Below are 121,896 nucleotides of genomic sequence, written 5' to 3'. Positions count from 1 at the left end.
GGGGGTTGATGCTTGGTCCCTCCTCGAGCTATCCAACAAAGGCCGGTCGGGACAGCTGCTCCCAGTCCGCACCATTAAAAGATGTGGCGCAGGGGGATCTGGGGGTGGCGAGGTGCCAAAGCCATTCCACTTCAAAGGTCTGAGACGCTTCCTTCATTTGGGGCAGTAGAGTTTTACTGACGCTTCTCGCGGAATGACGCGCACGAGTGGCATTTTCCGTGCGGATCGATAAATCGAGATGCACCGTGAGCATCTTTCATCGACAGCTCAATGTGGGGATCGTGCACGTAACTAAGATTGCACAAAAGGTTGAGAACAGAGTGCACGATGCAAAAAAAAAAAAGGAAGTGGAGGAAACAAAGAGCTATCACTACAATATTTGTAAAATAAGCACGACTTTTTTTTATTTTAAATGCCGTTCTCGCAAATGATGTTATGCGGCGGATAACGTGGGAATAGTTGCGCACCAATCAGGAGTCGACAAACAGGGAGAACAAACGCATATGCAGCAGGCTCAGACCAACACCTGTCGCTTTCTTTGGATAAGGGCCCTTAATTCCCCGGCTGATTCTGTTTGGGCCGAGGGGCCGCCAACAGCAGCTGCCAACTGAAGGCATCGCGTTACATCCGCCCAACAGGCGAGACGGACGACCTGCTGAGGCTCGGACACAAATGCGAGCAAGAAAGTGGAACGGTCGGGCGCAACAAATTTCACGCAGACAATCAGGTACGCCTCGTGGAATCGAACGAGAGCACTGACAAGAACAACGTTCACGACGGAGCTTTGCTTCTAACGATGCTCATTTTTTGTTATCATGACATTTACAGACATTTAATCATGAAATGACTCCTTTTCAGATTGTAGATGTGCTCTGCCCTAATGTAATTAACTTTTATTGAAATCATGATATTTCTTTAGCTTATATTACCACAAATACATCACAGACTTGATGTCCAAATCAAGGGCCGGGGGCCAGATCTGGCCCGCCACATCATTTTATGCGGCCTGCGAAAGCAAATCAAGCATTTCAAGTTCCACGGTGCTTGCTAAAGTCTGAACCAAAATTTCACATTTTCATATTACATAATATCATATGTAATACACAATAACAGTTATTATGATTGACTTCTGATTTTAAAACTAGTTATTCAGCAATTTGTTGTGCTCTGTGTATGTAATATGCGTAGGCGATTAAAGATTTATAAGGTTTCCCAAAATTCATAAGGGCCCTCCCAGGGAAACCGTAACTACAATGTGTGTACTCATCAAAAATGAGTTTGACGCCCCTGTTAATGGATCCCAACTCATGCAGTTATTTATTTTTATTTTTTTTTGCAATCTCATCCTGGTGAGTGTGCCGATTGCTGCGACATGAATACAAACAAATAATTAGGACATGCAATACATACAATTTGCAATATGCCATATGTGCTTATTAAAGTATGTATTTTGTATGTAATGAGTCAATCTATCTATCTATCTATCAATCATTTGTGTGTGTGTTGTGTGTCAAATACACTCGTGTTTGGAACAATGCTCACAAGAGTACAATAGTACAGCTGCTACATTAAAGTAAATAATTATTCATTATTTTTGTTATTGCATTTTGTACATTAGCTTACTCTTGGAGAAAATAGCTTACCAGCTATCTTTTTACCATTATGTTAGAAAAGAGAGAGAGAGAGAGCACTTTTTGCGGCTCTAAAGTCCTTCATTCAGGCAGCAAAAAAAATGAAGCGGTCGTTGCCTTGACACACACACAAAAAAAAAATCTCCCATTTAAATCTGACCAGCTCTTGTGCGGCTGACCGGAGACAAAGAGCTACATGCCTATTGGCTGCCGCCGTGTGCGCCCTGTTGTCCCCCAGCAGGAACAGCTCGGCCCCTATTCACATGTAAATAAACCCCTATAAATACTAGTAACAACAAGTCAGCCGGCAACAGCAGCACGTCTCATTTGGATTGCACATTAAACACAAGCCAGGCAGCAGAGAGGGAGAGGAGAGGAGAGGAAAGCTCGACCAAGCAAACATGGCTCCTTCTGCTCGGCATAGCAAGACCGACTTTGGCGTGCAAGAGGAGGAGTGCTACTATGGCATCCGGAAGGTGGACAGAAAGGTACACGAAATGGAAATAGGAGGCTGCGAGGCACTGGGATGCAAGGCGACGTGGGAGTAAATATGTGGAAATGTTCATGTGTTGCAGACTAGGAAGCCTCTGGTGGAGAAGCAGAGGCGAGCTCGCATCAACGAGAGTCTGCAGGAGCTGAGGAGCTTGCTGGCTGATTCGGACGTGAGTACGCGCGCGAGCGCGCGCGCACGCACGCACACACACACAGACACACACGCGCGCACACGCACATGCGCGCGCTACTCACTTCACTCAAATGACACTCACATGCAGAATTTACAGTGAACTCCATTTCCACCCCCACCGCCCTTTTAACAGTTGCACTCCAAGATGGAGAACGCGGAGGTGCTGGAGATGACGGTGAAAAAGGTGGAGGACGTTTTGAAGAACAGAACGCAAGGTTTGGATGTCTCCGATATCATTCAATATAAGATGAAATAAGCAGTACTCTTTGAAACTGAAATCCGGGAAGGTGAAATGCAGTTCGTTGGTGTCACTCAATATGCGGTCAAAGAAACATGGCTCGTAATCAGTGACTGTCCTCAGTTGCATGGTTTGGATGAGATTAGTGATTTCCCAACCAGCAGGATGTCAGAGCGGTGGCCCGGTGGTCCAGTGGTTAGCACGTCGACCTCACAGTGCAGAGGTACCGTGCTCGATTCCAGCTCCGGCCTTCCTGTGTGGAGTTTGCATGTTCTCCTCGTGCCTGTGTGGGTTTTCTCCGGGTGCTCCGGTTTCCTCCCACATTCCTAAGACATGCATGGCAGGCTGATTGAACACTCTGAATTGTCCCTAGGTGTGAGTGTGAGTGCGAATGGTTGTTCGTCTCTGTGTGCCCTGCGATTGGCTGGCAACCGGTTCAGGGTGTCCCCTGCCTACTGCCAGAAGACGGCTGGATAATGGATGGATGGGATGTGAGAGATCATAAACTGATCTAGTTTCCCTTAATTGCTCACAAAATATATTTTTTTCCTACAGCAAGTGAGATATCTTTGATCAGAGCCACTCGATAGCAGAAAGTGCATGCTAGATGTAATCTTTTTATCCACTTTTTGTAAGATTTTTGTTTTAAGGTGCGCGTCGGTTAAGTAAAGGTTGGCAAACATTGGACCCGATGCCTGAGACCCCACTTTATCACGACTCGTCACAATATGAAAATATTTCGGACAATTGCCATGCTTCCAAATTTGTGGCAACCTGTTTGTTGAATGCAACATTGAGGAACTCTTGACATCACGAATCCAACAGATAACACTCCAAAACCCTTTAAGGAGCCTTTCCAGTTAGAGCTGCAAAATTGCATTTCATCTTTAGAGTTTCAGTAGGTATCATGTTCAGGCCTTGTGATACTTTATGCTCAAATAATGTAATGGCATGACAGATCAACACGGGTGGTGCAGGAAATAATCTAAATTCATCTAATATGTCTGATTAAAAAAAAAAGTTCATAACTTTGTTCATCTCTTTATGCTAGCGACATATAATGTCAGACAGAACCACGACATGCTCTTCCAAGCCTGTCCCCGTTAAAATCCAACAGAATAAGTAATAACTGCAAGTATGTCAACTGAGAGAAAATCCTCCTCATCCAGCGATCCCTCGCTCTAACGCGGTTCACGGAAATCGCTATTTCGCTGATTTTTTTTTTGTGCGTTTTTTTTTAACGCTTATAAACAATGACTTGCATTCTGCATCCTGATTGGCTAAGGCACTGACCAACGTGAACTGTCTCCGCACCTCGTTTTTGTACATACATAGCCCACAATGTCGACGAAACGTTCTGCACCTTGTTGAGTGGTGTGTCTTGAAATATTTTTGTGTCAAATTTTTATTTTATTTTTTCCACTACCTAAAATATACACTTATGTACCCAGGTATTAATTGTCAAGCGTGACTGGCATATGTATAAGTGTACTTGAGTGAGCAGCCCCCCCCCCCCCCCCCGATGGAAATTTAGCTAAATTCTATGCGTTAAACTGTCAATATGTGTATGGACTAAAAATATCTCCAAACTATCTTAAATGAAAGTCCAGCGGAGTTTTGACCAATTGAGTTATTCCCTAATCTCATTTGCTCCAACAGAAACAGACACGCTGAGCCACGAAGCAAGCGAGCGATTTGCAGCCGGCTATATCCAGTGCATGCATGAAGTCCACATGTTTGTGTCCACCTGCCCCGGCATCGACGCAACCGTGGCCGCCGAGCTGCTCAACCATTTACTGGAGTGCATGCCCCTCAACGAAGACCACCTCCAGGACATGCTGATGGATCTAATCGCGGACACGTCCGGGAACGCGGGCGGCACGTGGCGCGGAGGCGGAGACCCGCTTTGTTCGACGCTGGCCTCTCCCGGGGGAAGGAGCATGTCCTCCGGCACGTCAAGCGAGGACTCGTGCTCCGATCTGGACGACACCGATAGCGAGCACAACCAGAGCACTACGGAGGCTTTGGAAAACAGGCAAGCTTTGAGCACGCCCACCACAACCTACTCCAGGTCCATGTGGAGACCTTGGTAGGAGACTGCCGGTTTCCGCGAGCTGCATGGACCTGTGGGCGCCTTTGAACGGAATGAGGAAAAATTCCACCCCAAAACAAACACTTAATAATTACAAACGAACCGACTTTTCCTCCGTCACCTCATCCGTGGATTTCTATCTGGACTCCACAACTCACCTTCACAAGATAAAGACAAAATGACCCTGTGGATCCATGGGATGGTTCATTTTTTTTTTCTACTCAGTCTCATTTCAATTCCGGGAAATACTAAAGTCCACTCAATGCACACACCAACAAAAAGTGTTTGCAGCCGGCCGTTGGATTTTGCAGCTTCATTGTTCCGTTTGAAGAGTGGATTTTCCTTTAGGCACGTCAATGAAGTAGTGGTTAGCACATATGCTTCCTAATTCTGAAGTCCCGGATTCCAACCTCGACTTTGGGCTACCTGTGTGGCATTTGCATGTCCTCCCCATGCATGCGTGCATGTTTTTTTTATTTTATTTTTTGTCCAGCTTCCTCCCGCATTCCCAAAACATGTATGCCATGTTAATTGAATACTCCAGATTGTACGTGGATGTGATTGTGAGTGTGAAAGGTTGTTTGTCTACTTGTACCTTGCCATTGGCTGGCAACCAGTCCGGATTGTACCCCGTCTCTCGCCAAAGTCAGCTGGCATCGGCTCCAACCCACCCAATGATGACCCCAATGAGGAAAAGGAGTGTCCATAACACTGGTCAAAGGCAATTTTTAATCAGACATAGCTTTCCTTATGTGTCCCTATTGTATTTTTGACACTGATTTCAGAATTGTCTTTACCTTTCATCCAGTACATCCATTTTAGAGATATTTTCTTTTTTTGATTTGTAAGATTGAACTGTAAAATATGATGTAATTTATAGTTATGATGTTTCTGGAAAAAAAATCCACCTGTTGCTCAACCCAACCTTTAATTCAGATAAATATAATTATTATTACTATGAAAACCTGATGTGCTAAAGCACATGTGTCAAAGTCAGGGCCCGGGGGCCAGATCTGGCCCGCCACATCATTTTATGTGGCCCACCCACGAGAGCAAATCAAGCATGTCAAGTTCCAAGATGCTTGCTAAAGTCTGAACCAAATTTTCAAACTGTCATATGTAATCCACAAGAACAGTCATTATTTTTGACTTCTGATTCATCATATTGTTGTGCGCCATGTATGTAATATGTGGAGGTGATTAAACATTGATATGGTTTCCCAAAATTTATAACGGCCCTCCAAGGCAAACCGTAACTACAATGTGGGCCGCAACAAAAATGAGTCTTACACCCTTGTGCTAGAGGGGAAAAAACAAAAACAAAACAAGGGCACATTCGGGAATAAGTGAAAAAAGGCATTTCGAAAAGTTTACCTCTCATTTCAGATGAAAAAAATGCATTAAAAAATCTGTCGACCAGTGTTACTTTTGCATGGACGGATTTCCCTTGAGGGGGGCATGTGGCCCGATAACAACACTCTTCCTCACACTTACAGTTCAGCCACGGTGGACAAAATGAGGAATTGACCCCTGTTTATGTGAATAACTTTCATGTACTGTATATAGGATTTGTATGGGGAGAAGCAAGCTCTTTTAGAAAATGTAAGTTTGGCAGTGCCTCTGATTAATATAAATACAGTATTTTTAATGTATTCCATCAAGATTTGTAGTTTATCTGTCCTGTAAACTCCTTTAGAATGTTGTGTTGCTATCACGTGTAGATCACTGATTTGGATGAATAAAATATTTTAACGGAAATGGTTTAAGTGTATAAGTCATGTGACTTCATGTGAAGATTTTTTTTCACATTTCTTGTTTTGTGGGGAACTAGCTGTTGATGCGAAGATGTTCTTTACACTGCTGTGGGAGTCACAGCACATCCATTCTGTGAGTTAAACTCAGTGTTGTTTTTACTTTCTGCCTCGGCAGGCATGCACACAGTCAAAACAAATACGTCACACTGCTGGTTCAAAACAAGTTTTGCTGACAGCTTTGCATCCTTGACACACAAGCGGTTAGAACTTCACGCATTGTGCCAGACGTGGTGTGTTTAAACATAAAACAAAAAGGAAACAAATACCGAGTTTGGGGCTCATTCCATATGATGCCCAGCACTGCGTTTTCTTTGTAAGGCAAAATGATTTGCTTGATATGATTTTGAACTTGATTCCGGTCTGTTTATTGACTCTCTCTACGAGCTATCTCAAAACTGAGATCCACATTGTTCATTAGATGTCAGACTACATCAGTATGTAGATACTCTTGAACTGGAATTATTATTATTTTTTTAATTATGCTCATGTTATCCTTTTTTATAGCAGAAAAGAGATTATTATGTAAAGTGTTATGATTCAGGTGTCAAGTTATTTACTTACAATCTCACCATATAGTTAAAAAATGTAGTGGTTAAATGTTATTCTTGCTTTTGACCTGCTTTCATTTGAATTTGTATGAAAGTTGAATTCAGTTTTTTGTCTTCAGAGAATTGGATAAAAAGACTTGAAAATGAGAACACAGCGCAAGCCGTGGCTGGTGAGTGTGCGTTCTCCTTCGAACATCCTCTTCTTTGAGTCGCACCTCCTAGATGAGCTCATTGACAAAAAGCTGTGAAATCCTGTCTGGATTGTATGGACTGAAAATCAGAATGCACTGACAGCCGTCTTCTTCCTTGATGACAAAACCAAACAATTGTGAAAAACGCTCCGTAAAAACAAATGTGAGTCCATTTCACATTCCCCGAATTGAATGACTGAATGTTTGAATTGAATATACGGTGTCGGATGATCCTCCAGCCTTGAAAGTATTTAAGGCAAGTAATTAGCAAGGCTGAGCGGTGGAGGGGTGTGAAAGTGACAGGAAACACACGAGGAGCTCCAGTGATCAAAGCTGCGGCTGGCCATTTGACAGGGAAGCGTCAAAGCCTCGCAGAGCTGAAAAGAACTTGGAAAGGATACGGGTTGGCTCTGGTTCTTCAAAGACAAGGCACAGCCTTGCGCACGCGCAGACACAGACGCACAAGCACACACACGCGCGCACACGCGCACACACACACACACACGCACACACGCACACACCGAGGAAACAACATCACAAAGCGTATTAATACTTAAATAACGAAGATCTCAGGGCGGCCCGGTAGTCCAGTGGTTAGCACGTCGGCTTCACAGTGCAGAGGTACCGGGTTCGATTCCAGCTCCGGCCTCCCTATGTGGAGTTTGCATGTTCTCCCCGGGCCTGCGTGGGTTTTCTCCGGGTGCTCCGGTTTCCTCCCACATTCCAAAAATATGCATGGCAGGCTGATTGAACACTCTAAATTGTCCCTTGGTGTGAGTGTGAGTGCGAATGGTTGTTCGTCTCTGTGTGCCCTGCCATTGGCTGGCAACCGATTCAGGGTGTCCCCCGCCTGCTGCCCGGAGACAGCTGGGATAGGCTCCAGCACCCCCCGCGACCCTAGTGAGGGTCAAGCGGTTAGGAAGATGAATGAATGAATGAATGAATAACGAAGATCTCCTCTCACTTTAACCATACTTAATTTCATGAAATCGGCGCCTGTTTAGTTGAACACAAATCTGACAAACATACAGGAAGCTTGCATGACTTATTCTGTTGTAACGGATGTCAACCGGTGGATACACGGGTTTATTGTGCCTTCGGGCATGTCATGGAAGAGCATGACAATGTTCTGCTTGTCGCGATATATTGTTGGCCTACATATAAACAAAGATATATGTTGGTGTTTTCCGAGGGGCACCTCTGATGATCTTTCATTGCACCTTGGACGGGAATCAATGCTTTGCTGCTTCCCACTGTGGACATCCAGGTGTTAAAGCAGTAAAAAAAAAAGGTGCAGAGATGCAAGGTTCAATTCCGACTCCCACCTTCCTGTGTGGAGTTTACATGTTCTCCCCGTGCCTGCGTGGGTTTTCTGGTTTCCTCCCCCCACTTACCAAAAACGTGCATGGGAGGCTAATGGAACACTCTCAATCAGTGGTGCAAAACATACGGGCCGCGGGTCGGCACAGGTCCCCAAGGTTGTTCCATCAGGCCGGCGGGATAATTTAAAAGTGAAAAAATGCATAAAAGACACGGAATTAATAGTTTAATAAGGTGCAATTCATGGAGTATCCACTAGGGCACACAAGGTTTTGATCAGAGTAGAAGACAACATTGTTATGATCAGAGAAGAAGACAACAACCGCCTCATCTGTCCCTGAGACAGACCCAACACAGCAGATGTTATCAAGGACATGTGAATACTGTACTTTATCCTTTACACATTTAATAACATTCTCCTTTGTTTGTAAGGTGTAGGCAGGGATTAAATACATTTTATATGCACATGTGTAAATGGTTAAAAATTCCTTTCTTTATAAATCTCGTTTAATCCCAAAGTGCATTACTATATTTGTCAACACCTATGACTTGTTCAAGTTTTGTGACTTTGTACAATCGGTGGGATCAGTTGCACTGGATATATGTGATTGATTAAAATAAATTGCACATTTGTCTAAGGAAATCTAAGGTGCTTCATGAAATGTTTTGTAAAAGATATGTGTAGCCGGGTCTTTGAAAGACTGGACTGGACACAAAATAATTTTTAGGTGGGCTTTATTCCCGACTGAACAATGAAAAATTGTTCAGCATTAAGATGAAAGACTGAGATGTTAACTGAATTTTAAAAGAGGTCGAAAAGGGATCTAAGAGATCAAAGAAAATCATTTAACAGATTACAGACAATTACGCCACAATAGACAACAGCAGTGGCTTGCTTAATAGGAAAACAGAAATAAAAATACATTATTTACAAGCCACAATACTTCTTAGTGCAGAACAAATAATCATTACAACCCAATGTTTTGAGATGCAGCCACACTTACTCGATATGTTCCGGTTTGTTGGGTGTGTACAAAGCACGTGGTCAAACATAAATCATCTCCCCTCTAAAGAACAGATAACAGTTCATATAATTTACAGTAAAAAAACATATTTACATCTTATAACATTGCAACACTTACGCTGTACAGTTGTTCACACGACTCACTAGTGGTAGATGTCAAACTCCAACCCAAACCACTCCAGATATTGTGCTCTGAATATCGCCTTGGTTACGAGGACGATCATGGGTGTATCAAGTTGGGACCTACAGTGGGCACAGTTCAGCGACTACCCTCCTTTACGTGCATGTCACCCTTTCTGGTCTGATTCTCACACGCTGCATATGTTCCCGCGTGTTTTGATCTAGTGTGGCACTTAAAGTGACAGTGCTACTTTTGTTAAACAAGGAAGCCTTCACTACAAGCATCTAAGTAAGGTTCACCTGGTTACATATGTTCATTAAATTTCAACATTTTCCTAATGTTCTTGTGCTTCCTTAAACCAAAACAAAGGAAAGACTTATTATTTTGGTTAATCATAGCAGAGTATGGTATAATTTTAATGGTCCGGCCCACTTGACATCTACCGAGGCCGTATGTGGCCCACAATGTGAAATGAGTTTGACACCCCTACTCTAAATTGTACCTTGGTGAAAGTGTGAGCGCGGATGCTTTTTTGTATATATTAGCCCTGCAATTGGCTGGCAACCTGTTCAGGGAAAATACGGTAAATAAAAACACCTTTTAAAATGCATTATTATTTGTTCTCTTTAAAATTGCTGACTTCATAATGATAGTCTGTCGGAATAATGGAAGCAAATGTTCCTTTGAAATCTGCTGTCATTCCATACAAGTATATTTTGTTAACGTTTTGCTTGACTAACCAAATGCAATTTGGTGGAACAGGGTGAAAATGAAGATATTGATTGTTGACAGCTCAATGATTATTGACAATTGACAAAAGTATTCGCGGTCGAATGAGCACCCTTCCATGGAACAATTTCTCTCCACCACTGCCATCTTCTCAGTTCAATTAACTTTGTGTCGAACCAATCAAACAGGAGATAGGACTTGAGCATCTTTGCGAATCAGCTCAAGGGTGGTGGCCAGTGCATATAAGTTTTGTTTCAAAGGTCAGCTTAGTGAATGCAACAGTTGGCCTGAGAGAAATTTAACGGCCGCTAGGCAGCATATGGCGCTGAAAAGGATCCCTGGGGAGCCCGCCTGGCTACCCTCGACTGTCTTTGACTCTCATAGAAAAATCACTTCTTGCAGCAGCAGCAGCAGCCCAACTCGGGAACGACCTCCAAGCGGTGTTGGGCGTGCCTTTGGGCTATGAACAGTTCCCAGTCCACAGCCGACAATTGGGTCTGCAGGTACCCGAGTCGCTGCGGCTTTAGGAGCCGCTTTGGGACCCAGTTGGAGGTTGCTCAACAGCAACAGTAGCAGCAGGAGGCTGAACATCAAAAGCATATTGTATGTCGAGCAATCCGACCGGATTAAGAATGTTTTTTTTCCCCATTAACTCACTGAGGCATAAGAGTGGACAGTTGCAGACAGAAGCTTAAGTGACCTCATCATGGGCCTAAACGTCCGATTAACTTATATTTATTTTTCATTGATTGATTTGAATTCATTTAGGATTTTCTGTAATCGGCGGCATGGAGGTTGATTGTTTTACCACATCGGCAGAGTGCAGAGGTACTGGGTTCAATTCCAGCTCCGGCCTCCCTTTTCATCCCGGGCCTGCGTGGGTTTTCTCTGGGTACTCCGGTTTCCTCCCACATTCCAAAAACATGCATGGCTGGCTGATCGAACACTCTAAATTGCCCCTAGGTGTGAGTGTGAGCGCGTCTCTGTGTGCGCTAAGATTGGTTGGCAACCGGTTCAGGGTGGACCCCGCCTACTGCCTGAAGACGGCTGGGATAGGCTCCAGAACCCCCCACCTCCGCGACCCTTGTGAGGATAAAGCGGATCGGAGAATATATTCATATAAAAAGTAACCACCACTGAAACCATAAAATTTAGACAATTATGATTCATAATTGTCTAAATTTTATGGTTCATAAAAATTATGGTTCATAATTTATGAAGCAAGACTTAAGATGACATTTTGTCATCAAACAGCATCCAACTGAAAACAGCAACGTATGAAATGAACTTTAATGATTCATGAAGGTGTTAGACTGGCCAAGCCAATCACTGGACCTTAACCCAATTTTGCATTTTACTTCCTGAAGAGATGACTGAAAGGAGTAACCACCATATATGAAAAAAGAACTGAGACTTTGCAGCATGGGGCTGGAAATGCATTTCAAGTGAAGAATGCAACATTCCTGTGAAGTCAATGGGTCGCAGGCTTGATGCAAGTCGATGTTATTGCAAGCATGGGTTATGCTACAAATGAAAGTGAATATAATAATGTTCCAATACTTTGGCTCAATTAAAAAGTGGGTGGCTTCAAACAAAAGCTGCCCTGTCTCGAATTGTTAAATACTTAAACTTTTTTTTTTTTTAATTCCGTTGATTCTCTGACCATGGCAATGTCGCTGGACCTCCTCAAGAAAAGCATTTAGTCAAGACCGTAAGAACGAAGTTCACAAGAACTCCAACTGGGAAGTTATCGTTCCTTATTTTTCTGAGGTTTGTGAATCACAAATCTCAAAATCGATCACTTCCAAATAGTCAATGCTTTTTGGGCTCTTGTTCAAATTGTGGCCGTGCGACTTCCAATCAGTTTTGTGCGTATGTGTATTTTTTTTAACCTGCACCTTTTATGAGTCATTGCTTTTTATGAGTAATATCTGTATTTGTAGGCACATCATGTATCATACCAACACAACTGCTTTCTCAACTGTTTTAAATAGTTGTTGTAATTTTATTACAACATATTACAACGAAGTTTCAAACACAAATACCTACATACAATAATGCACAAAACTGCACTATAGTTGAATATAACCAGACTCATACAGTGGCAACAAAGCATATGGACATGACACGACCTCATGTGCCAGTACCGTGTATGTATATGCATTTACAGGTCAGGTTTCCTCTCATTCGCTCACAACTAACTCTCCCCAGTGCGGAATTCATTGAATATTGACTTCCCTCTTTGTGGAAAAGAGTAAGGCGTAAAACATTCTCCATGTTCCCATTCCCGATGTATGGACCGCATTTGCACTCTCAATGCTTTCCACACCCAAGAGCTTTGGGGAATCCTCAGCACAGAACTGAGACACATAGCGAGAGTACCGGTAAATGGGGTGAAACGTGGATGTCGTCGAGCCTCGGCCTGTCCGACAGGACCGTCACGCGAGAAAATCATCACACATGGTCCAAATGCACGTTTAGAGGCAGTTCTTCACTGCTCACAGTAGTAACATGACACGGGGCTGTGTCCATCTCCGGCGACACATGTATTACACACTCCTAAAATCTTTTCATCCAATAAAATAAAATGGACAACATAGGACCACAGAAACGGAGTTAAAAATTGGACGAAAAGCACAAATCTTGAAAAGAAAAAATGACAAATCCTTGGTCTCGCCTGTGATACATTCCCAAGCTGAGTTTGTCAAATCACCTGATCTGATCCCAGGGTGCCAAGCATCCCACCCGACAAAACAAAACTGACCGTTATGCCGTTTCCTGACTTTATGCAAAATAATAAAGGGGTTGTGTGGCGAAAATATTTTCTTTCCTATGGTCCCGTGATTTGTTACATTCTTCTGTATTCACAGAATACGCACGGATTGAATACAGCACTGGAAACCATTGAAGCAATGACTGTTGCAAATGGGGAAAAAAATAAATAATACAAAAAACACCCCTCTGCTAAAACTTTAAGTATTCTTCAATTCCTATGGATTTTATATTTTGAGGGTGTGTGGTTGTGGTGGTGGGAGTATTGTCATCAAACATGTCACCCACTACCTCTTGTGTGCAGGTTTCATATTCCAGTTTAGGCCTCTTGACTAAAGTGACCTATGAGGTCCTGCAGATGACTTCTACATGTAATACATACAGTAGTCAACTGCCGCTATATACAATCTTCATGTTTAAGCGATTTGGCAGTAGCATAAGAAACCCTGGTCTCGTTTACATCAAATACAAAATAAATTAGTTCAATGTCTGTCTTGTGCTGTGCATTAGATTGTGCAAGTTGCAGTTCGACTGCACGTGGTCCGTCATTTCTATTGGCTGATGAGTGAGTGTTATATTAGTCAGTCAGTTTGACTGATGACAGAAGTGCTACGCCATGGTCCAAGAAGTACACGCACAAAAAAATAAAAAACACAAAAAAACAGGGTGACCATACATCATCAGCTCCGATATTCCTCATGGATGAAAAATGAGCTGGAGGAAGAAAAAAAGTGCTGATATTAACTCTCAGGAAAATAAGGTTAGGGGAGGGGAGAATTAAATAATAGGACAAGTATACATTTCATATCTGGGATTGAATTCGGACAGCTGTACAGCATAAAGGCTCTGCACGCACAGGCTGCCGTGTGATCACTTTGTACTCATCACGCTCTCACAGAGTCAGCACACAAAGACACTCACAGCATCCACACAACCGTCACAGCTTCAGTTCATCTGTGTTTAAAGAGTCTCGTTGAGGACGGCCAGGCACACGGCCGGTGAGTGCCACGTTTACAATATTGTGTGTCTGAGTGTGTTGGGTGTGTTAAGGTGTTAAGGGTCCATCCATGGCTGGTCAAGGGTGTCCCCCACTGCTGGCACTGTAATGGCTCACGAGCCAGAGTCAAGCTTGGGCTGCGGCTCCTCTGATTGGCTCTTAGCGTTTTCGCATTCTTGGCTCAGCTCCTCGCCCATCTCCCCTATGTCCATTTCAGGGAGGTTTTCCTCGATGTGGTCCTCTGCGGCATCTTTACAGTACAGACACTCCTGAACACACACAGGGTCGCATGAAAGGTTCCGGTTATTGGCATGCTTTGACACACTAACCAGCCAGCAGACAGATAAACAGCTGTACAAAAACAGGACTGTCAACATTTCAATGGTGTCTGAAATATTTCTGGGAATTTGGTTCGGACCTTCACATTGATAGCTGCAGGTAGCCCCCCTCTTCTCATCCAAGGGTGTTCCTCCAGCAGCTCTCGGCGCTGGTCTGAGGAGAAGTGGGGCTGGTTCTTCTGCATCTGTCTCAGCCGTTCCTTGTCTTCACGCAAAATTTTCTGAATGTCCCTGTGGATCAAGTCATGCAGCAGTTGAATAACAAGACTTGGTGAATGCACTGCTCATTAAAAATCCCCCCCTCCCCAAGTTGCACCGAGTTGCTGCCGTTGACTCACCTGCATGGCATTTGGTACGTCATCATGACCTTGTCGTCGGCATTGGCCATCAGCAGCCAAAGGGGCTCCTGAAGAACGTATTTGATGAAATGCTTGCCCTCGGCTTTGGCTGACGTCGTGGCCTGTGATTGGCCACCGTCAGAATCTCCTTCACCTCTCGTCTTGGCTTTGGTTTTCGTCTTCGGGTCATGTTCCAAAGAATCAATACTGCCAAAGTATTTGCTCGTGTTGCTGCTCCCTACAGAGAGTTTTAGGCAAACAAGTTGAAGCCAATTCAACAGGGGCTTCAAAAGCAGCTTTCTTTTAGCTTGCATCGGCAACTATGGACTAACCTGTTCTGCTGCCTGAGGCTCCGCTTGCTGATGTACCGCAGCCATTGCAACCAGAGCCTGATCCTGAGCCTGATCCAGATCCCGATCCGGAGCCCATGGACCCAGATGTTGCTGAACCGGTGCCAGAGTGAGAGTCCTCCTGCTCTTGAAGAAGGATATCCAGTAGGTCACAGGAGGACGAGTGACCGTCACTATGCGCGCCATCCTCTGGAGAATTAACCTGCATCATCATGCGACAAGAGAGAACACAGATGACGTCAAAGCTCTATGGAAAGCCGTTTGGTATTCTAATTTCGAATATTGATATCAATTCAGTGACAGATTGATTGGAAAGTTAGTTTCGGAGGTTGAGAGTCAGCTGGAAATCGGACTCACTTTCTCTGAGCAGGACTGAATCACAGTCCACAAAAGTCAAAGTGCAATACATGCGTTGGATAAAACCGCGATAAAGTATTTTCCATGTTACCTGCTTCCACTACACGGCACTTGTTTTTAACTGTGACGCAGTGCTAGAAAAAGAAATTCCTCCACCACTTTGTCTGAGTGCTGGGATTTGACAAAAACGCTCAATGTTTATTTAAGCCCATTTGTTCATACATGAACAGAAAGCGGGAGCCCACAGGCTACGCAGCCTTCCAGGGTTAGTTAGATGAGTGACAAAAGGTGTCCACCTCCACATAGGCGCTGCCCGATGAGATCGCTTGTAAGCAAAACATTACAGAAACAATGTGCTATTGTGCCATACAGCTGACGTAAAAAGTGGCTGAGCCAAATAAATAAATTCAAACGTTGATATTTAAATGTATGAAATGCATTGAAAAAGATGAAAATGGATGACATTTTTGCTACGAGTTAGTTGGTTTTACAGACAGAAAACTTCATTTAAGTAACTCATTGAAATTGACATTGAAAAAATGGTCTAACAGATTGTCATGCAGGTGCTTTGCCAGATAAATTACGCCTTGATTCAAAACAATCTCTCACCAGCTGGAGATTTTCAGCCTTGGCTGAGGGCGTCGTGCTCTTTTCCCCCACAGGTCCTGCTGCAGCAGAACACGCCGCCGTGCTGGTGCCGAGAGGCCCAGCAGAGGGCACCGTACTGTCCTGCCGTTCAACCGAGCGTTGGCCCTCTTCCATGCTCAGTAGATTGAGCTGCAGGGGCGAGCTGCACCGTGACTCAAAGAGTGTCGGTGATGTGGTGCGCTCACGTGCGCCGGATGCTGGGGTGGAGGAGCGAGATGCCGCCCCCTCTCTGGGCTCCAAACCTAAGCCTTTAGGGGCTTGGGTGTTGAGGCTATAAGGGAATGGCTGAGCTGAATATGGGGCCTGGGCTACAAACGGAGTCGGGACTGAGAAAGTTGGCTGGGGAGTGAAGGGCTGCTGGGCAGTGTAGGTGGCTGGGCGACCCTGGAAAGGCTGCTGGGATGGAAAGGCAGTCGGCACGGGGAAAATCTGTGGGCTGGTGAAGGGGGGTTGTGTTTGCAAGGTGTAAGCTGGCTGCGGGGTCTGAAAGGGCTGCTGGCCATTGAACTGAGGTTGCGTCTGGGTCTGCTCTGGGAAAAACGCTGGTCTGGGAGCAGGCCCCATTTGGCTCAATGGTCCCATTTGAGGGAAGAGGTAGTTTGGTAGCACAAAAGCCACCACCGGCGTAACGATGGGCGCGGGGAAAGGAGTGGCGGTCGGAGGGACTTGGCTGCTTTGGCCCTCCACAAAGCCCGTGGTAAGGGAGGGGTCAGGACGGGGGACCTGTGCTGGAGCAGCAGGTGTCGGTGGGTAGAGCTGGTACGCAGGTACCATGGCTGGGTAGGACACACTAAAAGCAGATAAGGACGCTTCCGATGGAGACCATGACGTTTGGTTGAGGCCCTGAAGAGGGGGGCGGGGTTTGCGGTTTGACACAGCGCTGTCCGACGATTCAGGATGCTTCATGCGCGGCTTCTTGGACTTCCTGTTGCGGTTCCCCCTTTTGGCAGTCGTCTCTGGCCGAGTGGCGCCCTGTTTGGCAGCACCTCGTAGTCCTGATGGTTCTGACGTGACACATTCGGAGGTCAGACAGTTGTGCTTCACATTAGCTGAACTTGACCAAAAAAGGTCCTTCAGCACATCATACACACAAGCAGATAATAAATGAACTAATATGACAGAGGCATGAAAGACAACACTTTGGACAGTTTGCAAGTCAACCTCCTTTTTTCACTTCATGTAGGTGTAAGAGCTAGGCGTCCTTATACTTTAGCAATTGAAAGAGAGACAGCCAAGACAAAGGGCTCCAAAGTTCACGTGAAAGTAGAATGAGGTTGTCTCTTTCATGTGTAGGAGCTGAATGGCCCATACTTGAATTCAACGTCAGTGCGTATCCCGAGTAAAGCTACCTCCGCGATTAGGGTAAACAAGGTGATGTGGTTGTTCAGAAACGCTTGTTTACCTTCAGGATTGACTGGGCCCTTCTGCCTGTGCAGATGGCTGGAATAGTCCTTCTGGAACGTCCTGGCTTTACAGAGTTCCCGGCAGCGATTGAGGAAGGCCTGCTCTTCTTTCTGTGTGTGGGCTGCCAGCACCTGCTTGGTCAGTCCCAGCCGCTTATAGGCCTCCTTCTCCTGGCTCAGCGGAGACACCACGCTGACAGGCGGGGCGGGAGGTGCGGGACTCTCGGCAACGTCCTCAATGATTTCTGCCAAAACATCGCGTTCGTAAGCATCAGTCGACATTTGGAACACTCTTATCTCATACCCTATGCTGCTCTTACACTCTCCTTTTTGCATGGCACCTTCTTACGGCTACAACATATTTGGTTGTATTAGCCAGCATTACAAGTCCTCATCTTATTACTTTGTTTCGTGTTCGGATTCGGAGGGAATTGTTATTTTTAACTGCAAATATAACACTCACCAGACTCTGGTTGAGGCTTCTTGTCTCCCACATGCACAATGGTGCTGCTATAGCTACACTGAGATGTGATTGACACAACACTTTCTGCCTTGCTGGGTAAAGGAAGGGCTCCCATTGGTGCTCCAACCACTGCTGCTTCAGACTTCTTGAGCACTTTCATGTTTGACAATCCAGGCTGGGCCTCGAGCATCAAAGAATCTAAAGAAACGAGTCACACATCGTTGGCACATCACTAAATCCAAGAAAAGTGCATTCGAAGAAAAAGGTAGAGGGAAATTTCTCAAATCTTCTTGCTGTGCTGGAACACAAATGTGTGCGCATGCAGATATGTATACATACGTATTTTAGGGGTGCAACATATTTAAGTGCATCATATCCAGCGGTCGGCAAATGTGATAGCTTAGCCCCTTGTGAAAATTCACACATTTCCTCTAAATTCCCAATGGCCACCATTCCCCTGTTCGGGATTGTGGTGTTTTAACTGTCCGAAAAGTTGGCTTAAACCCGAGGATATTCACTGCTAGCACGCAACTACCCAGCCACCGTTGTTAAAAACTGGGAGGCAGATACACAGTGAGAATTCTCACAGTTTTCCCAATTTGGATGTAAATAACTTGAAATTAAATCTGAAAGTCTGCAGTTGAAGAACATCTTATTTGTTTCATTTCAGATCCATTGTATTGATGTTTGGACCAAAAAAGACCAGGATTGTATGTGTACATGTCCCATGAAGGAAGAGGTTACTTCATGCATGAGTTGAGCTCATTCGTGTATAATTACCGACAAGGAAAAAGTACCGTAATATTACACATAATAATCGCTCCTCTATTGAACATGAATTATGACACATTTCAGTTTACATGCATCATACACAGGGCGTATTTAGTCGCCTATTTTACATTAGCAAAACCACCACCAAATAGAAATATTATAAAAAGTGCTTTAAATGCAACATGCAGAGAATGTATTTCTATAGTATTGATTTTACTTAATTGTGCGAGTGTTCTGGAACGTAATGCTCACGATGGTTTATTTCTTATGCCTTCCACTCACTATAAGACACTATTTTAAATAATAATACAATAAACAGAATAAAAAAACTGTTACTAACACGGTAAACATACAGTATAATTTCACTTTTAACATCTCAAGACATCGTTGATTTTTCTACGAGTGAACATGTACTCAACTGAAGCGAAAGCCATGAGCACAAAACCGAGAAACGAACCAAACTGGGAATTTTGTAAACCGTTCTATCGTAAATGTGTTTGTGTGTGTAACCATGAATTATCAACACACACCTGTGTTTGAACCACCAGGAGCTTGCACGGTGCCCTCTGTACACTTTTTGTCATCATCTGAGTTGGAGGAGGTGGTGTTTGAAGAAAACTGGTATTTCCTTTTCACAGTGATGGGGATGTTACAACTCTCCAGGTACCTGAAAAACAGTACAGGAGACTACTGTAAGTCTAGAATGAAAACATGGCATAAACACAGATACACACACTTGCAGAAACTCTTACCGGATAACACTGTCAAGGCAGCTAATCTGCTGGTAGGAGCAGACAGTCTGGTCTTTAAAGGTGAATTCATCCAAGCTAGCCGCATTACTGTCTCTCGGTGCAGAATCCTTCAGACGCACCACTGGACTCTTTTGCGACACTGCCGTTGCAGAAAATGAATCATAAGATCATGTCAGAAAGACACACAATATGCATGTAACACATTTAAGATAAGATATCCTTTATTCATCCCACACTGGGGAAATTTAGTTTAGTGCAACTAGCGTGTACAAAAGAAAACAAATGAGTTTTCTCACTATCCTTCACTTTACTGTGGGTTCTCTCAAGGTGCTGTGTTCGGATTTTTCACAATTTTAAAGCACCCGGTCCAGTATCTGTGTTTGAATGGAATTTAGTTTTCCTTCTGACCACTTCTATGGAAGACAGTGAAACCCTCAAATGATCAGTTTTATTATTGAACCAAGCTCACCATCAGAGTTTTTCTTTTCGTGTTTGGATGGGTATGGAGCTGGTGATGGCGGAGGGGAGCGCAGGCACAGCTGGGAGTCCTGGTTCTTGAGCATGTGAACTCCCTTACAAATCTCCTGGAATGTCCTTGTGGGCTTGGCCTTGCTCGTCTCCTCAGGTGTGTTCCCGGCTATCACATTCCCATTGCTTTCGCTGGATGAGCCATTGCTCACCTGTTGTTCGTGGGAGCCATTGCTGCCATGGCTACCATAACCACTGGATCCCATGTTGTGAACCGGCTAAGGATACAGTAGCCATTTAGAGAACTTTGCAAAAACCGGCATTGAACGGTGTTTCAATTAACGATATATATAGTGTACATACTTGTAGGAGGAGCCTGTGGATCTGCTCACTAATTTCTTGGATGTCTGAGTCCATCATCTTCCCTTCACTGAAAGCCATTGCTGCAAAAACATCTTCATTCACAGGGCCCCTGAAAATAATGTCAATCGTGTCAGTTAATGCTATGCAATGACTATGTAGGGTTGAGATGTGGTGCAACCAAATTTGATGATGAACTATTTCAATGCATGCCAGCCATGACTATGAATGTGACAAATTAAAATCTAATAACACTTGCCACTTTGTTTTTTTGTGCTTTGCAATTGGAAACTTAAAGACTGAGGACATGATTATATCATGCTCATCTTAAAATATTCAGACTTCCCCCACCAAAAAATGGCCCACTACTTTTTCGCATTAGTGTGCTGTCATGGTTGGCAGAATTGTCGATCACAATCCAAATTGGCTATCAAAAAGGGTAACATAACTTTGAATGTGTGCAAGTAAACACTTACATGCGGACTTTATGCCTTCCAATGACAAAGGAAACTTTACGGCTCCAGGGGTTGACAAAGCTGGACCAACTCGTGTCAATTGTGATGTATTCCCCATTTCTTGCACAGAAGCGTATTGAGGAGTGGTCAAATGGTTGACCAGCATACTTCAGAACTGTTGGTGAAGGGAAAGCGTGTGAGATGGTATCGTCACAGAATATACTTTTTTAAATAGGAATTTTAGTTGTCATAATTAGTACAGCCTGATCGTAAAGACTATATGAATCCTAAGAAAGAAAATCGAGTCTTACTCTTGCGATGCACAGCCAGCATGATAGGTCGATCACTTGGGTGCAAATTGAGCAGCACGGGTGTTCCGATCAAGTCCTGGGGGAGGTAACCTAGCAGCGGAACAGCCCTGGCGGGGGATTTTGAAAGTCAAGAGATTGATTCCCCACACGCAACATAGGGTCATCCACAAAGTTCACAAAGGTGCTCTCTTACTCACCTTTCATCCACGTCCTGAAAAACACAGTTTGGCGTGTGTGTGGTGGTGAAGATGCGCTTGTCAGGAGGGATTCTGGGTGCTAGCAACAGAGGGAGAAAAAAAAAGACACGTGTGGTTAAATTGAACCAATTTAAAGCATGGATGGGGAAAAGGACATTTGTCATAGTTAAACTGAGCCTTGTCAAATCCATGTTTGTAAAGTACCGGTAGTTATGATGGGCCAATGCAATGATATGTGGTCTCACCTTCATACCCAGAGTGCACCCTCTCTGCCAGCAGGAGGCAGCAGAACTGCTCCTCAGACAATTCTGCATCTTGGACTTTCATCAGATAAGGAGTCATGCGAAAAGGGTAGTACTGCATATCCCCATAGTGCTCCTTCCCACCGCTGAAACACATACATGACCATTTCATTTAGTTTTGTTCCTTTCAAATAACTCAAGTGGACTTGCACTTGTCGCCTTGTTGATGCGTTATGTCCTATTATGAGCGATAGAAAATTGGGGCTTACCAGCATGGTGCAGGTGCACACCAGGCACCCTTCAAGAGCTATTATTAAATTAGCTAACTGGTCATTCAACATTGTGATTTCATGGGAATATGGTAAAAGTCATTCATAAATGTTAAGACTTGCCGAGGTTCAGAGAAATTGTTACATATTGATATGTATCTCTTTTCTTGAAACTTTTACAAGTGTGTCATGAACATGATCAGACCTGTCTGCAACGTCTGCACAACCTTTATAGTATTGCAAGTAATGCACCGCAATCACTTTATTTCTGCTTGATTGTTGCACAGCTGACCTTGGGTGCGCAACTGCTGAGTGACACCCTTACATGACGCAAAGACTTTCTATACTTATTTGTTCGTCGTAGAGTGACAGTCATGATACCGGAGACAAATGTCTTTGTGTGTTTTACATAGTTGGCCAATAAATATGTTTCTGATCAGGGCCTTGAAGGAGACGAATAACAGCAATCATTAATATTAACAACATAAAGTATGACGATTAAAGGTAGTTTGAGCAAAGTTGCTATTTCTGTGTGCTTTAAACTGGTAGCCCTACAACATTAATGAGAACCCAAATTGTAGTAGTTTTCTAAAAAGGTTGGTGAGCCCCTGGTTAAACCTTTAATGTGGCTTCAAACTAGTGACCGAAGAGCACTTTTTTTGTCATGGAAAATCAAGCAGCTCAAATAAAGTCAAGTGCAGTAAAAAGGAGCTGAATATCAGGTGATCACAGCTACTACCCCACACACTCTCTCTTTGCTCCAGCTCAGTGCTACTTCGCTTACTAAGGCATGGTTAGAGCAAAAAACTATGAATCACAAAATCTGCTGTGTGCTCACCTGATGCGGCAAAAGAAGGATTTCTCCTGCATGCACTCCGTGGGAGACGACTCTGGATAAGGGAGGAGAGTGGAGAAGCAGGATGACTATATCATCAACAGTGCGCATTAGCACAATCAACCATGCGTTCAAGTTTTTGATGAGACCAAAATATCATTGACGTCATACTCATGACATTTACTGGCCAATAATAAATGTGCCCGTTGCCCCAAATAAACCAAAGTAGGGCTGTCCCAATTCAATCATGATTGGAAATCAGGGCCAATCACATTAAGCCGATAAATATTGGGTGAAAAATATCCCCCCCCCTTAATTTTGAAAGGTCACAAACTGATAAATAAATGCAGAAGAACAATGATAATGCTAAATGAACGAGCAATAGTTGTTCATACATAAATCCGCAAAAAACGAAGAGGAGATCAGATGTTTACTTATGGGGCGAATTGATTGATAAGGGAAAAGAAGTAGTCCCCCGCCTACTGCCCGAAGACAGCTGGGATAGGCTCCAGCACCCCCCGCGACCCTGGTGAGGATCAAGCGGCTCGGAAGATGAATGAATGAATGAATGAAGTACTATAGCGCGACTGACTAAGCAAAAGGTAGCTGCTGCCTGATGACATCGCTCCAAGGCCGCACAGTAAAAGAACGACATTGGAGCTTTCCACGTGGAACGGAGATTTATGTTTTACATTTACACACTAGACTATGTAGTTGTTCTATTTTAGGCCCCAACCTGGGATTTCACTTGCTTATATTTGAGACTGAATGTGAGGCTATCCTCTTAGAAGTACTGTTAAGCGCCCTAGTTTTACTTCTACAATGCTACAGTGTGTGGAATAGATTAATTGCCCATTTAAAACGTATTAATTTTGTTACGGCACTCACTAAGTCTAATTTCTGATATTAGGTCTTCCATTTTAGTTTGTTAATTTAAGAGAAGATATGTAAATGATTTTTGCCTGTATCTTTTTTTATTTTTGTGCATCACCACTGATATGCTATAAAAAGATATTTGTTTACTTGGTATCACCTACTATTGTACTAGTCGTGAAGCAATGTAAAAAGGTTTCATGTAGGGATATTTGAATAAACATACAACAATTGACAAGATTTTTTCTTCATGCATTGGCATGGTATCAAACTATTTTCTTTGCAGATAGACAGAATCAATAGACTTGCAATCACGATGGAAAAATATGTATGATTGGTACATCCCTAAGCCAAAACTTTAGTGAGACAGCAAAAATACAAGCTGTAGTGGATGTGTTAAATATGATTTTTTTGGAGATATTTGACAACAGCAGGAGGCGGTATGATAACCAGTAAAATTGACAAAAAGCTCAAACCCTTAGTAAAAGTTTTATTTTGGTCCTATGTTGTTGAAAAAAAAAAGAATTTATGAGAAGCTAAAAAAACATTTAACTTGGGGTGCCAATAATTATGGAGGGCAGGGTATATAAATACTGAGAATAAACAGCATATAAAACAGTGTGGCAGGTGTTTGTCCGTGTGCATGAATTGGTTTGTGTTATATTGCTCATGGAAATGAAATATGTGTTATGTGTGTACGGGCATGTGTGAGTGGGTGGCTCATGTGAAAGAAATGGATGATTTTATTTTTTTTTTTTACATGTGTGTAGGTGGTGAGATTTGGGTTTCATGTGGGTTTTCCACGTGCCTGTTGCAGATGGTGGCAATCCAACCTCCATGCAACGTGTTAAAGGGCAACACTTCTACCCATTTAGAAATTGCTGTTACCTGCTCCGGTGCACATGCTCCACGAAGGCAACCGGTATGGCGTGGTGAAGCTGTAGAACACGCTCACGTCCTGAGGTGTCAAGAATTCCACAAACTTGGCATTATGGAACACCTCGCGCTTGCAGTTTAAGATGGTCGCAGCTTGATCGGAGATGTAAACTATTTTTCCGGTGATTAGTGAGACAGCCACAGCAAAGATGTCCTGGAAGACACAAAGTGCATTGCTGTACAGTGCCGTTAAAAACTTCAAAAGAAAAACAACTTAACAAAAATTATATATGTGTGTGTGTGTGTGTGTGTGTGTGCGTGCGTGTGTGACTATGACAATTGACAATTTTGGGGGGCAATATTTGATCGGAAATTAATCCATTTGAAGCCATCAGAGATGTTTGACCAAGGAACTTACAGTGTTTCTGAGGGTGTATTCAGAAGTGATGCTGTTGATTTCCTCAATGGTGTACGATGACACTTCAAACCCAGGTGGTTGGCTGTCGTTGATCATTAGCATTTGGTAATACTCCTCATTGGCTGTAAACGGAAAAAAAACATCACACCTATAAAGCTGTAATTGTAGAAGTTGATGCAGGACAGCATTTGCTCAACAACAAACGAAGACGCTGATTCGGTGTGGTTGTTGTAGACTCACACAAGATGGCTGAGCAAGATGGAAGTCTTACCTTTCACCTGCTTGACACACCGTAGAGCATATTTGAGTGTGTTGACAGTGGTGGACTTGCCCTTGCTCCTCTTCTCCATGGGCAGATGCATTTTCAGCTCCTTCAGGGTCTTGAAGAGCTCTTTCTGTGTCTTTGCCTTAGCCGACTGTTCGCTGCTGCAGAGCATACATGAGACAAATCCACGTGCATCAGAGAAAAAGGGTCTCACCAATGCTGGCACGCTCCTGAGCGGAGGTATAAACTGGCTGAGGAACGATGATGGGATTGACTGGCAATGAGGTGAGTCAACATGAGTGAGATGTGGATGTGGAGGAATTAAAGAGCCCTTTCCTCTTACAGCTGAGGCTCAGTTACTTTGGTGAAGGGGAAAAGGACGAAATGGAAATAGACGGAAATGTGGCAGACTGTTCAAGTTCTGAGGGTTCACTTGAATCTATCACACTTTAAACATAACTTTGAAAGGCTGACATTAATACATGCAATCAAACCATGATGATGACTGCACTAGTGACTTGCTGTCACTTGTATTTGGTTAACCAACAACCACACTAGCTACAACTGCTGGCATATAGGCCCTCTTGATCGCGAGTTGAACTGGGAGCTGTAAATGTGTTTAAGGTGTACACTTACCTGCAACCACTAGTAGATGGGTTGTCCTGCTCAGAGCTCACCAGACTGAAGGCATTGGAGCTGCTGGGTGGCGAGGGGCTGTGAGAGTTGGAGCTGTAACATTGAACAACATGTTATTGACAATGTTGGGAGCACGGTGAAGGAACAGCAAGAGGGCCACAAAAAAAAGCAAAAAAAGAAAAATGCTACGCAAAACAAGGTTGATTATGCATGGAAAGAACACAATGAGTCCTTTTTAAATTTACTAGGCCAATTAAGAGTCCATTCAAGAGTTCTTGAATGGTTTTCATCAAACTCCAGGACAATCAGTGCAAAACATGCTGTGGGTCTGCGTCTTGAACTCCCAGAAATTGTATTATAAAACACGTGGAGTATTTTCTGTCTGAATTACGCCAAGAATGTCCTTGGAGAAGAAATGCCTGAGATTTAATTGTTAATTGTTTAATTGCTCAAAAGCTACCGAAGTGCTCGTGATCCCAATGGCCATTAGAAGGCCCTCAAGGAAACCAATTTGTCCACAATACAACGCAGTTACAGCAGCCCAGAATTGGAGAGTCAACGTTCCTAAATTTCACATTGCAATTATACTGACCAAAAACATCAGTACAACACTCTATGGCTAATAAGTTGACGTCATAAATAAAATGTCTGTTACTTTAGACTGGGTGTCTTCATACCGATACTCTTGAAGCCTGCAAGCACGCGTCTGCAATACTTTAAGAGTTAAAGTGCTGGTGAATAAAACGATTCTCTGACTGGCATCTTAAGTCTGAAGAAGGCAGACAGTTTTGCAGCCATGACTCATCATAGAGAAAATGGTCCGTCTATTACATTTAATGATCCATACTTCCATGACCGAGACGGTCCGCTTCAACAAAACGGCGGAACATTTGTACACGACTGAGTGCGTTCCGAGTGCTTTCACCTCTTGTTGCTTCCTGATGACTCGTGTAGAGCGGAATCCTTCCCATTTCCATTTGAACTGCCCACAGATTCATTGCCATGAGACTCATTTCCATGCGATTCGTTGCCATGGGATTCTGTCCCACTTCCGCTTGAGCCGGCCATCTCGACATCTTCGTGTAAGCGGGTGCGCTTCCTTTCATCATGCGGAGAACCGGGCGAGGCAGGGTGCTCCTGGCTGCTGTCGCTCCCCTCAGAAGCCAACCCCAACTCGGGTTCCATGTCACCCCCGTCCCTCCTGCCACAACCCTCACTGTAACTGCTGGCCATGCGGTGCAGTTGCTTGATGGCGGAGCACGGAGAGACCTCTCCTTCCTCCACCTGAAGGATGACCCTTTCACGGGACCTTTCCCGCCCGTCCAGGGTTGAATAGCGGTAATGCTGAGGATCACTCTTCTCTGACATGGAATGGGACAAAGGACAGGAAATAGGAGTCTAGGCTGTCTTCCTCATGGCAGCAACCACAAATGGAATTGCAGTGGGGTAGTTGAGCCCTCACCAGGAAGGATGTTTTCTACATGAAAAGGGAACATGTACAGTACATTTGGCATTATAAAGTCATGCTCAACAACAAAGAATCCAAGCCTAAAAAAAGCAGCAATCAATAATGGTGAAGAGAAAGTTGATATGAAAAATTCAGCGGTTATGACTGTGATCTGACAGTTTGGCAGTGGATGCTAAAGGAAAGGGCACCGTCTCCCAAAATAACTTCTATTATTACAAATAACACGGGATTCCGACCTTTCTGGGTGAAGATTTTCAATTGAAAGGAAGGTATGAAGCTCTGAAAACGAATGAGCCTCCCAAATATAAATAGCATTTGTAATTCCCATTGTTGTACTCTCAGCAAAATGCCCATCCGCCATAGAACACACTTAGATGCATCAATTATTTCTATATAGCAGTTTTGTCCCTCCAATATTAGATATTCTACTGGAAAACCTTAGATAGAGATCCTCTGCAAACATGGTAAATTATCGATGAGTTCACCTTATGTAACGCAGAGATGTACTGCAGAATTGACTCTTAGGCCCAATTTGATACAGATGATGTACAATTCTGTATGTCTGACAGCAACCCTTCCTGTCCATATATTGCAGTAACAGCTGATATGTCACTTTAAAGGAAGGACAACTTACAGTGTGTCACATCCACTTGAAATAGATAACACAACCCATCGTAAAAAAGAGGCGATTTTCACAAGCTTAGTATTTGCCACCCCGACGTTAGATTTCTTTAGGAGGTATTTCCATTATGTTTATTGAATCCAGCCTGCAACAAACACTGCAGGAAGATCCAGGCAGCCTGCATCTACAACGTTTATGTAAGACAACTTCGGCAATCTGATCACTATGCACTCTTTACATAAGCACCTGTGTGCAACCTTATGATGAAACCCCCTCACCCCCCACAAGTAGTAATGTTTAGTTTTCTCTTAAAGAATACAATGAATTCTTAGCAACGACATATTCTTCTGCTTTTGACATGCTCTGAAGTTGGGATCAGAGGAGACCTCCTATTGGCCGCAGCAAATAACCAGTCAGGAGCAAGGAGTGTCAATCGGTTCCAGCCATGTTAGCCAATCAGCGGATTTACAGCAAACATGTCTCCTTTGCTCTCAAATTAAAAAAATAGTTCACATAACAGATGTATAATGTATGATATGGTACATTATTCCAAGGGCATTTGTTACCATATAAATCTACCCAAACATGAACCCATGACAATATAATCTAACAAATAATAAACTGTCTATTAAATTAACAGTCTCTCATGCCATAAAAATCAGACAGCATTTCAAGGAAAGCATTATAGAATGGTATTTTCACCAGAAGAAGAAGAACAAAAAAAAATCAACATATATTAATCATATTGGCCTTTGGTTTGCTGCCATATAAAACCCGAAACAACACAACTCAAGATGCTGCTTAAAAAGGCAGAAACACAAATAAGATTTCCGACACTACACTCAAAGACAACAACATTGTCCCCCCCCCCCCCCCCCATTAATTTCCAAAGGAAAAAGCCCCAGCGTTCGCTAGGAACAAGCTCACAACTGCATAACTCACAGAATAACAGAATGAAACTGAAGTCAAGTACTGTAGTGCTTGCAGCTCGGCATCATCATTCAGAGGCTGAACCGGCTCTCACAGCATTATACAACGGCTGCTCCAGTCACATGGATTTGGACCCAGTGCAGCTCCAAGCTCCTGTTGCCTTGTTTCATAAAACCAAATGCTTCATCCAGGAGTGGAACTTTCTCTGCACATTACTGACAAAAAATCTAAGAATAAAACAACAAAAGTCCCACAAATACAGGCTTAATTTTTTTTCTGTCTCTTGTTAGGTCACTATTAGCACTAACGCACAATATAAAACCAGACATACATAATTACATAGTTTTAATAGGTATTAATAGGTAGATACTTTATTACTTAGGATTTACTTCTATTTCAATACTAAGTATACAGATACATTCCTATAAGTGACTTTCTGCATTATAAGACCATTGCAAAATGTGGCAGAAGTTAAAAATGGAAACGCCACAGTCCAGAAAAAAACCTTCGAGATGTTTACAATTAGTGAACTCAAAAGTGGTGTGTACCTCAACCCGATTTTTACAGTCCAGTACAGTGCAGTAGGAAAGGTAAAAGTTTCCCTTTGAGATGGAGGCCACATGAGGCCTTAGCAAAAAAAATAAAATAAAATATACACACACCTATATATGTATATACGTGTGTGTAATATATATATGTATATATATGGTATATATATATATAGATATATACAGTGCACATATATGTATATATACACACACAACAAACACGCACGCATACATACGCATCCCCCTCCACCCCCCCACCCCCACACACACACACAAGCGCATGAACCATTCCTACAACTCTGCCGTCATTCGGCTGCAGAATTGGCCATTTCAATCAGCTATCTTCGAACATCAAATAAAATGGTCATTTCTACATTTCTAACCGTTATGTGTGATGGGGCGATGTGTAATAAAGGCTTGCACAATAGACGTAATTGTGAGATTATATTGATGGGCATCGATTATTTCGCATACTTGCATGTGATTGAACTTTAAATGTAAGAAAATATACGATTAAAAACACCTGAAATAGGTATAAAAAACATCCCTTCCTCCCCCCTCACCCACAGTGACCTGCTATTCACAATCCGCACACACGTTGACCTGCAATCCACAGCACGGTACACTGACACAGTTATGTAAAATTTACGATACTGCCCAAAATCAGACACAAAAACAACATTCAGATGGCCCCAGACGGCCCACGCCACGCAAATGAACCTCATCTCCCTCTATAGGTAATCACATCATGATAAAATGTGATTTTTGCTTTAAAAAAGTAAAAAAAGTAGAGCAAGCTAAATGGCCGCGCATGCGCAGATCGGATTTAGTTATGCAATTTATTTTTACGCTCTTACTATATGTACGACGAGGAATTTAAGCAAAATCTCACCTGATTTATCGAAATAAATTCCCCTTTCTGGCCGTGTCTTGTGTCATTTGTAAGTAAAGAAAACAAGATCCGCGTAAAGCTTAGTATTCCTCAATGGGAGAGGGCATTCGACAGGCTGACACAGTAGTCGGCAGTTCCTCCCCCGGTTCCCTCCGGTTTAGACACACAAGCCAATCAGCGAACTCCCAGCGCGACCTCAATTAAGACCCCGCCTTTACCGTTGTGCAATTGGTCAGAAAACGTGCGTTTCCATAGAAAACATGACGAAATTACTAAGAGCGGAGCTCATTGCCCAACGGAGCTGCCAATCATTTTATATAAACAAGCCAACCTCCGCACGTGGAATCCCATGTTACGTGTCTCGCGTGGTGTGAGCCGGTAGTTGAGACTCCGAAGCAACGAGTTACTGGAATTACATAAAGACAAAAGTATGACTTTCAGGCCGTAAGTGGAGAGTCACACATGGCTATTCACTATTCACTTTTTCACCCTTTCGTAACATGCGATCAAAGCACATTGAAACACCCCACATGTTCGTTATTGCTACGAAAACACGAATTGCCACGGGTAGTTATTTAAATGGGGTGTGTAAGTTGATTTAAACTACTGCATGTTGATCATGTGAACAATTTATGACAAATTAATCGGTAGTATTCATGGATAACGAGGAGAGTGAGTCATTAGTTACAGTGTGAAAAGTCCACTGACGGGGAGACGTTTTGACTCCGTGGTCCGGCATTCAAATAAAACGTTGAGAGTTTTGATCCACTATGATGTGTCATAACATTAATTTTGAGCCCCGAGATCGTGCTCAACAAACCAAAAAAAAAAAAGCACAAGAGTTCCTCATTTTCTGCACACTGCTTTGCAAATACGTTAGGCCTACATTTATTAAAAAAGTACAGTATTTAGAAATTATTGATCTGGACTTATGTGCTAATCAGAGTTGTGATTTAAAGTTTTGGTGGGCCTCAGAAGATGTCAACTTGGGCCCCAGACTCTTAACATTGGGAACTGAATGTTTTGGGTTCGATTTGTACCATGTCAGAAAGTAGGCAGACATTTGAGACATTTGTCTTTTTTAAAGTCCAGTCTCTATTCACGTGTTTTATTCAATACACAAATATAATTGGTTTGCTTTCATGAACGACCTGGGAAATCACCAAGTATTACCATTGGCAGAAAACCATAGGATTAGGGCTCTTCAAAATTATCCTAAAACGTTTTTCTCTTCCGATTTGTGTGCAAGCTTGGTGAGAAGAATGATGCTTTGCTGATTATAATTATTTTTTGACCATTGGCTGTTTGACCTTTGTGATGGTCGTGCACTTTTCATGTATGCTCTAATTTATGGGAATCGCTAATGAAAATTAGTCAACATCAGGAGTGGTATGAATATATTGTTGAGATTTTTTTTCATTATTGTGCTGCTGAAGGAGCTGAAAAGTTAAGTCTCATTTTACTCAGTATTAAAGAAAATATCACAAAGGTATTGAGGGGAGAGAAGCAATGCTGTGTATGCATGTACACATTACATGAGCTTTTTTATTTTTATTTTTTACATTGATGGCCACAATATAGATAAAACAGACAGAAAAGGCTGATGTGTGGCCATGAAGTCGATATAATGGGCACACAAAGTACTAATTTGTGGGTTAAATTCACATCAACAACTTTTACATTTGCATAAGCAAACGGCATGCACCTTTACCGGATGTTGACCTCAATGCCGGATATCCTTAAAGACAAGTGTCTTTTAGTAGTCTGTTCTCATCAATAGCCCGGAATGCCCGTTTATTTTATTTTTTTCCCCAGAATGTTTTTGGAACTCATTACCAGTCTAAAGGAAAATGCACTCTTCCTACTGTATCCCTGCGCAGGTCGTTGTTTTGAGCCCAGGCTTCAACTTCTACTTTACCATTCATATAAAATAAGGTCTCAATTTGGTGACTCAATTGTACAGATGTTTGTTTATATGACCTGTGATTGACTGGCGACCTGTCGAGGGTGCACTCCACCTCTTGCCAAAGTCAACTGTGATTGGCTCCAAATAAATGAGAACATAATGGGGGCAAGCACCTTTGAAAATGGATGGACAGAGGGTTCTTTTTGCAGGTGTACTTAATAAAGTGTCCAATGAGTAAGAATTATCAGCAGACAGCTGAAGATTTTATTCCACATTTTAATTTGCACGACAAATGGTCGCTCTGTTTTATGATGCATGTGGCATACTGTAGTCCATATTATGTTGACTCGAATGGAACACAGGGAAATGAGTTAATCATGAGGGAGCATGTGTTTTCAGTGATGACATGGTAGTCACAACTCCATATTTTACACCCCATGAAAGCCAAGAAAGTAAATGGCACAAATATGGCCTCACGCTTGCTGAGTAAGTGCCAGTGTCTGGTCGACAATCTTCCCTGCTGTCTGCCCGCCTGGGGTCCATTTAGCACGACTCTCTCACATCCACCTCCTTTCACTGCTTGCATGCCCCCATCGCTTCCAATGGCATCATGCTGAGATGCTAAAAATTTCCAGGTTATGTGGCAAAAGGCTCTCAAGCACAGCAGGGAGGTCTATCACTTCCAATTTTGTTACTATTCAGTAGAAAATCCCCGGCCTGTGTGAGCTGATCATCAGACTTGCAAAGTTGGCTGCTGTGAAGGAAGAAAACCCAGACTTCAAGTGATTGGACGAAAATGATTCACATCACTGAAGCCTTGAAAATGGACAAAGTTATTCATCCATTTTTTTTAGCTTGTTCTCATTGGGGTCACAGGTGAATTTAAGGCAAGGTGGAGTACACACACACCCTGGACTGGGCACCAGTCAGTTGAGATGGTCCCAGTGCAAATGTTTTCTTAATACTGTGCTTTGCCCCCTTTAGCAGCAATGACAGTTTCACATTCAATGACAGTTTGCAGTCTTTTGTTATAGTTTAGATGAAAAAGGCAAAACAATAAGGAATGGGGTGGAGAGGACAAACAATTCCCAAGCTTTGCTCCTATAAGGGAGGGGCACAGTACTGTACTGGAAAAAAATCCTGCAACAACCACATGAATAGGACACAAACGACAACAAATGAAACTCTTGCACATGCAGGAAGGCTGGTGGAAGACAGACCATCTCAGATACACTGGGCGGCGACGGCCGCATCTCCTTGGCAAAAAGCCTCCAGGTCCTTTGACTTAGTGGGTTGCCTTACCTCAACTGCACGTTTGAGATGTTCCCAGAGAGAGTCAATGAAATTGATTTCAAGAGAATGTGATGGCCACTCCAGAATCTTCATTTTGTTTATGCTGTTGCCACTGAAGGGTTGACTCAGGGCAGTAGGCTGGGGGACACCCTGAACCAGTTGCCAGCCAATCGCAGGGCAGACAGAGACGAACAACCATCTACGCTCACACTCACACACAGGAACAATTTTGAGTCTACAATCAGCCTGCCATGCATGTTTGGAATGTGGGAGGAAACCGGAGTACCCGGAGAAAACCCACGCAGGCCCGGGGAGAACATGCAAACTCCACAGGGGGAGGCCGGAGCGGGGGATTGAACCCAAGACCTCTGCACTGTGAAGTCAACGCAGTAACCACTGGCCCACCAGGCCGCCCTGAATATTAATAGTCCTCCAATATTTTCTGACAACATGTTACATCATCTCATCATTGTGCTCTTGTACTGGAGCTCACACACCACCACAAGACCCGCGACCCACCTCCATGTTTCATAGCAGGGATGGTTTAACTTTCAGGAAAAGCTGTGTTGACTCCTCTCGTGTCATCACTCACACCACCCTTTTGCAGACAAACCAGGATTTTAGCTGAAGTTGATTTGGGGTTTCTCGTTACATGTCAAGCAATCTCCATTGCAGTTGCAGTCTTTGTTGCTCTGCCTGACTGTGGCTTGGAATTAACAGAACCACTCCTTTTCCACTTCTACGTCAGAGTATAACCACGACATGGAGGCATTTTCAAACATTAAGAAGTCTTTTTATATCCTGTCCCGGATTTCAAAAGTTCAACTAGCTTTTCATTCAGGTCCTTTTACTTTCTCCATGACTGAGTACCCAGAAAAATCAGTGCGGTCCTCAACCGAATATGCAAGGGGCTCTCAAGAGCAGAAACTCATTACTCACTCACAAATTACAGTCCAACAATTCGCAAGTGTGGAAACACACACACTTAGCTTAGGTAATAGCAACTGGCTATACACTCTCCCTAAATATAGGAAACATTTTCCATGTGATCAGACGTATAATCCCCAAAAATGATCTTTCACACATTCTGCTCGGTTATGTCAATTTTTAAGTGCATAGACAAACAAACATTCACACTCAATCAGCCTGTGTTAGATTCCGAACTTACGGAGAGAATAGGAGGACTTTTTCTTCCATTTTTAAAGTCCTCCAATTTATGCTCCAGTTTGCCTCAGGTGTCATGCATGCATCAGCTCGTCAAAAATGAGCTCCATTCATCGTTGTCTATTTACCACCATCCTGTATTTCAATAACATCACATCATTAGACCGGGAGATTCTACGTCCCAGCCCGCAGGTGGGAGGAATTCTCTGAACAAGTGAGTCACCACGTGGGCAGCCCCGGAGCTTTAAAAGGCAGACTTGATTGTCTTGATTATCTAACCAGAAATCCTCTGGGTAACGTGTTTATTATTATAAGATTTGTTGAGACAGCTTCTGGTTGTTATTATTGGGTGTGAAGTATACTGAAGTTGGATGGAGTCGTTTGTAGATGGATATTTCCGAGAGGTTAAAATGAGGTGATAGTCTGAATGCAGCAGGTAATAAAAGATATAAAACAAACAACAACAAAACAAGTCTCTGAGGTCATATTTCATGTCTAATACTGCATGTGTTGACGCAGATTTTTCTTTTTGTCATTTGTTAATCATTCTTCTAATTTGTGAAAGAAACCACTGTGATTCTCCCCAAAGTAGAAATCCTTCATGACTAATACGTAGTGTCTACACTTTACATTTAAGCTATCATACGTTTGTGTTCCCGTCCACCCGGTTATATGGTTACGTAAGTTGATGATCAACAGCAGCAGGTAACAGCCACTGAGCAAACACTGCCTTCAAATACAAATGAGCCAATAAAACATCAGTGTATGGCAACGTTTTTGCAGATAATGAAAAGAAAGTGCATCAACAAACGGAAAGATCAAACATCCATTTTCCCATCCGCTTTATCCTCACAAGGGTCCCGCAGGGTGCTGGAGCCTATCCCAGCTGTCTTCGGGCAGTCGGCGGGGGACACCCTGAACCGGTTGCCAGCCAATCGCAGGGCAAACAGACGAACAACCATCCACGCTCACACTCACACCTAGGGACAATTTAGAGTGTTCAATCAGCCTGCCATGCATGCTTTTGGAATGTGGGAGGAAACCGGAGTACCCGGAGAAAATCCACGCAGGGAGAACATGCAAACTACGCAGGGGGAGGCCAGAGCTGGAATTGAACCCGGTACCTCTGCACTATGAGGTCAACGCGCTAACGACTGGACCACCGGGCCGCCCCAAGATCCAACAAAGCATGACGATTAATATTTTAACTACTACTACTGTAATGACAATAATAGAGGTTGTGGGTTTGAATTCCTGGTTTGACATGTTCTTCCTGTGCTTGTGTGGGTTTTCTTCAGGTACTCGAGTGTGCTGCTCACTCAGAAAGGGTTTATACTGCTGTAGCTGGATTTGGACTGCAAACAAATCACTGTGATTCAAGAAAAGGCTCAAAATATTCCCATTCCCACTCTTAAAGTAGCCCTGCTTTGGATTCATCCAGCCATTTTCTACACCACTTATCCTCAGTTGGGTCACGGCAAGTGTGCAGGAGCTTATCCCATCTGATTTTGGGTGAGGTCTCCAGTCCATCAAAGATGGGGGTCAGTGCAGAAACGATCGTGTTTTCGTTTCTTGAATAAAGCTGAAGCATCACATGGGAGACTCAGTTGAATATTATTCTGCATGAAAAATATATTGGTTTGGAAATAAAATCCTGCCAAAACTCTGCTGTGTGTAGTGTGTATACAACACCATGAATTATACTAGACCATATGCATTATTTTGAATGGACAGGCATCTTTATTGAGGCACATTTGTTCTTGTTATGATCTATAGCCGATACAAGACTAAATATTTACTGCTTAAGAAATGTATGTAAATATTTTCTTTGATGTGATCTTACACGTTTTAATGTTCAATGTTCAACAGCTCTACAAAGCTGGAAACATGCACACCATCCCCAGATTATGTACAACAGACCACAGAGGGAAAAGCAGCAGAGGCGAAAATAACTTTTAATTAAAAAAAATATTAACAGAACTCCTATGAAAAAAAACAACAACAACAATAATAAAATCCTGTACATTTGACAATATCCAGTGTCTAATTCTATCAATGGTGGTGCAAACCACAGTTGCAACACAAAAATTGTAGGCCTAGGCCTAAGGGGTTTTATACATGTCAATGTGGTTTATATACACTCAGTGATGGATATTGCACAAAATACACATGTAGAGGCAGATCCTTTGGGGGTGGTCCACCATACTGTCTGTCAAAATAATAATTGCGCATATAAAAACTGCTACTAGAGTGGGAAAAAGTTCCACATTCATGAATAAAGTCGGCGACACATAACATGCGTTTTGTTATTTCTCAGCAAGTCCAATTGTCCTTGGGTAGCGGGTTATTTCTCCCCCCACCCAAACAAAGTAGATTGCGTTTGTGGTAACTATTGTTTTGGACTTGATTGGATTTGGGGGGGGACAAAACAAAAACAAGATGTCACATTTATTTCTAAAATGTTCCAGTGTTTAAAAGTCCAATTGAATTCAAGAAAGTCATTCAAAAATAAGAACAAAAGGCTCACTTCCCTCAAATTCTCATGATTCTGGAATGAGCAGAGGAGGAAAAAAGACATCTTAATTAAAAAATACAATCCACCCACAGGAATGGGGTACACTTACAGCCCCAGTGCCAGCTGGACTTCCTGTTGGTGTGAGGGTCATTTGAAGAATAGAGGAATGTGGTCAGGGGGTGGTTCGAGCCGGTGCCCATTAAGTTCTACAAGTGTCAAGTCCACCCAACTAAATGCAAAAGAGCTACAGCTGATCAGCCTGTGATGTGGATGCACTCCTGCCTTCAAGGTGTCTCTAGTGCTCTAGGAGCGGTTGTCTTTGGCAACATTGTGAGCCATCCAGTTGACTTTGGTTGTCCAGCTCTCCCTCAACGCCTCGTCAAATTTCTGTCGGAACTGTTTCAGCGCCTCCTCGTCTGTTTTGCCCAGTGCCAAGGAATCCTGTGGGGTGGGGATCATGGAAGCCAAGGATAGGAGAGACAAAACTTGAAAACGTCTCATAATGTGCATCTTCCAAATTAGGGATGTGGAACTAGCACACTATAACTGGCCCATTGATTAAGTTTTTTTCATGTTTTTCAACGCCCCCCCTCCCCCAAAAATATCTTCATTAAAAAAATGATTCATTACTCCATCCATTTTCTGAACCATCATCGACCTCACTGTGCAGAGGTACTGGGTTCAATTCCAGCTCCGGCCTTCCTGTGTTGAGTTTGCATGTTCTCCCCGGGCCTCGGTGGGTTTTTTCCGGGTCCTCCGGTTTCCTCCCACGTCCCAAAAACATGCATGGCAGGCTGATTGAACACTCTACATTGTCCCTAGGTGCGAGTGTGACCGTGAATGGTTGTTTGTCTCTGTGTGCCCTGCGATTGGCTGGCAACCGGTTCAGGGTGTCCCCTGCCTACTGCCCGAAGACGGCTGGGATAGGCTCCAGCACCCGCCGTGACCCTTGTGAGGATAAGCGGATCAGAAAATGGATGGATGGATGGAGTGGTACACACATTTCATGTGTATGTCATATACACAGTAGGGCTTGCACGTCTTCATATTTTCATGCCCGTCCACACTCTGAATTTCATTGTGGAGTAGTAAAGTGTACAACTATTACAAAAAACATGGTGCCAGAGATGGAGTCATTTCCATGCGCAATATGAAACACATACCATATCAGAAGGACAACAGTGCCCCCTGCAGATTCATTAAGGTATCTCCATACAACTTGCTGAATAAAACAGTCGACCAAAAACAAAAAAACAAACAAAAAAAACCCACCACTGCTTTGGATTAGTTGAAAGAGATTTGCCTATAATTCTACCCATTTAAGTGATTAGCTTTCAAACCAAGATTTATTCTAATTACTGTCCTGCCACTCGAATATTCTCGATACTTTATTCATTTTAATTAGGCAGTTCTGACACGCCAGCAAGGATAGTAGTGCTGAAAGACATGCACGCATGTGTGCTTATCACCTTCAGGTACTGGATGTCTTTGACTGAAGTGAGCTCAGGCAGGCCAGCAGTAAGCATGAGGGCAAAGAGTGTAATGAAGAGGTTCCCGTTCTTCCTTAAGATGAGATAGGCCTCTTCACAGTACTGACGGAAGCTGCCAACACAGACACACACAGTGGAACTTCATTCACAACCCGCATAGACTGGAGTTAAACTTGCGCTTGGAATGTGAGTATGAGCTAAAGTTGTCAGGATAAGGTACAGTAATCCCTCGTTCATCGAGGTTAATGGGGACCAAAACCACCCACGATAAACGAAAATCCGCTAAGCAGCGACCAATTAACATATACGGGTAAAACATAATATATATATATTATCTTTAAGTCCGCAAACGGTCCGCGAGAAGCCTCAAAACAACAGCGAGTCACATAGAGCAACATATACAGTACTGTACTCCATGTATATGATTTTTTATTTTATTTTAATGAATATGTTTGTAAAAAAATCTGTGATGCACTGAAGCCGCGATAAAGGGACCGCAAAACAGCGAGGGATCACTGTAATGAGCTATACGGTATGTTCAACTTGCTTCCTGGAATTGTATAAAAATACAATATGGATTACAATAATAATAATAATAATAATAATAATAATAAATATATATATACACACACACACTAGATATATATAATAGTGTACATCCAAATAAATACACATTTGATCCCGTTTTAGGCAAAGGTATCAGATCTTGGAGGTTTTGGGGAAGGCTAAGTTGAACATGACGCAAACGGGGCAAGTTCATCGCGCAGTCTCTTCTCTCATCTTCTGGTGGCTATGTGTATTGCAGTGATAAATAGAAGTTATCGAGAAAGATTGTTAATACATAGAAAATCAGTGACAACAACAACACTATCCACACAACCCTGTTACAATACGATGACTCAATTTGTTTCCAACAGTTTATAGAAGACTTTTGAGTTAATAAAGCAAACAAAGTAGAACAGACCTGCCAAATTTTTCAGTGTAACCAGTTTTGCCCTGTTGTATGACGTGGATAAAGTCATGTGTGAGGATGAATGGCACACGCTCCCTCTTTATGCCAAACTTTGACTTGAAGTTGCCCAGAATGTGACCGAAGTCTATGTGGAAGAGCTGACGGGCAGAAACAAAGACAGTGAACTCCAGCTTATACTACCTGCATTAAAAAGACTTATTTGCGGTTTTCCGATGAAACCGTCCACTCAAGCATCATATATTCAACCCGATCTTTTTCCAACCTGTCCAGTGCTGCGGACCATGATGTTGTCACTGTGGCGGTCCCCAATGCCGAGGACGTATGTGGCTACACAGTAGCCTGCACAAGACAGGGTGAACTCCTCAATGGCCCGATCAAGAGCATCACTGTTCAAATGCAACAAATGTGTATTTTTCAGAAACAAGACGTATATGAAGACCTATAATAAACGATAACACCACCGTACCCAGAGTTCCGTTCCTTGAGCCAGTTGAGCAAAGCATCCTTGTTAAATGCAGCAGTGGCTGCCACGTTGGAGCTGGTCAACTGGATGTTGGCAATTGTGTCAGCGGATGACACAACCTCAATCAGCCCTGCCCGGTCACCTGTCGCTAGGCAACCATATGGTACTATCCTGTATGACACGAGGAGAAAAAGCAGCTTTTAGGATGTGAATTTGTGAGATCACATGCACTTATAGTAAGACTTAGCCAATTGCTCATTTGACAGTGAAATAAGAGCGATGGAATACTGTTACTATGGTAGTGAAGTGTCTGTACATTGTGACACATTCTGTGATTGTGTGCCACTGCGGGCTACTGGGAAATGCGTGAACAATATTTTAAAAATATCAGCTAATTGTTTTTTTTTCTTCGAAGAAATGTCTCAATACGATCAGGAAAATTGTTGTTGATGATTGATATCCCGAAATGTATTTTTGATGCAAATTTTTTTTAAATGGCAACTTTTTAACAAGCACAGTTTTTCCAGATACAAAACACACTCACCTGAGATCTAGATGAGCCTCCTTCCATAGCAAATCCATTAACCTCAAAATCTGTAGTGTCAACATATCTTGTCTTAGGTCTGTGTTGGGGTTTAAAAGAAATAGAGAAAAAGAATAGATAGAAATAAAGTGTTAAAACTGTATGCTAGTTAAAAACTCTGTCCCACCCCTTCCTGATTTCTCCTACCATCCCCGTTCTTGAAGATGATTCCCAATGTGTCTCCTGCCAGCAACTTGTTGTTGTAAACAATCCAGAGTGGCTTCATCTTGGAGTCCATGTAGCGACACTTTTCCACGCTGACATATAAGGACAGAGCATGTTAAAAAAGTGACAACTTGACATATTGCAGCATGTTCAAAGATTGTGCTCTCACTTCATGCCTGACAGCAGGATATTTGGATTTAGAGGAGAGTGCAGATCAGACAGAGTCTCCGAGTAGCCACTTTGCCTTAGGCAAGTCATCATGGCCTCCTTGGTCAACATTGCCTCCTTTGTCTTTCCCCGAGCATGCTTCATGGTTCCCAGCTTTATTAGCTCATTCACTGACTTTAGCTTACTCAGGGCTTCCACCTAGTTGGTGCAAATTAATTCAGGTAAGTCATGGTTTTGTTGTCTTACGTTGACATTTTTACCAATCCGTATACGAGTCATGCATATTTTTAATTAGGAAATGAGCGCTTCCCACTGCTGAGTCTGTCAAGCATGATGCCCTGCATGTTCTACTTAAACACAGAGAGTCAGAAATACAATGATAACCCAGCGTGTGTCTCTTCAAAACAGGAAGTGGCTAATGCATGACACGGTAGAAGAGGAAGAAGGAGAACTTCCCAGGGACCCTCTGTCCGAGCAGTAGAGATGGCAAAGGTTAAAGATCACAGGGTGATACTATTGTCAGTGTGACAGGCTATAAATACCATAACTCTGATGCTATCGAGTTTATTTCATTCTGGTCCACAGTTATATGTAGTACATTAATGATGACATTCTCAATAAATCCACTTTGAATTGCTATCGTGCGAGTTCAGATGTGTAAACAACCACCAAAAAAATTATACCTGTTTCTTGAGAACCTCAATATGAGGGATACTGCCTCTACAGTAGGCTTCGAGCATGAGGGCAAATTGAACTGAAACAGCAGGCATGTGGATTTCCGACCTAAAGGTGGCAGCAGAGATGAAGCTTAATCAGCAAAAAAATGTGTTGCCCCACAACTTTCTAGTACAGTGGTAAGAAAGAAGACCAAAACATATCATCAAAAACAACATCTCTCTTTAGAATGTAAACAAACAATACCTTAAATGCCAGAAGAGGAAGTGCCCTATTTTGCGACTTCCTTGGGCTCGCTCTAACAGGAAGTGGGTAAGGGCGCAGTCATAATAGGGCTCATAGCGCAACACCTGCACCAACTGAAGCAAGTACTGTGACAGCTCTTCGTTACTTAAGAAGAACAACAGGGAAGGAAGAGTCAACACGAAGTCAAAATTTTACCCTAATGAAGAGTGAAAATTTGAGAGGAATAAAAACGACGCGCACACAAACGTGATTATAGGGGAAGGCATTGGAAATGTTGACAAAAGTAAAGGAAGAGACAAATGTACAATATTTAAACGACTATTTAGACTATTTATGCTTACCTCATATCATACAAGCAGCGTACAGCGTACTCTCGGACATATTGATCTGGATAGTTGAAATCCAGAAGCTCCAGTGCATCTCTTGGACACAGTCTGGGCCAAATCTGAAGCAGTGCTTGCAGCTGAAAAGCCCCCACGTGTGCGTGCACACACACGACACACACACACACACGCACACACACACACACGCACGCACACACACAAAATCCAGATTATACAAACCCTTGAAACACATGCCTATAGGCCGAGAGCATACAATGCTGTGATAATTTTTTTCCCTGTTAGAAATTATGATGATCATAATTATGAATGAATATTAGCATTGGTAAACTGCTTTCTCCAACTTGGCAAAATAATAACAATTCCCCAAAGGATGACATTTGAATAGAAAATAATATAAACCACCGTGGACATCAGATGATTGGCACTTGTCATATTCCTCTTCAGTTTGTAATTTGTAACTTTTAGGCCTATTTGTTTTGAGTCATTAAAAAAATCAAATTGAGTTTATCAATATTCATACATGAACTTTTTTAGGGCTGTCACTCATAATTTTTAATTGATTATTCTATCAATTATTCCATTTATTAATCAGCTCAAAATTTATTTTTGCAATAAAGTTTATTGCAAAATACTCCACCCCCACCCCGATATTAGATTATGAATCCATTATTGATGTTTATTTGGTATTATTTAAGGATTAAAAAAAAGCAACAAATGAGCAATATCTCATGAGAAGAAGTGATGTCTTCGACAAACTATTTGAAACATGAAAAATATTGATCCTTGTTTTCCAAAGTACAAGCAAACGTTTACAATTTTAAAAAACATTTTCATTCAACATGAAAGATATTCAGTCTGTGTTCATAAAGGACTGCAAAAATGTGAGAATATTTACTTTTGAGAGGCTGAAAAAGGTCTCCAAACGATGAATCCGTTTTCAAAGCAATTGCTGAAGAATTTGATTAGGAGACGGTTGTTGATTAATTTTGACACCTCTACATTTATCACATGCAGGGCTAGGTCAGCGTGTTTATAGCGTGTTAATTTTTTATCTTTTTAACTAAATTTTAACTCAGTTTTATGTCAGTGGATCACAGTAATATGCTAATATTTTGTTTGCAGCTTCCCTTTTACATTTCTTTCACCATACTTACAGTAATTATTATACCATATTGGTATTTTCTTATATCAAACACTGCTAAAAAAAACATTCTAGTAGGTAGGCATCTGGTGTGGTGTTTTTCTGTTTTTTCATTTTTGCAAACCTGGGCCATGTCCTCATGTTTGCTCCACTTTACGGAGAGCAGCAGTTTGGGCAGGGACTGAGGGAAATTTTCTCGGCAGTCGTAGCGTAGTGTCCAGATCAAGTCCTTCTCATTTTCACACAGCTGAGAGAGAGGATCCCGTTCCATGATCTCCTTCAGCTCAATGTGGAACTTCTTACCTCCGCGGCCCTGAAGAAAATGATGTAAAGTTAAGAGAGATGAGGATAGCAAAAAGGAATTGGATTGAAAGGTGACTGCAGTTACCATCAATGCCAACCAGATGGCAGGAGTGTGTCAACATGGCCTATTTTTCCAAGTTTCCATGAATTTATGAGATTAAAACAAACATGACAAGGTAAAAAAAAAAAAAAAAAACTACAAATATTTATTCCACCCTTTACAATAGAGGTTTTAAATTCAACACTTGCAGTTTACAGACCACACATTACCTCACTGATTGAACATTGCTAAAGAAACGCAGCTCTATATCTTATTCATGTATTCAGAGGGATACTTCACATTGGCAAATTGAGTTCAGACATGCCAAACATAGGATTATGCAATGGGCTGTCGACGCCCAGGGGGCGGTTTTAGGTTGAGTGATACAGAGGGCTAGAAAAAGAGCAACTATTCTGATTGGAGTTTAGTTCCACCCGTTTCAAGCTAACTAATGGTTTTGAAAAGAAGAGTGTTATGTGTGAATAGAGGGAGGGGCCATATTGAATAGCATCATTCATTCATTCATCTTCCGAGCCGCTTGATCCTCACTAGGGTCGCGGGGGGTGCTGGAGCCTATCCCAGCTGTCTTCGGGCAGTAGGCGGGGGACACCCTGAATCGGTTGCCAGCCAATCGCAGGGTACACAGAAACGAATAACCATTCGCACTCACACTCACAACTAGGGACAATTTAGAGTGTTCAATCAGCCTGCCACGCATGTTTTTGGAATGTGGGAGGAAACCGGAGCACCCGGAGAAAACCCACGCAGGCCCGGGGAGAACATGCAAACTCCACACAGGGAGGCCGGAGCTGGAATCGAACCCGGTACCTCTGCACTGTGAAGCCCACGTGCTAACCACTGGACTACCTGAATAGCATCATGTGTCGTCTTATTTTTATTATTTTACTTTATACATGCAACTACACCTGCTATACATGAACTCACCATAGGTGCACAGTCATTTGCTCTGGCAATCTCTGCAGCCTTTTCCAGGATCTATAAACAAGTATGAATGACACACTCACCCAGATATCAGAACACCATAATAACAAATACAGTCACTGAAAAAGTGTTTCCAGCCCTTGAACTTTTCACATTTTGCCACCCTACAAGCATAAAACTTTAATGTTTTTAATTGAGATCTTAAATGACTGGCCAACACATAACTGTGAAGTGTAATGGATTTCTCTCTCTCTCTCTCTCTCTCTCTCTCTCTCTCTCTCTCTCTCTCTCTCTCTCTCTCTCTCTCTCTCTCTCTCTCTCTCTCTCTCTCTCTCTCTCTCTCTCTCTCTCTCTCTCTCTCTCTCTCTCTCTCTCTCTCTCTCTCTCTCTCTCTCTCTCTCTCTCTCTCTCTCTCTCTCTCTCTCTCTCTCTCTCTCTCTCTCTCTCTCTCTCTCTCTCTCTCTCTCTCTCTCTCTCTCTCTCTCTCTCTCTCTCTCTCTCTCTCTCCCCCTCCCTCTCTCCCCCTCCCTCTCTCCCCCTCCCCCTCTCCCCTTCCATATGTATGGTGAGTTCCTTGGTTTTCATTATTCGCTAGTGGTCTCTAACTGAACTTTATTTACGAATTAGGTGACCTATGAAAGAAATTGATTGTTGATGATTGTGATGCACACTTTGCTTTTCAAGATTTATATTGAATGAAATTTGTAAAACTGAATTTTGTTCCACTCCACGATTATGTGGTACTTTGCGCGTGTGTGCGTGCGCAAAGGTGTATGTTTGTGTGTGTGCATGCGTGTGGGTGCGTAACATACTTTATTTTTTAACAAAATACACACAGGTTTCTGTGATTCTAAAGTCACAAAATGTGAAAAAGGTCAAGGGGTGTGAATACATTTTCAAGGCATCGTAGGTACCAAATTATCAACAGTACAATTGCTTACTATGGTCTGACCTTGTCAAAAGGAGGGAAAATGATGGGATGCGGTGAGTATTCTAGGAAATTGATGTGCAGGGCAGTGGCGTTTTCACTGTATGGATTGGTCTGAATAGTTCCAATGGGGTTCAGCATCTCTTCAAGTTCATCTGTCCAAAATAACATAAAATAATTAGTCAATTACTGAACAAGCTTTTCATTGCAATAAAATATAAAGTAAACAAGTAAAGTTTCAGACCAGGAAATGAAGACCAGCAATGAAGGACGATATCTCCCATCTTAAGCTGACCTTTGTAGTCAAACACCATTGTGTTAACCCAGGCTATGGGGTAGTGCTACGACACAAAGATTAAGTTATGAGTCAAGGGTACTGGTCGGCAGCCTTTTACACTTAAAGAGCCATTTCGACCTGGTTTCCACGGAAAAGACAACACTGGGCGCCGCAAATACTTTTTAACATCAGAAATGTTAACTAATTAGCGGAGATGTTAGCTAATTTATTCATCCATCCATTTTCTGATCCGCTTATCATCACAAGAGAACATAACATAAGTGATACGCGGTTTTAAAATAATAACATACAGTACACTTCAATCTGACACTTATAATTGATTTTCACAAGCTGCGCAGAGCCGCATGCGGGTTCAGCGCCGCGGGTTGTCGACCACTTGTCAAGTTTATCGTAAACGTGGGAAAGTTGGTGCAGCTGCTGACTTCTTACCACTTTCCCTGCTTTGCGAATGGTCTGGTACTTGTTTGGATGGGTGTTTTTGGTAGACTTCTGTTTCTTGACCTTATCCATGACGGCATAGATGGCAAAGCAGAGGCGTGTCATCCGCGGCAGGTCGCAGACTGAGATTTCAAACTCTAATGTACTCTCTTTCCATGTGTGTTCGGAGCGGCCGTTGCTCTCACTGCTCACAGCTGGTTTGCACAGTAGCTCTGTTCCGTGAAAAAGACCAGCCCTGACCTGGACCTGGGCACCATCAGAAAAATACAGTTTGGTTTAATAACCGAATGATAACTAAAAAGTGGCGCTAGAGACACTGAAGGTAAATAATCTGCGTCATAGACGGTTACTATTTTGGTAAGTTCCAATGTGAATTTAATTGTGTCAATGTACACAAGCATAAAACCATAGAATTTTTTACTTCATTGTTATTAAGTCTTTTGCAAGTATTGACAATGTAAATTACTGTAATAGATGTGAGTTTAAAAAAAGAAAAAAAAAGAGTTTACCTTAGCAGTCTCCTCTGCATTCACCTTGCTGCCTTTCAATAGAACTATCTTAAAGGGGCTTGGCACGTCCCACACACAAGTCTGTGCTTGCTGTAGAAACAGAGGAATATAATGAATACAGAATCACAACATACTGTCCTATAGTATATGCATACATTCATCCATAGTATGTACATAATGTGTGTAAGGGAGTGGCAGGGTCATACTGGAAGCTAATTATGTTCAATATGGTGAGAAAAACATATTGGTTTTGCATCTGAATCTTTGACTTTTGTGTGTCCAAAGGTTGCCTCTGGGTACTCAGGTTTCCTCGACATTCCCCAAAAATACTTGTTAGGTTAAGTGAGGACCCTAATTTTTCCACGTGTGTGAATGTTAGTGTGATGTGTGGTACTCAGTGATTGACTCAGTGGCCCAAAGACAGCTGGGATAGATTCCAGCCCACCTCTTACCCTGAACAGGATAAGTGATAAAAAAAGTGTGTGTGTGTGTGTGTGTGTGTGTGTATGTATGTGTATATATATATATATATATATATATATATATATATATATGGCGGCCCGGTAGTCCAGTGGTTAGCACGTCGACCTCACAGTGCAGAGGCACCGGGTTCAATTCCAGCTCCGCCTCCCTGTGTGGAGTTTGCATGTTCTCCCCGGGCCTGCGTGGGTTTTCTCCGGGTGCTCCGGTTTCCTCCCACATTCCAAAAATATGCATGGCAGGCTGATTGAACACTCTAAATTGTCCCTAGGTGTGAGTGTGAGTGCGAATGGTTGTTCGTCTCTGTGTGCCCTGTGATTGGCTGGCAACCGATTCAGGGTGTCCCCCGCCTACTGCCCGGAGACAGCTGGGATAGGCTCCAGCACCCCCCGCGACCCTAGTGAGGATCAAGCGGTTAGGAAGATGAATGAATGAATGAATAACTGGAGACCCTGGCGTTTTTGTCGACGATAACGATGCGCTCATTGGCTCCTCTGAACTTAAGGTGTGTCCATACATAAGCGTCACGCATTCAAAATGAATGATTGTGTCAGGAAACAGACGCATGCGCGACGCCACAGTGTGCTCACAGCTTCAGCACAGGAGAGCCGCACACAGACAATTAGACAAGACAAATCGCGGGAGGTTTCGATTGTGTGCAGTTTTGCTCCCGTCTACCTTGCAGCTGTTTAACAGCAGAACACCGCAACATGGAAAATGAACATCCCTATGGCGTCCTCAAATAATATTTGCATGCCTCAGACATTGCATTCACCTTTAGTGGAAGAACAGCACTGCACATTCCTGTGGTCCCTTGTGTCAGTTTTTAAATGGTTCTTAACTCCTCTTCTGATATATTTTTCAGTGATTTCATAGGGAATATGAAAAGGGGAATTGTACAAATGAAAATGTACAATGTTTTCATGTTTAGTATTTATTTTGGTAAAATGAGTATTTTGTTTTGCTTTTGTTAAATTAAGGGGAAAAAAGACAACTACTCTTTAACAAAGTTAAAGTAAAAATGTCTTATTTCCCTAAAAGGGCCATTTCTATTATTAAGCAGGCACAACTTAACACAATAAAAGAATTCCTCTGCCTCAACACAATACCTCTCATTATTTGCTGTGTACTGGCAAAGTGAATAATTCTTATTTTCATGCACCCCATTATTGGTTGGTTGTAAGGAGTGTTGATTTGTATAAGCTTGGCTTGACCTATACTATACTAAATTGGCATATAGCCCTGCTCTGCATGACCGCGGTGCATGGGACCGGACCTTAAAAAAAAAAAAAGTGGACCTACAGCCTTTCTAGTTGAGGACCACTGGTGTATAAAACTGCGGTGAGACCAGCCATGTTGTTTGGACTGGAGTGCCACTGAAGAAAAGACAGGAGGCAGAGGTAGAGGTCGCAGAGATGGAAGATGTTGAGGTTCTCTTTGGGAGTGACCAGGTTGGATACGATCAGGAATGAGTACATCAGAGGGACAACTCATGTTGGATGTTTTGGAGAGAAAGTCAGAGAGGCCAGACTGAGATGGTTTGAACATGTCCAGAGGAGAGAGAGTGAATATATTGGGAGAAGGTTGGACTCAATGGAGCATCAATGGAAATAGAGCCTACGCCAGCTGTGTGAAAGCCTCCTCGGTGAATCACTACACTACCGACGCTGCACTAACAATGAATATTTGGGGAAAAAACCCCCACATCTGATAATTTTTTAGAGTGAAGCATTGACTCATTGACTCACCATGGGAACCCTTCTTTTAGGAGGTAGCGGCAAAGGTGGGTTGGAGGACTTGTGATTGATTACTGCTCCAATAGCACAAATTTCCTTTTCAAACATGGCCTTGACTGTGCTGGAGGAAACCAGGGTAAGGTGTGGGGACTCCTTCGCCTGCATGCAAGTGCGTATATACTACACACAAGAAAGGACATGTGCAATTTCAATATTGTGTTTATTTATTTATTTATTTATTTATTATTATATAGATTTTTAAATGACAACTGACAATGGAATAAGGCTAATAATATATCTGACACATAATGAAAAAGCCCCCTCCGTGAGCCGTCACCTTACCGTGGTGGAGGGGTTTGCGTGTCCCAATGATCCTAGGAGCTAAGTTGTCTGGGGCTTTATGCCCCTGGCAGGGTCACCCATGGCAAACAGGTTCTAGGTGAGGGGCCAGACAAAGCATGGCTCATAGACCCTTATGATGACTACAATATATGGACCAAGGTTTCCCTTGCCCGGACGCGGGTCACCGGGGCCCCACTCTGGAGCCAGGCCTGGAGGTGGGGCTCGTTGGCAAGCGCCTGGTGGCCGGGCCTACACCCATGGGGCCCGGCCGGGCACAGCCCGAAGAGGCAACGTGGGTCCCCCTTCCCATGGGCTCACCACCCATGAGAGGGGCCAAAGGGGTCGGGTGCTATGTGAGCTGGGCGGCAGCCAAAGACGGGGACCCTGGCGGTCCGATCCTCGGCTGCAGAAGCTAGCTCTTGGGACATGGAATGTCACCTCTCTGGCAGGGAAGGAGCCCGAGCTGGTGTGTGAGGCAGAGAATTTCCGACTGGATATAGTCGGACTTGCCTCCACACACAGCTTGGGTTCTGGTACCAGTTCTCTCGAGAGGGGTTGGACTCTCTTCCACTCTGGAGTTGCTCACGGTGAGAGGCGCAGAGCAGGTGTGGGCATACTCATTGCCCCCCGGCTCAGTGCCTGTACATTGGGGTTCACACCGGTAGACGAGAGGGTTGCCTCCCTCCGCCTTCGGGTGGGTGGACGGTTACTGACTGTTGTTTGTGCATATGCACCAAACAGCAGCTCAGCATACCCACCCTTTTTGGAGTCCTTGGAGGGTGTGCTGGAGAGTACTCCTGCTGGGGACTCCCTTGTTCTGCTGGGGGACTTCAATGCTCACGTGGGCAATGACAGTGAGACTTGGAGTGGCGTGATTGGGAGGAACGGCCCCCCCGATCAGAACTCGAGTGGTGTTTTGTTATTGGACTTCTGTGCTCGCCACGGATTGTCCATAACGAACACCTTGTTCAAACATAAGGGTGTCCATATGTGCACTTGGCACCAGGACACCCTAGGCCGCAGTTCGATGATCGACTTTGTAGTTGTATCATCGGATTTGCGGCCGCATGTTCTGGACACTCGGGTGAAGAGAGGGGCGGAGCTGTCAACTGATCACCACCTGGTGGTGAGTAGGCTCCGATGGTGGGGGAAGATGCCGGTCCGTCCTGGCAGACCCAAACGTATAGTGAGGGTTTGTTGGGAGCGTCTGGCGGAATCCCCTGTCAGAAGGAGTTTCAACTCCCACCTTCGACAGAGCTTTTCCCATGTTCCGGGGGAGGCGGGGGACATTGAGCCCGAGTGGACCATGTTCCGTGCCTCTATTGTTGAGGCGGCCAATCTGAGTTGTGGCCGTAAGGTGGTTGGTGCCTGTCGTGGCGGCAATCCCCGTACTCGCTGGTGGACACCAGCAGTAAGGGATGCCGTCAAGCTGAAGAAGGAGTCCTATCGAGCCTTTATGGCCTGTGGGACCCCAGAGGCAGCTGACGGGTATCGACTGGCCAAGCGGACCGCGGCTTCGGTGGTCGCCGAGGCAAAAACCCGAGCGTGGGAAGAGTTCGGTGAGGCCATGGAAGCCGACTTCCGGACGGCTTCGAGGAAATTCTGGTCCACCATCCGACGTCTCAGGAGGGGGAAGCAGTGCACCACTAACACTGTGTACAGTGGGGATGGGGCGCTGCTGACTTCGACTCGGGACGTTGTGAACCGGTGGGCAGAGTACTTCGAAGACCTCCTCAACTCCACCAACACGCCTTCCTTGGAGGAAGCAGAGCCAGAGGACTCTGAGGTGGGCTCTCCTATCTCTGTGGTTGAAGTCACCAATGTGGTTAAAAAGCTCCTCGGTGGCAAGGCCCCAGGGGTGGATGAGATCCGCCCGGAGTTCCTCAAGGCTCTGGATGTTGTGGGGCTGTCCTGGTTGACACGCCTCTGCAACATCGCGTGGTCAACAGGGAGAGTTCCCCTGGATTGGCAGACCGGGGTGGTAGTCCCTCTTTTTAAAAAGGGGGACCGGAGGGTGTGTTCCAACTACAGAGGGATCACACTCCTCAGCCTCCCTGGTAAGGTCTATTCAGGGGTGCTGGAGAGGAGGGTCCGTCGGGAAGTCGAGCCTCAGATTGAGGAGGAGCAGTGTGGTTTTCGTCCCGGCCGTGGAACAGTGGACCAGCTCTACACCCTTAGCAGGGTCCTTGAGGGTATGTGGGAATTCGCCCAACCAGTCTACATGTGTTTTGTGGACTTGGAGAAGGCGTTTGACCGTGTCCCTCGGGGAGTTCTGTGGGGGGTGCTTCGTGGGTATGGGGTACCGAACCCCCTGATACGGGCTGTTCGGTCACTATACCACCGATGTCAGAGTTTGGTTCGCATTGCCGGCAGTAAGTCGGAATCGTTCCCAGTGAGGGTAGGACTCCGCCAAGGCTGCCCTTTGTCACCGATTCTGTTCATAACCTTTATGGACAGAATTTCTAGGCGCAGCCGAAGCGTTGAGGGAGTCCGTTTTGGGGGCCTCAGTATTACATCCCTGCTTTTTGCAGATGATGTGGTGCTGTTGGCTCCTTCAAACGGGGCTCTACAACTCTCACTGGAGCGTTTCGCAGCCGAGTGTGAAGCGGTTGGGATGAAAATCAGCACCTCCAAATCTGAAACCATGGTCCTCAGTCGGAAAAGGGTGGAGTGCCCCCTCCGGGTCGGGGGGGGAGATCTTGCCCCAAGTGGAGGAGTTTAAGTATCTTGGGGTCTTGTTCACGAGTGAGGGCAGGAGGGAGCGAGAGATCGACAGGCGGATCGGTGCAGCGTCTGCTGTGATGCGGACGTTGTATCGGTCTGTCGTGGTGAAGAAGGAGCTGAGCCAAAGGGCGAAGCTCTCAATTTACCGGTCGATCTACGTCCCAACCCTCATCTATGGCCACGAGCTATGGGTCGTGACCGAAAGAACGAGATCCCGGATACAAGCGGCCGAAATGAGTTTTCTCCGCAGGGTGTCTGGGCTCTCCCTTAGAGATAAGGTGAGGAGCTCGGTCATCCGGGAGGGGCTCAGAGTCGAGCCGCTTCTCCTCCACATCGAGAGGAGCCAGATGAGGTGGCTTGGGCATCTGATTCGGATGCCTCCTGAGCGCCTCCCTGGTGAGGTGTTCCGGGCATGGCCCACCGGGAGGAGACCCCGAGGAAGACCCAGGACACGCTGGAGAGACTACGTCACCCAGCTGGCCTGGGAACGCCTCGGGATCCCCCGGGGAGAGCTGGAAGAAGTAGCTAGGGAGAGGGAAGTCTGGGCTTCCCTGCTAAAGCTGTTGCCCCCGCGACCCGGCCCCGGATAAGCGGTAGATAATGGATGGATGGATGGATGGACACATAATGAAAAAGCCCTGCGTACTTAGATATAATGAGCAGAAATCGAATCCTCATCAACAAAAAAAATAAATAAAAAAACACAAATGATAAAACATCAAACATCAGCCATAAGACAATCATATGGATATACATTCACCATTCACTTTGTATTTCTCCTTTATTTAAGTATGCAAGTTTGAAATCTCTCTTAAATTGTACAGCTGTTTTACTTTCTTTAGGGCGTTTACATGGGAAAAGTGTCTCTACTTACAAAATTTCCTCCAGAACCAATTAATTTCCTAAGTAGAGGTACCACTGTCTGTCCTACATTAAAATTTTTGTAAAACTTAAAAAAACAAAAACTTAATAAAAAAATCCAATAAAATGCACTCACTGACCTTGTATTCACAGAGTGCATGGTCTCCACAGAGAAACTCCATGCAATGGCTGACTCTAAGTACATACTGTCCTTTCCATGCCTCCTCCTCATGCCCATGAGTGGTCAACCACTTCCTTACAGCCAGTTCCATCAGCTCGGCAGCACTGCAGGATGCAGGCACTTTCACACTGGCAGAATCCTTTAGGGAGAAAAAAAAAGGATTGTATTTATCATTGCAACAACAAGCAACTTGTAGTTCTATAATGTACATTCTGACAGAATATGTAATATTTTGCATGCGGTGATGTACAAACTGAAAATGAACTACTGAAGGCACGACACACAAACACTGAACAATGTACAATAAAGTAGAACGTCAAGTCATTGACTTTACACACACCTTATGACAAGTGTGTACGTGTAGTGCAGACTTAACTCAGCCAGATGGCACAATATGTTTTGAATGAAACAGGGAGGCTTACTGTTGTATTCTAATTATAGCTCAGTACTGACCCGATTCCTGAGATGGAATTATAATTTCCCGGTGATAGAATTGCATCAATGAACAAACTAGTATTGGGGATAATGCGTCACATACCACACGATTAAATAACAACGGCAACATAAAGAGAGACCAGAGGGTACATGGGCATGGCTAGCAACTAAATAAGCCTCATGAAATCACTCAAGGAAGGCTCACCGATGAACAATGACCGTGCTCACTTCATAACAATACCACACTTCCTGAACATATAACTTATTGTGACTAGCTTTCCGAATAAAGACTTCCTGACAATTTTCACTTGAGCGCGTGAAAGAGAATACTATAATGAACAAAGGCTTGAGTTAAGAAAAACTGAACGTGCCGAAAGAAAGCGCAAGAAAAAATGAGTGAAATGCTGAAGGAAATGAAATCATGGACCACAGGCAGGGTTTCAGTCCACTGAGCTCCCTGTCAAATTCTGTGAGAATGGTATAATTATGATGCGAGTTCTGACCCATTTAGCCTTGTCACATGACTTGCATGTTTGTCTCAGTTTACAGTCATATGATGACATCAAGCAGAAAAAGCTGCTGTGTTGATTTTTGGCAAAAATAAATAAACAAACGATCTCCCTTTCGCATAATTTGTTGTCTCATTGTGCCGTCGTGGTTATTTTCCTTCTTTTAATCTGACATTAGGACAAAGGATGATCTGCTGGTGACGGAATGTTGCGGTCTGCTGACTGGTTGACATTAGATGGTATTGTCTCGGAACAAACAAAACACATGCCAAAAAGAGGAAACAAAAAGCTGTCTGTTTTCCGTCTTTGTTCATTTTTCTTCATTAGTGTGCCTCGTTATACCACACAACATTTTCCGACATATTTACCCACTTATTGATTTACCGGGCATGAAGACGCAATTGGCCATGGGTATGAATGTGGGTGGCCGTCTGTCTCAGTGAGAGCTCTGATTGGCTGACTCTGTCTCGTGTGAATGAGAGTATGACAAGTTGTTTGTCTATATCTGCTCTGCGATTGACTGGCAAGCCAGCTCGAATCGGTTCCTATAGTGGGAATGCTAGAGAGAACGAATTAATGGATGTTCAGTTTAAACATGAACTAACACAGTGTTGTCACTTAATATACCAACACAAAATTCTGAACCATGACTTGCACTCTCAAAGTTCTTACCTGAGATTGGTCAACGTGGATGATGACTTTTAAGTGAGTTGAGCGGTCATTGAGTCCATCGTTGATGATCCTTGGCTCGAGCTGTGGGGAAAAACATGCACGCAGCCACTCTGTCCATGTCATCATCTGGAGACGTTGCATTCTCTCTTCACTGATGCGAGACATTTTACTGCGAAAGTCCTTTACTTCCTGGTCATTCATGCCGTCAAGTTCATGAAGGCCTAGTAAAGAATGTGGAACAAAAGTATTTGCACTTACCAATCAAAAATGCTTCTAAAAAAAGTACAATTGGTAAGCACTAGCACAAGCTTGTACATTACAAGAAGTCCTATAAAATTTACAGATTGCATAAACAGTTGCAATTTATGTATTGTCCAGTGTGCATCAAGTTTTCTCCATTTTGAGCACTAACTGCTGATTCATATTGGGCAGTCCTCGGTGAGACTCTCAAATGATTATCATGGCAAATCTCCCTTTTCCCTTTACCATACAGAAACTAAGATGAAGCCTTCCAACATACCGCTCTTGTTTAGTTGCTCAACATGCATACACGTGCACATACGCAAGCACACTAAATAATTGTGTGGACTGTATTAGTCCCTATGGTGGCAGGTGGAGAGACGCTTTCAAAGGCTTATTTTACTTTGCACTTTGAATTCGACATCACAAGGTCTTGTTTCAGGCTATGGATTGGGTAGATGTCGCCCGCAGGCCATAGAATGCCCATGTCTGATTTAATCCTTAGATGGCACCGGAGCAGAAGAGAGTCTCCGCTGTCGAACTATAGAGAGCAAGAAGCACGCAGAGAACAAATGCTCTCTACAGACATACTGCATGTGATTTTATTCATTCTTACCTTTCACAAAACTTTTCATACATAGCATCCAGAATGTACCATATTTTCCGCACAATAAGACACACCTAAAAGCATTCAATGTTCTCAAAAGCCGACAGTGCGTCTTATAATCCGATGCGCCATATGTATGGATCAATATTCAGATGTCTTGGATGTGGTATTTTAAAGCTTGAGCTTACATAAACTTTGTTCAGTAAAGCACTTTGTTAAAGCTGCAGTACTTATGAAGGCTCTTTATAAATAAAGCTGTATTGTATTGTGTTGTGTTGTATTGTATTCCTATAGCATAGCTCCATCTGGTGGATGCATGACGCAATTGCCGCCATTATTATAGCTTGTATTCTATGCGCCTTATAATGTGGTGTACCTTATACAGTATATGAAAACTGTTTTAAAATAGGCCATATGTTGAAGTTACACCTAATATGCCGAAGCGCCTTGTAATGCCAAAAATACAGTAAATCAATTGATAGATTGAGTATTTCCCCTGGTTCATGCCATACCTCTTTGGCCCTTAATGTACAATAAGATGAACGAAAGTTAGAATTACAAACTCAGTCTCTCATTATTTTATTGAAACAATAGCCTCCAAAATGTGCTGGAGCTAAATGTCAGAGGTGCTGTTTGGGTGATTAAACCTTCTCGCCCTGCTCTCTGTTGAGCACTTGATCACTCCATTTTACTAAAGAGGTTGAGCACAATACTCCCTTCCTAATGAAAACAACACGCCAATATTTAAAGCCATTTAACTTCCGAATCACGCCTTGCTTTGATGGAATGTCTCTGCTCCACCTAACCTACTTTTACACTAGAGTGACATACAGTAGTAAAAGTGTTTTTTGCCCCTTTTTTAAACAATTTCCAAGTACAGAAAACATTAACAAAACAATGTCCATTTCTTGTATCTTGTGATATGAACTTTTTGTCCTATTGCCACATTTCAGGCTTCAAACAGAGATAAAAAAATAACAACAATAATAATTAAAAACAATATTTTTGTGAAGAATCAACACCAAGTGGGACACAACCGTGAAATGGAACAAAATTCATATATTTTTAACTTTTTTTTTTAGAAATGGAAAAAAAACTGTAAAGTGGGGTGTCCAATATTATTCGGCCTCTTGACTGTCAGTGCAGCCAACACACTTCAGAAGTTCCCTGATGATTTCGGAATGATCCCATGCAGATTTAAATGAGATGATGATAGAGTCCACCTGTGTGTAATCTAATCTCAGTATGAATGAACCTGGTATGTGAGGTCTCCGGGGTCTGTTAAAAGAACATTGGGGAGCAAAGAGCATCATAAAGACTGTTCTGTTTTCCCCATAGTGAATATAAGTTTCACTTGTATAAATGTATTCACAAATTTCATATAAACAAAGGCGTATTATTTATCCAACCCATTTAGCAGGCCAAATTTGACAAATTTGTTCCACCACTATATAGTTTGCCACAATCCAATTACGTCTCCCATGATGCTCGGGGATGATGCCCATAACCTTGTACACACCAACTACTTAGCTTCCCTCTGTGTTAAAAAATATATTTTTAATCTTCTACTCTAGGTAGATGTGGGTTGCAAATTTTTGCTGCTGGAGTACTAAGTCTCCCTGATCATAGTACATTTATACTTGGGGAAGCATTATCTTGAGCAGACATGCAACAACAGCGCTTTGCTTTAGAAGGGCCCCTGATAGGAGAAAGCTAAAGACGGGACTGCTGGCTGATAGATAAGTGTGTTAATTTCTGGAGCAGTGTCACAGTGGAGTAAGTGCTCAAGGCATTTGGTGATCTGGGAATGATTTATGAACTATGAACTCTAAATTGACTTCATTATTTTAAATCAGACATTGAGTGATCTGTGTGAGAGCTTGAATTTAGTAAAGATGTCTTACCCTTGCCAATAAGTATGCCTATTTTTGAATCCAGCAGCCGTTCTGCTTGGCTGCAGTTGCGGGTGACCAACTTGAGTACCGGTAAGAAGGGACGAACGTCACAAAGTCTGCGGGTTTCATCTTCGAGTTCTTCGTGTACGGCAGTCTGGTTGACACACTCGAACATGTGGCTTTCCATTTCGCCCAAGGCAGGAAACAATGGGAATGTCTGAGCTTGTTTCCATAAGAGCTACAGGGAAGAGGAAGAATGAACTGAGAAAAAAGGAGCACCTTTACAAGCTTTAAAATCAGATTCATTGATTATAATAGACATCATATTCATAAGTTGTCTAGGTGGAGTCTTAAACCATGGCAAAAAGTATGTGCATTTTGGACAGTGTTCTCTCGCTATTCCATGGTTCGGTTATAACGGATTCACTCGACTGCTGATTTTCATTTGTGACTAACTTTATTGCAGTTTCACCTCACTATCTTGTGGGGTTTCTTGCAATTTCTCTTCCCTCTACGCCAGACTAGTAAAGAAATGTCAATTATTTTATCATTATTATTATTTTTTGAGAACATGAACTCTAGGGTCGCGGACAAAAATTCACGCTGTTGCCAGTGCACAACTCAGAGTTTGTGTATTCGGAGAGGCACAGTACTGTCCCCTCTAATTAATTTCCCCATGCAGCCGGTGTTTTAAACCAATCAGCAGCTCGGACTTCAACCGTTTTCATTTGGACAACCCGATTCACTGGTGCAACCTTGTCTCCATTTAGGGCGCAGAGGGGGTGTACTGGCACTGTTTTTGGTACACTCTGAATAACCAAACGGCACATTTTAACAACGCTCAAACGGCTGGGGTGAAGCAGTGCACACTCTGAGGATATTTCCAAGCAGACTCTTGAGTTCGTCATTCCCGAAAACCCCGTTCACTCATCGTGGGTGCAAATGTGCTCCAAGTGCTTAGCTTTACTCAGAATATTCAGAAACTTGGAACATCGTTCAAATGTGCCATTCGGTTATTCAGAGTGCCCCAGAATGGAGCCCACTGACGGCAGTACACTGGAGAGTAAACAGCTAGGCACAAAAATTGTGAGTGGAGTGCGCTTTGCTTCCAACAGCAAACGAGCATGAGGAAATATCAGCAAATAATTATGTTCAAAGTTTTGTCTTGAAACAGCTTACTTTAAGTGGAAGCCCATGTCGCATTGTGGCCAAAAAATACAATCTTGGTGGATGAATGTGCTTTTTAAATCCTTCTTGTTCTTGTGCAAAGTGAAAATAAATTGCGAAAATAAGTTGTCTTTAATAATGAAGCGCTTCTTCATTGTTTTTGAAAGACCAGAGAAGAAGACAATAAAGTAGAAGAAGCAATGGGTCATGGAAACTAATTTTAGATTTGCACAACAACAAGCATTGTACAATTGGCTACAATGCAATGCAGGATTCTAGTTTAGGTAAACCAAGAGAAACCTTCCTGTACCGGTAGTTATTAGCCAACATTCCGTCATTCTCGTCCGCTGCCAGGGTGCAGTATAGACTCTGCTCACATTAATTTAGGAATTTAATCTGCAGCGTGGTATTTATTATTAATTTTGCATTTTAAATGTTAAGTACGTTTAACAAGTACAGTATTTAGGAGAGTGGGAACCGTGGTGTGTGGGTACTCGTAACAAAGGTGAAAACGCCACCCACACCTCCTTCAAAAATGTTTTTGTCAAGCTCCACTTCGCGGGGACATGAAACGTATCTGCGCAGAAAGTGAGAGAACACTGTACATGGTTTAAAAAAAATATCTCAATCATTACAGAATTGTTTGATATACGGTCACAAAACTCATTTATGATAGAATAAAGTACCCACTCCGTGACCAAAATAACAATGCCCATTTTTCGGGAAAGGTGTATGGACGTTTCATCACAACGTTACAATTGATAAACAGTGGACCGTTTCCCATTAAGTGATTGAATACGTCTATGTAAAGTGCATTTTGAAATAATAACTCAAGGCAGTAAGATACAAAGGGTTTTTACATTGCATACCTACCTCTTTTTCCTCTTGGCTGGTTTGTCCTTGATACGGCCATTAAAGTTTTAAAAAAATCATCTTATAGTCTTTGGTTAAATCAATATTCTTACTTAACATCTCATGTGTGCTTATTTTGTGGTATCAAAGGCTCAAGGGTTCTTGCTTTTGCAGACCTCTCCCGTTTGTCATGTGATAATGTTCGGGTGCTTCGTCTTCTGTTTAGAGATTGGATCACTCACATGTGCTGCTCCATTGACAAAGCACTCATTTACTGTAGGTGAACTGTATATATGTAAAACTTAATTCATCACATTTGAATGAATTAGTCAACAAATACTTGTGGCTAGAGAAATATTACATTATTAAAAAAAACATTTGTCCACCAAATGAAACACTAAAGACATGAACATCAAATATAGGATTGGTTGGCAGCTTCAGGTGGGATGCTGTGCCGGCTAAATGCAGAGATGAAGCAGAAAAGCGCTACACCTCAACGTTACCCAATGAAAGCAGCTGAAAACAGACATACGTGTCTCTTGAACCCATTTGCGTTCACTCACAAGGCAGCGAGAAGCAGAGGGAGGAAAAAATATTTTCCAGGACAACTCAAGTTTTTCCAGGACATTTAATTTTTTTTCTCATTTTCCACGTTTTTTCCATGACTGGAACATTGGTCAATCATTTTCCAGGGCGTTTGGGCTTGCAGTCCAGGGTAGGGAAGGAAATGTTGGAAAACTCATGTTTTAAAATCCAAAGCCATCGAATGAGATAAAAATACATTTTAATGGTCCAAATGTAACAATTCCTCTCATTGTGGACAAGGTGGGGCTTGGTTCTCATGTTTACCCAAGATACATAGTCAATGAACAATGGAATGAGTAGAAGTCACATATAAATATACCCATGCCTCATTTCTTTGATCTCTGTAAAATAATATTTCATGGCGATTTTTAGGCGATCTTGTCTTTTCTAACTTTAGGACACAAAAAAAGGGAGATAAAATTCTACAAATCAGATCCAAGATTGGTTTAACAATCATTGTGTGAAGACAAACAAGCTCTTCTTACCAGTTTGATATGTTGAAAGGTCGCCTCGCGAGGAACGTCCATTTGAATGTAGATACCAGTGGGAAGGAGGAAGTCCACCGTGATTTGGTCCGGGGCATGGCCAGCCAAGGGCGAGTGGTCTGCCCATATGTCCAGGAGGTCTGTCATGGCTGGAGGCATGGCAAGGGGCACTACACACCACCTCAACCATAAGGACCTGGAGAACAGTCAAAGAAAGATGTGTGTTGATTTGCCCGTATATGTGTTCGAACCTCATTTTTGTGAGCTATGCAAAAAAAAAAGGTTCAAATGTCATATGAGGAACAAATAAAGTTATTATTTGTGCAGAACTAGTGATAAATACTGGTAGTCACCTCAATTAAGTAGTTCAGGAACAAGTGGCACTTCAAACACACTGTTGCAAATGTAATCAGAGTAAACATGGCTCAGAATCATTCTACAAACATCAAACAACTGCTCCTTAAGCTGTTTCTTGTTTGCTATATCCGGAGAGTAAGTTTGGTACATGCCTTTCTTTAACAACAACAAAATGCCAAGGCACAATAATTCAATGCTCTAGTGCACCCACGGAAGCTGGTGGATTTAACTTGGGATATGGCCAGTGCACAGCGGAATGTCCACTAAGCAAACAAAACAGGTCAGCCAGCCCTTACCACATTAGAAACTCGTCCTCATGCAGAGAACACAGACAAACACCACGTAAAATATCTACAATCATGGACAGATGATGCATACACACACTATACCGGTACTTTAAATGTTTGGCATGTAACAAAGGAGTGAAAACAATAATTGGTGGGTGGGGGGGAACAAAATGTTTCACAGATGAACTGTGTTCAAATTTCAGGGGTCACCAAATGATGATTCAGGGTTGAGATTAAAACCTATGAGAAAATATAAACACAGTCACATGTAGATGCGGGAACTCAAATTCAAGGAGTTTCTCCTGAGTTGCACAAAGTGGACATCCTACTGCTCTCAATTTGTGCTTCTTCAACCACACCACTTCCACCTGCTCTTTTCCTCATTAGCTTGTCCTCAGATGGTCCTGCACATTAACTTCGCCACAGGTCCATTTTGGCTCAATCAGCCCATTGGAAATGATAGGCCTGATTGCCTCTAATGTTCTTTCCTCTCCAAGCTAAGTGCTTGATCTACCAGCAGATGAGCTGCTGTTATGCCACGTGTCTGAAGATGGTGCAATATCTGCTGTGCGCTTGGAACCACTTGCCATTATCAACTGTACAAATGGAGATAATGTAAAGTGTGTGCTTGTGTGTTGTTCCAACAGTCGATTGCTCAGTGAACCTCTCTAGAGGGTCTCCGCGTGGGATCATGGTCATAGATTATCAAGTACCATATTTTCACGACTATAAGGCGCCATTAAAAAGTCTTAAATTTTCTCCAAAATGGACAGTACGCCTTATGATGCGGAGCGTCTTGTGTATGCGCTGAGTTCCAAAACCTGACTGTCAGCCGACACGCTGTTTATATAGAGAAAAGGCGGAAGTGACTGTGAACAGGCATGCGTCAAAGAAGTCCGCCAATGAGTGAAGGGTCGGCGTGTAAGTGGATGCTAAAGGGACGCTCCAAGCAAGTACCAACACCTGTATAGATTGTGGCTATGTGCATTGTTAGAAACCCCCGAAAATAAATTCTACAAAGAGACACGCCTACGAAGCTCAGCTCAAACTTCAAGCCATCGGTTATGCTTTTGGCATGCGCCATCTCACAGCAGCGGTGAAAAACCAAGACGAGCAAATGAACTTGACTAAAGAACTCCAACCGCTGGACATCGGCATCAACCGGGCGTTCAAAGTAAAGTTGCGAACGGCATGGGAACAATGGATGATCGATGGCATACACAACTTTACAAAGAGTGAGAGGCAGCGCTGGGCGAGTTACGCCACAATTTGCGAATGGATTGTGGCTGCTTGGATGAACGTGTCTGCTTGCACTGTTGTTCGAGTTTTTGGCAAAGCCGGCATCATTTCTGTGGAGCCACATGGCAATGAGAGTGACTCTGACAACGAGAGGGAACGCGGCGTTTTTGATGGATTACCCGTACTTGCACAATTGTTCAATTCTGATACAGAGGATGAGGACTTTGATGGATTTCTGGGTGATGATTGATCAAAAAAAGTGAGTACATTGTACATTGGCTAAATAAAATACAACGGAACTCAGTTTTGCTTCCGTTGCCTTTTTAAAAACGTGTTTTTAGCTTGTATCTGTATGTCTTGGCATGTTACCGTATGCTTCAAGCTAACGTGTTTTTAGCGTGCGCACATGCATGCCGTATGTTTAAGCTGGTGTATGTTTTACCACTTTAAAACTGCGCCCAATAATACAGTGCGTTTTGTCTATGTGCAAAATACAGAAATAGCACCCATTAATGAGACTGCGCCCAACCATACGGTGCGCCGAATGGTCGTGAAAATACGGTAAATAAAACAGACAAAACACACACAAGACTACACTAGGTTCTAGTTTTGGATGAAACAACCTGAAAGTCCCAATCATCGATTGTGTTCCGCCAGTTGGAAAAGGATCAAATAAACAGACTTTTTCATTTTCTAAGAGTGCAGGATTACACAGACGAAAAGAAATGCGTCTGAGTGATTTTTCCATGAAACAAAAGGACACTTGAACAAGAAGTGCATGCGTAAGTCTGGGCTTGTTAATTATAGGCTTCATGAATGACAGTTTCACACAAGACAGCTTGATGAGTGTCTGCTCATGCTGTGATGCCACCACACTCTGTGCCTCTCTGTCTCATATCCACATGGGTGCGTGCATACATCCACACAAATGCAAGTGAAAATGCGATGGCAGAAAGACTGAGGTCTGCTAAAAAGGTCGAAGTTATTGGTTTTCACAGTTACACAGTGAAGAATATAGATCTGATTTCTGAAAGCACGAGTTAATAACATAAACTGTTGAAAAAAATACTTGGGGATATGAATACAAAATATATCTTTCTGACAGTTTCCAATACTTATTTAAAATTGGTGCCAAAAAAAGAGAGCAGTGGGAAATGGCCATCTGCAGGTATCAATCTAGGGCCGCTAACTGCAGAGCCCCAACAAAACAAAACTGGAAGTTGATGCTAGTATGAATAGAAGATATTGCAGAGATGATGTGGATATTTCCCCCCCATCTGTGGTTCCTTCTCAAGGTTTTTTTTCTTCTTTTTTTATGTATGGGGTTTTTGAGTTTTCCCTTGACCTCAGTGGATTTTACTATTTGTCAACTGTGGGCCTGTAAAGCCATCAAAAAGTGATTTTGTGATTTAGGGCGAAAGAAATAACTGCGACTTGACCTGTGTCCTGGTCTACATTTGTGTACGCAACTGCTGAAGAAATATCACCAAAGCAGTGTGTTTGTGTGCGTTAACAGGAATAAAGTGTCTTGTGACACACTTCTTTCATAGTGTGTTCAATATAACTTCACAACAACTGATTCACCTGACAACAAACAAGGCACTCTCCCGTAAATGAGTGATGACAAACATACTGGCAATATTGCGGCTGCTTGTGTCAGCAAAGTGTGACTGTGTGTGCACGTGTGACTGAGTGTAGGTGGAATGTGAAAAACAGAAGGCTCTGCAGAGGTCATGTTGACGGCATGTGCGATTAAAATACCTCCAATGTTGCTAAAAAAAAAAAATTATGTGACTGACTGACTGGAACAATGACAAGCAACCATTGGTCCCAATAAAGAAAACCCCTGTAGTACAATGATGATAAGGACAGATCCATGCCAAAACAAACAAACAAACAAAAACAACAACAACAACAACAATATATAGATATATACTGTATATATATGCATTACAATGGCTGACTGGCGAATTGGCATTTTGTAAATGACATTACTCGCCAGAGATTGCAGAACAAAAGCAATTTCGTTGTTAAGCGAGTTGCTATAGGTCTAAGACTCTTGGTGGGTTGCGTTTGTTAAAAACGAAACAAATCAAAACAAAAAACCCTCACGAAAGTGTGGTTGAAATAGTTTTTTTAAATTTATGGTGTTACTCAAAAGATGGTTGGCCAAGTTTACTTCTCACTTGACCGTATAAAATACCGGTAATTGGAAACTAGATGATTTGCAAAGAAAATAAAAAAGAACTGAAAGTGCAAAAATGCTGGCGTGTACGTCACTGCTTTACAACTCATTGAAGTATTGATTGTCAAGCTAGACAAGACCTCCATCGTATGTGAGCTTGAGAAAAAAATCAAACCGGTGCTGTGAAGGCTCTCACTAACTTCCACAAAGAACCTGTGTTAAAGCTCCTCCCTGCACTATAGAGATCTGGGAACAGTAAGAATGCATCACTTCAACATACTCCCTTGACAACAATTATTTCTTGCCGATACAGTATGTGTGTGTGTGTGTGTGTGTGTGTGTGTGTGTGTGTGTGTTTGTGTATTTAGTTGTGAATGATTACACAATGTGTCTTGCGTATTTTGTTTTTGTGAATCTGTTATGAGATAACGTTAAAAACAATAATTAGTGTGCGTGGTATAGATCTATGAGGGTTCCCTTTCCATTCATGACTTCATTAATTTTCAACTCAGCTGATATAGTGCCAGCCCATTAAATGTCCTAATGTCATTCAGACACAAACTTCGTCCCAATGCAGACTGTTACAATCTGTCTAGCAGTCCCTCATCAGGGACTGTATGTTGATGCTTTAAATCAGCTGTCTTGAAAGATTTTGGCTGTTACTTTCAAGGAGTTTGTTTTAGGATGTCAGTGTGCCAACAAAGAAAATTATATTTGCCCTCTTCCTCAATAAACTTTCCTGAATATTCATATTCGGACTATTTGCTTACTCCTTATGGTTGACACGTTTAACAGCACCACTTCCCCACGGGATATTAGTGTCAGCTAAAAATAAGACCCAATTTATTTATTTCATTCAGTGGTCCTGCATTTCTTTCAAAACAGAACAAAAAATAAACGAAAGACAGAAAATGGTCTTGTGTCAGTCAAGAAGTTTGAGTTCCAATAAGGACCTATAGGACTGAGAGGCCTAAGTGATTTTTTTACTTCAGTTAAAATGACTATTTGTGATCTCGACTTTTATATATTTGTAGAGCAATGGATAAACGTATGTAAATGTTGAGGTATGTAACACACTACTGAGAAAAAAAGCCTGTGATTCAGCTCTCATCATTTCTTTATGAATGACTTATTGGGACTTTTTCACCGGCTGTTATTTGTCACTCACTTCCTGTCTGGTGTCGCCGCTTCCTTCCTGAATGTGGGTGTGTGCCTCTGTGTCACCGGAGATGGTTGGTGTAATATGATGAGTGATCCAGATATCTTTGAGCCAAGTGCATACAGTGTGCCAATACAGAAATACACGTTGTCCCCAAATCCATATTATCAAATGTGTTGACTACTTAACTGGTAGTGACATGTTTTCTTGTTGCTCGTTATTGGATTTTGTTTTGTTTTTTTTACGATCAGAATTTCACAGCTTACTGTGTGTTTTAGATGATTCTGAAAAAAAGTCAAACATAGCAAGAAAGAAAGAAAATTAATCAGACAATCCGCTCAGGGGCGCAGTTGTATCTCTCCTTGCGTGCATGCAGGTGAATGATCTATCAATATGGTGCGCAACAAAATATACAACAGTGTGTAAATTGAATTCCTTCTTCAAGCATCACAATGACAATTAAAAAAGACTTCCAGCAGTGTCCTCTGAATAAACAGTTTATTCATCCATTTGTTAGCGAGAGTTTGTTGAATGTTGCGGTCGACTCCATTGTATCTACTCCGTTGTGTCATTTTCGAGCTCTTGGTAACCAAGCACCAAAGAGTGAGCACTCAATTAAAAAACAAAAAAACAAAACAAAAACATAATTTCAACACTTAAATAAGAATTTGAGTTACATTACAAGCAACATTTTCTGTCAACTTTGGCATCATTGTGCTGATGTGCACATCTGGCATTCAGAGAACAACTTCTTTGATTAGCTGACAGATTTTAACTAAATATATCTGTGATGTTTCAAACTGTGTCACTTCCCTAAATGAAAACTCGCCTTAAAAAATGCAACTTCAACATGAGAAGTGAAAAGCAGTGTAGGCAGTAGAATGGGGAATGAACTACAGTCATCAATTGATTTTCCCAACATTTTTTTCTGATAGAGGATTTGACAGGTGTTTTGAGTGCTCAACCCGTTGTTTGTAGAGAATCCCACCAAGATGGTGGCCATTTGTTACGCTGCTACTGTGAGATCAACATGAATGTGAGGGTAGATGTTACGGTAACAACGACATTGAAAATAGAGCTAAACGATGTGAGAGACATTTTTAAATAAACGTTTCATCCCTCAAGGCGAAAATTCAATTTAATTTCTGCAGAGATTGATGTGTGACAGATGAGAAAAAGAGATGAGAGAAAAGCCACAGTTTGAATATGTGACACAATGTAGTAACTGTCATGGGTGGACCAAACTGGGAAGAGTGTCCACAATAAGGCTCTGTTTTTAGCAAGTGTGTGTATGTGAACATGCGTGCCAGCGAGGACAGTCCCGTGCCCTGCACAAACACTGCCCTTGTGTTGCCCTTGCCTCACTCATCCACCCCTCCTTACAACGTTTCTCTCTCGGGCACAAACACGGACACACAAAATCCAACCAACTTGGCCTCAGAGACACCCCCCTTCTCCACACACACACAGAGCTGGCTCGAGGGGGCAAAGGGGTCACATGGCAATCACACGGCCCCACCTCACCCCAGTCCCTCCCACAAAAACTATTTACACTCACATGACCTCCTGTATTTTGCAGTGTAGATTTTCAACGGCCTCGGGTGGCTTACACACACGTTCGAACCTTACAGCACACACAAACTCACAACCAATAGAGTCACAGGCACATGTAAACAATCTGAAGCTCTGTCAATTATTGTTAGCATCATAGTTTGTGCTGCAGCCAACGCGACAGAAATACGATGAGTTGTAGAATACACACATCAAACACAACGCTGTTTGTGAAAAGCTCATGGGCCTTCCAACACTCGTCATACGGAAGGTCATTATTCAAATCAAAATGACACATGAGAGCGAGGAGAAAATTCACACACAAAAGATAGTCCTGTCAATGTGAGGGTGGAAAAACAAGAGGCAATAAATGTCCTCTGCTAAATCATAACTCAAATGGCTGGTCAAAAGTATGAAATTAAGAGCAAATTATCGCCAATGTCCTACTTGCAATAGCGACAATATGAAGTGTGACTATTTAATCCAGTGATAACAGACAGCAAGCACAAGGACCGAAGCGGTCCCAACTCTTTGGATGGAGGCTGGTAACTAATTTAGTTTGGCATTTGACACAACAGTTTCTTTCTAATAACAGGAATTTGTTTTCTTGGAAAACATTTACCAGTAAATCTATTATTGAGGTTTACATTTCTTAGTAGCAGGTGATATTTTTCACTCACGAGACAATTTCTTTCTAAATTGTTTATTCAAGAATAATTACAGTAGTATTGGGAAAAAATACAATAAAATCGGAACTGGGATTATGCAGGGGGGTCAACTGTAGTTTTTTTTTTCCAATTAAATTCACATATTAAAACAGTTAAAAGCAGTTTGAATTCATTCCACGTCGTTTACGTAGACACCCTTTTTTGCATCTTCATAAAAGCAATGAATTTAAGGGAAGGCACATAATGGCACCAGTTAGGACGGTAAGAAATATTCGCTTCAACACCGATCAGATCGGACGATATTTAGATTTTTTTTTTAATGCAATACATACATGCGGGACATACATACACTCTCCTCCAAAAATATTATACCAGTAAAAACAATATCTTCATTTTTGCCAAAGACTGAAAAAAAATCTGGCTTTTATTTCCAGGGCTTTAAATTTCAATCTGACAAAATGCCTGAAAAGTTGGTACACAGGGATCAAAACACAAAGATTAAAAATAGACAAAAGTGAACAAGACTTAATATTTTATTGCAAATACTTTGTGTTCAGTTTTTAATTAATCCAGCATGTAACCAGCTGACATCCCCACACTGATATTCTTCTTTTGTGATGCTTTACCAGAATTTCACTGCAGCCTCCACACGTCACTTATGGAGATTGACTTGAAATTGACTGTCAGTCGAAAACCTGTAATATATTTTACTGTATTTTTTCATAAATATTTACGATAATATATTTTACTGTGTTGAGTGGTTTGGCTCATTATCGTGCTACATAACATGATCTCCCAATCAGGAGGATGCTGCTCCCTCCTTTAAAATTGGCAGACAAAAAGCTTTGCTCGATGTAGATCAAGTTGTACTGCTGCCATCATCCTGTTTAACATGAAGGCTGACTAATGAACTTGTCCCAGAAGTAGCTATGCAAGCCAAAACTGTAACTTAACCTCCTAATGAGCTTGTGTGTTTTGGGATTATGAGCAGATGTCACCTTTCCGCAAATATAACATTAACATCGCTTTATCAGAGTTTTATCTCTACCCTATATCTGAAAGTGAGTGTCGATATTCATTGCTGTTTATTGTTCGAATCATCGGTGTAATGGCTCAGTCACATGCCTCTCTACTGCCCGCCACCCCACACGAAAAAAAGGGGGGTTTGTATCAGAAGCATAATGTAAATACACGGACATCTAAGAGGAAATGTTAATCTATTGTCTCTTATTCATCTTTTGATGTCTTCACTGTACTTAAATTACTTGGACGTTAATAACTGCCTGAATTCTGGAGCCCTTGGTTATCACCCATTTCCTTCTTGGTGCTGCCTTCAGCTACTGCATGTTGCTTTGGAGTCTTTCTTTCTAAAGGGTTGTCTTTGACAACTAAAATCAAATCTCTACTCGGTTTAAACTCAGGTTATTGGCTTTGGCCATTGAAGGATAAATAAATCATTTGTGGTGGTTGTATCACAGTAATGGGACTGCTGGGAATATGTGCACATCATCAAAAGTGCTTTGTCAGCATTACCACCAGTGCAGAGAGGCATCGATGGATATGATTGATAACCACATCAGAGAAGCAAGACACACGGACATGGAAAAAAAATAGTCCCAAGAAAAGCAAAGACAAACAACAATTGGGTACTTAAAAATAGGAAGGTTAAAAATTGTTTCAACCATACTGTAAATGTAATTCCAGTTTCAATTGAATATCAACCATTAGACATGCCATGTCACAGTGAAAAGATGGAGGGGATAAAAATCACACTAAATCGCCGCATTGAATTGGGGGCAGCTTCCAAACACTGCGCTAAGTTTTCAGTATTGGTCTCTCAGCATCTTGCTAAACCACCATTCATCTCAGCTCGAGACAAAGGGTCCCACGTGGCTAATGAATGACACACACACACACACACACAAACACACACAGACAGACAGATGTACACAAGCTCAGAAAGGGCTGGCTTTTCCTGCTAGAGGTGACTGGGTTGCTGGGAGCATGCAGCAACATTAGAAAACGATCTATCTGTCACGACTGCTCGAGACAACAAACACTCATGCAAACCGCCCATTCTAAAGAACGTCTTATAGACAATGTGTAATTATGTGCAACCCTTGTCATATTCTGGTTGCAAGATGAAAAAAAAAGGAAAGAAAACCACCCAAATAATAACGCACTAAGGGGCGGGATTTTTTAGAATTGTGTTGCAGGGTTGTATGGCTCCTTGCTGATGTTTAGAAAATTAAAAAAACAAAAAACAAAGACTGATCAAGTTCTTGGTCATGTTGGTTCGTTCGAGAAAAAAAAATGCTGTGTGTGTGTGTGTATACCTTATTCTTATAACAATAGGCAAATATGGCGATAAGATTGTGCTGTGCTGCTCTTTGCATGTGGCCAGTCTTGGTAAAAGGGTTCATCCGAGGGAAAGTTTGGAAATATATCCAGTGGAACCTCGTTACAACGTAACAAATCTGTACGTTATAATGGTAGTTTGTTGTAACCATTTCCAATAGGATTCGCAAATGGCAATCATGTAGTCTGAGCTTGGAATAAGCATGTGCCACCTTGCACGCATTCTCTGCCTGTCAGGGCAAAGTCTTTTCTGTGGAATCAAGCAAAGTCAAGTACCTCTTTTAGCAGAAAGTGGCGGTATATATTGTATCACAATAGGTAATGTAGACGCACACATCTGGCACATCTTACCTGCTATTAGCCCAAGTTCCTTATATTCTATGCCCCTGATGATTGCTGCGGTTGTCTAGGGTGCCTGAGAAGCTGCATCTGATGGGTGAGAAGAGGAAAGATAGTTATGAGTCGGTGAGGGTTAATTTGATTTAGTCTTATTGACACATACTTCAAGTGACAAATGGCCAACATGACTGTGTTAATTGTCGCAGAACACCTGAAACAATCCACATCTACCAATGTCCAAAATGCATGTAAATGACTACGAGTGTCAACAGATGGCAGTGACAATATAAGAAGCAAACAATAATTAGTGCAAACACAGTATTAAACCTTACATAACCTTGAATTGGCATGTGATGACTTTCCTCCCATTGATTTACTCAAGGGTAAACTTCACATTATACTCCAATGGCCGCCAATGACACATTTCCGTGTACAGTGGAATCTCGGTTTTCGTATGCCCAAGATTTCGTACGATTCTATTTTAACAACTTTTTTTCAAAGTAATGCTGCAGTTTTCCTAAATTCGCTCCATTTATGTACCATAACCGCATTGCTCTGGCACTTATTTACCAGAACAGCCATAGAACACAGGTGTCAAACACAAGGCCCGGGGGCCAGATCTGTCCCGCCACATCATTTTATGTGGCCGGCGAAAGCAAATCAAACATGGCAACTTCCATGATGCTTGCGAAAATATGGACCAAAATCTCACATTCTCAAATGTAATAGATAAGAGAGACATTGTAAACATTTTCTTGTTGCCAAACACCTCATTACAGTAACTTAAACAATAGTTGAATAAACTGTTAATCCTGACTTCTTTATATGATTTCAGTCATAATGGCCCCCCAAGTCAAGTCAACAGTATTTATAGAGCACTTTCAAACAGCCATTGCTGCATACAAAGTGCTGTACACTGAGCAAGGGAAATGGTAACTAAAAACCACTCGCTTCGCTAGACAAATTTTTTTGCACTTGGGGTCGAGTGACTCTCAAACCCGTCTTAATGCAGTTGGGATGGAAGTAACACCAGATAGCCCTCTCCCCTTATTATCATCTTTCATGTGCAAACAAGAGTGTTTCATAAATGTACATCATGTATCCAAGACTATAGTTTTCTATATAAAATATATCGTGGGGTCATTTTTGGGTGTCTAGAACGGATTAATTGAGTTTACATTATTTCCTGTGCAGAAGAATTACTTCTGTTTTTATTTAGCGGTTTTAGTCTGACTTTTTAGATTATAACACTAAAAACGGAGCTCAACTATAACGATTGACACATCTCTCATAAACCATATTAAGCCAATATTCTATGGGTGTGTACCTCACCATGCATGTACCACGCCACACTGCCCCTCAGAAGGCGCGCACGGCAAGAAAAGTAGGTAATGGGATTATTTTTTTTCTGTTATTGCTTTTATTATATAATGATATTATTTTACTTGTTGCTAATTTTATTTTCTGGTTGTTCTTTAAATTACATTCAAACTTTTGTTTTGGTAGTTTGAAATACTAAGTTTTTAAATCAAAGAAAAGTCATGTTTATAATAATTGTGACTTCAATTTCAATTAAAACATTGGTGATTATCATTTTTCAACTTCTTCTAAACCTAGTTTTCAGTCAAGAATATGTGATTTAGCCTCACACTGTGCTGTTGTATTCATTCACTGTGTTTCCACGCAACATTTCGGAAGAAAGAAGCAGCACAATTGCCATGTTTGTTGTGGGGCCCGGAGGAATCAACAATGACATTTGAACAGCAAAGTCAGCAGCATGACCAATACGAGCGCTATTTCTGGAGGGCCAGGTGGAGGAGAAGAGGATCTAGCCTGATACTGTATCTATTCAACAAGGGAATTTCAGCAGATGGTGTTTTAGACCAGCTACTGTGTATCTAAGCCATAGGATTAAACTGCTCGAAGAAGTCGAAGTCGAAGAAGAAGCAAACCTTCTCATATCATAGCAGCTTCATGCATGTTGGCGTGCCAAAAGTTCTTACTTTCTATTCAAAAAGCAACAGGAAACCACCGCCTCCCTTGTGAGACAGCCATCAACCAACTACAAGCTGGCCACAAAGCAGCAGAAGAGAAGAAGTATATTAAAAACGGTAGTACCAATACACACTCAAATAATAAAATAATATAAGTTTAGATTTGATTTGTTTAAAAAATATTAGTATTTTTTAAACAAAGGATATTTCAGCGTGTTATTGCAGCACAAGCGGACACGGACCACAGCGCTTGAAGGCTGCTTCAAATTAACCTAAGAGCGTCTCAAACAAAAGCGGCCCCGCCACACAAGGTATATGAGTCGATCATTCTTCAATGCAAGTTTTAATAAACAAATGCTGTAACAAGATAAGTCTTTTTTTATTGGAACTCTTAACTTAAAATATGTTTCCTGTAGAAGAAATTGAGTCCGTTAAATTAACAGAATGCCTGCATGTCATGGCGCATGGTCAGGATGGTACCACCTCTGCCTTAATTTGAGCCAGGAAAACGCTGTTTGCTCCCCTAGTGAACCATATTAAAGTTTTGTTTACCCTTGTTATGGTGTTGGTACGGCTCGTAAAGGTATATTAAAATAAATATGCAGTGAATTTACGTTTGTTGTAGCATGTTTATGAATCTGTCTGTTCCGTTGGTGCTCAAGTAAACACCACCTGCTCCAGTGTGTGCCATACACAGTCTGTACAAGTTTGTGTCCACCTCAGAAATATACACATTCTTTTTCGATATTTAATACTCAATACTTAGATTTTTACCCGTTTACATTTATCAGTCATCACTCATCTTTTTTCCACGGTGTGCACATATTTTTGCGGCACAGGTGTTATTCAGTTAGATCTTATACTGCAGAAACCACAAAGTAGCAGCTTATGAAAGCCAGAGAAATCATTGCTTGCGACAAATACATTTACATTTTTCACATGGCCCCTTTGGAAAAATAATTGTTCCGCCCTAATGTAGATATTTATCAGCCATGGTCTCTATTGCCTCCACATCTGGTGTACAAAAACAACATACAGCAAGGCGGTGCAACCGATGACACAAAACACGGCTCCGCCAGCTCAAGTCAGACAACTTCCTGTTTTTCTTCTGTGGTTTCGATGCTCTATCTTGTTTAGCAGAATGTGAAATGCAGCGGTTAAATCAAGAACTGTGGTAAACAATTGACATGCAAATAACACATAGATATAAAACTAAAATGTTTATTAGAGTTTAAGAGTCATATAGAAAATAATCGCACACGCAGCAACAGTGAAACCACACTTGGGTTGGCCAGGAAGTGAGTTGTTTTACACAATGATAAAATCTCGGGCAAAATGTTTAACTCTTTCAAACGACGCAATGAAAGCATCACTTTTCAAAAGTGGGACGATGCTTCTTTTAACTTTAAGAATTTTGCTAGAGACAAGTTTTTTTCTACATCGGGTCCACTGCACCACACCAGCGTCTGAGGGTTTAGGCAGACTTAGTAATGTGTTCAATCGACACGTATCTTATATTCACACCAGCATATGAGTCCAATTGATTGCACCATTATATTGAGTTACTACGGCAAACCCCACTAAAATGAAGTGATGCTTATTTGGAGTATTGTCAACACAAGGAAAACAGCTCCCAGCAACACAAAAGTGTTGCGTGGTCATCATGTGTGTGTCAGTTGGTAGTTCTGACGCAAAAGGAATGGCATGACTGCAGAACTTTGCTCTGTCCCTCACGTTGAAGACCGGGGTGTCACCAACTCGGGTCCTCGGGTGCCCCTATCCAGTATGTTTTACATTTTTCCCACCTCCAACGCACCCGATTCAAACTCATCAGTAAGCTTTGCAGAAAGCAGTTAGCAATTCTGATCTTTTGAATCTGGTGTGTTGCAACAGGAAGAGATGCAAAACAAGTAGGAAAGTGGCCCTCGACGACTGGACGAGTGTCCTCGGGTCTGAGAAATACTATGTCCCCTTATCATTGTCACTACGACAGGGACCAGTGTTTGATGTGATTTCTGCCCTTCCACCCCCAATCAGGCACACATGCTTCCTTTCTTCACCTATCTTCGGGAGAAGGAATGTTAGGAATGCTGAACCCTAAAATGATTCAAAGACTCATCATCATCCAAGTCTCTCATGCATAGGATTCCACAAAAACACATTTTATCTTGCAATACAGCCTCTATTTGGAATCCCACTGCCAATGTGGATTAGTCACTGGATTGTTTTGACCCTTCTTTCTCAACTTTGTGACTCTGGCATGTACTGTCGAGCTTAAAGGGTGAGAGGTTTCATTTTCAACATTTTTGGGTGCCCCGAACAGTTACAAAAGTCAATCTCTGCAGGTAACTTCTTGTTTTGAATCTTTGTACTCTTGCAACATCTACAAATTTCATATCCACACAAGTATAGTAAAGCCAGTACAGCAAGTCATCTGTCAGTGAACTTTCCTTGTGGATGAATAAAATATCCATGCATCCATCCACCCATCAAGTACAAAGATGGCTATGTGATTGAATAAATGTGTCTGACCGACAAGAGTGCAGTGTGGTCACCTGTAGAAGTAGACCAAAAGAGAAGTCACAGACTTGCATTTCCTAACATAGTGGTGCCCTTGAGCAAGGCGCCTGAGCTATCATGTGTTCTCTGGATATTGGGAGTCACTCAATATTCACATATGTCACTGTGTGTGCTTCCTGCACACACAGTGCACCACAATGATACAATAAACACCAAGTCAAATACAGCACACCGTATTAGAGAGTGTAATTTTAGAGTACTGGCCCGGTGATCCAGTGGTTAGCGTATCGACCTCACAGTGCAGAGGCACCGGGTTCAATTCCAGCTCCGCCTCGCTGTGTGGAGTTTGCATGTTCTCCCCGGGCCTGCGTGGCTTTTATCCGGGTACTGCGGTTTCCTCCGACATTCCAAAAACATGCGTGGCAGGCTGATTGAACACTCTAAATTGTCCCGAGGTGTGAGTGTGAGTGCGGATGGTTGTTCGTCTCTTTGTGCCCTGCAATTGGCTCGCCACAGGTTCAGTGTGTCCCCCGCCTACTGCCTGAAGACAGCTGTGATGGGCTCCAGCACTCCCCGCGACACTTGTGAGGATTAGCAGATCGGAAATTGAATGAATTTTAAAGTCTAATTGGCCAACAAAGGGAATAGCCACAACACAGTAGGTGAACAATAAACACGGTCTTGAATCATCAACATTATTGTTTTTCAAATGCCACTTTTGTTTGCAGATTTAAATCCGAGCTTTAAATCCCATGTGGAGTTTGCATGTTCTCCCCATTGTTTCCGTGCATTTTCTCCAGGTTCCTATACCACATACCAAAAACACAATTCACCAAACTGAACTGTAGTGCTCAGTTCAAATGAGGCTAAACACTCTGAGTGAAGAAAGCTGAGCTGACTTTATGTATGCTGTGTTTATCGGCTTAAGAGTCAGGCACACTTTGAAATAGAAATTACCCAAGCAAAAACTATGTAGTAAATAAGATTAGTGGAATGTCAAAGGTCCAAAATATCAAACAGTTCTCCATCCAAAGTAAAGACAAACAAAATTCATCTAGATGTGGGCCTGACCGATGAATTGGCATGCAGATTAAATCATACAGTCATAGCCCTCCCAACGTCAGTAAAAATCATCGGCCAATTGCCTTTTCACTTTATGTGGCGTATACATTTACAACATTGTACTCAGTGAATCATGTATTTACTCCACCAAAACGATATTAAAACTAAGAGAAAAGTGAGAATGGATCTCTGAATTTATAGTACTGACCTACTGGGAGCTGCACACACCTTTTTTGGTTCCACATTGTTCCCCAGTGTAATAAAACACAACACATTGACATGACTTTATAGCATGCATTGCAACGAAAACTTCCCAGAGCTGTATTTGAGCAAACAGACAGGACATTGTAATACTTGAGCAGTAAGCGACCATCACTGTTTTACGTCACCCATACTGCCCAGGTACAAGAAATCATTGTGCAGTTTGTGTAAATACTATGTTGTGGAAAAGCAGTTAAAGGATATATGATTACTCATGCCTGACTTCAGACAGATGCAGAATGTCACCGTGTGGCCATCTATATAAATGATAGTTATTATGGCTGGGAAGTTGAGTCTTTGTGTGATCTGGAGTGGGCGGGAGTGATCCACAAGTGCTCAGTGAGACCTTAGCTCAGCAAGGCAGTTGCAAGGGGGGGGGTAATGACACTGATGAAAAGTTGTTTTATTTGACAAACTGTTGTTGTCTATAAAGTGAAGATTGAGAGTAACTTGTTATGTTTGAATTTGCACAGCTACATCGGAGCCAAATGGCTGTGAGAACCGACTTGCCACATTCACGGCAGGTGAAAGGCGGACAAATAATTTCAGACAAAATCACCATTACCGTCTATGGGCAGAGGGACTTGTACAACATAGTCAGCTTTCATCCATCCATCCATTTTCTGATCTGCCTTATCCTCACAAGGGCTATCCATGGGTATACTGTTGCAAGTTGTACATCGTTTTATGCTGCCTTTTTATTCAAAGCTGGTAACTATTAAAGGGGGGCATTTTACATAGATACAGATTTATTTCATATACTGTAGTTTAAGAAAGATAATTGATTGAATACTTCTCTACAGTAAGTATTCCCCAATTTCTGGTGTTCATGAAAACAGACTTTTGTTAAATCTAAATAAAACATTTACTTTTACTTTGAAAAACAACGCTTAGCATTTTTAACTCAATCAATCAACTACATCATAATCAAGTTGTTTGTGCATTTTAAGCACTCTGAATTTGAAATAATGACCTGTTATTGAATAAAAGAATGGAAGTTAAAACACATTATTAAAATCCGATTCCGCGATTAATCGAAAAAAAAAAATCTATACATTAATCTATGATTAACACATGTAGTGCCAAAAAGGAGACATTTGCAAACATCGGATTTTACTGCGGAAAAGAATGATCAATATTCTGCCCCGATTTTCTGACGTTACAAACCAAAACAGTATATTTATAATCATATATTTTACATGTAAGTGAAATGTTGAACCTGAAACAAACTCAGAAGTACTTGTCAGTCAAACGAATAGCCCTTCGCATTCAGCAATACCCAAGAAGGAGCTCTGAGTTTCAAAAAGGTTGCCGAGTACAAATATTGGCTACTGACAGGCCTAGGAGATGATCTTTGTAAATAGTGTGACATAGTATGACACATGCAGCAATTCCCCAGTTGTATTTTTGGGGGATGACTCAAGCGATGAGCAACGGGTTGAAAAAGAACAAAAACTCTAATAAAACAACTGCATGGTTTCCCCAAGATGTGCCAAGGCCACGCTTTTCAGGCAGGTGCAACTGACAAGAGACTGTGAGAATCCATTTACTTCCGCCTTTAACTTGTACCGTATTATTGATTGGTAAAACAACACACTCAAACAAACTGCAAATACAAGTTCCACATTCCACTTCCATTATGACACAAAAGAAGGGTCAATCTCCATTCTCCACACAAGAATTTGTACAAATAACAGGTTGCTCCGAATCAGACAACAGGTACAGAGCGCTCTGCAAATGAGTGACAGAAGGTCCTTGGCCACTATTTGAGCAAGTAGAGTGATATTAAGTTGTGCCCTGCAATTGACTGGCGATTGCCGTGGTGAAGCCTGCCTCTTCGCCCAGTCTGCTCGGATGGGCTCCGGCTTCCCGTGATCATGAACAGGATAAAAAGATACTTTTTAAATAGATGACATATGCAATAGGTTCACTGCCATTAGATTTCATTCAAAGGGTACCTAACCCTCCCGCTAAAATTTAAAGCAAGAATAGGCCATGTGCCAATGTGTCAACATGAGCCAAAATACTGTACGGTGTAGCAAAGGGTAAAAGTGCTGTAATTCAACCCGAACCCTCATCCTTGATGTGAAAAAGGGATCCAGGTCAGCTCACAACTCAGTAAGTGCATTTGGCTGACGACGTTTAAGATCCCGATTTACAATGTAGCTTTTGTACGTGTGATGTAATCCAATATGTAGCTTGTCAGTGCTGAATATTTACTACGGCGAAGGTTTCCTTTCGTAAAATAAAGCAGGCAGGAATTGGCTGATACAAGTCACATTTGGGCAAATTCGCTGCAGTCAGCACTCCGCAACAGCAGCAAGCGATTAGAACCTTTGAGACCTAGAACCTTTCCCCCAAGATGGCACCCAATTAGGCAGCCGTCGGCAAGTTCTCTTTAAGAGCCTTGCTTTTTTTGCTGTTTTTGTTTTGTCACATGGTGTTTGTATGTTGTTACGTCGTGTAGACCTGATGTGGATTGTTTTCAGAATTTTTTGGGCCACGACATTCATCAAAGGAGAAGAATCTGTGCTTTGGTGGTTGCGCCTTCTCGGCAGCACGCATGTACCGTCACTGCTTTTGATTGGGAGGAATGTCTGACTGCCAGTGCTGGACAGCACTTCTGTTTTTTGCGCCTGTATTGGGCAGCATTTTTCACTGCCCCGTTTTGTTCAATGGAAATGTCGGTGCTGTTGGACTGTCTGCGACTGGATGGATGGATGGCTTGTGCAGCCAACGATGAGAAGAAGCGTCTGCGCAGACCGCAGATGCGTATGTGGAACTGGGAGTCACCACTTGGAATTGGATTACGTGGGACAGGAGATGTGAGCCAATCTCTTTTCGCCAATGGACACTACAGCTTCTTGTTTGCTTTCAAACTTAGCTTCTAGCACACGTATGCGCATTTTCAGCATAACGTCTTTGATCCACTGGTGAAAGGACACTTTGATTCTCTCCTCATCTAGAAGTGCTTCAATCAACAAAGTGGATGCAGATAAAGTGCTTAAGATTTCAAGACTGTCTGTGTCTTAAGTGTTGTTTGTTTTATTTTGTCATTTTATGTGAACCGTTCTGTTGATGGCGGTGCGGGAACTCACAGTGGCTCCTCCTTCTCCTGTGGTTGAGAGGAAAGACACGTCATCTGTGCTTTATGATGCTCATAGAGCACATTTGACAAACAAGTTGACTTGACTATATTTTTTGTGCATTCTCATTCAAAGTATGTTTGACCCGTAATGCACCAATTAGCATTGGCAAATAAAGGGAATCTGCAGAAGCGGCATTTTAAAATGGTACATGCAGGCTTCAATCATGATGTTTCTGCACTCAACACACTACAAACATGCGTCCCTGCCTCTGCGCCAGGTCTCCCCTGAAGGTAGGCGGTGATTTCCTTTTTCTCAAGCTCTTGTAACGACTCTATTTTTCCGGTTCATTCATGTTATGTCCCTTATGGCCATTGATCATGCGTGTGTACGTGTGTGTGCATGCGTGCGTGCGCGCACACAGTTGTACTTGGTTTGAAAAGTACATGTTTTTGTCAATGTAGTTGGTCACTCCTGGAAGTAGAGAGAAGAAAATGCTTTGAACGACTGAAAAGGCGAATGTGGCCAAGATGTTTTACTTTTTTTACAATATTGTGTGTGTGGCTTAGATTCAAGTTCGCACAACGGTCCTGAAATTACCGTATTTACCGTGGCGTGGAGTCCCAGATGTGTTGTTCATATACAGCATATTTTGAGTATCATTATACATTTACAGCCAAGACCCGCCAAAAACACCTGAAGGGTTGAACACAGAGCTGAAGAAGAACAGATGACAGGGGGGTACATGGCTTGGGAATGGCTGTATTTGATTGCCATCTCTAAAGGCAACTGCGTCAAGCCACATCACCTGATTTTGGCCAGTTCTATATTAAAAGTAGACTCAACCTCAACTCATTGACAGTTTGACTAATTTGATTTAAGCATGCCTTCCACCTCTCGTCTCTCCACTAGTCCTTCTTTCCTTCTCCTGCCATCTCTCACATTCCTTGGCAAGTATTGGCCTGCTGTACTTCTGTTACCGGAGGGAGAATTCCAACATGCTCCACTTATCTCACAGTCATATTTTGGGCACATTTTTTTGTGTCCCATACTCGCATACATAATCCTGCTTATTGGTCACATTCAAAAATACAAAATAATAATTTCAAAAGATTGGCTTGCGAATAAACACATTGGCCTGTGAGCTGAAAGATATTGCGAAACGCTCAAAGAAGTGAATACTTCTCAACCAACTCCCTTTCACTGTGCACTTTCGGAGGATGTTACACAAGCCTCTAACGGTAATAACAGGAAAATGGCAATGCAAAGACCAGGCTCTTGAAGTGTTAAAAAAGGGTGTTACAAAAGCATGTTCAGATGAAAGACTATTGATCTTTCTCTTCTGTTTGACATTGAAAAAACAACAACAAAAAACAGCAACCTCTAAAAGCCATATGCTCACAGTCAAGTAAGCATGCCCTACACCAAACACCGCCGTCCAAGCATTGACAGGCTTTAGTTAAACCTGAAAGAAAACAAAACTGGTTTGGGGTGGAGTCTTTACTGTCACAATTAAGTTTAAAAGCCAAATCAATAATCCTTTGCATCAGTTAATGGCCTCACGGTCAGAAGCTCCGTGCTTGCTCATTTTGGTCAGTCAAGGGCTGTTAGCGATAGAATATTTTGGTATTCAGATAAAAAAAATTACCGCAATAACTTTAGGTCTTGCCTCTTGAAAAAGAAGCACATAATTTTCCTCTCTAGCAACAGATTTTACACAAATCTCACTCTTTATTTTACAACTTTTACTGAATCCATCAACAAATAGTACAATATATTTTAACAATATACTGTATGCAACATTTCTTAACATTCCATAGGTTCACGTAAATTCAGTAAATCAATTATCACTTACATATCTGTATTCCATGGTTTAAACAACTCTCCCCCCCATAGGTATTGGTCTAATAGATGAAGTGCCGACAGAATCAGTGATTTTCACCGGCTAAAACAACACAAAACACCTGGTTTGTTTAAACGTGATCAGCCGGAACAGCACCTGTGTCAGGCAGTTGGTATCAAAGTGTGCAGAGTCATAAAACTGCCTTTGAAAAGTATTGCGAGAATGGGACTTGCTGCTAACGTTGCTATTCGCAAACAATGGAGCCTTTATTTTAGCATGAACCTAACTTACAAAACTAAAATATTCATCTGATATAATTTGTGACTATTTTTCAGCCCTAATACGAAACACACTTTCTTTCCAGTTGGAGCGTATTAATTTCTTGACTTCAGCAAGAACCATTATGTAGATCAATCCTTAATTAAACAGAATTTAACACATTTGTAAACTTCACACATACTCAGGCGCATCAGGAAACACAGGATGAGTGCCCTCCGAGTTAGCCAGCTCTTTGGATCAATTAACACCAGAGTTTTTCTACGGTCTTGATGAAGGGCTGAAATTGACTGAGAGTAAATACTAGGGATGTTCTGATCTGAGTTTTATGCTCCCATTTCAAATACCCATCATCCATTAGTGAGGTCACTGGTACTGATGCCAAACTGATGGATTAGCTGCACTTCTTTCAAGTTTAGAGCCGCTCACTCACGATTATTTTAACAGTCGACGAATCTGATGGGTGGATGGATGGATGGATGGATGGATGGATAGATAGATAGATAACCATTCTAAATTACCATCCCATTATCATGCAAAAACAGGACAATATTTTGAACTAGGTGCAAAAAACAAAAATGCAGAAACATATATTATGATTCTGTTACTGACTTGGTCTGTACTTTACAGTGTTAAGGAAAGGGGAAGGGGATGCTGTACTGCACATAGGCTGGTCTCGAGTTGGCTGTAGGCTGCAAAGTTTTCAGAGAGGTTTTTTGGGGGTTGTTACATACCCCTAAAAAAATTCGAATGAACAAGGGCTGCTTTGCTAAAAATTTGCAAAGGACGTTGTGCCATTAAAAAAAGGGAAAATCTCACACAAAAAAGTTGAATACGTTGTTTTCTTGGCAAACTGTGTATTGCCACAGCAACAGCGTTTCACACATTTTGTGTTGCAACATTATGAAGGACTCTTTATAATGTTGCATTATGAAAAGACTCTTCAGAGCAAATCTGAGGTAGATCTGGTTAACCTGCTGGAAGAAAAATATCATAGAATAATTTAAGTTTATAGATGTCTTGAGGCCTAGACTTTCATCAAACATATGAAGATAGGATCATGTAGGTCAAGTTACAGCAACATTTATTGTCACGGTCAATCATCAATCTGCGTAATGGCCACACCCTTCGCTGGAAAGTCACTATATTCAGTGTAGAGCATCATCAAATTCTTGAGGCTTTTATGACAATTTTCATCAATGGATGCTACAGCTTCTTGTTGACTTTGAAACTTAGCTTGTAGCAGACGTGTGCACATTTTCAACATGACGTCTTTGATCCACTTGTAAAAGGAAACTTTGATTCTCTCTTTACTTTCATCAATAAGTGCTTCAGACAACAAAGTGTATGCAGGAAAGTGATTAAAATTGCATGACTGTCTGTGTCTTATGTGTTGTGTTGTATTAGTTCATCATTTTATGTTAACTGTTCTGTTGATGGCGGTGCGGGTACCCGCAGCGGCTCCTCTCTCTCCTGTGGTTGAGAGGAAATGAATTTCGATCTGTGCTGTATGTTGCACATAGAGCACATTTGACAATAAATTTGACTTGACTTGACTTGTTGGATTCATTCAACTGGCTACGTGCAGTACATTAAAACATTTTTAAAAAATGATATTTCTCATTGTCACTTCGTGGCCCTATATGTATAAAATAATATTATCATATAAACGTCTTCAGGACATGACTACTTATATGCATGTGAAGTTTGGGATTTTTGGGGAGCATGTGCAGGGGAGTTATTAAGCATTTCCTTCTTTGTGGCGAAGTAAATATTAATTGTAAATTTTGTACATAAAACATACAAACACTGGCCCACTGCATAATCGCGGTTCGACACCTTTACATTTTTTTCAATTTTTATTCAATATTTTTCATTGTTATTATTATTGTTGTTGTTATTATTATTCTTAAGGGGTTGTTGTTTTGTGTGTTGCCCCCCCCAGACAATTTGTCTGCTGTATTCCTCAGAAAAGTGTTTAAAAAATTGTCATGTCAGACTAAAATCCTCACAAATATTAACTACAACCATTTGCATTCTAAGTCAGTTTCGCTTCTTTAGATTTTATTAATTGACGGACCAACTTCTCAAACGTGTCTGCTCTAACTAAAATTTCTCGCCAGAATGGCTGACATCTTCAATAAAAGTTTCACATCCCCTTTGGTTTCTCTCCAACTCTCAAAGATCCACAACAGTATGATTTTAAAGAGATGATGGTTAATCATTGTCATCAGTTAATCATTATTCTTCTATTTTTCTCGACGTAGGCTTGATTTATACTATTACCAGATTATTCGAAAGGTTAAGACTTTAACAAATTTGAGTTCGTTGAAAATAAAACTTGTTCTTGACACATCTTTAAACAGTCGTAAAACCGAAAACAGAACAGAGATTTTCTTTCAGATCGAGTTCCAAAGTCAAATGGGGAAAATGAACTCGTCTTCAAAAGCCCACGATTGCCAGGGGCCCAAGAAACTAATGTTTATAGGATTGTAAAATGACATTTATTTCGCCCCACAGTACAACAAATGTCTGGAAGTCTGAAATGAAATTCTTGATCTGAAACATGCAAACGTGTTTCACAGGTTGATCATTCTTCTGTACTGTATACTTCAAATTAATTCAAATAAAGGCATTTTAACTGTGTGCATTCTTCCCATGCCTTACTGTTACGTTTAACTGGAAAGCTTGTCAATGTAAAGTCAACAGCGAACCGACTTCGGCGTGGCTCCTGATAGCAAGCCAACAACTGTACAGTACTTGGAAAAGATGAAGGACTGACTGACTTACCTCGGGTAACCCTTCTTGGGAGGACGTTCAACAGCGTAAAAAGAAAACAAACTTCTTCACCGTTCACGGCAAGACGAGTTTCAGTCGTAAAAGTCCGGAGCAAGAGGAGATCATCTGGCCGGGTGTCTCCGCCTCAGGTGGGAGCTCCGGACCGTGGACTGGCTTCCTGTTGGTAGCCGGAGGTGAAGCACCACCGCCGCCGACGATTCTTCTCAGCAAGCTCGCCCGCCTCCTCCTTGGGTCGAAGTTAGAGATAGTAACTTGTACTTCCGGTCACCGTGATTTAAAAAAATAATGATACTTGCCGATATTCATAAAACGCTACCAGTTTTTTTAAGATTCGAAATATTCGAGATATATTTAGTATTTAAAATATATTACTACCAATTTTAATGTATACGGTCGTATCATTAAAAAATATATATTTTAAAAAGTATAAAATACTTTTATTGTGAAAGCCTACTCTCCCTTTATTTGTCGTTATTCTTTCTCGCCTGTTTGTCACTAACTGCATTGTTTACACCGTAAACTTTACAGTGACTTTACACTAACAACCTTTGAACATTTTTACGTTTATAAGTCCTAATCTTTAAACAATGTTCAGTTATATCCTCCTGACTACCAGGAAAAAAATGTTGTCCAACCACATTTATTTTGAAATTCCCCAATCTATGTGAAGTAATTGGACTACTCCACTACTTTTTTTTGAAATCCCACTACATTTTTTAAACAGGCTCAAATACACTTAAAACAACTCATTCAACACGTTAACGTGTTCATAAGAGTCTTATAATTAAAATGCCAACAGCATTTCAAGACAAAATGTGTTCGATAAAAAGTATTACTTTTCCTCGTTCCATAAAAAGTGATTGCACTGAGGGAAGCCATTTCTTACTTTTTCTAACCACTACAAATGTGGTATCATTGGAAAGCACTGAATGTCCCCTTTAGAGGAACAAAATGAGTTAATGCGATCGGATGCACTGGGTGGGAGATATTTAGGTTCACAAATGTCCTCGACAGAGGACAAATTTGTACTACTGGTAGTCAGGAGGATATTTCACCATAACCTAATAGAATGTCAAACTACTACCATGTGTGCACTCTACTTTTGTTTTTAGTCCAACAATAATGCAGACCCATTCAGTCATTCCTCACGTCGATATGAATACAGTGCAGTAAAACTGTACTTGAATCAAACGTGTGATCATTAGGATAGATTGCGCGTTGTCGAGAGATAGTAGACTTTGCTGCCCTCTGGCGAATTCTTACCCTTCACGCACCATTCCAGGTCATCCTGGAACGTACCCTGAAATACAGTAAACACATACTGTATGGTATTATGAACAGACTCACAGGAATCAGTTAGTAAGTAAAATATAAATGAAAAAGTATATATTTGGGGCAGCAGTAACTTATCTATAATCACGTGGGCTTTGGAAGGTAGAGTGGCACTTCAAGTGGCGATGCTAATTTAAGATTTGAAATTCGAGGGCCTTTGGATTGGCAGACTTGGGTGGTGTAGGTAGAAAGAAGAAAGAAGAAAAAAACAACAACCACCGTTCAATTAAGTGCAATATAAACAAAAAAATTGATAAATCGCAGTGCTATTTACAATTGTCTTTCACATCATTTAATTATTATTATTATTATTATTATTATTATTATTATTATTATCATTGTTGTTATTCTTATTCAGCAGCCTGACGAGCGTCGGTATCTCTCCTTCTGGACCAGAGGTTGTGTTGCAACTCCAGAGGGTTCATACTGTGTGTATGACAGTGACTTAACAGAATATATCTTTTTGGGTTTAAAAAAAAAAATCATTTTTGATGAATACTTATGCATCCTGCACCTCTTTATTTTAATGTTGGTCATTATGGTCCTGCTTGGATAGCTAAGTATTAAAAACGTGTAATCCTTTAATTACTTGTACAAGTAATCATGTGATGAGACAATGAAACAGTTTTTGGGGTTCACTGTCATAACGGCCCTCCTAGAGGAGGTAACTACATGGCCTAGGTTGTAAAACGCTTTTGGGGATCAACACTGAAACGTTTTTTTTCTTGAAATTTCTCTTGATTGACTCATGTGAGAGAAGTGGCAGCCCGGTAGGCGACTGGTTTGCGCGTCGGCTTCACGGTGCAGAGGTGCAGTGTTCGATTCCGACTCCGCTGTCCTGTGTGGAGTTTGCATGTTCTCCTCGTGTCTCTCTAGGACACTAAGTCGTCACGTGGCACATGTACTGTTTAGTTGAATTGTTTTATATGTGAGGCCCGTGTTTTCATGTGAATACGAACATTCATTGTTCGTTCGGAATTCCGGTGTCGAGGTTACTGGGGGCGTAGACCGTGAACCCCACGTCCATAATTTGACTAATTATAAGTGTTTACACTTTTGGGCCACAAGAGGGCAGTACAGGTCTGCATATCCCATCAACCATGAACAGTTTGAGTACTGAGCACATTAAAAAAAATCATCGTCCGAATCGCTGTGACTCCTTTCGATGAAAGTTCAGGTCATTCATATCTTCACGTTTTTACAATTATGGCACTGAACCATAACACACCACAATGAAAACCTAACACTGACTCATTCTGACACAAAAAATGAGACAATTTAATGACGAATATCATGTGGTGGGTGTTTGACAAAATGGTGAGTCAAGTTTAACCCAATCACCTTCTCATTGTCTGAATTTTTTTTTGTTCAAAGGGAGTACTTATTCAGTCGTTGCTTGCCCTCTTATTTGATTCAAATGTCCCCCAACTATTCTTCCAAAACCTCATTCTCTTATCTCATCACACAGAACTGTACAATAAGATGCACATTTAATTTGAAAGGTGAAGTTAAGTAAAAGGCAATATCTTTTCGCTCAATTATAAGGCAGGCCTTGCCAAAGTGTGTGATATGAAATTTAGTTGAGTGTCGTCTGTGAACAACAAAAATAGTGACGTCAAGAAAATGTCAGAAGTCCCAACAAACACATCATGACGATACAGGTATGCATAGTAGTATGTAATGAAAACGGGACCCAAACTTGCATTGTTTTTGTGAGGAATTCACAACTGAATAGATTGTGCTCCATAGCCATGTGCTGTGCATCATCGATTCTCTGCCGTTGCCCGCATGTGTGACCATGAACCTGTACTATCATTGTCAGGTGACTGGAAAGATTCCGGAGGGAACGAGGACTCCACAAGCGTAGACAGAGATAAGAGGCCTTGGACCAAAATAAATTTATTCACAAAAACACAAGAACGACAAGGTACGACGATGGACGCCGGTAAGAAAGAACCAGGAAAAGGCGAGAACAAACCAAAAGCGCTTGCAAAATGCAAGGAACATGAAAAACGTAAATTGCTTGTCAAGTCAAATGACAAGAGAATCCAATGCATAAAGACCATAAACCGAGAATATTGAACAAGATTATTTAAAGAACAAAGGCACTATGAATTACTAGGCAAAGCTTCTGTACCTCTAAGAAGGTTAAGAATCACTGACATAGATAATTGAAGCGCTTGAGGACAGAATCGTGAGCAAGGTTTAATAATCCGACAGCCAGTTGTTGCCGTGGCATGGCTTTTAAAGAAGAGAAACCGAGGCCAGATTCGGGACAGGCGCTACTCGTGAGTGGACGCCCACTCTCCAGCTGAGGCCTGAAAAAAACCCCAAACAAACAAGACAGGATCATGACAATCAAAAAGCGAAGAAGAAGAAGAGCAGGTGTTCCTTCCTGTCCCTGTAGGAATGTGGCTTCACAGCAGCCTTGATTAATTGACACGTTAACAGGAGAACCATTCTCCTAATAGCTTCTTGTTGCGGAAGTTTTTAGGAGAAGGAAAAGAGGAAAGGGTTTTAAAAATAGACCCAGTCCATGCACGATGGGAAAACACATGCCATTTAAATCCCGACAAAGCAATTTGCAGCTCATAATCAAGAGAGCGGAAGCATTTTATCTCATTTCCCTCCACAGTAAAGCTGGCGTGTTCTGTTTCATGTACAGGCTGGTTAATTTTAAACAGCACGTCAATGCTTGGAAGTAAAATGTAATAAAAAAAAAAACAGAATGTGGTCAAGAAAGTTATTGCCTGCTGTTTGTTTCTTCCATAAAAAAGAAACACATGATTAAAATTGCACTAAATTGAATAGTAATTCTGATTATATTTGTATGTTATTTTCACATAAATGTATTTTGCTTGTTTATAAGAAAAAAACAAAACAAACAACAAAGGTCAGGGTCGAAGCAACGTTGTGTTATACCATGGTTGCCAGTATAACACAACATTGCTCTCATGTGTGGAACAGCTTGATGTGCAATAATATTTAGCGTCTCTCTTCCTTTGTGTGTGCAAAATTAAAATGACGACAACAACAACACGGGTTTTTTAAATTGCATAAAAGTCATTCGGCAGTAAGTGGCGTCGTGCTTGCCAAGAATGAGCTCAAATTAGGTGGTTTTGCCCAGCCTTTTCATTCGTTATAAATGCAAGCGCAGGATTACAGATTCAAACAGAACAAATCAATGGAAAGTGCGGCAGTGGTTTAAACCAAACAATGAGCCAATAAATTCCACTATTGCTACCGCTGATGAATATTTTAATGTATTATTTAAAATGTAATTTTCATTATCTGTATTTATATATGCTTTACAATGGTCCAATTATTGTAAAGTGTTCAATGATTATGTCATTATTTTGTGAATACAAAACAATATCTTGGGCGGCCCGGTAGCCAAGTGGTTAGCACGTCGGCTTCACAGTGCAGAGGTACCGGGTTCGATTCCAGCTCCGGCCTCCCTGTGTGGAGTTTGCATGTTCTCCCTGGGCCTGCGTGGGTTTTCTCCGGGTGCTCCGGTTTCCTCCCACATTCCAAAAACATGCGTGGCAGGCTGATAGAACACTCTAAATTGTCCCTAAGTGTGAGTGCGAATGGTTGTTTGTTTCTGTGTGCCCTGCGATTGGCTGGCAACCGATTCAGAGTGTCCCCCGCCTACTGCCCGGAGACGGCTGGGATGGGCTCCAGCACCCCCCGCGACCCTAGTGAGGATCAAGCGGTACGGAAGATGAATGAATGAATGAATGAAAACAATATCTTATTGACAGAAAGGTTGTTAATGCATACATAGTGTAGCATACATCGCCCTGTTCAAAATAGCTTTACCGGCCAGAACTTAGGCCTTCTATGAACTGAAATGCAACAGACGAGGTGTGTATTTTACCCTATACTGTACTTGCTTAAGGGCGACAAGAGTTAGGGTGGTACTGTTCTCACATAACTTGCATACAATATAACATTACAATATCTTGTTCTGAATCTTTCCGCAAATCGATATATTAGACCTCACCATACTGTACTTACAGTGGTGTGGCTGGCTAGTGTTTTAGTCACTTGACCTTTTTATACACTCCCGAGACAGCAGTTAAAACTCCAAGTTCACTCTTGACAAACTTGGGAGAGTATACCAACAAACATTATTGTGACTATTTTTGCTTTCATACAGAAATATTAGACGTTAACAATGTCTTGCTGTTTTGTTAATTCATCAGCAGGGATGTGAAAACATCATCACGTAGAACACGGTTAAGGTGATGACAGAAATCCCTCCATGAGTGAACTGAAGCAGAACTATGGAGGGCATTGTAAGAGTGAAACTTTTAATATTTGAGCTCCGAGAAAGGGGAACGGAAAGAAACACTCGTGCTGATTCAAACAATTGCCGGATTTTCTGTGAATCAAATGGTTGCATATTTTCCTGTTTGGAGCAGATGTATAGCAAACAGTGGTGACCCCCTCCCCCCCTCTCTTTTTGAAAAAGAGGTGATGCGGGTAACACTTGCTCCTCATTCTGAAACTTAAAGAGAGAAAATATGTATTTCCATTTGTATGGGAAATAGACGACCCGAGTGTGACTTGACCGGCCGAGTCGCATCGCATGTCTCCCGTGGAGCATGCAAGCTGTCACAACCGGAACGAGAGCAGGTACATTTAAGGGCTAGCGCATGCGTGCGAGACAAAAGGAAACGTGGCGGGGGGGGGGGGGGGGGGGGGGGGGGGGGAATCCAAATTCGTTGCCCCGAATGGGACTTGACCTCGTTTGTCGTTGTCTTGATTGTAATCTGTCATCTGAGAGCGCGCGACAAAGGATACAATCACGGTTATTCATACGCAGTCGGCGGAAAAGACGCAAGCAAACAAAACCACACGTTATTCTAAATTTAGGAGTCACGGAGGGGTGACATGATGTGAATGTGCTTTTCATTTCCACTCATATTTAAATGTGTAAAATATTTAGGCGCAAGAAATGTGCTTGTCTTGACGTATTTAACGCTCTTTTGCGATTTTCGTGCAAACAACTCATTGTAAATAAATAAGTAAATATAAAAGGCCCACTGGAGCCGAGTTAATTTATAGCCTAATAGGAGGCTTACGTTTCATATAATGCGGTACATTTACAGTTTTATTTTGAGAAAATACAGGTTTTACTTGGGCTATTTGTCTCGAATGACCCACACTGTTTCAATAAGCACGTTTTCCGAGCAGAGCAGCTGCGCATATAAATAACCCTCGAAATACAGTATTGTTTCATCTTTTCATCCTGATTCCGCTGACATTATTCTCAATGAGTGATGTTAATTTTATTAGGGCCATTTGTAAAACATGCGCGCACGCACACGTGCACACAATGTGACAGGTTTATTCAATAGGTTGGCCATGTATGTAGTGCAATCACGGTTATTATGCAAAAGCAGCTAAAAGGCAACAATTCTGTGCAAGAATTCTTCAGGACAGTTTGTCTGTTGTTTGTCTCGCTGCACGCATTCCAATAGCGTTGCATGTTTTGTGAACAGCAAATAATTAAAGGTTGCAGTATAATTAAACCAGTGCCATCCTGGGGGAGCTGTGCTTTTTAAAATGTTGTCATGATACAATGAATGTTTATTTGTGAAGACCGCCGACTCAATGTTGATCTTAATGCCTGGCTTATTGTTAAAATGCAGCACTTGTGCACAAATATAAACCACGTCCAAATAATTGCATGCCAAAAAAAAAGACTGTGAAAAGTATTTGTTTATTAATTTATTCGTTAATTTATTTATGTGTTTGGACTCATAGCCAGTGGTCAGTTTCTGTAGGAGGCTTGCGTTTTATTTATGGGGATATGTTTATTGTCTTGATGCATGCCTCATAACGTCACAGCATGTTTTACAGCCTGCAGAATATCAACTCCTGCAGTGCAGCACGCAATTAAGCAAGAAGGGTCACGTGATCTGCGCTTAAACGCTACACGTGTAGGTTTTGTATAGACTGTAGAATGTTGCAAGGATTTCATGTTTTGATGTCGCCTTATGCACGCAACGATATGATTCGGTTTAATTTCATTCAAATATTTTGCAATTGTACTATTATTAAAAACAATATTATGCTTCTGTTCATGAATAATAAATGAAAATGAACGCGGCCGGCCAAGTGGTTTGGTGCACAATGTAATTTTATACTATTTAATAAAATGAATGTCTGACTGTATACGTGTAGGATAATGTTCTTCCACTACTCGCAGTGCTATATGGATGTCTGGGGCAGGACCAAATCTAAGTCTGTGTTGGAGCCATGAACCTCGACTGGCCTTATCTCTCTGAGCCCCCGAGACATCCTGTATGCAGGCCCATTGTTCCAGACCTCCCGGGTGAACTGTCAACCTCTGTGAGCACATGCACACCTGCCATGCACTCAACTTCACCGACACGCTCATTTCATACACGCATTCGAGTATCCTCTGCTCTTTATGTACATCTTTCTTCTCTTGAGCTGCGGAGCTTTAGAGGACATCTTTTAGTGCGTAGAGGAACTTTTTTGAACTCGTTCTCTCAACCTTACCAAAAAAAAAAAAATCATAAACTTCAAATTGAAAATGAAATATTTTGTTTTACTCAATTCAAATTGCGCCCTAAACAGAAATGGTGCAGCACTGCTAAAACTTCTTCATTATTTTATAATCACAGCTATATGACTAAATGTTCGTGCGTCAAAGTAAAATGTTTCCAAAGCGTCGTTTTGTTTTCTAATTCTAATTTACTATCGTGTACTGTGAACCGTGAAACACACGCCTCCCAAAACTCAGATGCCCGTCTGTGCCTGATGGTTTACGTAGTTGCCCGTCGCACACCCGCTAAAAAATACTTTTAAACACTTGTATTTGTTGTTCTAAGAGGGGTGTTTGGCATACATTTGTCATTCAAACGCGTCCTTATCTCCTGCTTGTTTATAAAACATAAATGTGAGGAAACAGAGAATGTACACTGCTACATGCCCCCCTTGTGCGCATGGATGCAGAAGTGCTGCTGCTGGTTCTATTTCGTTATGTAATAGAATAGTATGATGAACTGCGCGCAAAAAATTGAAGCGATATTCTTTTGGGAGATGATCCTTGCAGAACACTGGGAAAGAAACATAGCGATTCTGCCGACATGCACATTATCATATAGGTACAGAGAATAATCAATATAGCAATAATAAAAGACGTTGGTCTGGTCGCCCTTCAGTAATAATAATAATAATAATAATAATAACGTATTTGAAAATCAAACTTTTGCAAGGAAAAATCGAATGTCTATATTTCATTATTCTTGATATGCTGCTAGATAAAAATGTTTTTTTTAAAAAAAGGTCAACATTTCAAACTGTTACAAAGTTCCCATTAGTTTCCTTATTTCTTGACACTACTAATATAAGCTGTGATGTTTTGAAAAATGATGCTATGTCGTGCCAAATTAAGATGGCACAACACACCCAAAGTAAAAAAAAAAAAAAAAGAGGGAACACTGTTATTCCTTCACGTGGACCGTAGATTTAATAAAGATTCCCCTTGGAGCAGACACACAGGAGTCTGTGTGTGCATTGATGTTTCACTTGGATGAAAAATGTGTTGGACAGTCGCAGGCTGAAAATGAATGTGAGTGTGTGTCTGCACCTCAGAATGAAAACACAGCTGGGTTTCACTTTGAACATGGGCGCCAAATTCATGTGATCTCAGAGGGGTGAGCCCATAACTTCATTAATATTGAACTACATAAAATAGACTACACCTATCCACTTTCCTCCAAACAACAACCAAGTGGGCTCTAAATTTGCATCTGGAACTGAATAGAGCCTTAAGTATTGATTGTGAAGTCCCCGAAAGTTCAACTCAAACAGCAAACGTGCCAAACACAATAATTCTTATTTTGGAAATATGATCACAACGTCAAAGTGTTTGAAGTTGTAGCACAATATATCGCTTTATTCGGATGCTGTCACAACACAGCCGGGTTCCCGTAGGGGATTTAACTCTGTCTCACAAAAATACAGCCAGAGGATATATATGTCTTCTCTGTGGGAATGTCGCGCACGGATTCTCCAAATAGTTGCATGCGCGCAGAGAGCAGGACTGACATGTAAATTTATTGTATGATTATTATTGTTATTATTATTATTATTGGTTTTTGGCTTTGTCGTAATTGCCGTCCCTTGGGATTGGTGTGCTTTTAGCGTTGGCATGCATCAATTCGTCAATGTGATTGATTCTTATCACATTTCGAAATTAGAAAAGGTTGAAAATATACGCGTGCTTCATGTCTTATGTTAAATTGCCTTTTTTTTCACATTTGCACAGTAATATATTCATTTTGCCTTTAATCTAATTTTATCCGCGGAGAAAAAAAATGAAGCTGATGTTTTATGAGTTCAAATTAAAAATTTTCCCCGGTACTATTACTAAGTATCAAGCTGAAAATGTGAACAAACCATGAGCATTTTTAAAGACTTAAAAATAAACACAAAATATTTATATTGTTAATGTGCCAGTGTTATTATTTTATTATAGAAAAATCTGAAGTTAAAGACCATAAAGCTTATCTGCAAATTATAATCAATAATCATTTAGAGTCATTTTGCGCGGATTTCGTAAAGTTCAAGTTGAGCTGTTTTTTTTTTAAATTCTGGTGCAGTTGTAAAGGTTTTATCACCTAATGTGGCCGCCATTGTCTAATGTTTAAAAGAGATTGCTGCAAGAACACTGACCATATTTTATCAAACACATGTTTATTAAAACAATTCACAAATCTAGAAAATATGGAAAAGTGCTAATTAAAATTAAACATGGTCCCAAGATGAATGTAACAATATACAGTATCACGTTTATTAAAAAAAGATAATGCAAAACCTGCTCCTGGCCTATTTCACGTAATTGGAAATTAATATTGAGGGACGGAGGGGGTGGGGGTGACAAGAGAAAACATGGAACACCCTGAATTGTCTAAGGGACAATGAATCATTGTTTGAACGAAAGACTTACAACCATGAACGGCCGGTTCGGTTTTTAGAAGGCTGAAGTTGAGATTCGATTCTAGATTTTTGCTTGGATGTTGGTCAAGCCGCGCGTAAAGTTGAGACGTACGCCTTGTCACAGTTCCACAATCATTTCCCGGTCGAAATATAAATGAGTTGACATAACAAAATCATACACAGGCAGTCCAATTACAAATGTTGCGCTACCTGATGCGCCCTGGCGACCCCGTTTACACCCGGACTCCGGTTTCTCAACATCGGCACCTCCACTGGCTGCAACCAAACTCGGTGTCCAAAAAAAAAAAAAAAAAAAAACCCATCACGATCAAAATCACAGGAAACGACACCAGGTATCTCTCCGAAGAGTCACTTCGCATTTGTACACGGCTTACGTTTAGATATCAATCCTCGTATGCAAGGCCGAGTGTTTGCTCTCGTGTTCCCAGTACGAGCAGTGCATCATAGACAGCTCCGCCGGCTGGCGGGAGCAAGCGAACTGAAGCCCGGCTCCGTTACCGGACGAGACCGGGGGCGGCGTGGCGGTGGCTGGGCTCAGCTGCTGAGAGTGGTGCGGGTGGGCCGGGTGGTGATGGTGGCTCATGCCGTTGTAAGAGTTCACCATAGCCGGGAGCGCCATGCTCTGCACCCGCGAGTAGGGGTTGTAGGAGGCGGGGGCGGACAGAGCCTTGACCGGGCTCACGTTGCCGCCGGCCATCTGACAGGAAGTGTATGGCATCGGGGTGGGCGGTTGGCCCAGCGACCACGAGTTATTCATGAAGCTGGACTGCAGGTACTTGGGTGGCGACAGGTAGCCGTATCCGTCCCCTCCGAACAAGGACTTCCCCGGCTGGAAGTGCGTGGGCGGCGGCCTGAAGGGTCGCTTCATCCGGCGGCGCCTCCGGTAGTTGCCCTTCTCGAACATGTCCTCGCAAGCCGGGTCGAGAGTCCAGTAGTTGCCCTTCCTTTCCCCGCCGCCCTCTCGAGGAACTTTGATGAAGCATTCGTTGAGACTCAGGTTGTGCCGGATGCTGTTCTGCCAGCCCTTTTTGTTTTTCTCATAGAATGGAAATTTGCTGATGATGTACTGGTAAATACCAGAAAGGGTGAGACGCTTCTCGGAGCTCTCCCGGATGGCCATGGCGATGAGGGCCACATAGGAGTACGGAGGCTTCTGAGACGGATCCGCCTTCTCCGCGACCTTTTCCTGGACCGGCTCTTCTTTGGGTCGCTCTTTCTCCTTCGCGGTGTTGCTATCGTGGATCATCAATGCCACCGCGTCATCGTCCGGGTTTTGGTAAGTGGCCATCATTTCCCAGCGAAACCAAACCGGTCCAGTCCAAAAGCGCAAAAGCAAACGTGCTCGTCTCCCGATGCTTCCGTGGCGATGCGTACACACAGCGGCGGCGGACGCACGGGCAAGTCTTTCTTTTGCGGCTCTGTAGGTGGCCACACATGAGGCTCCTTTTTCACCCCCACCAAATTGGTTTATGACCAAGACGCAACTCAAGTTGTGATATGTGACTCGGTAAGCCCAACCCTTTCCTTGTCCCCCCCCTCCCGTCCCCCCCACGTCCACACTCAGGCTGCGTTCTCGCACTGAACGACGTAGTGCCTCGTGATTTGTGCGCTTGAGAGTTCCGCCTCGACTTTCACAGTCAATTCAATAATACCTTTCTGCAACACCTACTTCATTAAAGTAAGCCACTTTAGTACGCAACTAGCATTTGTACATTTTTTTTGCCAGCTTCTAAAAAGTCAACGTGGCCATGACATTTACGGCATATCGTTTATTATATGATGATGATGATGATTAAATACGCTGCGATTTATTTGGTCTCATAGCTATACAAACACTTTTTGGTAACGGTCTAATTATGCAATATTGCAACGCAATCACTTTTGCATTTAATTGTATATTATCACTGTTGCAGAACAGCGCAAACCGGTCTAGCAGCTTTCAGTTTCAAATAAGCACACCAGACTTTGCAGCACATCTGAGAGCTCTTATTCTTTTTTTATATCATTATGAATTTGTAACTAAATGAAAAAAAATCCACACAGCTCAAACTGCTGCTCCTGCAATAAACACTATTACATGAGTTCTACCTCTGACAGGTCCAATGAAAACTTTTTCACATTTGCAAACGCAGGGCGTATTAAATGTAGCACTGTATAAGTGCAGGTCATAACGTCGTGTGCAGAAAGAGAAAACGTGGACAACACAGCTCAGAGGTAATTGACTAAACAACAACAACAACAACAACAACAAACACACGCATTTATGACAAAAAGAGTAATAATATAAAAGCCTATATGCATATGACGAACACGAGCAGCTATTTCGAACGTGCTTAGTGTAATTATGTTAGTGCTATTGTATAACAGATACAGACAAGCGTGTTACATTTACATAATGTAAAAGGCGCAGAGCAGAAATTGCTGTTGCACACGAAGGCCCAGCAAAACTATCAAATATTGCTTCAAAGGAATTAATAGACTGAAAATGGGGGAACTTTATTACTGCCATCTTCCTAAAATAATAGCCCGAATATTTTTCTCATCGGAAAACACAATCTGTAGCATATACCGAATATATTTTATTTATTCGAAATTCCACTAAAGTGGTAGATTTATAAGATGTGTCGGGGTGATTTTCAGAGGTGGTTGCGGCATCGTGAGATTTTTTGGGGGAGGGTGGTCAATAATGACCGTAGGACTCTTTTAGGACGGTAACAATGTATGGACATGAACTTACTGAAAAATATGAAATAAATGGACCCCCCAAAAAATTACAAAACAAACAAGAAAAAAACCCCACAATGTTGCGGATATAACAGGTCTTCAAATCTTTCCACTCGCATCATCATCATCATCATCATCCGAAGCGTATTCGGCAAAGCTGCGAGAAGTAAAACTGACCAGAGCTTAATTAACGACGTTTAGAGAGGATGGAAAAGTGTACATTTTCCCGGCCACCCATGAGGGTCCCACCGGGGCCTCGTGGAGTGTATTTCCGTGCTGTGGGACTGTACGCAGGTGGAGCAGCATTGGCATGTGTGTCATCACCATGCAGACAGTCTGCACTCTGCAGCTTGGTCGCAGCAGCTGAACTGCGCTGAGAGCCAACAGTCTTTCAACGTGCAATTACCGCCGACTGGCACGTTCACGACTTCCACCCTGCATGACTTCTTTCTGTTCAAAGACTTAACGGCTCACGGAGATCATTTCAACGCCGTTATTGTGCACTTGCACCGCCTTCAATAAACGGCACATTCTCCAATAATTTGATATGAAACCTCGGGAAAGATTTAATCACAAAGGCTACTTGTTTAGTATGCGTTCCGAATCGGCCCTACGTCGTTCTGTGATTTGCTTTTAAAAACTGCGCGTTTGAAATCAGCTGTTGCTTCATTAGAAGACAGTCGATTTTCAAGTGATATTTTGAACATAGAGTACTTAATTGTCCTAGAAGTTGAGCGGTGTTTATGAAACGTAAAAACAATAAATCAACCCATCTTAAATGACTTACTGTCAATTACGATACGTCCTGCAGGCGAGGGCAAATTACAATACAAAACAGAATCACATTTAAAAACATAACTGCACCCAATAATCATCATCGTCATCATATTAAAATATAAGTACAGAATACAGAATATTTAAAGCCTATTGCTAATTCTCACAGGGAACCCGCAGCGATGCACGACGATAAATGTAAATTGAACACAAATCTCTGCCTCTCTGTCTCTGTCTGTCTGTCTGTCTCTCTCTCTCTCTCTCTCTCTCTCTCTCTCTCTCTCTCTCTCTCTCTCTCTGTCACGCGCGCCACGTCACAACAATTGCACGTTTACCAGTGTGTCAACAATGTGGTAAATAAAACCAAGGGTTTGAAACACGAACCGATTGAGGCGCTGAGGAATGTTAATTTGACATTAGCTTGTTTTCGTGTTATCGCCTTATAGCCTAAAAATAACATTTGGAATAAAGTCAATAACAGTACATGGCAGTATTTGTACCACCCGGAAGGGATTTGTTTCTTAATTTTTTTATTTTAATGTATGTTTATTTATTCATAATTTTTTTTTTCACGAAAAATACAATTAGACGGAAGTAGTTTAACAATGATATACGACTACTACTACCTTTAAAGGTTATTACGCCCCCTGGCCCCCCAATAATATTTGAGCACACTGCTCAATTTAAACGCATCACCAGCAGAAGACGTTTTTTATTTTTAGGATGGTCTAGTTGTTGCAGGTTTAATATTTAGACTCGGCAGAGTACAAAAGAGAATAATGGAGTGTCAACATAAAAAATAATGAGGTGCCTTCTTTAATTTATAAATACAAAATCTCCATCATCAAATGCATGTAGTCAAATCTATTAATTGTTTCCGAGCTGCAATTAACACACCAAGTGGGAATCAACAAACGTTTTGACAGTTTAGAACAAAATATGTTTTAGTGAGTGGCTTTCATTACAACATTTAAAAAAAATATCATAAATCTTTGCTGTAATGTTTACTTGACAAAGAACCAATTGTCTTCTTGCCCTTTTTTTCTTATAGACCTATAAGGCCGTCACTGCAAAGGGCCGTAATGTAATTTGAAAGTGTGGAATTCCTGTCCTCTTGCACTTCCTGCCCTTGCAGATCTGGGACTAGGATGTTTATCATTGCGCGTGCGGGTGGAATGTGGCGGACGGATCCGCCGGGTCAGGTCGGGACTGGAGAACAACCACCCGGGGTGCAGAGAACTCATCAAGGCTGTGACCGCATGTTTGCAAATAAAGATAATGAGGTTGTTGATAATTAGTACCACCAATATTAGCAATAACATAAATTCTGAGACAGTTTATTACCATGGTATCAAACATCCGAATGGGAAAGGACTAGTGTGGATCAGTGGACTATTCAGACAGTGTCTATCCCTTGCAGGATTTATCTGGTTGCATGGAATATTAGGTTTGATGCAATTGAATGCAATGTAATTTGATGCAAGAGAATCATTTTGAGATGCAAGAAAAACATGTCAAAAGGAAGGATGGATGAACGGCAGGATGAGGGAAGGGTAAAAAGTGCGATGGACCCTCAGCCCTCATGCAGTTCCTTCAACATGGCTGTGGTCTCTCTCAAAAGAGATGATAGAGCAAATAAACAGTGACCGCCAGGTTTCCTCCTGCAGCTCAACAGCCCCCAACACAGAAAAGGTTTGAGGGAAGGATGAGGGCGCCTGGGAACACATTGTTAAAAAGTGATTTGACTCAGGTGGGGAAATACTTTTGTGATGTATGTATTTATATCAGGAATAATTAAAATAAGATAAGAAAACCTTAATTTGTCTCACAAATATAAAATATAAAATTAATTTAATAATTGTTATGAAAAGAGGATGTTCAGTGTCGGTGAGTGGTCTAACGCGGAAAATGTCCTTTTTTGTTGTCTAGTCCATCTCCTCAACCTCAACATAAATCCTCATAACCCCATCAGATTTTATTCATTTTATTTTGACGGGCATGGTCTAATTTTGTACCCACGGTACAAATCTCAGTCGGTTCCAGAGAGTGATGTATCACCATTTTCATACAGGTTAGGCACTATTGAGCTGGGGGAAAAAGACGTTCACTCTGAATGCCTACTAATAAAACCAAATAATGTGACATTAGACAAGCAAAGACATAAGAAAAGCAATGAATAAAAGCAACACAAGACATATTGTTTTTGAAATTCTAATGACACATTTTATACCTGAGGACAAAAAATATATATATTTTGTATGACTTCATAGTCAGATTCTTCCCAAAAGTGTTTGTTGAATTACCAGTCGTACAAGACCTCGGGGTTATTTGGGTTTGGAGGATTCAGTGTATTACGTGACATGGAGATTAAAAATATGAAAAGATCTAATGAGGACAGTTGGAGGTCCAGACCCTAAACTGGTCAGCTTCAAGGTGATTGTGGTTAGGGCAATGGGTCAGGTGCCCTAAAGTCAGTGATGTGAACCACTGCCCTCCCCATGATGCTCATGTCCGTGTATTGTACTCCTACTACTACTACTACTACTACTATTACTACGACTATTACAATTAATAATAATAATAAATAAAAAAACACAAATTAAAAGCTAAGTAGCTGGAGACATAATATCACACAGAATAACCCCTGAAACCGATTTTAATGCATACTGCATGTCCATATGAAATGTTCAGTATGGCAAGCATTTTCTTGCATGTGCAAGAAAATGACTCATATTTGATAGTGGACTGATGGAATGGATAAAATGGAAAATGGACCGGAGGAGAAAGGTGAAAAAAGAAGAGACACATTGCATTCTTGCTAACCTTAGTGAGGGTTGAAGTGCTGCAGCCTCGTGATTTTCTTTGGGCTTTTCCTGAACCGCTGCCAATACTTAAATGATTCACAGGAGCAGAGCGACTGTATGTTCTGTACTAAAATGATGGGTCGATTTGAGTTCCCTTTCTGTTTTTTCCTGTTCTTGGCGTGCAAATCTCATGCGAAAAACAAAGGGTGTGAGGAAAAAATGGAGGAGAAAAAGGTCTGCTACGTAGCAACCGTCTAAACGCAGGCAGGGTGTGCAAAAAAAAAAAAATTAAAAAAGAATCAAGACCGACACATACTGAGCCAACATGTTCTCCTCACATATACACTTCCTCACCCGAGGAACTTCTTTTCACCCTGCCAACTTAACAAGCTGCAGCCACAGCCTTGCTCACACTTGAAAATCCCCAAGTAACCTCACACCCATTTCACATCCTGATCCCAGTTTGGGATTAGATTTCAGGCCAAATCAAAACAAGTCACTTCGTTAGAGGTAATTACACAGGTAGGCTACCTCGCTGGGCAAACAAACATGGCTGCCAGCTGACACTCTGAAGACAGATCAAAGCTGCAGACTGACAAGAAACAGGAGAACATTCAAACAAGGGCTTGTTAACCACTCCAATACTTTCATTTTCCCTCACACATGCACAGTACTCACTCTTCCTCATACCTCTCTTCAGTCTTCGCCTAATAGACAGACGACTGCGCGGAGTTGAAAGATGTCTCAGACATGAACAGAGTGATCTTTGCAGTGAGCTGCATCTGAAAACAATAATGCATGTTAATGGTGCAGAACAGTGTGGAGTTGTGTTGTGCTGTGCTGTGTTCTGCTTTGGTGGTCTGCTTGTCTCATAATCAACGATATCTTTCTTTACCCAGTGGTGGTGACTGGTGGATTTTTCACCAGGGAGCTAGCTAGATAGATAGATATCCATTTTCAATGGAGTCTTGGGGAGGTGCTGGAGCCTATCCCAGCTGTGTGATCGGCTTAAGGCGGATCACACACATTAGGGGCAGGACTTGCTTCTAAAATCTCAATTCATTAATTGCAACGATTCTGTTCATGACTTTTATGGTCAGAATTTCCAGGCACAGCCGAGGGAATCCAGTTTGGTGGCATCAGTATTGCATCACTGCTGATGTGGTATTGGTGGCTTCTTCAAACCATGAAGTCTAACTCTCACTGGAGCGATTTGCAGCAAAGTGGAAAGCGGTTGGCATGAAAATCAACAGCTCCAAATCTGAAACCATCGTCCTCAGATGGAAGACAGTGGAATACCCTCTCCAGGTCGGGGATGAGATAGTACCCTAAACGGAGGAGTTCAAGTATTCTTGGGGTCTAGATCACAAGTGAGGGTGGGATGAAGCAGGACATCACCAGGCAGGTCAGTGCAGCTTTTACTGTGATGCGGACTCGACTAGTGGTCCGTCTTGGAGAAGGAGCTGAAAGGCCAAGCTCTCAATATGCCGGTGGTTCGACATTCTTACCCTCATCCTTGTTCTCGAACTGTGGGTCATGACAGAAGAATGTCATCCCCGATACGAGTGGCCAAAATGAGTTTCCTCCGCACGGTGTCCAAGCTCTCCTTTAGAAATAAATTGAGAAGCTCGGTTATCTGGAATGGCCTCTGCTCCACATGGGGAGGAGCCAATCAAGGTGGCTCGGACATCTGGTTAGGATGCCTGATGGACGCCTCCCTTGTGAGGTATTACAGGCATGTCCCACTGGTAGGAGGTCTCAGGAATGACAGAGGACATGCTGGAGAGACAATGTTTCACCGCTGGCCTGGGAATGTCTCTGGAAGACTTGATAGAAGCGGCTTGGGACAGTGAATTCTGGGCTTCCCTGTAAAAGCTGCTGGGAATATATATATTCTTATATATATTTTAAATATTTAATATATATTATATACCGTACGGCGGCCCGGTAGTCCAGTGGTTAGCACGTCGGCTTCACAGTGCAGAGGTACCTGGGTTCGATTCCAGCTCCGGCCTCCCTGTGTTGGATGTTTGGATTTCCTCCCACATTCCAAAAACATGCATGGCAGGCTGATTGGACGCTCTAAATTGTCCCTAGGTGTGAGTGTGGGTGTGGATGGTTGTTCGTCTCTGTGTTGCCAACCAACTGCGATTGGTTGGCAACTGATTCAGGGTGTCCCCCGCCTACTGCCCGAAGACGGCTGGGACAGGCTCCAGCACCCCCCGCGACTCTAGTGAGGATCAAGCGGTTCGGAAAATGGATGGATGGATATATACTGTATATACAGTATATATCGTGAAAGTACCAAATGGGCTCACAGAAGACCCCATTAACAGTCCACAGTAAGATGCCATCATAATTGCAAAATAATGTCCTTATCAAAAATCATCATAAAACAATGTTAATATTGCAATAGTTAAAGCACCTTTGAAGTTATATCTGGCATCTGATGTGATTTATAATCAATTTTTATTGTGCGCAGGGTCGCTGAGCAATACTACTATTGCAAATATTTTTATTTATTATGTTTGTATTTTGGAAGAGGACTTTGTAGGAATTCTTTTCTTACTTTTGTAGCCTTTCTCACATGTGTATAGCTCTTCTCTGTTACTTTTATTATTTTTTTTTCTGTTTTGCTTTGGCACACCTTCTTCTAAAACCACTGCTGTCCGGGCAACCACAAAGCTTTTCTTAATTTTCCTAACATGGCAACCAATTGGTGTTTAATACAACAGAGTGTAAGTAGATTTCAGTGAATACGGTAGCTGATGTTATCTGATCAGTAAATGGAAAGAGAAGCACCCGAGATCAGACAAGTGTTCACAAAGCACCAGCTGTCCATTAGTGATTGTCATAGTCTTTACCCATATCACTTAATCTCTCTTTCTCTCTTTATTTGTTTATTTATTTATTATTACTTTTTTTCTTTTTGAATGAAGCAAATAAGTCACACAAATATTGTATTTTTCTAGGAAGTGTGATAATATTGGAAGAGATGACAATCCAATACTTTGCCTTCTTGTTGCGCTACGAGCTTCATGAACGGTACAGTGAACATCAAGTCATTGGCACATTTAAAAACAAAACTGAAAATATGGTTTGGAGTCTTGATTGCTTTGATTTTACATGTCAGGAGACAATGGCAGCCAGTGTTACGACTTCAAACGGACACTGCAGACTGAGTAAAATAATATAGGCATGAGATTTTAAAACCACAAATAGGCACACACTAGTCAAGCACACTGAGCTCTGCCAACAGTGTGTCACTCTCTGCAGGATCAGATTGCACATAGCGCACCACACAAACCTCCTCAATTCCAGCTCTACTGCCGCTGTCATGACCACAATAACAAACAGGAAAACCAGGCAGTCGAACACACAGGCATGAAACACAGCACACATCACACACATACACACACACACGCACTCAGAGTGTGACAGTGACTGAATAGATGTGTTTGATTGATTATTTGGCTTATTTTAGAAAATATCCACAAAGATACAATATGAATATCATGACCGCTATTCTTTTTCTTCCTTTTGTTTTTATTATTTCAACAGTTTTATTTGTAATGAGCACATTAATTATTCCATCAAAGTAAATGAAATTCAAGTGTTGCCCCGCGATTGACTGCCAATGAGTCTCTCTCCAAATGTCTGCTGGGATAAGTGCCAGCTTCGTGGCCAAAAGGAAAAGCGGTATAGAAAATGGAAAGATGGATACATTGAAATTCTACCAACTTTAAAGCTATACCGTAGCTCATGATTTGCTGCTCATGTACTCAAATGTGAGTTTAGGCACGCATACCGCACTCCATAACGTTTAAATTCAGGACAATCTGCATCTTTCTTTTATAAGGGTAACATTTTCAGTGAGTGGCTTGGATCTCCATAGACTGTAGGAGTGATCATGAAAAATTAAAAAATGTATCGGAGAAATGGGAAATATCAAATGTAAAAACAAATTGAACCTCACAACCCTCATTAATCGGGCTGTTAATGGGTTTATAAATTTTCCATTCATTGCTTAGACAACAAATGAAATACAATATAGCAGCTGTCGAACATTTGGAGAAGAGAAGAAGTTATTTGGAAGGAGAACATGTCCCATGGAGAGTGGAGCAAATGCGAGGGCAGAAAGTGGGGGGATAAAAGGAGGGTGAGAGAGAACACTTCCTCTGGTGCATTGTCCCCCGAGGGCAGAGAGAAAGAGATGGCCGACTCCCCTGACAGATCTGAAGATGTCCTGTTTTGCTTTTCCTCAGCTCTCCCTCTTCCGGCAGGAAGCAACATCATGCTGGGCACCAAAGCTATGGCAAGTGTAGGACAGTGAGCTCTGGTACCGATATGTGCTGTCCACAAATGGGATGAGGCAGCGCAGATGTGCAGAATGTCAAATGCGATCAAGACGAAATGTCGACAAAGTCCTCTGAAATGCCGAAGTTGTCCATATTTAGTAAATGGTAGAATGCCATTAGATCTATGGAATATGAAAAATATTAAAGAAATAAACTCAATAACAAACCTCTATTACATGTCTCTCAAAATGTAGAAGATAGTTAAACTGGTGTTTAATGAATCAAATTCAATAAATACATTCAAATATACTCTGCTGAGATATTTTTAGCCTTCAGTTCCCATTAAAGAAAACATTTGCATCTCCTAAGTAAAGTGTATTACAGTAATCCAGCCGGGATGAGATGGAGGAATGAACTAACTTTCAAAAGGGGGACGGACAAAGAGAACAGAGAAAAAAAAATTATGGAGAACAATGACAGTTCGTCATTTGACAAAAAGAGTGGGATTCTATCCATAGTATGAGGACTGAGAAGGCAATGCTATGAGGATGCAACGAGTAGCGAATAAGGCAGGGCAGGGCAGGACAGAACAGAACAGAACAGGACATGACAGGGGTAAAGAGGCTATAAAGTGCATAAACACCTGTAAGAAATATCAGTGCAAGCGAGCGGACAGTTCCTCGAAGTTGACATCATCATCAGCTTAAAGTGGCCCTATACCAAGCGACTAAATCCCAAAAGTGTGTCTCCAGAGGCACACGAGTGAATCAGCCAGCACAGGTGCATGTTTGTCATCGGAGTTGCTGTGCAGGCACATTGAAAACTGGCAGACTTAGCCTTACTCATTGGAGGGACAAGCAAGCCGAGACGCCTACCCTGAGGCCTACTCAGTGACCCAGGGTGGTCGTCCAGCATCATCAAAGTGCTCCCACAAGCCACCCTTAACAGGATGCACAGACCCCACTACTGTGACCTCAGCCGCTGCAGCAACCCTCCACCAATCAATGAAATTGATTGGCTGCTCTGAGTCACGCACTGTTCCCCTGTCATGTGGTGTTCCACAGGGCTCAATTCTGGGGCCTCTGCTGTTCTCGCTGTATCTGCTCCCATTGGGTTCCATCTTAAGGAAACATGGTATTCCCTTCCACTGCTATGCAGATGACTGCCAGATCTATGTCCCACTGAGCAAGAAAGACGCCTTCTCATTAAGGCCACTCCTATCCTGTCTGGAAGAAATCAAAACCTGGATGGCACAAAATTTCATGAAATTCAACGAAAAGACGACAGAGGTGATATTGTTTGGTCCCAGTGGCCCTTGTACATTCCATCCTGTAGACTTAGGCCCCCTGTCTCCTTATCTTAAGTCAACAGTCTCAAACTTGGGCCTTAAACTGGACAGTGATTTCAAACGATCGGCAAATTGGTGCCGTTGTTAAATCCAGCTTCTTTCACCTTAGACAGCTGGCCTAAATAAAACCTCTCCTTTCACATGAACACTGTGAGACAGTAATTCATGCCTTTGTCACATCCCGGCTTGATTACTGCAATGCCCTTTACTTTGGAGTCAGCCAGTCCTCCATTAAGCGCCTTCAGCTGTTCCAGAATGCCGCTGCTCGCCTCTTGACTGGTACTCGTAAGAGGGAGCACATAACTCCAACTCTGGCATCCCTTCACTGGATCCCCATTCATTTTAGAGTTATTTTCAAGATCCTCCTCTTTGTTTTCAAATCTCCGAATAATCTCGCACCACCTTACCTCTCTGAGCTCATCCGCCCCTACACACCTGCCCGGCGCCTCAGGTCTGTGGACCAGACATCAGTAGAAGTACCAAGAACTAAACTGAGGCTCAGAGGGGATCGAGCCTTTTCTGTTGCTGGTCCCTCTCTTTGGAATGACCTCCCACTGAACATTCCGCAAGCCTCCTTGCTGCCCATCTTCAAAACCCTCCTCATAACTCACTTGTATTCTTTGGCATTCGACTCAGCATGACTTAGATTTGTTCTTGGTTTTACTGTTTGGTGCTTTCTACCGCCTTTATTACTGATTTGTCTTACTGTTTATTGTGCATGTTAAATTGCTCCATGTACAGCACTTTGTATGCAGCGATGGCTGTTGGAAAGTGCTCTATAAATACTGTTGACTTGACTTGACTTGCCTTGAAATCGTAATTATCAGTGCTTATAATGTCACTCTTCCATCATCAAGTAAATTATTATATGAATTATTTCTCAATCTTGAAGTCCTTTTCATTCATCAACCGAGTTGCAAAATACTATATTATCATATCCATTGTCACCTTTATTTTTCTTTCCAGACGTTCGTCTCCCTAGACGAGGGGTGGCCAACAAGTCAGAGACTAAGAGGCAATTTTTTTACTGTCTTACTGCAAAGAGCCACACACACACACGCACACACACACACACACACACACACACACACACACACACACACACACACACACATGCACGCACACACACACACACACACACACACACACACACACACACGAGCAGCAGTCGTTACATACTACTTGGGTCAGCTTTCCACATATTTGACCGAAGATCGATTTTGGAAGCTCCGAAACTCCCGCGATCGACCCAATCGCGCACGTGCACGCACACACGTCGGTGCCCAACCACGCATACGTGTGCATACGCAAGCACGCATGCCAAGATGAGCAACAGCCGGAACGTTACCGAACATGAACGAAAGCGAAACAAACAGACACACAAAGTTTTTTTCGCCGCCATTTCCTCCTCCCAACACTCGTGCTCGACTTGGAACCAGTCCGCTGGCTCCCGGTCAATCATGATTGGCCACCCCTGCCTTAAAATGTGAGGTAATTCGCTGACTACCTTAGCGCTGAACACTGTTTGTGCATGAGCGGTGATTCAGTTGTCATCTGATTGTTCGTCTTTTATGTCAATCAAATAACAAGATTGATGATAGGCTGATGTAGTATGTTCTGTGTATTTAGCGCCGTTGTTTGAAAGGCAGCGCCACCACCGAGGCGTTTTCGACGCTTGTCATTTGAAAGCCCGGGAGCCGCATTGAGACAGCCAAAGAGGCGTTTGCGGCTCGCGAGCCGCGGGTTAGCTACCCCTGCCCTAGACCAACTCATTGTCTTTTTTTCTCCTCACATCAACCACATCGCACCTCCGCTCATGGCTATTCATTCACACTGGCTGCCTCTGTGTGCATTTTCCTCTCATTCTTGGTGTGAGACCTTATCTCTGGATCAGATAAGGCTTCAGTACTGGTTTTAAAACTTCAGCAGATCTGTCCAAACACATGAGCTCATGCCAAAGCCCTGCTGCTGCCTGTTAACTCCATGATCTAATATGTAGTCCATGTGTTGGTGGGTCATGCTGCTCGGAGGTGTGGTGGATTCTTTCTGCATCTCTCACTTCATTTTCCCCCTCCATTTTCCCCATTCCCTGTCCCTCTTTTACTAAATGTTTTTTCTTATCTTTGTCACTCTTACTGTCTTTCTAATGTCTGTGCTAGATGGCTCTAACAGCATGAATGTGATCATGCTAAGAATATAAGAAGTGGGGATCTGAAACAAAAATGGAGTTGTCAGGACAAAGTTTTAAAGCCGCACAGGTAGCTGAGTCAAACCTGCTTGATGGTTTCCTTGGTGATCAGTGCCTCTTCCTGTAGGAGAGCAAAATGCTGCAAGTGCGAATGGGTGTCAGTCAAAAAGCAATTGATGGGTTTCGGGTCTTTCTGCGTGCATCACCCTGTGTGGCTGCTCTTGTGGACATATGCATTATATCCCTGCGGGAGGGGGTTCAAGGTACTAAGGTTACCCCCTGATAGAGGCAGTGTGGGGTCATCTCGTTGCAGGACATCTCTCTGGGGTGACCTCGCCGCCCCTCGTGGCCCCATGAACAGACGAGACTTCTGAGGAGAGAGGAGGAATAGAGACACCCCCAGAGAACGGGACCCCTGGACTGCCCCAGACCCTAGACCCCAGCTCTAACAGAGTCCGACCCAGGCCCAATGTGTTCCCAATCAGGAGAAACACAAACAATTCTTTTATTAAAGCGATCGCTATGGCCAGCCGCTCGCACACAAAATCACACGTGGTACACAACGCAACCTGTGAGGCATTAACACTGAAATGAGAACAAAACCTTTGAGGTATTTATCAAGAGGAGGATTATACATGTGTAAATCAATGTTGGCAAATAGCTGTCATATCACCAATAACCCCCCCCCCCCCCCCCCGCCCCGCCAAACCTGTACCTTCCCTTTCCTATTCTGCCTGTTTTCCTCCCATTCTTCTTGGTCTCTATCCAGGAAAATAAACTGAGGGATTAGGGATTTGAGGAGGTGTAATGAGTGCCAGGTGGAGAAGTGTGACTGTGGGGGTCCTGTGCCAGATTAGGGGCGTTGGGGGGGGGGGGGGGGTTAGGGTTTGGGGATGACCCACCAATCCCTCACACTCCTTCCTAAAGGCAGCTAATGTTTCTTTTGAAGAAATAATCCTGTTTGGCCATCTAATAGCACTCGGCAATTATGAGCCTTTTCAGGGCATGTATGGTATTACCAGAGGTGGCTACCAGCGTGTGGAGGTGGAGTGAGCTTGATAAAAAGTCATAAGGGGGTTAGAGATGTTTTTGAACACGAAACTAAATACAGCTATGTGTAAATAAAATAACATAATTTTTAAAATTCCCTTTTCTGTGATACAAGGTCACTGTCTCATAAATATCGCCCGTGAGCCTTCTAATGAAACGTTTGGCAATGGTTAGAATTTAACGTTTTGGTGAAAAGTGAAACTTAAATCATGAAAATTGAAGAAAAGGAACAATTATTCCTCTACTCTACAAAGTCAATCAATCACATTACAAAGTAATGTTGGTTAGATGTACTGCAGGTAGGCAACAAAAAATTGAATATTAAAAGCCATACTTTTACATTCGGGGCGGCCCGGTGGCCCCAGTGGCTAGCGTGTCGAAACTCACAGAGGTTCAATTCCAGCTCCAACATGTGAGATTCAATTTGTGCAATAACCTATCACATAGTGTTGAAAAATAATCCTCAATAACACAGATGTTCTCAAAACTTCAAGGTAGCTCATCTGTTGGCTGTATTTATATTGTGCCACTATAATCCTAATTTCAATAAAGTTAATAAACAGTTCATTTATACCAAATTGAAAACAAAATTTTAATTTCGTAAATCATCCACGGAATACCAAAACACATGAATGAAACTGTTAAATATGTTATAATTTTGAAGCAACTCTTCTCACATACACACACACACACATATATGGTGATATCCACCATATCTATATCTATATCTATATCTATCTATATATATATATATATATATATGTGTATATATATATATATACATATATATATATACATATTTATATATATATATATATATATATATATATATATATATATATATATATATATATATATATATATATATATATATATATATATATATATATATATATATGTGTGTGTGTGTGTGTGTGTGTAGTGTTATGCATCCCTAATACTTTCTTGACAACAATTTTTAAAAATATGTTTTAAAATGTCATATGTACAGTATTTGTTACAATACATACCTTCGGTCACAATAATAACACGAAGCGACAAAGTGAGACTTCAAATATTGCCCCCTTGTGGACCACTGGAAAGCATAGAAACTGATCATTTAGTCATTGTGACTGCGCTATACGACTTTATTTGATCACGTTACAGTAGTGTATATGGCTAAATGAGTTGCCCTTAAAACGAGGAGTTGTACATGGTGACTGCAAAAATAATCTTTTCTCACTTGGAAGAAATAACGTGTACACGAAAGAAAGTTAAAAAAAAAAGACCTTCCCTTCAAGTTTGCTGTATGGAGAGGAGGAAGAATTGCCCTAAGTGCAAAGCAGAAGGAGGCAAATGAGAAGTCAGACTTTTCACACCCACAGTGATCTACATTCACACACTCAAACACACACTCACGCACATGCGCATACGCACACACACACACACACACACACACACACACACACACACACACACACACACACACACAAACTCATGCATTCTCTATGCTAGCCCAAGCGTGATATCCACCAGACGATGAAGAGGTGCATGTATGTGTGTTTGTTTGGGCGGCAGACTCATGTAACAGAGCCTTATCTACCCCTGTCTATTCAATGTCTACAACATCAAGAATTGAAAGACAAAACTATGGGCTTTACGATGGACTTTACTTTAAGCCAAACTTGGTTACTACGATTACTCATAATACAAAACTAAGAATTGCAGTCATGATTTACAGTTTTTGTGTGTTTAAATTAAAATGTCTTCTGTATTTCTCAAATGGTGGCCTTCACACCATGGATCCTATTTGTGTTCAATACGTAAGCGTGGTGCAAATCACAGTCTAACTGTGCGCATGGGTGGAGTTTTCTTTTTTTTAGTATTTTGCTTGACTTTGTGCAGGTAGAATTGGGCGTAACAGGCCATTTGTGGCTTGGTGAGCTGTTATGAGATGGACATACTTTTTTTCCCAGCCAATCATCACGGCATCCCTCATTTGCAGAGCTGGGGAAAAAAAAGATACAACTTGTCGGTCCATCATTTGTCAGCAGCCTGGGGACATTTCCGTCATCATCCGTCAAGTCAAGTTAAGTCAAGTCAAGTGTATTTATAGAGACTCCATCATTTTTTCAACCCGAACCAAACTGTAATCATCAGTCAGTCGGTCAGTCCGTCACGTTATTTTAACCGCACTTCCGTCATTGTTTCTGTCAGTGCATTTCATCAGTCAGGCCATCTATCGATCTTCAGTTTGTCATCTTCTTCTTGTTCTCCTTCTTGGTTCATGGCACTTTGGTGCACACCTACTATCCAGGAAGCACAAAGCATTTCCATACGTAGTCACTGGAGGCAACCCTGCTTGTATTCAGTGCCGTGAACAAACACACGACACAGGAGGGGCATACTTCTGTTAGTCATCAGCAAAATCGGTCAGTGACGGACTGAGAGATTAGTGACAATTACACTGACGGATGTGCTAAGTCCATGATTTTTTTTTAAAGTTCCCCAACTATGGTCAATTTTCATCAAAACATGCGTTCGTTAGTGATGGACTGATGGACCTTCCATCCACTGATCCTTTGCATCCAAATCAGGGCGGTCTGAGTGCAGTATGCCATGTTTAATATTGCGGAAAATAAGAAATACTCGCTGGGGCCATGCATAACATTGACAGGTAAACTGCAATCTTTCCCCTTGCAGAGGATGAAGTTGGCAGTGCATGTAACAAGGGCAAAGACCAACGATTGGGCGTATGTGTGTGACACCCTACTGAGCGCCGACTGTTCCCAAATCTTCAGATGAATCAGGGGCGAGGTAACAAGATGCTGGAATGCCTAGAGAGAGGCAACATGGCCCGAAACATGGTAGACTGGACTTGCGGCGGCACCAAACTGAAGTCACAGCTATTTTAACAGCAAGCACATGGGTGCAAGTCGACCAAAATAGGGCCCCAGGTCTCATTTAATCACTGGAAGTGTGGTAATCATATTAGACCATCAAAATAGACCTGTTTTACGGGTAGCGAGAAGTTATCTCCATTGACAGTATCACTAACCAAAATAGCAGACATCTAGCAGAACGCTCAAGCAGTCTCTTTGAGTTGAGAGGTGATGTTTGACAAACTGTACATTGTATTTCGTGAGCATGTTTCCCACAACAGCGCTTCTCAAAATGTTTGCACCAAGTGTCACCAAAAAAAAAAATCCTCGCTCTCCAAGTATCACCATTATGACCAATGTTAAAAAAACAGTAGAGCAGTAGTCCCAAGTATTCATCAAAGATAAGACAAAGTACAGTAACTATTCCTAAAAAGTACATTGAATAGGGTATTAATGTATGCCACTGTGAAGGTGGATGGATGGCTCCGTGTGCTTCAGATAATGGGGAGTATCAAATCCTGGTCTAGGCCAAAAGTAACATCAAGTTGGGTCCCTTGGCAAGACGATTTACGGTATTTGCCATTTCACAGCCACTAATGAGGGTGGGCTGTGTCAGGAAGGGAATCTGGCGTAAAAACTCTGCTAAACATATCATGTAAGTAACTCGCTATGGCGACCACCCCCAACTAAAACGGACAAAATCTAAAGTCCATTGTCACATCATGCACTGTTTCAATCGTAACGCTGCTCGGAAACCCAGGAAAATACAAATCTCTACTTACACATTAAAGTTAAATAAAAACTTTAATTGGATATTTAGAAAAATAGATTATTAACTATTAAATGCAAATATATTGATTTTAAAAGTGCTCACTCCGCAACAATGTGTCCATGTTTGCAGTAGGTTGCAAAAAGGTCCAGTTTTACAGATTAGTTCCACCTAGTCTACTTCTGTATAGCCGGCACATAATTATTGCCTTTAGTCTGCATTTTCTTGACTAAAATGTATACATATTTATAAAGTGTTTAAAACATTTTTGAATTATATTACATTAGAATTGTCTAAAGTGATTTAAGGTGATTTACCAAAATGTTTACCTTACCTATGGAAAAACCTTCGAATCAAAAGTAACATTGTATATAATGCACTGGAAACTGAGAAGGAAAACATTCCTACTTCTGCCGAAGGCTTGGACTCTTTGTTGAGGAAAGGTTGAGACAAATATTAGTGTGTTATACATCAAAGGCCAACACACGCAAGCGCGGTAACACCCTAAACGAAAGCCGTGTAAAAAATAAACATCACCCTTTGTTCTGACAGCTGAGCCCTGTCTCACCCATGATTAGAGAAAGACCAAGAGCAGAGGAGGATACGGTGTGCAAGCGATGTAATGAGAGGCCCTATTGGCTATTTCTAATTCAGTATGTGTAAGAGTGGAACAACCGGAGGGTGTCAGTCACCAGTGACCCCGTCGGCAGGAAATGTTACTGTGGCGGGGCGATGGTGGTGGCACGGCATAGCAAATCACAAATTGCTGATTTGGTCTCCCGGGCGTGATAGCTGCTGGCCATGCATTGTCGCTGCAGAGAAGGAAGAACTTGATGGGAAAACAAAAATGCATAAATAAACACATTGATTTGTACCATAAGAGAATCTCTTTCATTTTATGAAGATGCTTTAAAGTCATTTGCTTAGTGCGCGTGTCAAAATTCCCATTTGTGCTTGTTCTGCCGCTACCTCATTTTAGGCAGCTAAGGTCTCTTAAACAGGCAATGCAGTGATCCCCCTAGTGATTTATTTTTCACACAGCCACCATATCGCAGACTTTTAAGCAATTCTTTCTGGTGGGTTTTTTCAGCATACAAGTGCAAATTGAATTCAATTGAGTTACATATTTGTGATACGGCGCCAAATCCCAACAGAAGTTGTCGCTGGAGGAGGTCTATAACATTCCTCACACAGTAAGAGACCAACTAAAATTTAGATTTGGACAACTTCAGATGTAGCATGCTATGCTGAGCAGCAACGTGCTAGATTGGATGAAGATTCCGCGTAATTAAAAGCAGGAAGAGACAGACAAGGGCCCTTCCTTTGTTATGGTGACAGTTGATGTTCCCACAACGCTGAGAGAGCGCGGGCTTGAAAGTGATGTTTTCTTTTATTGGTATGTGTTGCTGCTCTGCGTGTGTTATAGTAGTGGCAGAGAAGGTTTGAAGGCCCTGACGGCACGCCACCGATGTGTGTATTGAAGTCAATGAGTCTTGCATTCAACTCGCCATATACACAGTACGTGCAGAGGTAAACAAACACGGCAAATATCATGACGCAGCTCAGAATCACACTTGTGGGTCAAGCAGTAAACCTTTCAAGTCAAGTCAAGCAAAGTCAGCTTTATTGTGAAATATGCTCTATGTGCAACATACAGCACAGATGCCATTTTTTTCTCTCAACCACAGTGCAAACATGCAGTGTATTGAAACACACATTTTTATTTATTTCTGTGGCGAGTGATTTGTTGACGGTTGAAAGCAAGAAGCGGAAATGATGTCTATTTGCATCTTGACGTTAGCCGTAGGTTGCCTCTTTGGATAAAGCTATGCCAACCGATCACAATCACCATGTATACGGGAGAAACTCTGTCTGCTCACGCATAGAAACAAGCTACCCAGAATGTTCCAAAAAACTGAATTTTGACCTTAACCCGAATATTGTTGTTGTTGATGGCGGTGCGGGCACCCGCAGCGGCTCCTCTCCTGTGGTTGAGAGAAAAGAAATTTCATCTGTGCTGTATGTTGCACATAGAGCACATTTGACAATAAAGTTGACTTCAACTCGAACTTGAATATTGACTGCATGTAAATATAGACTTTGATAATCTCCCATTTCTTGAAAGCGAAAGAGTGAGAACTGTGCCTAATTAATAGTTTCAATTAGTTTTAGCATGTTTGAATAACTAAATGTGTTTAAAGCAAGTGGGAGGGGTAGAACTCTACACTATAAAAAAATTATATACGTAGTCTCCATTACACTGGAGAACATTTTTCTCTGAAACCATTTTCCTGAACTTCAATTAATTACCCAGGGCTATTTTGTATTGTGTACAGTACAATAGAGGCATTGCCCTCTTTGTCTCATATCTGTTGTCGGATATGAAGAACAGACCACGTGCTATGCCAAAATCTTTAAGTATTTAATTTTGAGGGGAGTTAGGGGGGAAAGCAAAAAACATAACAATACTGTATCACCCTCGTCAGGGGGATATTATATCTGACCGTTGTAAATCAAATACAGGTGGATGAACTCCCTTTTTTCCTTGCCAGACTTCCAACGTGACCCTTCCTTTCTTCTCCCCTGTCAATCTTTTGACTTCCAGTCCATACACACAGACACACACATCACTGAAGGGTGCACCAGGGAGGAAAAACAAAGAAAGACATTATGGTAGAATGAAAACATCCACGTAATCGCACATTTTGATTGATATTAATAGAAAACGTGTCAAGATTAAACATGTTGCAAGTTTATTTACTTTATCAGCTTTGGCTTTCCTTTTGCAAAGGCAATCCAATCTGAAGTTAAACATGCAGATAAAATGTGCTCGTAACTTATTAAAACACTTGTTTGTAGAATACAAGAAAATAAGCGTGTGGAAATAAGCCCCATGTGAGCCTCACTGACCAGGAACATCTTTTTGCAGTCACATTCATCCAACAGAGAAACAATTCTCCTACAGGTTATTTTATGCCATTTTTTGTGCAAGCTTTTAAGTTAAACAGGCTTGTCAATACGTCTGTATTGGAGTGATTTTTGTGGGGGTTTGGGGGGAACAAGTCGCAGAATGAAAATTATGAATTTAAAAGTAACAGTCCTTCCTATTTTAAATTGCACAGTGTTCACAATTCAAAACAGAAGAAACCTGAAATAAAGAAAGAAGTAAATGTGAAACAATGAAAAAAATATGACAAAAGGTTAATACGAATGAACATCTGAACCAGTACAAAACAAAAATTAGAGATGAATGAAGCCACAAGAAAAGATGCCAACAGTAGAAATGTCAACTAAACAAAAATAGAAGAGAAACAGAAACAGCAGGATTATCCAAACAAACAGACAAACAAATGGAAACCAGCCATAAACAAAGAGTAGAATCCGATCCACAAGCAGCAGTGACACAACTACAACGAAGTGGCAAATAATGCAATAACCTTGAGTCTTTCTTCTACCTCTGTTGCAACCTATCAACCCATCTGACTGCGAATGTCATTATGCGTGGCGCAGGAGGCCCCCAAGGAGATTGGGGAATCCAAATGGCATACAAAAAGTTTTGTATGTTATGGCTGCATGTCACTTCTTACCGCAAACCTAATTTTTGGTTGTGAAACCTTGCATGCAATCGGAGACACGACATGTTTCACTTTTTCAGCCTCAGGTGCATATGAAATTATAAAATCCGTTAGGTATTATTGTCAAACACAATATGTATAAAGTATACACTTTGCTGGTATGGCTTCCAATGGTGGCAGCCTGCTGACTATTTCTTATGCTCGAAAATGGATCTTTTGGTTGTTGAAGCTCACGTGAAAACGATATGCCATTTTGGATTTGTCCTTACACCTGTAAGGTTCCATTCCATCCAATGGTGAGTGAAATCTTGAATCACAGCAAAATGACAGAGTAGGTTACTTGTGAAAACTGTCATGTTCTGCTCTGTCTTTGTTTTTGTTTTCAGTACCAGCCGGAGTGGAGGGCGTGTGAGCAGTGCACCCCTTTCTCATTCCCCATCAAGCCTTGCCTAGTATTTAAGGACTGTCAAATTTCCAAGTCTGGTGGATTATTGTTATTATTATTATTATTATTATTGACATTGCATACCATTATGCTCAAGTGACATTTTCTTCATAGTCATAAGGGGTGTTCACACGGCAACTTTTACTCCGGTGTAGCACCGGGGCTGCCCCCCGTAGAGCGTTCACACGTACAAAGTTATACCGGTGTAGCCCCTGAAAATAGCTTAAACTGGAGCATTTGTAATTTTGCATGCAATCGGAGACACGACATGTTTCACTTTTTCAGCCTCAGGTGCATATGAAATTATAAAATCCGTTAGGTATTATTGTCAAACACAATATGTATAATGTATACACTTTGCTGGTATGGCTTCCAATGGTGGCAGCCTGCTGACTATTTCTTATGCTCGAAAATGGATCTTTTGGTTGTTGAAGCTCACGTGAAAACGATATGCCATTTCGGATTTGTCCTTACACCTGTAAGGTTCCATTCCATCCAATGGTGAGTGAAATCTTGAATCACAGCAAAATGACAGAGTAGGTTACTTGTGAAAACTGTCATGTTCTGCTCTGTCTTTGTTTTTGTTTTCAGTACCAGCCGGAGTGGAGGGCGTTTGAGCAGTGCACCCCTTTCTCATTCCCCATCAAGCCTTGCCTAGTATTTAAGGACTGTCAAATTTCAAAGTCTGGTGGATTATTGTTATTATTATTATTATTATTATTATTGACATTGCATACCATTATGCTCAAGTGACATTTTCTTCATAGTCATAAGGGGTGTTCACACGGCAACTTTTACTCCGGTGTGGCACCGGGGCTGCCCCCCATAGAGCGTTCACACGTACAAAGTTATACCGGTGTAGTCCCTGAAAATAGCTTAAACTGGAGCATTTGTAATTTTATTTTTAAACCACTCAGGAGGTGGTTTAAAAATTTACTCGGGAGTAAATGCTAGTTTGTGGGGCAGCGTCGATATAAAATCACTATGCGTGAGAAGAGTTGATTACATGCAGGTATTGCTTAACTTGCATCCTGGGTACCAGTATTTTGCACTTCTTTCCCTTCTCTCTCTCATCCTTTTACGGTGTCTGATAGACCACAGTGTTGATTTGTATGGAGGAGTATAAACCATGGTTTTCGATATGTCACAAACAAGGCAGGGAAAAGGAAGTACACTTTATGCATGCGCATGTTTTATCGTATTGCACGGCCACAGACACTGCCGTGTGAACGCAAGTGGGACTGCACCGGGGTTGACATGCTTCTCTTTTGTAAGCAGCTTTCTATGTGTGAATGCTCCACAAAATTTACACCGGTGTAATATATATCGCAACAAAATACACCGGTGCAGCATTGATGCAAATGTGCGCTGTGTGAACACCTCTATAGTTGCTTCTTTTCTGATAGAACCTTGTTTTGTAATCATTTTGATTTTCCAATTATTCTTGTCTGATTTAAGGTTCGTGCGTTTGAGTATTTGCCATTTAGTGTTCGGGTTTGTATGTGACACCAATTGCACGACAACAGGCAGTTTTGGTGTAAGCCAACACTTGGCGTTGTTTGTTAGAGTCTTTGCAAAGTTAACTAGGGATGCGAAACCCTCACTCGTGGAAAAAACTGGGACTTACTCGAAAGTTCAGGGAGAGCCACGAAGAGTAACAAGGAAATGTCTGCACAGGAAACGAAAACTTCAGGAGATGCCAACAGAGCTCACTATAGGTGGTAATGGCACAAACTTACACAAGCTCATGATCTACTCATGGCTCATGCAAAACTCAGATTCTTCATTGACACAAATCGCATCACATGGCTGATTGTTCCTCATCAGCACAAAACCCTTTTGTCCCATTTATGTTATGTAGGCTACAGATGAACAATATTTTAAAAGCACAAATATTTTCAAAGCTGTTTTTGCTTCTAAGGCTAAACATTCCACTTCGAAGGCCATCAGCTCAGACAGTGTCCTGTCATGAGCGGTATACCAATGGGGGTGGGGGGGGGGGGGGGGGGGGTGAGATTGCCACAGACATCAGATATTGAGCCAACTGTTCTCCAAATGCTTCTCAAGGCTAAAACCTTGATGATCTGTGCCATAGTCTAGCCTTTTAGGACAGTTTATTATCGAAAATTTCAGACATGACTCATTTTGAATGGGGCATGGTTTGACAGGTGTTCTCATTCAATAGGATGAGAAAGTGTGTCAAAACCTTTGACCGTTATTTTATTTATACTGTTTAAATTGTGGGCAGCTTGGTGAGGTAGTGGTTAGCACATATGACTCAAAGCTCAGTAGCCTCAGGTTTGAATCTCGATTCAGGCCCTCCTGTGCCTGTGCGAATTTTTCTTGGTCCACCAGCTTCCTTCCACATTCCACAAACATACCTGGAGGTCAACTGAAGATTTTTAATTATCCATTGATGGGAATTTATGTCTTAATTTTATATTTGTGACCAGTCCCGAGTGTACCCTTTCTCTCTTGCCCCATGTCAGCTTCGGCTCCAGCGGCTCACCTGCATACCTAATGAGGACCAGCGGTATAAAAAATGGACGGATAATGAACATTTTTGGATGTGGGTTCATTGCAAGCCAATGGGACGTCCGTGACCTCTGCAATAACACAATTTGCAATGGGGATGAACAATTGTGAATGTAACTGTACAAGCCCCACATCTAGCTAGCTCAGTTTTGTGACAAGGTCTATGTGGAACACATAAGGAGTTTGTCTCTGGTAGTACAGGCTAAAGTAGTATTGCGATGTAAAGCTACTATGGTCATGACATCTAAGTATCGAAAGACTTCGAAGGGTACCGTTGTGCAGTAGTACCACCCAATGACAACTATGCAGAGTCATTGAGCAGAGCTAAAGTGATCAGTGGTGCAATACAATACTATGACTCTTATTCCAAGGAATAGACTCGCACACCCCATTGTGCAATACGTCTTTATGGTGCAATACTTTTGACATGCAATGCTGTTTTCATACTGTGTGCAATACTGTCTTTACTGTGCCCTTACTGTGCAATACTGCTCGACGTGCAATACTGTTTTGTTGCTGGAACCACTGCCTCAACACCTCAAGTTCTAAGCCTACAGCCCTACTATCATCCTATGTTTTCCTTTGCTCCGACCGGCTCTATAATAAGCCGCTCTCGCACAACTCTAATTGCCCCACAGGGATAAATAAAGTTTCTGAATCTGAATGACGGTTGTACAGTTGATGCAGAGAATTGTTGCACCGTTTTTTAAGTGACCAGTAGCAGTAATTGTAGAACCACTTTAGGACGTGCAATGATCCCAAAAGTCCTTGAACGCTTTAAAGTGTCTGTTGCTGTGGAATATTGATCAAGGGCAAATGTTCAAGTTTGCAGAGAGCTGTCAGCTACAATGATCTTTGCGGTAATACTGTTTCACATGGGGTGTGCAAAAATGCAAAGAGCCACTATTTTTGCATCACTGTGAAAAGTGGTAGTAATCTTATATTTTGACAGATCCCACACCGACATTATGACACTCTGGAATGTTGAAAAAGCCTTTCATTGCTAATGTGATGGGATACCGCGAGAAACTCTATACCCAGCTTTGCCCATCAGCTGTATTTGCATTAAAAAAATAAATAATAGCAACAATAAAAATGAAAATCATAACTGAAAGACATTTTTGATGCCTAATCTATGTAAAAGCATCAGACTATGACAGAAGCCTGGCAAGCGTATCCCTTACGACACACTCCTGAGCGGCTGTTACACAGGGTGTTATGAAAACATTTCGACTATTTGATGGATTGAGAGGAGTTTGTTCAAACAAACACACACAGTGTCAGTAGTCCTTCACTTCACCCGCCGGGTCATTTAAGAGCACATTTCTATGTACAAGGACAACGGGAGGGGATTGCGCTCTTAAACGGGAGTGGGAGTCAAGAATTTAGACAGAAGAAAAAAAAGAACATTAATTATCGAAGGACAAAAACACTGAAGATAGTCATACGGCAAGAATAGCAATGCCAAACACTCTCAAAAAAAGGTCGGCGAAAATATGGTTCATTGGTGACAGAACGTGTGATAGAAGTAGGCAAGAGATTTTGCATCAAGCTAATCCTGCTGAATTTATGCATTTTACAGTCACATCCATCCATCCATTCAG

The 121,896-nt window shown here is 42.0% G+C and overlaps 4 protein-coding genes and 1 long non-coding RNA gene across 5 annotated transcripts; 1 reads left to right on the top strand and 4 right to left on the bottom strand.

The window, feature by feature from the left end:
• The first annotated feature begins 1,770 nt into the window (after window positions 1–1,770).
• her13 (hairy-related 13) lies at window positions 1,771–6,404 on the top strand. Its single transcript, XM_052079105.1, has 4 exons — window positions 1,771–2,119; window positions 2,207–2,293; window positions 2,450–2,531; window positions 4,214–6,404. Exons 1-4 carry the CDS (start codon window positions 2,033–2,035, stop codon window positions 4,645–4,647), a joined length of 690 nt encoding a protein of 229 aa, XP_051935065.1. The 5' UTR covers window positions 1,771–2,032; the 3' UTR covers window positions 4,648–6,404.
• Window positions 6,405–9,237: 2,833 nt separating this feature from the next.
• On the bottom strand, window positions 9,238–9,831 carry LOC127609308 (uncharacterized). The gene is made up of 2 exons (XR_007964527.1): window positions 9,662–9,831; window positions 9,238–9,586 (listed from the first exon to the last, which is right to left on the bottom strand). It is a non-coding gene; the product is annotated as an uncharacterized LOC127609308 (long non-coding RNA).
• A 2,546-nt stretch (window positions 9,832–12,377) lies between these two features.
• Window positions 12,378–30,401, bottom strand: LOC127609109 (period circadian protein homolog 2-like). Its single transcript, XM_052078829.1, has 22 exons — window positions 30,248–30,401; window positions 26,713–27,264; window positions 25,788–25,880; window positions 25,158–25,312; window positions 24,887–25,008; window positions 24,481–24,682; window positions 22,723–22,774; window positions 21,619–21,761; window positions 21,374–21,452; window positions 21,177–21,283; window positions 20,887–21,040; window positions 20,414–20,522; window positions 20,052–20,328; window positions 19,583–19,721; window positions 19,361–19,497; window positions 18,060–18,257; window positions 17,596–17,841; window positions 16,155–17,197; window positions 15,171–15,390; window positions 14,839–15,076; window positions 14,581–14,731; window positions 12,378–14,431 (listed from the first exon to the last, which is right to left on the bottom strand). The coding sequence occupies exons 2-22, from the start codon at window positions 27,153–27,155 to the stop codon at window positions 14,276–14,278; spliced, it is 4,464 nt and encodes a 1,487-aa protein (XP_051934789.1). The 5' UTR covers window positions 27,156–27,264; window positions 30,248–30,401; the 3' UTR covers window positions 12,378–14,275.
• Window positions 30,402–37,025: 6,624 nt separating this feature from the next.
• Window positions 37,026–84,814, bottom strand: pik3cb (phosphatidylinositol-4,5-bisphosphate 3-kinase, catalytic subunit beta). The gene is made up of 24 exons (XM_052078841.1): window positions 84,570–84,814; window positions 70,758–70,829; window positions 60,603–60,798; window positions 57,523–57,751; window positions 54,772–54,992; window positions 53,115–53,294; window positions 49,060–49,227; window positions 46,832–46,921; window positions 46,314–46,568; window positions 45,831–45,927; window positions 45,611–45,741; window positions 44,662–44,712; window positions 43,498–43,686; window positions 42,230–42,351; window positions 41,889–42,032; window positions 41,651–41,750; window positions 40,969–41,165; window positions 40,782–40,891; window positions 40,596–40,674; window positions 40,055–40,222; window positions 39,851–39,974; window positions 39,580–39,725; window positions 38,595–38,727; window positions 37,026–37,566 (listed from the first exon to the last, which is right to left on the bottom strand). The coding sequence occupies exons 3-24, from the start codon at window positions 60,759–60,761 to the stop codon at window positions 37,429–37,431; spliced, it is 3,231 nt and encodes a 1,076-aa protein (XP_051934801.1). The 5' UTR covers window positions 60,762–60,798; window positions 70,758–70,829; window positions 84,570–84,814; the 3' UTR covers window positions 37,026–37,428.
• A 9,409-nt stretch (window positions 84,815–94,223) lies between these two features.
• foxl2a (forkhead box L2a) lies at window positions 94,224–96,473 on the bottom strand. Its single transcript, XM_052079077.1, has one exon. The coding sequence runs from the start codon at window positions 96,210–96,212 to the stop codon at window positions 95,298–95,300; it is 915 nt and encodes a 304-aa protein (XP_051935037.1). The 5' UTR covers window positions 96,213–96,473; the 3' UTR covers window positions 94,224–95,297.
• Window positions 96,474–121,896: the final 25,423 nt, after the last annotated feature.

The sequence above is a fragment of the Hippocampus zosterae genome, chromosome 10 (genome assembly GCF_025434085.1).
Source record: "Hippocampus zosterae strain Florida chromosome 10, ASM2543408v3, whole genome shotgun sequence".
NCBI lineage: Eukaryota > Metazoa > Chordata > Actinopteri > Syngnathiformes > Syngnathidae > Hippocampus > Hippocampus zosterae.
Note: the sequence above shows the minus strand (reverse complement) of the source record. Positions and strands in the feature narration are given on the sequence as shown.

Excerpts from the sequence above, each read along its gene's own strand:
- her13 (XM_052079105.1), top strand. The coding sequence starts at position 2,033 with ATGGCTCCTTCTGCTCGGCATAGCAAGACCGACTTTGGCGTGCAAGAG. Across the intron at positions 2,294-2,449 it reads GCTTGCTGGCTGATTCGGAC|TTGCACTCCAAGATGGAGAA; the intron begins GTGAGTACGCGC and ends CCCTTTTAACAG. Across the intron at positions 2,532-4,213 it reads TTTGAAGAACAGAACGCAAG|AAACAGACACGCTGAGCCAC; the intron begins GTTTGGATGTCT and ends TTGCTCCAACAG.
- LOC127609109 (XM_052078829.1), bottom strand. The coding sequence starts at position 27,155 with ATGTCAGAGAAGAGTGATCCTCAGCATTACCGCTATTCAACCCTGGAC. Across the intron at positions 21,762-22,722 it reads TCCTTCTTTTGCCGCATCAG|CGGTGGGAAGGAGCACTATG; the intron begins GTGAGCACACAG and ends TATGTGTTTCAG. Across the intron at positions 18,258-19,360 it reads TCCTGGTGGTTCAAACACAG|ATTCTTTGATGCTCGAGGCC; the intron begins GTGTGTGTTGAT and ends TCGTTTCTTTAG.
- pik3cb (XM_052078841.1), bottom strand. The coding sequence starts at position 60,761 with ATGCCTCCAGCCATGACAGACCTCCTGGACATATGGGCAGACCACTCG. Across the intron at positions 46,922-49,059 it reads CTAAAAGAAGGGTTCCCATG|CAAGCACAGACTTGTGTGTG; the intron begins GTGAGTCAATGA and ends CTGTTTCTACAG. Across the intron at positions 40,223-40,595 it reads GAGGCTCATCTAGATCTCAG|GATAGTACCATATGGTTGCC; the intron begins GTGAGTGTGTTT and ends CGTGTCATACAG.
- foxl2a (XM_052079077.1), bottom strand. The coding sequence starts at position 96,212 with ATGATGGCCACTTACCAAAACCCGGACGATGACGCGGTGGCATTGATG.